Raw genomic sequence first — 143,495 nt, forward strand, 5'->3', positions numbered from 1 at the left:
GGTTTGGAACTTTTGTTGTCTCCGTTTCTCTAGCAAATAACGATTTTATAGTGGTTAGTCCACCAATTTAGGGAGTGTTATGAAGATTTACTAAATTAATTGAAAAAAAATAAAAAAGATGCCCATGTACAATGAATGAGAGTTTAATATAAATTAATACAAATGTAGAATGGGTTTAGAAATTTTAAAACAACACTAAAGATCATAGGCTTCAGTATATAGAGCATTTACCGAAAATTCAATATTTTCGTAGGGGTTAACCCATAGATTTTGAGAAAAATTCAAAAATATGAAAATACTGTTTTAATGCATAGTTGCATCCTTCACCAACATATGATGAAGTTCAAAGAGGTTTGGAACTTTTGTTGTCTCCCTTCTCTAGCAAATAACGATTTTATAGTGGTTAGTCCACCAATTTAGGGACTGTTATGAAGTTTTACTAAATTAATTGACAAAAAATTAAAACGATGCCCATGTACCATGAAAGAGAGTTTAATATACATTAATACAAATTTAGAATGTGTTTAGAAATTTTAAAACAACACTAAAGATCATAGGCTTCAGTATATAGAGCATTTACCGAAAATTCAATATTTTCGTAGGGGTTAACCCATAGATTTTGAGAAAAATTCAAAAATATGAAAATACTGTTTTAATGCATAGTTGCATCCTTCACCAACATATGATGAAGTTCAAAGAGGTTTGGAACTTTTGTTGTCTCCCTTTCTCTAGCAAATAACGATTTTATAGTGGTTAGTCCACCAATTTAGGGACTGTTATGAAGTTTTACTAAATTAATTGACAAAAATTAAAACGATGCCCATGTACAATGAATGAGAGTTTAATATACATTAATAAAGATTTAGAATGGGTTTAGAGATTTTAAAACAACACTAAAGATCATAGGCTTCAGTATATAGAGCATTTACCGAAAATTCAATATTTTCGTTAACCCATAGATTTTGAGAAAAATTCAAAAATATAAAAATACTGTTTTAATGCATAGTTGCATCCTTCACCAACATATGATGAAGTTCGAAGAGTTTTGGAACTTTTGTTGTCTCCGTTTCTCTAGCAAATAACGATTTTATAGTGGATAGTCCACCAATTTAGGGAGTGTTATGAAGTTTTACTAAATTAATTGACAAAAAATTAAAACGATGCCCATGTACCATGAAGAGAGTTTAATATACATTAATACAAATTGAGAATGTGTTTTTAATTTTTAAAACAACACTAAAGATCATAGGCTTTAGTATATAGAGCATTTATGGAAAATTCAATATTTCCGTAGGGGTGTTAACCCATAGATTTTTGAGAAAAATTCAAAAATTTGATAATACTGTTTTAATGCATAGTTGCATCCTTCACCAACATATGATGAAGTTCAAAGAGGTTTGGAACTTTTGTTGTCTCCGTTTCTCTAGCAAATAACGATTTTATAGTGGTTAGTCCACCAATTTAGGGAGTATTATGAAGTTTTACTAAATTAATTGACAAAAAATTAAAGTATGCCCATGTATAATGAATGAGAGTTTAATATACATTAATAAAGATTTAGAATGTCTTTAGAAATTTTAAAACAACACTAAAGATCATAGGCTTCAGTATATAGAGCATTTACCGAAAATTCAATATTTTCGTAGGGGTTAACCCATAGATATTGAGAAAAATTCAAAAATATGAAAATACTGTTTTAATGCATAGTTGCATCCTTCACCAACATATGATGAAGTTCAAAGAGGTTTGGAACTTTTGTTGTCTCCGTTTCTCTAGCAAATAACGATTTTATAGTGGTTAGTCCACCAATTTAGGGACTGTTATGAAGTTTTAGTAAATTAATTGAAAAAAAATTAAAACGATGCCCATGTACCATGAAAGAGAATTTAATATAAATTAAGAATGTGTTTAGAAATTTTAAAACAACACTAAAAATCATAGGCTTCAGTTAATAGAACATTTACCGAAAATTCAATATTTTCGTAGGGGTTTAAACCCATAGATTTTGAGAAAAATTCAAAAATATGAAAATAATGTTTTAATGCATAGTTGCATCCTTCACCAACATATGATGAAGTTCAAAGAGGTTTGGAAATTTTGTTGTGTCCGTTTCTCTAGCAAATAACGATTTTATAGTGGTTAGTCTACCAATTTAGGGACTGTTATGAAGTTTACTAAATTAATTGACAAAAAATTAAAACGATGCCATGTACCATGAATGAGAGTTTAATATACATTAATACAAATGTAGAATGTGTTTAGAAATTTTAAAACAACACTAAAGATCATAGGCTTCAGTATATAGAGCATTTACCGAAAATTCAATATTTTCGTAGGGGTTAACCCATAGATTTTGAGAAAAATTCAAAAATATGAAAATACTGTTTTAATGCATAGTTGCATCCTTCACCAACATATGATGAAGTTCAAAGAGGTTTGGAACTTTTGTTGTCTCCGTTTCTCTAGCAAATAACGATTTTATAGTGGTTAGTCCACCAATTTAGGGAGTTATGAAGTTTTACTAAATTAATTGACAAAAAATAAAAAGATGCCCATGTACCATGAAAGAGAGTTTAATATACATTAATACAAATTTAGAATGTGTTTAGAAATTTTAAAACAACACTAAAGATCATAGGCTTCAGTATATAGAGCATTTACCGAAAATTCAATATTTTCGTAGGGGTTAACCCATAGATTTGAGAAAAATTCAAAAATATGAAAATACTGTTTTAATGCATATTTTCATCCTTCACCAACATATGATGAAGTTCAAAGAGGTTTGGAACTTTTGTTGTCTCCGTTTCTCTAGCAAATAACGATTTTATATTGGTTAGTCCACCAATTTAGGGACTGTTATGAAGTTTTAGTAAATTAATTGAAACAAAATTAAAACGATGCCCATGTACCATGAAAGAGAATTTAATATACATTAATACAATTTAGAATGTGTTTAGAAATTTTAAAACAACACTAAAAATCATAGGCTTCAGTTAATAGAACATTTACCGAAAATTCAATATTTTCGTAGGGGGTTAAACCCATAGATTTTGAGAAAAATTCAAAAATATGAAAATAATGTTTTAATGCATAGTTGCATCCTTCACCAACATATGATGAAGTTCAAAGAGGTTTGGAAATTCTGTTGTCTCCGTTTCTCTAGCAAATAACGATTTTATAGTGGTTAGTCCACCAATTTAGGGACTGTTATGAAGTTTAACTAAATTAATTGACAAAAAAATAAAACGATGCCCATGTACCATGAAAGAGAGTTTAATATACATTAATACAAATTTAGAATGTGTTTAGAAATTTTAAAACAACACTAAAGATCATAGGCTTCAGTATATAGAGCATTTACCGAAAATTCAATATTTTCGTAGGGGGGTTAACCCATAGATTTTGAGAAAAATTCAAAAATATGAAAATACTGTTTTAATGCATAGTTGCATCCTTCACCAACATATGATGAAGTTCAAAGAGGTTTGAAACTTTTGTTGTCTCCCTTTCTCTAGCAAATAACGATTTTATAGTGGTTAGTCCACCAATTTAGGGACTGTTATGAAGTTTTACTAAATTAATTGAAAAAAAAATAAAACGATGCCCATGTACCATGAATGAGAGTTTAATATACATTAATACAAATGTAGAATGTGTTTAGAAATTTTAAAACAACACTAAAGATCATAGGCTTCAGTATATAGAGCATTTACCGAAAATTCAATATTTCCGTAGGGAACCCATAGATTTTGAGAAAAAATCAAAATTATGAAAATACTGTTTTAATGCATAGTTGCATCCTTCACCAACATATGATGAAGTTCAAAGAGGTTTGGAACTTTTGTTGTCTCCCTTTCTCTAGCAAATAACGATTTTATAGTGGTTAGTCCACCAATTTAGGGACTGTTATGAAGTTTTACTTAATTAATTGACAAAAATTAAAACGATGCCCATGTACCATGAATGAGAGTTTAATATACATTAATACAAATTTAGAATGTGTTTAGAAATTTTAAAACAACACTAAAGATCATAGGCTTCAGTATATAGAGCATTTACCGAAAATTCAATATTTTCGTAGGGGTTAACCCATAGATTTTGAGAAAAATCAAAAATATGAAAATAATGTTTTAATGCATAGTTGCATCCTTCACCAACATATGATGAAGTTCAAAGAGGTTTGGAAATTTTGTTGTGTCCGTTTCTCTAGCAAATAACGATTTTATAGTGGTTAGTCCACCAATTTAGGGACTGTTATGAAGTTTACTAAATTAATTGACAAAAAAATAAAACGATGCCCATGTACCATGAATGAGAGTTTAATATACATTAATACAAATGTAGAATGTGTTTAGAAATTTTAAAACAACACTAAAGATCATAGGCTTCAGTATATAGAGCATTTACCGAAAATTCAATATTTTCGTAGGGGTTAACCCATAGATTTTGAGAAAAATTAAAAATATGAAAATACTGTTTTAATGCATAGTTGCATCCTTCACCAACATATGATGAAGTTCAAAGAGGTTTGAAACTTTTTTTGTCTCCGTTTCTCTAGCAAATAACGATTTTATAGTGGTTAGTCAACCAATTTAGGGAGTATTATGAAGTTTTACTAAATTAATTGACAAAAAATTAAAACGATGCCCATGTACCATGAAAGAGAGTTTAATATACATTAATACAAAAATACAATGTGTTTAGAAAATTTAAAACAACACTAAAGATCATAGGCTTCAGTATATAGAGCATTTACCGAAAATTCAATATTTTCGTAGGGTTATTAACCCATAGATTTTGAGAAAAATTCAAAAATATGAAAATATTGTTTTAATGCATAGTTGCATCCTTCACCAACATATGATGAAGTTCAAAGAGGTTTCGAACTTTTGTTGTCTCCTTTCTCTAGCAAATAACGATTTTATAGTGGTTAGTCCACCAATTTAGGGACTTTTATGAAGTTTACTAAATTAATTGACAAAAAAATAAAACGATTCCCATGTACCACGAATGAGAGTTTAATATACATTAATACAAATGTAGAATGTGTTTAGAAATTTTAAAACAACACTAAAGATCATAGGCTTCAGTATATAGAGCATTTACCGAAAATTCAATATTTTCGTAGGGGTTAACCCATAGATTTTGAGAAAAATTCAAAAATATGAAAATAATGTTTTAATGCATAGTTGCATCCTTCACCAACATATGATGAAGTTCAAAGAGGTTTGGAAATTTTGTTGTCTCCGTTTCTCTAGCAAATAACGATTTTATAGTGGTTAGTCTACCAATTTAGGGACTGTTATGAAGTTTACTAAATTAATTGACAAAAAAATAAAACGATGCCCATGTACCATGAAAGAGAGTTTAATATACATTAATAAAATGTAGAATGTGTTTAGAAATTTTAAAACAACACTAAAGATCATAGGCTTCAGTATATAGAACATTTACCGAAAATTCAATATTTTCGTAGGGGTTAACCCATAGATTTTGAGAAAAATTCAAAAATATGAAAATACTGTTTTAATGCATAGTTGCATCCTTCACCAACATATGATGAAGTTCAAAGAGGTTTGGAACTTTTTTTGTCTCCGTTTCTCTAGCAAATAACGATTTTATAGTGGTTAGTCCACCAATTTAGGGAGTGTTATGAAGTTTTACTAAATTAATTGACAAAAAATAAAAACGATGCCCATGTACCATGGAAGAGAGTTTAATATACATTAATACAAATTTAGAATGTGTTTAGAAATTTTAAAACAACACTAAAGATCATAGGCTTCAGTATATAGAGCATTTACCGAAAATTCAATATTTTCGTAGGGTTAACCCATAGATTTTGAAAAAATTCAAAAATATGAAAATACTGTTTTAATGCATAGTTGCATCCTTCACCAACATATGATGAAGTTCAAAGAGGTTTGGAACTTTTGTTGTCTCCCTTTCTCTAGCAAATAACGATTTTATAGTGGTTAGTCCACCAATTTAGGGACTGTTATGAAGTTTTACTAAATTAATTGACAAAAAATTAAAACGATGCCCATGTACCATGAATGAGAGTTTAATATACATTAATACAAATGTAGAATGTGTTTAGAAATTTTAAAACAACACTAAAGATCATAGGCTTCAGTATATAGAGCATTTACCGAAAATTCAATATTTTGTAGGGGTTAACCCATAGATTTTGAAAAAAATTCAAAAATATGAAAATACTGTTTTAATGCATATTTGCATCCTTCACCAACATATGATGAAGTTCAAAGAGGTTTGGAACTTTTGTTGTCTCCGTTTCTCTAGCAAATAACGATTTTATAGTGGTTAGTCCACCAATTTAGGGAGTGTTATGAAGATTTACTAAATTAATTGACAAAAAATTAAAAGATGCCCATGTACCATGAAAGAGAGTTTAATATACATTAATACAAATTTAGAATGTGTTTAGAAATTTTAAAACAACACTAAAGATCATAGGCTTCAGTATATAGAGCATTTACCGAAAATTCAATATTTTCGTAAGGTTAACCCATAGATTTTGAAAATTTTTTAAAAGTATGAAAATACTGTTTTAATGCATAGTTGCATCCTTCACCAACATATGATGAAGTTAAAAGAGGTTTGGAACTTTTGTTGTCTCCCTTTCTCTAGCAAATAACGATTTTATAGTGGTTAGTCCACCAATTTAGGGACTGTTATGAAGTTTTACTAAATTAATTGACAAAAAATTAAAACGATGCCCATGTACAATGAATGAGAGTTTAATATACATTAATACAAATGTAGAATGGGTTTAGAAATTTTAAAACAACACTAAAGATCATAGGTTTCAGTATATAGAGCATTTACCGAAAATTCAATATTTTTGTAGGGAGTTAACCCATAGATTTTGAAAAAAATTCAAAAATATGAAAATACTGTTTTAATGCATATTTGCATCCTTCACCAACATATGATGAAGTTCGAAGAGTTTTGGAACTTTTGTTGTCTCCGTTTCTCTAGCAAATAACGATTTTATAGTGGTTAGTCCACCAATTTAGGGAGTGTTATGAAGATTTACTAAATTAATTGACAAAAAATTAAAAAGATGCCCATGTACCATGGAAGAGAGTTTAATATACATTAATACAAATTTAGAATGTGTTTATAAATTTTAAAACAACATTAAAGATCATAGGCTTCAATATATAAAACATTTACCGAAAATTCAATATTTCCGTAGGGGTGTTAACCCATAGATTTTTGAGAAAAATTCAAAAATATGAAAATACTGTTTTAATGCATATTTGCATCCTTCACCAACATATGATGGAGTTCAAAGAGGTTTGGAACTTTTGTTGTCTCCGTTTCTCTAGCAAATAACGATTTTATAGTGGTTAGTCCACCAATTTAGGGAGTATTATGAAGTTTCACTAAATTAATTGACAAAAAATTAAAGTATGCCCATGTATAATGAATGAGAGTTTAATATACATTAATAAAGATGAAGAATGAGTTTAGAAATTTTAAAACAACACTAAAGATCATAGGCTTCAGTATATAGAGCATTTACCGAAAATTCAATATTTTCGTAAGGGTAACCCATAGATATTGAGAAAATTTCAAAAATATGAAAATACTGTTTTAATGCATATTTGCATCCTTCACCAACATACGATGAAGTTCAAATAGGTTTGGAATTTTTGTTGTGTCTGTTTCTCTAGCAAATACTGATTTTATAGTGAGTAGTCCACCAATTTAGGGACTGTTATGAAGTTTTACAAAAGTAATTGACAAAAATTTAAAACGATGTCCATGTACCATGAAAGAGAGTTTAATATACATTAATACAAATTTAGAATGTGTTTAGAAATTTTAAAACAACACTAAAGATCATAGGCTTCAATATATAAAACATTTACCGAAAATTCAATATTTTCGTAGGGGGGTTAACCCATAGATTTTGAGAAAAATTCAAAAATATGAAAATAATGTTTTAATGCATAGTTGCATCATTCAACAACATATGATGAAAGTCAAAGAGGTTTGGAATTTTGTTGTGTCCGTTTCTCTAGCAAACAACGATTTTATAGTGGTTAGTCCCCAAATTTAGGGAATGTTATGAAGTTTTAGTAAATTAATTGACAAAAAATTAAAACGATGCCCATGTAACATGAATGAGAGTTTGATATACATTAATACAAAATTAGAATGTGTTTAAAAAATTTAAAACAACACTAAAGATCATAGGCTTCAGTATATAGAGCATTTACACCATAGATTTTTGAGAAAAATTCAAAAATATGAAAATAATGTTTTAATGTATAGTTACATCATTCACCAAATGAAGTTGAATGAGGTTTGGAACTTTTGTTGTCTCCCTTTCTCTAGCAAATAACGATTTTATAGTGGTTAGTCCACAAATTTAAGGACTGTTATGAAGTTTTAGTAAATTAATTGACAAAAAAATAAAACGATGTCTATGTACAATTAATGAGAGTTTGATATACATTAATACAAATGTAGAATGTGTTTATAAATTTTAAAACAACACTAAAGATCATAGGCTTCAGTATATAGAGCATTTACCGAAAATTCAATATTTTCGTAAGGGTTTAACCCATAGATATTGAGAAAAATTCAAAAATATGAAAATACTGTTTTAATGCATAGTTGCATCATTCACCAACATACGATGAAGTTCAAATAGGTTTGGAATTTTTGTTGTGTCTGTTTTTCTAGCAAATACTGATTTTATAATGAGTAGTCCACCAACTTAGCAACCGACAACAATGTACAGTTCAAGTTCGGCACAAACAGAACATGTTCCAATATAATCTTATCGGAAAGTCTCAATACTCCAGACTGAGTAGCCTGCATTTGGCTCCCATCAGCGAAGTGTACTGGACATCCCACCAACTTACGCAGGTTTGTGAGCAATCGTACATCTCCCGTCATGTGGTGAGATGCACCAGTGTCAAGAATTACTTCCCCGGTTTGAACCTTACCATTCAACTTATCTGGGATCGGAGATGGTCGTTGTTGTTCGAGGAGCACTGTAAGAGACGCCCACTGTTCGTTAGTCAGGGTTGGAGCACTTGAACTCGTGGAGGTGGAGGCCTGCACTGCGTTGGACCTGGCCTGACTCCGACCACGTCCTCTCCCTCTCCAGCGTCCTCCGCGTTCTCCCCCTTGATTCCTCTCCGTCCACCACTCCGGGAAGCCAATGATTTGCCAACAATCTTTCTTCTCGTGTCCGGTTCTACCGCAATGTGAGTATGCCATACTGTTGCCTCTACCTCGAGCCACAGCTGCTACCGCGTCTTTCGTAGCAGCGTTCTCCATTTGTGTTGTGTCGCTTCTTGCCACGAAGCCAACTGCGTCTTGTCTTGTCTCTACTCGCGACGACAAGAGGCACCTTTCTTCTCTAACAACCCTCTGGTACACAGAGTTCAGATCCGGCAACGGCTCCATGCTGATGATGTTTGTACACACGTTTCCGAATCTAGCATCATCCAACCCCATAAGAAACATGTGCACCTTCTCTTCCTCGTAGTCCTGCGTAATCTTCTCCGCAGTTCCACACGTACACGAGGGAAGGGGCTTGTAGTTCAAGAGCTCCTCCCACTTCAAGGACAAGCGTCTGAAATAGTCCATGATGCTTGCACCATCTTGCGTGCACGCCGCGAGCTCTAATTTGAGCTGATGAACTCTCACAGCATTCCCAACCGAAAAACGTCTCTTGATGTCATTCCACATCTTGCACGCGTCGGGGTGAAAGTAACAGTTGAACGTACAGCAGGAGAGATCGACACTCGGATCCATCCCACGATCATCGAGTTGACTGTCTTCCATGACTCAGTTTCCGCCGGCTTCTCCTTCTCATCCGGCATTAGAAACGTACCGTTGATAAACCTTGTTTTGTGCTTCGCTCGAAGTGCGTTTTCTCACTCCGACGCCCACTCAGCGTAATTCTCTCCATTCAACGAGACTGGAGAGATCGACACTCCTGGGTTATCTGACGGATGTAAATAATGCGAGATCACACCCTCACCACTGCTACCGGCGACCGCTGATATTTCTTGTTTTGCCATCAAACTCTGTTTCGATTTTCTCTCTTAGAAACTTAAACTCAAGCTCTTAGAGACGCTCTATATGTACGATACTTTACAAGAATATTCTCAACACAATATCTTCTAAGGTCCTTATCACAATCGTGAGAGCTTATCTATAACCACTTCAACCTTATCACTTCATCACTTCGAGAACCTTTACCAAACCGAACCGGACATTACTTAACCATTCTCTACAAAATTAAACAATAAATCAACCTTAAGACAATAATAATAGTTGGTTGCAGAGTTTACAAGACATACGAAACTCAGAAAGTGCAGTGATCCTTTAAGACCTGCCTCAGCGAGATCAAACGCTCCGCTGTGCTTATAGATCAAATGTAGATTTTAAATCTGAGATGTGCTTGAGTTTGACAGATTCTAATGTTAACAACTGAAACACACCATGTGTAGGTATGTAGAGAAATTGGTTGCAAGTGCCGAGGCTGCTGTAGATGAAGTCGTCAGGCGTGGAGTAAGCATCATCACTTGATCCAGATTTCATCATCCTACGATTGTATCATTGTCCTCAAAAGTGTTGAAGCTATACAAGTATTTTCTTGGTCCTCTCATTTTTCAAGGTGGCTCATCCAAGCAAAACCGCTGTTGGTGGACACTCTTATGGAGCGTTTATGACTGCAAATCTCCTTGCTCATGCTCCTCATCTTTTCTCCTGCGGAATAGCTCGATTTGGCGCTTACAACAGAACACTAACGCCATTTGGTTTCCAGGTGCCAGCATAACCCTTTTTTTTCTCGTCTCATTCTCTGTTTTAGATAGATATTGACCTATCTTTTTGGTTAACCTTGTAACTATGCCTGAAAAATTTCAGAACGAGGACCGGACACTGTGGGAAGCTACTAACGTCTATGTCGAGATGAGCCCATTCATGTCTGCCGATAAAATCAAGAAGCCAATCTTGCTCATCCATGGTGAAGAAGACAATAACCCAGGAACTCTAACAATGCAGGTTATAATTTACTTCAATAGAAATCCACACCAATTTTTTTCTGCATTGGTTCTCTCTTAACTATATTCATTTCATATACTTTGTTATAACAGTCGGACAGATTCTTCAACGCACTGAAAGGCCATGGCGCTCTTTGCCGCCTTGTTATATATTCTTCCTCACGAGAGCCATGGGTACTCAGCACGGGAAAGCATTATGCACGTTCTTTGGGAAACTGATCGCTGGCTTCAAAAATACTGTGTTCCAAACACATCAGATGCAGACTCAAGTCCAGACCAGTCCAAAGAAAGATCAGATTCTGCAGACAGAGTAGGGACTGCCACAGGAGGTGGTAATCCCGAGTTTGAAGATCACTCCAAGCTTAGGAGATCACTTCTCTGGTAAAATAAAAATGTCTCACTGTTCACAAACAGAAGATAAAACCATAAGAGTTCTCACGTTTGATTAGCTTATTCAAGTTTGTTGAATTTTCTTGTTATGCTTTTTTCAGAGTCTCTGTGCCCGGTATGCTTTGGTTTCCAAAGGCAGATACAGCATTCTAATGCACTTGCGGAAACAGTGGAACACATCAGTGGCAAATGCAACCCACAACTTTTTTTATATTTGTTTCGTAAAACATTCTGATTCATATAACAAAGGCCTACGAAAGTGTGTTGAAACACACTCTGTTGAGTGACTTAATGTTTCTATGAATAAAGTTTCAACAATATTTAACCTTCTTTTAATGTTTCAAAGATCACATACAAAAAAAAAAGGTGAGAATGTCTGAGGAATCAACATGGCATTTGTCTCTGTTTATGATCAAAACCTCTATGGCAAGAATTCCAATCGGTCAAGCATGAATTACAATTCCAAATTGTTTACAATCACATATTACGATATAGTTCATGCAACATATAGTTTGGAAGTGACTTCTCCATGCAAGATTTCATATATGCTGAACTTGTTGTGTATGTGTCTCTGAAATTAAGCAGCATATCCCGCATTTGGTAGGTAATAACTGGGACGATACAAACTTACACTTGTGGCAAATGCTCCAACACAATCAAAAGCGGCTAACTTACGTAATACTAACCACTTCACTCTCTTGCTTTTTGGTCTTTAGGGTTTTCGCTCAAAACAGGCAAATCTGTTTTTTTTAATTTAAATATTTCCAATCTAGGTGGACCGGATTCAAATATTTATGAGTTTTGCGGGGTTTGAGCCAAACCAACCTAGTTGGCATCCCTACAAATAAATCCTTGAAATATTATCTTAGCAAGAAGCAATTATTATATAAAGATACTCCAAGTAAACTCAGTTGAAATTAAACAATAAATCAAGCTTAAGACAACAATAATAATAGTTGGTTGCAGAGTTTACAAGACAGACGAAACTCAGAAAGTGCAGTGATCCTTTAAGACCTGCCTCGCGAGATCAAACGCTCCGCTGTGCTTATAGATCAAATGTAGATTGTGAGCAGCCTCTTTGCGTAGGTCACAGCTAACAGGTTTACGCTCTTCCGCAACGTTTGGGAGTTTGGGCATCGGATACTCTTTCTCGTAGATCGCTAAAACCTTGTCGTAGTAAGAAGCCGCATGAGTCACAAGACCTACGTGGTGATACGCCCGAGCAACGTTATACAACGCCTCTTGACTGTTGCTGCAGATTCTTATATTGTTGTATAGAAACGCAAAGCCTTTCAAGTAACTAAAATAACCGCCAGGCATATATTGTAACCAACGATAAGGTTGAAACACAAAAGTCTTGTGGAAGGTAAAACTGTGTGCACATAGATAGATACCTCAGATTCACTACACATATCTTCGCTATGAGCTTCAATAGCAGACCGTTCTCTGATTCTTTTTGTTTCATTTAGTGTTGCCCTGATTTTGCGCCTCTCTTTGGGTCCGCCTCTCAACCTGGCTCAACCTATGATGCACCGGGACGGATACGGGGACAGAAACGGGGACGGAAGCGGGGACGGGAAACGAGAAAATTTAAAAATTATGGATACGGGTACGGCAAATATATACTAGTAAAAAATATAAAATATTTATAAAAAAAATAAATTTATATAGTGAATCTAACATAATTAGATATAATTTACTATTATATGTCTATTTTGCCAACTAAAATTAGAAGCATGATAACACTGACAGTTAAAAAACAATTGCACAAGCATTAAGTCCCGTGAAAACTAGTCTTACTCATAGCTATGTTCTCTAACAGTTCCCAAGCCGTATCAGTGCTGTCCCCGTGAAGTACCCGTCCCCCAAACGTTTCCGGTACCGGTACGGCACCTAAATAGACGTCCCCGTGCTACATAGGGCTCAACATGTTTCCGAACAAAGATTACTAATAATGTGCAGACAGAAACGGCAAGCAAGGCTTAAAGACTATGCTGGATATAGTTTTTTTTTTTTTTAATACTCACTCGGAAGCATGAGTATCTCTAGGACTATTTCTTTGAAGCTCCGATCGTTTTCTTTTTCCCTTGACCTAAACGTTTTCGTGAGGCCGAATGCAAGAACAGTGTAAGACGCCAGCAAACAAAAATATTTCTATCAAACTACTTTCTGCTAATGCTGAATGAAAGAACCCTAACGAAATACTGGATGTTCAGATGGTTCAAAAGTACGTTTTTCTTCAAGAAGCAGTAACTATTTTATGTTGTCAATTTCGTTAGTATGTTTATTATATGAAACTTGGATACAGAGCTATTACCGTTCGCCGCAAAACCCACTTAAGAACCAACTGCAATGCTGTATTGGCAAATTCCTCAAGCATCCCTTCCGAATGATAGATCTGACAAAGATGCATCCTGATCTTTCTTTTCTTCCACCATGCCTTCTGTTTAGACGTGTCAAGATCTACGCTTAGAGAAAAGAACCATCGTAAGCAATCTTATGACAACATAGTTGGATGCGTATCGCATAAATAACATTTTGGAAGAAAAAAAAAAACAGGGTGTGAATTCGACACTGGAAAGATAACACAAACCATTGTACAAAGTTTGACATCAAATCTGTCAAAAGTGATATTTAATAAGATACTAAATCATTGTACAAAGTTTGCTAAACTATTCACTCGCTTGTAGACAATACAGCCAGAGCAGATAATGATTTTTTTCTTTGCTGACCTGGATTTTCCGGAGGAGAAAGCGCACTGATATAGCTTCATCTCGTTTGCCATCTTCCAGGAGAAGTGAAGCCAGAGTTATGCGAGCATCAATTGGATCACTGAGTTCATTCAAAGCTGAGGAAATTTTCAGTTAGCAACAAATAGAAGAAAAAAAAATTAACGAGAAACTGAAATACAATAATAAGATTTTTAATTTGCAACACACGGAAAATCATAAAAGATTTGAGTTTGGAGACCTTCACAAAACATTCCATGTAATTAACTATGAACAGAACATAGTGAAAGAGGGGACTATACATATATGCATTTAAAAGATATTTCATTCCAGAAAATACATATGCACAACAACTAAATAAATTAAGAAAGTACCTCTGTAATAGAAAACGATGGCCTGTTCTCGTTTTTCCAACGACATATAACAGCGAGCAGCTTTCACAAGCAAATAGCCATTCTACAAGGAAAACCACAACTAGTTACCAAAGTGACGAAGCAAAAGTTGTAAGAGAAGAAACAATCGAGTACAACTGCCTAATACTCTTACTTACATTCAAAGTGTCATTGATTGCTAGCAAATAGTATTTGAGAGCAGAATGAAAATTCTCGATGTTTGTTAGCTCATCAGCCAAATCGATGATGAGCTTTGGATGTTCAGATACAGCCTCCCGTGGCAGAATATTTAAAACAATCTGCAGATACGGCAAGCAACATCATTCACAAGAGAAGATACATCAACTTTTTGAAAAGAGAAAACAACGCAAAGTAATAAGAAGACCAACGGAAAACAATTGTAGTATTATACTTAACGAGGCCACATTCTCTTTTAATAGATTTATATGAAATCTAATTTGTTCCAGAATCTTGTTATCCATCTATTAAATAATTAGAAGAGGGTATAGCTTTAAAGCAATCATTGGGATAAAAAAATTAGCAGGTTTATAATGTAAGATACACAAACCTCTGCTTGCTCCATTTCTTCAAGGCGAACATGGCAGATGGCTTGTCTGATTTTTAAGCTGGAAGGCAGTTCCTTTCCTAGATTGTAAATTTGGCGCACATCATGAATATACTTAAGAGCTCTATCATACGCATTAATTTGCATCAAAACATCAGCCAGTAGATCCAAGATATCGGGCCCCACTTCAGATGGATGAGATTTTATATGATCCTCTAACATGTTTGCTGCTCGTTCACCCTTGCCGGATTTTAGAAAATACTGAGAAACCCAAGAAGAAAAAGAATAGGTTGGCATAACCATTTGTCTTTTTCTGGGTAGAGAAACTAAATCACACAGATTAAATTTCAACTCATTCAGCATCTATACCTCTGTCCCCCTCTTGAGTGGCTCAATTATATCAGGATGCCGACGAAATATTTTCTCATAGGTTTCAGCAGCTTCTTTATATTTCCCAGCACTTAGGCAGAGGTCTGCATATTCATATTTCAGATCAATGTCCTCAGGATCTGCTTGTACTGCTTTGGACACATAATCGCTTGCTAACACCATGTTCCCTTGTTCCCTGAAATCAATTAATTTTTCTTAGCTTTTCACAGCCAAATCAAATTTTAAACAGAAAATTAAACAGATTCCCTTCCTGCTTCCCGGGTTTTCGTTCTACTCTTTTTTTTTCATATGAACATTAAATTCTTGCTACTTGATTACTAGCAAGCTCTACAATCTCTGATAAGGTCTTACTGTAAACAACTAGATAGCCATAATTGACAAGCATATTGTAGTAACATAGTTTTTTTTTCCGTGTTTGGCATTTCTACTGTACAAGATGAAGACTTGGCATTGATTCATGAACAAGGAGAACTTACTTGGCCCTGTCGTAAAGCAACTTCCAAACATGTGATTTTTTTTTTTTTTTTTTTTTTTTTTTTTTTTTTTGATTAACCAGGTGTTGACCTTGCGGCCCCCCACCTAGGCCCGGCGCCAGCCTTTGCCTGTACCTTTTTACGGGCCCTGGGCACGCCTCCCCCTCCCCGCGAGTCGAACAGCCGACCTCCCCTCCCGGAGGTAGTACCACTGGACTACGAAGTCCTGGGTAAAACAAACATGTGATTTTGGACCTTTTATATATGCAGCAGCCTTCAATGCGTCAGTAGACAATGCCTCGGTCTTACCAAGGTTGTCAGGTACAAGTGCTAGGTAATAATAAGCTTGACCGAAGGCTGGTGCTTCGTTAATAATGTCAAATAAAATAGGAAAAGCCTGGAGGAAAGTAAAACAGCATTGATCAGGATCGATCCATAAATATAACACACACACTCTATTTAGGAAAAAGCAGCAGTAAATGTAATAGTCAAAACGATATATAGTGGTAGATGAAAATCAGTTTGCTTATTCAGGAAATTATGAAATGTGTTCCTGAAGAAAAAGGCACGATAAAATAAACATTTCATCTGGATTACCTCACTGTCTTTATTATCTGCGTGAAGAAAAATAGCCTCAGTCATCCTCTTCTGAATCTCAGGTGAAATTTGTTTCTTTGACCCCTGTCGTCTACCCCTTTTTTTATTCTGCACAAGTATATACACTGTGATTTTTTTTTTTAAAGTAAGCATGCAGAGTTGCCAGGTTAATATGAATAGGACTGTCTAATCATATAATTTCGTGGAGTGTAGCACACGAGAATGAACAAGCGAAGCAGGAGGGATTCCAGTGAGGTTCAAGAACAAACATGCAGTTCAAGTACTTTTAATGCTAAATAATAGACAAAAGTCAAAGTTCTTGCTGCATTAGACGGACTGAAGACACAATGTAATACAAGTTAACTCGTGAAATATAAGAAAGAAGCTGTCCTATGAAAACGCACCATCCTTCTCCTTCGTCGGCGGCCAGTAAAGACGAGTTCCTTAGCATCATACTTGCCTCTCTTCTCTGAACCATCACGTTGAGAATCAAAAAGTGCTTTGCGTTTCTTCTCAGCCAGAGCTTCATATTCAAGGCGTTCGAATGTGGTCGGAATTACACTTACAGCTTCATCAGACTCATCTCCCTCGTCGTCGTCGTCGTCCTCATCATCATCATAGTTATCATCACTACCATCTACTTCCATATTGCTTGGACCCCCTTCTGATACAGACAACGAGTTTTCCTCATCTTCTCCCACCAGACCCTTTCCCTTATCTTCCATAAGGATAAACAAACCAAAAACAAGTCTCTTTTGGATTTTACTTCTCTCAAGCGAGAGGAGTTGAGACGGGGTTGCGTAGCTTCACTATGTTAAGAGGAAGGGGGAAGGTATTCTCGAACGGAATAGTCGATTACACAGAAACGTCTTCAAATCTTCAGACCAAATTCTCACAACACTGGATTCTATGATCAGAAACTCAAACCCTAGCGCTTCCTCTGAGATGCTCAACTCAACTTCTGGTTCAGCCTTGATGCAGCGTATCATACATATTTGGTGGGCTTTTAACGTATATTGGACTTTACTCGTTTTTCCAGTAAATAATTGTTTAGATTTGATTCTTATAGATAAATATAAATCTGTGTAAATTAGGAAGAAGAGATACGCTACCGTTCTCTTTCGTTTAGTATAAATAGGACATTCTAGGTTTTTGTATAAACAACCTTGTTATTGAATTATATTTGCAATTGCAATCAGAGCTTTATAGCACTTAGAGGAGTACTCTAAGCAAATAACGATTTTATAGCAAATAACGATTTTATAGTGTTTTTTTTTTTGAAACACATATTTCGATTGATAAAGAAATTAGTTGGGAGCAGTTAAGACATCACCAACAACCAAAGGTTCAGGAGCTTTCAAAGCATCCTTTGCCAAGCAGTCCGCTAACATATTTTTCTCTCTAGGAATCCAAGAGAAAACAACAAACTCAAACACAGAAGCATATGAGAGAATATCAGAAACCAAACTATAGAGTTCAGTTGTGGATGATTCAGGCTTTACTGCCTTGATAAGCAGAGCAGAGTCAGACTCGAAAGCGACCTTCTTCAGCCCCAAGCTTGCGCAGGTACGGACAGCTTCCCGTAGGGCTAATCCTTCCGCCGATAAGGACGAGACAACGCATTTGGTAGTCTTCATGAAAGAGCGATTTCCGGTTGTCGAGAGGATGATCCATCCCAAGCCCGCTTTGTTTGAAACAGAGGCCCATGCTGCATCTGAGCGAATTACCACCGTGTCCCGAGGGTTCAGCGCAGGAAGAATTGGGCGTTTCAGGCCAACAGTACTTTCCTTCTTCACTTCAGTACTCCATTCTCGTGCTAGGACAATAGCCGTTGTCAAGGTGTCCTCCGGCGAAGCAGAGTGGCCCTCGAAGACAAATTTGTTCCGAGCTTTCCAAAGAGACCATAAGATCCAAGGAACCAGTGTGCTCGAAGTGATACCTGCAGGGGGAAGACATTTAAGGGCGCAGAGGCCATCCCAGCTGTTCATTAAATCTATTATTCCACTAACATCCATATCAGTCATGAGAGGAGCTAAACTCCAGACTCGTTGCGCGAAGGGACATTGGAATAGGAGATGAATAATAGATTCCGAGCAGCCGCATCGTTTACAAGCGGGGTCAGCAGGAACGTGTCTGTCTAAGAGCCTTTCTCCCACCGGGATAGCTCCCTTGAGAAGCCTCCATGAGAAAAGTTTAATCTTTGGGGCACAAGTCAGATTCCAGACACTTCTTTTCCACTGAAAACCGAGGTTGTTTTGTGCTATTTCTCCGTTTTCCTCTTGATTGACCGCCATATAATACCCCGATTTTGTAGAGTAAGTTCCCGACCTTGTTCCTAGCCACACTTGCTTATCTGGAGCCCCCGTCAGGCTTGGATTGATGCTTAGTATTTTCTCCTCGTAGGCTGGAAGTAAGAGCTTGATTTTAGGTACATCCCATTCTCCCGTCCCAGCGTTTATGAGGTCCGCGACAGTAAGATCTTGGTGTGCTTCATTTGGCGGTCCCATTGGTCTCTGTTGACAAGTAAGGCTCAGCCAGGGGTCGTTCCATATGCTGATGGAGTCTCCATTGCCCACAATCCATCCTAGGTTCTTAAGTAAGAGGTCTCTGCCCTTGAGGATTCCCCGCCACCCATGCGACATAGTTGAAGTTTCCTCGGCTTGTAGGATGTTGGAGTCTTGACAGTACTTTCCAAAAAGTACTCTTCCTAGGAGACAGTTGGGGTTTTGGAGAAGCCTCCACCCAATCTTTGCTAGCAGTGCAATGTTGAAGTTCTGGAACTCTCGCATCCCTAGTCCGCCAATAGCTTTCGGTTTTGCTATACTGTCCCAAGCCACCCAAGCCATCTTTCTCTCATTTTCATTTTGATCCCACCAGTAGCGTGTAACTGCAGACTGGAGGCGTTTACACAGCGAGACAGGCATTAAGAAGGTGATTACGCGTTTAAGCACACACCAATTAACCTAATGTGCCAACAATACCACAATCGAATGGTATGTCATTGTAGCATTTTAGGATCGAATCCACAGAGAACTATAGACTTATAACACCAAGAATACACAAACCTTCCTAATCTAAGCAAACAAGAAGATAGATGATTTGTAACAAACTAATATCCTAGAAATATAAACAAGGTGATCTCAAATCCAATCAAGAAATAAGTGCAAGAATTCAATCAAATACTAAGGAGAATCCATGGGTATTGGGAATTGACTTCAAGTAACTAAGATCCAATCTAGGTAACAAGCTTTCAATCAGAGTAATCTCTTAAGTCTAAACACAATTTTAGACAAGTCCTATGTCTAGGTAAATGTCCATTTGCTTAGAAATCATTAAACATCAAATGTCTTTGGCTTAATTCAATCAAACAATCTTTAAGTTCAAGTTTAATAACTATCTAGCAATTTTAACATCAAGTGTCCTTGGCTAATCTCACTAGAGCTTAGTTGAGATGATTCAAACACTTCATCTAATCATGTCTGATGAGAAGTGTTTAGAAATCAGGTTTAGAGTGATCAAGACTAAACAAGCATTAAAAATACTCAACAAGCAAGTTTATACAAGGATCTAATACAATAACACCATAGATCTTCACTAAATTACTCTAATCTCCCTAACCCATGAATCCAAGGAGTGTCTACTCTCTAAACTCCATGAGAAAGCTCAAACCCATGATGGATTCAAGCCTCATCATGTTTATGAGAAAGAGAAACAAGATATAATATGAAGAACTTCCTTAGATTATGATATAAAGATTCAAGCTTTTTTACAAAGGGAGGCAAGTTCTTGAGAGAAAAATCAGATTTTTCCTCAGATTAGGTCTTAAAGGTGTTTATAGATGTCTAAAAACGAGCTGGGTTAACCCAACAAACCTGGGTTAACCCACAAAAACATAGATATTTTTCTCCGTAGTGACCAGAAAAGGTCGCTACCAGAGGTCACTACGGTCTGTAGCGACTTTTCATGCCCGCTACGTGTGGCCGCTAGGATACTTAGACGATTTTTTCGCATTCTTGAACTCATAGCGACCTCATGAAGTCGCTATGGCTGGCCGCTGTAGAAGGCGCTTGAAGTCCTGAACGCATAGCGACCTCATGATACCGCTACGTGTGGCCGCTAGGATACTTAGACGCCTCAGCTCTATCTTCTGTAGCGACCATCTTTTGCCGCTACGCCTGGCCGCTAGGAGCCTTCAACGACTCATCTTCATTCTTTGGACTCAAAATCCCTCCAATGGTCCTCTAACTCATCCATGGTGCTCTCCAACACCTGATATGTACAAATGCAATGATATGCAACCTAAATGTGTCTAAATGATGCTCTAAATGACCAAACCATGCAAGAATAAGAAGTTAAAAACATGTAAATTCACAAGATATCAGAAGGATGACATGGGATAAGAGGGGATCGCAGATAGAACGCTCTGAAGCATTACGAGTTTCCCTGCAGCAGATAGGAATTTGTTTTTCCAGCCTCTCGACTTCTGCTTTATCCTGTCCACCACAGATGAAAAGAGATCCCTCTTCCGGCGTCCGAAAAACTCGGGGAGTCCTAAGTACTTTCCAACTCCACCTTCTTTCTCCATTTGCAGTTCGCTTCTGATCATTGTCTTTAGCGAGGCAGGGGCCTTACTAGAAAATGTGATAGCCGATTTTTCCTTGTTTATCGACTGGCCCGAAGCTTTCTCATACTTGTCTAGTATAGACTTGAGAGCTACACAATTCTCCTTGTTAGCTTGGAGGAAGAACATTGTATCGTCCGCAAAGAAGAGGTGAGTTAGTCTAGGACTTCCTCTAGCCACTCGCAAGCCTTGGAGTGACCCTTCTTCTTGGGCTCTGTTACATAATCCCGAGATGACCTCGCTACACATGATAAATATATAGGGAGAAAGAGGGTCGCCTTGACGGAGACCTCTACTCGGTACTACCTTCCCTCTAGGCAAGCCGTTAATGAGGAAGGAGTATGTAACAGATGTGATACACTGCATTATGCATCTAATCAAATCGCTGTGGAAGCCCAACCGCTCGAGCACCAGCGAAACAAATTCCCATTCGAGCCGGTCATATGCCTTGCTCATGTCCGTCTTAACCGCCATAGCACACCTCTGCTCCGCTTTGGACGTTTTGAGATAGTGGAGGACTTCATGAGTAACTAGGACATTGTCTCCAATGGCTCTTCCCGGGACAAAAGCAGATTGATTCTCGGATATCAGCTTCTCCATCAGGGGCTGTAGTCTTCTTGTGAGGATTTTGGAGTATATCTTGTAGTACACGTTACACAGCGCGATAGGTCGATAATCCGAGACCTTTTGCGGTTGGGAGATCTTTGGGATGAGCCGTATGTGAGTGTCGTTTATTCGCTCCGGCAGAGACTCCCCCATGAAGAAAGCCTGAATCTCCCTGATAATATCCGGGCTAATCTGCTCCCAATGGGTGTGGAAGAAACCCGCTGAGAAACCATCTGGCCCCGGGGCTTTTTCCGCATGAATGGAGAAAGCTGCATCCCTGATCTCTCTTGCCGTCGGGATAGCAGTGAGGGCCTGGTTGTCCTCTTCAGAGACAATCGGATGGAGAGCTTGTTTCACTGTCTCTTCTCTGTCACCAGGCTGAGAAGCAAACAAATTCTGGAAATAGTCCCCGATGGCCGAGACAATCTCTTCCTCCTTATATACCATATGACCGTCTTCTCGTTCAATCACCGAGAAGTTATTGGCTCTTTTACGCGACTTTGTGATAGCATGGAAGTAGCCTGTATTACGATCCCCCAGTTTCAGCCATAGCAAGCGACTCCGCTGCCGCCAGTACTCCTCTTCTGCCAAATAAGCCGCATTGAGAGTCTCGGATATGTTCTGTATCAGAACGGTGCTGTTGTCCGGACTGGATAGGGCCACATTCAGTTCCTGCTTCTTCTCTTGTATGACTCGTTGACTATTACGTTGCTGAGTTTTGTTCCAGGCCGAAATGGCACTCCGCGTCGAACTGAGCTTATCACTGACCGACGTATTGGACGTCGCACGCCAAGAGTCAGCTATAACTCGCTTTGCTTCTTCATTTTTGCACAGCCTGCGGTCATAACGGAACATCCCACGTCTTCTGCGGTTCCCTCTATCAAAGAAAGAGATTAGAGGCATGTGATCGGAGCTTTCGAAGCCAAGGTACTCGCACCTAGCCGTCGGGAAACATTCTGCCCATTGCGTGTTAGCCATCGCTCTATCCAATCTACATCGAACTAGGTGGTCACCTCTCTTTCCCCTCCAAGAAAGGAAGTCTCCCGAGTGTTGGAGATCAAACAGATCACCTTCAGAGAAGAAAGTGCGGAGGTCGGAATAGGAGCCCTCAGGTCTTACCACGCCCCCATCCTTTTCTTCGTCGCAGATTATATCATTGAAGTCCCCGGTTATAAACCAGGGCTCGTCATGGCCTGAGGCTTTCTCTAGAAGTCGATCCCATAAGAGATTCCTCTCATTTCGAATCGTACTTCCATGAACAAATGAGGAGTAAAAAGATTTTCCTTCATAAGAAACGATTGTGTCAATTACATTTGTGGTAGCTTCAAGCACCTGAAGGTTTAGTTCACGTTTCCAAAACAGTCCTAAGCCTCCTGCCCCATGTCCTGTTGGGGAGACCAAGTGGTGGCAGTCAAATTGCACTCGTAGATGTTCCAGCTTCTTTAGCACAACATCATCGGGATTTTTGGATTCCATGATGAAGATAATATCAGGATCATACTTCTTAGATATATCTCCTAGGCGTCGAACTGTCCGGGGATTCCCTAACCCCTGACAGTTCCAGCTTAAAATCGCTAAGGAGCGGGGTTGGATGGAATCCAAAAATCCATCCGACGCCTCATAGACTTTGGTATCAAGTTGACCAGTGGTACATTCTCCGATGCTGAAGCTGCTGGGTCCTTGTCCCTTCCGGCTCTAGAATTGTCACCCGTCCTGGCTCTGTTTGTCTTGCTAGCTTTTGCGGTCTGACCAGTCTTTTGTATTGTACTCCTTCGAACAGGGGACGGCTTTGATTTCAGGACTTTCCGCTTGCTAGTTGCTGTCCCTGTAGGTAGGGTGGCATTATCTACGCACTTGTTTTTCCCAGGGGGGCGTCCTGGTTTCCTTTTCCCCGCTATAGGAGCGCTAGGGGCTCCTCCCTCAGTGCCTGTGCCCAGACAAGGGCCCAGCCTTAGAGTCATTGGTAATCTTCCAATGTTTCCAGCATTAAGCGTTTCAACTGTAGCCTCAGGAGTGTGCTCTATGGGCGGAGTTGCGGTGCCTAGTCGGAGAGTAGCAGGGAGTCTTTCCCGGGCCGTGGAGTTAGGGTGTGTTGAGAGTATCCCTGAGATATCAGTGTGATAGTGAGGATCAGGTCCGAGACGTTGGGTAGCCGGAATTCTCTCGGGTGAATCCTCGGGCGGAGGTACATTTTTGCCAGCAGAGCTTGCATTCTGAGATGCACGTACCATCATCAGGGCATTTTCCTCCATCTGTCCTTGTTCCTCTGCTTGCCTTACTCGTTCCAGTCTTGCTTCTCTCTCAGTTGGGTCTGCACATTTCGTATATTGCAGCAGAACATCTCTCACCTCTTCCCTTGCTACATTTAGAGTTTTCTGTGGAACCGGTGGTCGAACTAGTTCTCGGGGAGACCCCCTCTCTGGTTCCACATGGAGATTCTTGGAAGCACTAGAGCCAGTGTCCTTTGTCTCAGGTACTGGCTTCTGGACCTCTCTGTAATAGCTTCTCCCCGGAGGGGGGGGGGGGGGGTGGGGGTGAGTAGTAGGTTCCAGAGGGGTGCGTGAGTATCTTTCATAACCACCTTGTGAGCGTTCTCTTTCATGATAGGAACGACGGTGGGAGCTTCTCTCCTGCCACGAGCTTGTCTGAGTTTTATATGGTCTATGTGCTGCAGCTCTATTGTCTTTTGTTGGTCTCCTGTCGGAATCTTTTCGATGAGTTGATGCAGAAGATTGGATCGGAGCGTTGTAGTTGTGATTCCTTTCTCTGATCTTACTATCATTATGGCCTGTGGCAGAGAAGAGGAAAGGCGCGTTGTCTTTCTGTTCACGTACAGAGCCAGATTCCTGGCCAGAGTGATGTTTTGAGTTGCCTTTAACGCCCTCTTGGGAGGCCATAAGCGCTTTTGATTCCGCTCTGGCCACCAAACATTCTTTCAGTTCATGGTCCAGTCGGAGGCATCTCGTACAGTGCTTGTCTAGGCGCTCATACACCAGAGTTGTGGTGACCTCATCTCCGTTTGGGAATTCTACAACAGACTTTTTTATCAGAGGAAGTAGACCATTGACATGTACCCGCATCCTCGCTGTGAGTGATGAGATTTCAGCTTTCTCGTAGAGGCCAATATCCTGGCCAATGCATTTGAGAGTAGGTTCGGTCCACAGATTAACCGGGAGCCCCTGCACTTTTATCCAAAAAGGTATTAAGGAGGGGAACGTAGGAGAGACAGTAGGTTCCCATCGCTGTAGAATGACTAGCCATCGTGCATAGTGATAGGGTCGTTGGTCGAGAACCGATAACAGGTCTGATTCTCGCTCAAATTGGAATTGAAATAACCCATTTCCTAGATCAGAACCCACTGGTTTGAACTCTGTTTTCCAGTGTTCTGTGAAGAAAGGAATTAGTGACCAGACTTTTTGTGTTGTCTTGTTTGTTACTCTACCGATGAGAGTCAAGGAGTGCTTGCGCAGCAGCTCGGAGTTATCTGGTAGAGGGGCTTTAACACGCGCTGTTCGAGTTGGTTGTTGAGCTTCCAGCTCAAGGCCCTTTCCTTTTTCTGCTGATAAAATCCGTCGGTGAGCCATGGGTGGGTTCTGAGATACTTCTAGGCGTAAGTAAGTGGGGAAAACTATGTTCTTCCCGCTTTGAGGATTCCCTCAAAGTCAAGAATCAGAACAGAGACCCCGTACAAAGCTTTGGAGGGTTGTCGGGTGGAAGACTTGACTCAGGTGAAAGATTCTTTCTACCCTGTTTCAAGTTTACACCAAGTTAACCGGGATTCACCAGTAAGCTTGTGCTAGCATGTAGGGTTTTCAGTCACAAAGGATACCCCTGTGGTGAAAAGGAGCTTGGAATCTGTTTGTAAGTTCCTAAGATCGGAGGGTTCTGTTCTTCATTCCGTTGGAGGGAGGAAGAAAACCGGTACCGGTGGAGAACTTAGCGGTGGAGACGTCGGCCTGTCGACCGGAGTCGCAGGGGAACCCGGCGATGGACCGTCAGTATCTGTGATGGACCGGGGGATTATTCTAAAAGGAGGAATTTTTTGAATTGGCAGAAAGTTTGCAGGAGCTCTGAGCCAATCAGTAGCGAAGGACCGCTGGTTCGCGGGAGGGTTTGTCCGTGGGGACAAAAGTCAGCTACCTTCCTCGATTCTCGTGCCTGGGAGAATCTAATATAGTGGTTAGTCCACCAATTTATGAAGTTTTAGTAAATTAATTGACAAAAAACTAAAACTATCCATGTACCATGAATGAGAGTTTGATATACATTAATACAAATGTAGAATGTGTTTATAAATTTTAAAACAACACTAAAGATCATAGGCTTCGGTATATAGAGCATTTACCAAAAACTCAATATTTTCGTAGGGGTTAACCCATAGATATTGAGAAAAATTCAAAAATATAAAAATATTGTTTTAATGCATAGTTGAATCCTTCACCAACATATGATGAAGTTCAAAGAGGTTTGGAACTTTTGTTGTCTCCCCTTCTCTAGTAAATAACGATTTTATAGTGGTTAGTCCACCAATTTAGGGAGTATTATGAAGTTTCACTAAATTAATTGACAAAAATTAAAGTATGCCCATGTATAATGAATGAGAGTTTAATATACATTAATACAGATGTAGAATGTGTTTAGAAATTTTAAAACAGCACTAAAGATCATAAGCTTCAGAATATAGAGCATTTACCAAAAATTCAATATTTTCGTAGGGGTTAACCCATAGATTTTGAGAAAAAATCAAAAATATGAAAATACTGTTTTAATGCATATTTGCATCCTTCACCAATATATGATGAATTTCAAAGAGGTTTGGAACTTTTGTTGTCTCCGTTTTTCTAGCAAATAACGATTTTATAGTGGTTAGTCCACCAATTTAGGGACTGTTATGAAGTTTTAGTAAATTAATTGACAAAAAATTAAAAAGATGCTCATGTACCATGAAAGAGAATTTAATATACATTAATACAAATTTAGAATGTGTTTAGAAATTTTAAAACAACACTAAAAATCATAGGCTTCAGTATATTGAACATTTACCGAAAATTCAATATTTTCGTAGGGGGTTAAATCCATAGATTTTGAAAAAAATTCAAAAATATGAAAATAATGTTTTAATGCATAATTGCATCCTTCACCAACATCTGATGAAGTTCAAAGAGGTTTGGAAATTTTGTTGTGTCCGTTTCTCTAGCCAATAACGATTTTATAGTGGTTAGTCTACCAATTTAGAGAGTGTTATGAAGTTTACTAAATTAATTGACAAAAAAATAAAACGATGCCCATGTACCACGAATGTGAGTTTGATATACATTAATAAAAATGTAGAATGTGTTTAGAAATTTTAAAACAACACTAAAGATCATAGGCTTCAGTATATAGAGCATTTACCGTAAATTAAATATTTTTGTAGGGGTTAACCCATAGATTTTGAGAAAAATTCAAAAATATGAAAATACTGTTTTAATGCATAGTTGCATCCTTCACCAACATATGATGAAGTTCAAAGAGGTTTGGAACTTTTGTTGTCTCCCTTTCTCTAGCAAATAAAGATTTTATAGTGGTTAGTCCACCAATTTAGGGACTGTTATGAAGTTTTACTAAATTAATTGACAAAAAAATTAAAACGATGCCCACGTACAATGAATGAGAGTTTAATATACATTAATACAAATGTAGAATGTGTTTAGAAATTTTAAAACAACACTAAAGATCATAGGCTTCAGTATATAGAGCATTTACGGAAAATTCAATATTTCCGTAGGTAACCCATAGATTTTGAGAAAAATTCAAAAATATGAAAATACTGTTTTAATGCAAATTTGCATCCTTCACCAACATATGATGAAGTTCAATGAGGTTTGGAACTTTTGTTGTCTCCGTTTCTCTAGCAAATAACGATTTTATAGTGGTTTGTCCACCAATTTAGGGAGTGTTATGAAGATTTACTAAGGGGGGGGGGGGGTTATTGGAACATGAATTTCTGTGGAATTTGATGATTTTAATAGTTGAGAGGATTTTACAAGTTAACTAGATTTAACAAATTTTATCAAATACTTTTACACAGATTTTCATTACTTGTGTATAGAATTCCATTGATTGTTATTAACTTTTAAAGTAAGAAATTAATGGTTGTAGAAAAAAATGGAAAGAAAATCATTTCAATTAAGGTAATTCTTAAATAACTTTAAAAAAAGTTTTTCTCACTTTATAGATATATAAATAATAAATAATAAAAATATTTTTTTATATAATTTCGATATATATTCTTTAAATTTGAATTTTTGTAAAACAAAATTGAATTATTATTTTTGAAATGTTTTTTAAAAAATTCGAAAGTGCTTCTTAAAACTATTTTTACAATTTTTATTTTAAATTTTTAATATTTTTTTTCTATTTTTTTGAGTTGTGAATTGTATTATGTTAAAGTTGTGATTTGTATATTATTTCATTCTTCAATTTGAGTTTTTGTATGTGAGTGTATTTTATTACATTGATTTCAAAAATCTTATGGGTATAGATGATATTCTCAAAGTTGAGTACTATGAGTAAAAACAAAGAAAATTTACATCTCAATAACAATAGATTTTAATAGAATCTTAAAATCAATGAAAACTAAACTTTTCCAATAACAAAGGATTTTGAGTGGAATTTAAAAATCATCACCCCAATAACAATAGATTCTATTTATATTTTAAAAATTCACAAACCAATAACAACGGAATCTCAAAATTTAATAATTCCTCTAGAATTCTTTGCCCAATAACCCCTCCTAAATTAATTGACAAAAAAATTAAAACGATGCCCACGTACAATGAATGAGAGTTTAATATACATTAATACAAATGTAGAATGTGTTTAGAAATTTTAAAACAACACTAAAGATCATAGGCTTCAGTATATAGAGCATTTACGGAAAATTCAATATTTCCGTAGGTAACCCATAGATTTTGAGAAAAATTCAAAAGTATGAAAATACTGTTTTAATGCATAGTTGCATCCTTCACCAACATATGATGAAGTTCAAAGAGGTTTGGAACTTTTGTTGTCTCCCTTTCTCTAGCAAAGAACGATTTTATAGTGGTTAGTCCACCAATTTAGAGACTGTTAGGAAGTTTTACTAAATTAATTGACAAAAAATTAAAACGGTGTCCATGTACAATGAATGAGAGTTTAATATTCATTAATACAAATGTAGAATATGTTTAGAAATTTTAAAACAACACTAAAGATCATAGGCTTCAGTATATAGAGTATTTACCGAAAATTCAATATTTTCGTAAGGGTTAAACCCATTGATATTGAGAAAAATTCAAAAATATGAAAATACTGTTTTAATGCATAGTTAATGGTTGGAACATGAATTTCTGTGGAATTTGATGATTTTAATAGTTGAGAGGATTTTACAAGTTAACTAGATTTAACAAATTTTATCAAATACTTTTACACAGATTTTCATTACTTGTGTATAGAATTCCATTGATTGTTATTAACTTTTAAAGTAAGAAATTAATGGTTGTAGAAAAAAATGGAAAGAAAATCATTTCAATTAAGGTAATTCTTAAATAACTTTAAAAAAAGTTTTTCTCACTTTATAGATATATAAATAATAAATAATAAAAATATTTTTTTATATAATTTCGATATATATTCTTTAAATTTGAATTTTTGTAAAACAAAATTGAATTATTATTTTTGAAATGTTTTTTAAAAAATTCGAAAGTGCTTCTTAAAACTATTTTTACAATTTTTATTTTAAATTTTTAATATTTTTTTTCTATTTTTTTGAGTTGTGAATTGTATTATGTTAAAGTTGTGATTTGTATATTATTTCATTCTTCAATTTGAGTTTTTGTATGTGAGTGTATTTTATTACATTGATTTCAAAAATCTTATGGGTATAGATGATATTCTCAAAGTTGAGTACTATGAGTAAAAACAAAGAAAATTTACATCTCAATAACAATAGATTTTAATAGAATCTTAAAATCAATGAAAACTAAACTTTTCCAATAACAAAGGATTTTGAGTGGAATTTAAAAATCATCACCCCAATAACAATAGATTCTATTTATATTTTAAAAATTCACAAACCAATAACAACGGAATCTCAAAATTTAATAATTCCTCTAGAATTCTTTGCCCAATAACCCCTCCTAAATTAATTGACAAAAAAATTAAAACGATGCCCACGTACAATGAATGAGAGTTTAATATACATTAATACAAATGTAGAATGTGTTTAGAAATTTTAAAACAACACTAAAGATCATAGGCTTCAGTATATAGAGCATTTACGGAAAATTCAATATTTCCGTAGGTAACCCATAGATTTTGAGAAAAATTCAAAAGTATGAAAATACTGTTTTAATGCATAGTTGCATCCTTCACCAACATATGATGAAGTTCAAAGAGGTTTGGAACTTTTGTTGTCTCCCTTTCTCTAGCAAAGAACGATTTTATAGTGGTTAGTCCACCAATTTAGAGACTGTTAGGAAGTTTTACTAAATTAATTGACAAAAAATTAAAACGGTGTCCATGTACAATGAATGAGAGTTTAATATTCATTAATACAAATGTAGAATATGTTTAGAAATTTTAAAACAACACTAAAGATCATAGGCTTCAGTATATAGAGTATTTACCGAAAATTCAATATTTTCGTAAGGGTTAAACCCATTGATATTGAGAAAAATTCAAAAATATGAAAATACTGTTTTAATGCATAGTTTCATCTTTCACCAACATACGATGAAGTTCAAATAGGTTTGGAATTTTTGTTGTGTCTGCTTCTCTAGCAAATACTGATTTTATAGTGAGTAGTCCACCAATTTAGGGACTGTTATGAAGTTTTACTAAAGTAATTGACAAAAAATTAAAACGATGCCCATGTACCATGAAAGAGAGTTTAATATACATTAATACAAATATAGAATGTGTTTAGAAATTTTAAAACAACACTAAAGATCATAGGCTTCAGTAGATAAAATATTTACCGAAAATTCAATATTTTCGTAGGGGTTAACCCTTAGATTTTGAGAAAAATTCAAAAATATGAAAATAATGTTTTAATGCATAGTTGCATCTTTCAACAACATATGATGAAGTTCAATGAGGTTTGGAATTTTGTTGTGTCCGTTTCTCTAGCAAATAACGATTTTATAGTGGTTAGTCCCCAAATTTAGGGAATGTCACTACAAGAAAACATAATCTTAACGAGGGCGGTTTTCCTCGTGAGTTTGTCGTAAAAGAGGCTTTACGACGAATTAGCGAGGAACCACGTTTGTTCGTTACTCATCTGTCGTAACACATATTTCCTCGCTAATTCGTCGTAACTTAGCGAGGAATATATTTCGTCGTAAAGACGAAGTAGATCATTTCGTCGTAAAGACCACGTCAATATTCCTCGTAAGGAGGTCGCTATATTTCCTCGTAAATACCTCGAAACGAGTTCCTCGTAAACTACACGTAAATACCTTGAAAGTGTTTCCTCGCAAAATACACGTAACGACCACGAAAGGATTTCCTCGTAAAATACTCGTTTATCTTTCCTCGTTATTTCTTCGTAAACGTTTTCTGGTAAAATACTCGTTTATTATTTCTCATCATTTCCTCGTAAGGTTTCCACGTAAATAGGTCGTACATTAGCTATGAATTTACTTCGTTTTTATTATTTTACAGAATTTAAAAATATAATTAAAAAATAATTAAAATTATTTAATTTATTAATGAAATTAAAATTTAAAATAAAAATAAATCAATATGAAAATATTTTATATATAAATAAGTTTTGAATTTATAATACAACAACCGGAAAAAAAAACAAAGGGTCGTTCATCGCCTGGTAGAATTCATCACTTCTCCTCGTAACATCTGCCTCGTTATGTACGTCGGATGACTCGCCTCGAATGGGATGTTGTTGTCGCATGTTCCTCGTGGACTCCCATTCCGGATTTGTGGCCGCTATAACGTCCAAGAAGCCCTCGACTCCACCCATACGAGATTTTGTCGCGGCCAACTCGTTACGCAGCTGAGTGGACTCTCTACGCAGCTCAGTGACTTCATCATCCCGTCGCTGACCATAAGACGATGTCGCTCTCGGAACATCGTTGACGGAACCAATCCACAACGTCCGTCCCTTTTTTTTAGGGACAACCTTAAAAACAAAAAATAAATATTGTTAGTAAAAATTTAAACTTATATTAAATGAATAATAAAAAATTAAAATTTTTGAAAATTTACCTCCTCGTAAATCTTATCCACTTCAAGTGTGGATAAGGTGACGGGTAATCCGTCGGTAGACTGCTGGGTCAGCTGAGTCTGGCGGTCTTCAACCCGAGCAACCACGTCGTTGTAGATTTGCTCGGACTTGCCATCTACAAATACGCCTGCCTTGTTTTTGTGGGTCCTCTCGTAAAGTTCCATAAGAGACGGGAGATGTCCCGTCTCTTTGGCCTAAAAAACATTTAAGAAAGTTAGAATAAAATATATTTATTAAAAAATTTATTTAATAAAATATTTAATTACCATTTCCAAACGGACACCGGCGTGGGGTTTTTGGCCCGTAGTGTGAAGCATCGGCCCGTTTCCGTGCTCATCGGCCGTGTTACGGGAGTTAGAGCAAGCCTGGGCGATTCTAATGGAATCAGGAAGGCGCCAATAACGGATGAGGCCATCCCACACATCCGTGGTGAGCTCAGCGGGTTTGTCACGCTCATACCCCTTCACGATTCAGTCACCCTTCCAGTTGGAGACCGTGTCCAACAAACGAACTTCCGCCTTCGCGTTAAACTTCTTCCTCACCCTCTCAGTGATCCCCAAGGCCCAATTATATTTTTGCTGTTGGAAAAAATAAATTAACAATTAGTTTTTAGAAAGTATATATATAAATCATGAAAAAATTAAAGTATATATAATTAATTAATAGAAACTTACAGCGTAAATTTTGAACCACGTCTTTCTGACGTAGTGAGGCGTCTTACTCCAGTTCGGATGTGCCATGGAGAAGTAACCTTTGATCGTGTCGGTTACGTCCGATGCAAGACATCCGTCAACCCCCCCCACTTGGAAAATACAAATTTAAAATATAAATTATTTTTTAATGTTATAAAAGAATTTTAAACGAATTAAAAAAAATTAATGCAACATACCACAAAGTTCCGTCCTGTCGGTCGGGGTCGATGACTGGTAAACCTTCTCTGCCTGGCAGACGGAGAATGTCCTCTACAGTGTACTGCGAGTAAGGAGCACTCGGAGGCACCATCAAATCGGGATGAATATCGGCGGCCATCAGAGGTGCCATCGGAGGAGGCACAGGAGGATGCATCGTCGTATGCGCCATCGGGGAAGGCACATGAGGAGCCGATAGTACACTAGAAGAAGTAGACCCAGAGACTCTCTGAGTGTACTGAGTCTCGGGGACAGTCCCCTGACCCGAAGAACCCGGGGCTGAAGAAGAGGCCGGGTCTAAACGACTACCCGGCTCACCGAAAATCTCTCTGTAATGGGCAGTAAGTCTTCCTTTTCGAACCTGAGAAAAAAATTAAATTTTAAAAATTAACATCAACAGTATATTTCCCAACATTAACCACCTAATGAACATTAAATAACATAAAATCCGTAAACCTATTTAAATTCCCTATACTAACCACCTAATCTATCCTAAACTAACCAAATTAGAGAGGAATTAGAGAGGCTTACCATAGCTACGAAATGGAGAGGAAGTGGAGAGGAAGTAGAGAGGAAAGAAAGAGTGAGCGCTCGGGGGTATATATAAGATTACATATCGTCGCAAATTCGTCGTCAGGTTACGACGAAATAGCGAGCAGTTACAAAGGCCCGTGTTTTTCAATACGAGGAAATTGCGAGGAATCACAAAGGCCCGTGTTTTTATATACGAGGTATTAACGACGATTTTGCTTACGTGGAATTAACGAGCCTTGCTTTCCTATAAATATACCCACAACTCTCATTCTCAAACCACACACAAACTCGCAAATCACACCCTATCTCAAATCACATTCCTCAGCAAAATCCTATTCAAATTATAAATATTTGAAAAAATAGGAAAAAGAGAAGATATTAGAATTCATGTGGGCGAGACTTACGTATTATAATTGCTGGAAGTCTTGCCACATGTTAATCTGGTATTTCTCTCCTTTTCCTTTTTTCTAGTTTTTACACTACGAGGTATTTACGACGATTTCTTCTTTCATGGTATTTACGACGATATCATCCTACGTGGTCTTTACGACGATTTGGGCTTACGTGGAATTAATGAGTGTTTTGTTTAAATCCTTTTACGTGGTATTTACGACGATTTTGGCTTACGTGGAATTAACAGTGTTTTGTTTAAATCCTTTTACGTGGTCTTTACGACGATTTGACAAAAAAATTAAAACGATTCACTTGTAACATGAATGAGAGTTTGATATACATTAATACAAAATTAGAATGTGTTTAGAAAATTTAAAACAACACTAAAGATCATAAGCTTCCGTATATAGAGCATTTACCGAAAATTCAATATTTTCGTTGGGGTTAACCCATAGATTTTGAGAAAAAATCAAAAATATAAAAATAATGTTTTAATGTATAGTTACATCCTTCACAAACATATGATGAAGTTGAAAGAGGTTTGGAACTTTTGTTGTCTCCCTTTCTATAGCAAATAACGATTTTATAGTGGTTAGTCCACCAATTTAAGGACTGTTATGAAGTTTTAGTAAATAAGTTGACAAAAAAATAAAACGATGTCCATGTACCATGAATAAGAGTTTGATATATATTAATACAAATGTAGAATGTGTTTAGAAATTTAAAAAAAAAACACTAAAGATCATAGGCTTCAGTATATAGAGCATTTACGGAAAATTCAATATTTTCGTAGGGGTTAACCCATAGATTTTGAGAAAAATTAAAAAATATGAAAATACTGTTTTAATGCATATTTTCATCCTTCACCAACATATGATGAAGTTCAAAGAGGTTTGGAACTTTTGTTGTCTCCGTTTCTCTAGCAAATAACGATTTTATAGTGGTTAGTCCACCAATTTAGGGACTATTATGAAGATTTACTAAATTAATTGACAAGAAATTAAAACGATGCTCATGTACCATGAAAGAGAGTTTAATATAAATTAATACAAATTTAGAATGTGTTTAGAAAATTTAAAACAACACTAAAAATCATAGGCTTCAGTATATAGAACATTTACCGAAAATTCAATATTTTCGTAGTGCTTAACCCATAGATTTTGAGAAAAATTCAAAAATCTGAAAATAATGTTTTAATGCATAGTTTCATCCTTCACCAACATATGATGAAGTTCAAAGAGGTTTGGAAATTTTGTTATGTCCGTTTCTCTAGCAAATAACGATTTTATAGTGGTTAGTCTACCAATTTAGGGACTGTTATGAATTTTACTAAATTAATTGAAAAAAAAAAACGATGCCCATGTACCACGAATGTGAGTTTGATATACATTAATAAAAATGTAGAATGTGTTTAGAAATTTTAAAACAACACTAAAGATCATAGGCTTCAGTATATAGAGCATTTACCGAAAATTCAATATTTTCGTTGGAGTTAACCCATAGATTTTGAGAAAAATTCAAAAATATGAAAATATTGTTTTAATGCATAGTTGCATCATCCACCAACATATGATGAAGTTCAAAGAGGTTTGGAACTTTTGTTGTCTCCCTTTCTCTAGCAAATAACGATTTTATAGTGGTTAGTCCACCAATTTAAGGACTGTTATGAAGTTTTAGTAAATTAATTGACAAAAAAATAAAACGATGTCCATGTACAATGAATGAGAGTTTGATATACATTAATACAAATGTAGAATGTGTTTAGAAATTTTAAAACAACACTAAATATCATAGGCTTCAGTATATAGAGAATTTACTGAAAATTCAATATTTTCGTAGGGGGTTAACCCGTAGATATTGAGAAAAATTATAAATTATGAAAATACTGTTTTAATGCATAGTTGCATCCTTCACCAACATATGATGAAGTTCAAAGAGGTTTGGAACTTTTGTTGTCTCTCCTTCTCTAGCAAATAACGATTTTATAGTAGCTAGTCCACCAATTTAGGGACTGTTATGAAGTTTTAGTAAATTAATTGACAAAAAATTAAAGTATGCCCATGTATAATGAATGAGAGTTTAATATACATTAATAAAAATTTAGAATGTGTTTAGAAATTTTAAAACAACACTAAAAATCATAGGCTTCAGTATATAGAACATTTACCGAAAACTCAATATTTTCGTAGTGCTTAACCCATAGATTTTGAGAAAAATTCAAAAATATGAAAATATTGTTTTAATGCATAGTTGCATCCTTCACCAACATATGATGAAGTTCAAGGAGGTTTTGAAATTTTGTTATGTCCGTTTCTCTAGCAAATAACGATTTTATAGTGGTTAGTCTATCAATTTAGGGTCTGTTATGAATTTTACTATATTAATTGAAAAAAAAAAAAAACGATGCCCATGTACCACGAATGTGAGTTTGATATACATTAATAAAAATGTTGAATGTGTATAGAAATTTTAAAACAACACTAAAGATCATAGGCTTCAGTATATAGAACATTTACGGAAAATTCAATATTTTCGTAGGGGTTAATCCATAGATTTTGAGAAAAATTCAAAAATATGAAAATACTGTTTTAATGCATATTTGCATCCTACACCAACATATGATTAAGTTCATAGAGGTTTGGAACTTTTGTTGTCTCCGTTTCTCTAGCAAATAACGATTTTATAGTGGTTAGTCCACCAATTTAGGGAGTATTATGAAGATTTACTAAATTAATTGACAAAACATTAAAACAATGCCCATGTACCATGGAAGAGAGTTTAATATACATTAATTCAAATGTAGAATGTGTTTAGAAATTTTAAAACAAAACTAAAGATCATAGGTTTCAGTATATAGAACATTTACCGAAAATTCAATATTTTCGTAGGGGTTAAACCTATAGATTTTGAAAAAAATTCAAAAATATGAAAATAATGTTTTAATGCATAGTTGCATCCTTCACCAACATATGATGAAGTTCAAAGAGGTTTGGAAATTTTGTTGTGTCCGTTTCTCTAGCAAATAACGATTTTATAGTGGTTAGTCCACCAATTTAGGAACTGTAATGAAATTTTAGTAAATTAAATGACAAAAAACTAAAACGATGTTCATGTACCATGAATGAGAGTTTAATATACATTAATACAAATGTAAAATGTGTTTATAAATTTTAAAACAACACTAAATATCATAGGCTTCGGTATATAGAGCATTTACCGAAAACTCAATATTTTCGTTGGGGGGGGTTAACCCATAGATATTGAGAAAAAATCAAAAATATGAAAATACTGTTTTAATGAATAGTTGAATCCTTCACCAACATATGATGAAGTTCAAAGTGGTTTGGAACTTTTGTTGTCTCCCCTTCTCTAGCAAAAAACGATTTTATAGTGGTTAGTCAACCAATTTAGGGAGCATTATGAAGTTTTATTAAATTAATTGGCAAAAAATTAAAATTAATATACATTAATACAAATTTAGAATGTGTTTAGAAATTTTAAAACAACACTAAAGATCATAGGCTTCAGTATATAGAATATTTACCGAAAATTCAATATTTTCGTAGGGGTTAGTTAACCCATAGATTTTGAGAAAATTAAAAAATATGAAAATGATGTTTTTAATGCATAGTTGCATCCTTCACCAACATATGATGAATTTCAAAGTGGTTTGGAAATTTTGTTGTTTCCGTTTCTCTAGCAAATAACGATTTTATAGTGGTTAGTCCACCAATTTAGGGACTGTTATGAAGTTTTAGTAAATTAATTGACAAACAAATAAAACGATGCCCATGTAACATGAATGAGAGTTTGATATACATTAATACAAATGTAGAATGTGTTTAGAAATTTTAAAACAACACTAAAGATCATAGGCTTCAGTATATAGAGCATTTACCGAAAATTCAATATTTTCGTAGGGGTTAACCCATAGATTTTGAGAAAAATTCAAAAATATGAAAAATACCTTTTTAATGCATAGTTGCATCCTTCACCAACATATGATGAACTTCAAAGAGGTTTGGAACTTTTGTTGTCTCCCTATCTTTAGCAAATAACGATTTTATAGTGGTTAGTCCACCAATTTAGGGACTGTTATGATGTTTTACTAAATTAATTGACAAAAAATTAAAACGGTGTCCATGTACAATGAATGAGAGTTTAGTATTCATTAATTAAAATGTAGGATGTGTTTAGAAATTTTAAAACAACACTAAAGATTATAGGTTTCAGTATATAGAGCATTAACCGAAAATTTAATATTTTTGTAAGGGTTTAACCCATAGATATTGAAAAAAATTCAAAAATATGGAAATACTGTTTTAATGCATAGTTGCATCATTCACCAACATACGATGAAGTACAAATAGGTTTGGAACTTTTGTTGTGTCTATTTCTCTAGCAAATACTGATTTTATAGTGAGTATTCCACCAATTTAGGGACTGGTATGAAGTTTTACTAAAGTAATTGACAAAAAATTAAAACTATGCCCATGTACCATGAAAGAGAGTTTAATATACATTAATACAAATTTAGAATGTGTTAAGAAATTTTAAAACAACACTAAAGATCATAGACTTCAGTATATAAAACATTTACCGAAAATTCAATATTTTCGTAGGGGTTAACCCATAGATTTTGAGAAAAATTCAAAAATATGAAAATAATGTTTTAATACATAGTTGCATCTTTCAACAACATATGATGAAGTTCAAAGAGGTTTGGAATTTTGTTGTGTCCGTTTCTCTAGCAAATAACGATTTTAAAGTGGTTAGTCCCCAGATTTAGGGAATGTTATGAAGTTTTAGTAAATTAATTGACAAAAAATTAAAACGATTCCCATGTAACATGAATGAGAGTTTGATAGAAATTAATACAAAATTAGAATGTGTTTAAAAAAATTTAAAACAACACTAAAGATCATAGGCTTCAGTATATAGAGCATTTACCGAAAATTCAATATTTTCGTTAGGGTTAACCCATAGATTTTGAGAAAAATTCAAAAATATGAAAATAATGTTTTAATGTATAGTTACATCCTTCACCAACATATGATGAAGTTGAAAGAGGTTTGGAACTTTTGTTGTCTCCCTTTCTCTAGCAAATAACGATTTTATAGTGGTTAGTCTACCAATTTAAGGATTGTTATGAAGTTTTAGTAAATTAATTGACAAAAAAATAAAACTATGTCCATGTACAATGAATGAGAGTTTGATATACATTAATACAAATGTATAATGTGTTTATAAATTTTAAAACAACACTAGAGATCATAGGCTTCAGTATATAGAGCATTTACCGAAAATTCAATATTTTCGTAGGGGGTTAACCCATAGATATTGAGAAAAATTAAAAATTATGAAAATACTGTTTTAATGCGTAGTTGCATCATTCACCAACATATGATGAAGTTCAAAGAGGTTTGGAACTTTTGTTGTCTCTCCTTCTCTAGCAAATAACGATTTTATAGTAGTTAGTCCACCAATTTAGGGACTGTCATGAAGTTTCACTAAATTAATGGACAAAAAATTAAAGTATGCCCATGTATAATGAATGAGAGTTTAATATACATTAATAAAAATTTAGAATGTATTTAGAAATTTTAAAACAACACTAAAGATCATAGGCTTCAGTATATAGAGCATTTACCGAAAATTCAATATTTTCGTAGGGGTTAACCCATAGATATTGAGAAAAATTCAAAAACATGAAAATACTGTTTTAATGCATATTTGCATCATTCACCAACATATGATGAAGTTCAAAGAGGTTTGTAACTTTTGTTGTCTCCGTTTCTCTAACAAATAATGATTTTATAGTGGTTAGTCCACCAATTTAGGGACTGTTATGAAGTTTAAGTAAATTTATTGACAAAAAATTAAAACGATGCCCATGTACCATGAAAGAGAGTTTAATATACATTAATACAAATTTAGAATGTGTTTAGAAATTTTAAAAAAACACTAAAAATCATAGGTTTCAGTATATAGAACATTTACCGAAAATTCAATATTTTCGTAGTGGTTAACCCATTGATTTTGAGAAAAAATCAAAAATATGAAAATAATGTTTTAATGCATAGTTGCATCCTTCACCAACATATGATGAAGTTCAAAGAGGTTTGGAAATTTTGTTGTGTCCGTTTCTCTAGCAAATAACGATTTTATAGTGGTTAGTCTACCAATTTAGGGGCTGTTATGAAGTTTACTAAATTAATTGACAAAAAAATAAAATGATGCCCATGTACCACGAATGTGAGTTTGATATACATTAATAAAAAAGTAGAATGTGTTTAGAAATTTTAAAACAACACTAAAGATCATAGGCTTCAGTATATAAAGCATTTACGGAAAATTCAATATTTTCGTAGGGGTTAACCCATAGATTTTGAGAAAAATTAAAAAATATGAAAATACTGTTTTAATGCATGTTTGCATCCTTCACCAACATATGATGAAGTTCAAAGAGGTTTGGAACTTTTGTTGTCTCCGTTTCTCTAGCAAATAACGATTTTATAGTGGTTAGTCCACCAATTTAGGGAGTATTATGAAGATTTACTAAATTAATTGACAAAAAATTAAAACGATGCCCATGTACCATGGAAGAGAGTTTAATATACATTAATACAAATGTAGAATGTGTTTAGAAATTTTAAAACAACACTAAAGATATAGGCTTCAGTATATAGAACATTTACTCGTAGGGGTTAACCCATAGATTTTGAAAAAAATTCAAAAATATGAAAATAATGTTTTAATGCATAGTTGCATCCTTCACCAACATATGATGAAGTTCAAAGAGGTTTGGAAATTTTTTTGTGTCCGTTTCTCTAGCAAATAACGATTTTATAGTGGTTAGTCTACCAATTTAGGGACTGTTATGAAGTTTACTAAATTAATTGACAAAAAAATAAAACGATGCCCATGTACCACGAATGTGAGTTTGATATACATTAATAAAAATGTAGAATGTGTTTAGAAATTTTAAAACAACACTAAAGATCATAGGCTTCAGTATATAGAGCATTTACGGAAAATTCAATATTTTCGTAGGGGGTTAACCCATAGATTTTGAGAAAAATCTAAAATATGAAAATACTGTTTTAATGCATATTTTCATCCGTCACCAACATATGATGAAGTTCAAAGAGGTTTGGAACTTTTGTTGTCTCCGTTTCTTTAGCAAATAAAGATTTTGTAGTGGTTAGTCCACCAATTTAGGAAGTATTATGAAGATTTACTAAATTAATTGACAAAAAATTAAAACAATGCCCATGTACCATGGAAGAGAGTTTAATATACATTAATACAAATGTAGAATGTGTTTAGAAATTTTAAAACAAAACTAAAGATCATAGGCTTCAGTATATAGAACATTTACCGAAAATTCAATATTTTCGTAGGGGTTAACCTATAGATTTTGAAAAAAAATCAAAAATATGAAAATAATGTTTTAATGCATAGTTTCATCCTTCACCAACATATGATGAAGTTCAAAGAGGTTTGGAAATTTTTTTGTGTCCGTTTCCCTAGCAAATAACGATTTTAAAATGGGTAGTCCACCAATTTAGGGACTGTTATGAAGTTTTAGTAAATTAATTGACAAAAAACTAAAACGATGTTCATGTACCATGAATGAGAGTTTGATATACATTAATACAAATGTAGAATGTGTTTATAAATTTTAAAACAACACTAAAGATCATAGGCTTCGGTATATAGAGCATTTACCGAAAACTCAATATTTTCTTAGGGTGGGTTAACCCATAGATATTGAGAAAAATTCAAAAATATGAAAATACTGCTTTAATGCATAGTTGAATCCTTCACCAACATATGATGAAGTTCAAAGAGGTTTGGAACTTTTGTTGTCTCCCCTTCTCTAGCAAAAAACGATTTTATAGTGGTGAGTCAACCAATTTAGGGAGTATTATGAAGTTTTACTAAATTAATTGACAAAAAATTAAAACGATGCCTATGTACTATGAAAGAGAGTTTAATATACATTAATTCAAATTTAGAATGTGTTTAGAAATTTTAAAACAACACTAAAGATCATAGGCTTCAGTATATAGAATATTTACCGAAAATTCAATATTTTCGTAGGGGTTAGTTAACCCATAGATTTTGAGAAAATTCAAAAATATGAAAATAATGTTTTAATACATAGTTGCATTCTTCACCAACATATGATGAAGTTCAAAGAGGTTTGGAAATTTTGTTGTGTCCGTTTCTATAGCAAATAACGATTTTATAGTGGTTAGTCCACCAATTTAGGGACTGTTATGAAGTTTTAGTAAATTAATTGACAAAAACAATAAAACGATGCCCATGTAACATGAATGAGAGTTTGATATACATTAATACAAATGTAGAATGTGTTTAGAAATTTTAAAACAACACTAAAGATCATAGGCTTCAGTATATAGAGCATTTACCGAAAATTCAATATTTTCGTAGGGGTTAACCCATAGATATTGAGAAAAATTAAAAATTATGAAAATACTGTTTTAATGCGTAGTTGCATCCTTCACCAACATATGATGAAGTTCAAAGAGGTATGGAACTTTTGTTGTCTCTCCTTTTCTAGCAAATAACGATTTTATAGTAGTTAGTCCACCAACTTAGGGACTGTTATGAAGTTTCACTAAATTAATTGACAGAAAATTAAAGTATGCCCATGTATAATGAATGAGAGTTTAATATACATTAATAAAAATTTAGAATGTATTTAGAAATTTTAAAACAACACTAATGATCATAGGCTTCAGTATATAGAGCATTTACCCATAGATATTGAGAAAAATTCAAAAATATGAAAATACTGTTTTAATGCATATTTGCATCATTCACCAACATATGATGAAGTTCAAAGAGGTTTGGAACTTTTGTTGTCTCCGTTTCTTTAGCAAATAATGATTTTATAGTGGTTAGTCCACCAATTTAGGGACTGTTATGAAGTTTTAGTAAATTTATTGACAAAAAATTAAAACTATGCCCATGTACCATGAAAAAGAGTTTAATATACATTAATACAAATTTAGAATGTGTTTAGAAATTTTAAAACAACACTAAAAATCATAGGTTTCAGTATATAGAACATTTACCGAAAATTTAATATTTTCGTTGGGGTTAACCTATAGATTTTGAGAAAAATTCAAAACTATGAAAATACTGTTTTAATGCACAGTTGCATCCTTCACCAACATATGATGAACTTCAAAGAGGTTTAGAACTTTTGTTGTCTCCCTAACTTTAGCAAATAACGATTTTATAGTGGTTAGTCCACCAATTTAGGGACTGTTATGAAGTTTTACTAAATTAATTGACAAAAAATTAAAACGGTGTCCATGTATAATGAATGAGAGTTTAATATTCATTAATACAAATGTAAAATGTGTTTAGAAATTTTAAAACAACACTAAAGATCATAGGCTTCAGTATGTAGAGCATTTACCGAAAATTCAATATTTTCGTAAGGGTTTAACCCATAGATATTGAGAAAAATTCAAAAATATAAAAATACTGTTTTAATGCATATTTCATCCTTCACCAACATACGATGAAGTTCAAATAGGTTTGAAACTTTTGTTGTGTCTCTTTCTCTAGCAAATACTGATTTTATAGTGAGTATTCCACCAATTTAGGGACTGTTATGAAGTTTTACTAAAGTAATTGACAAAAAATTAAAACGATGCCCATGTACCATGAAAGAGAGTTTAATATACATTAATACAAATTTAAAAAGTGTTTAGAAATTTTAAAACAACATTAAATGTCATAGGCTTCAGTATATAGAGCATTTACGGAAAATTCATATTTTCGTAGGGGTTAACCCATAGATTTTGAGAAAAATTAAAAAATATGAAAATACTGTTTTTATGCATATTTTCATCCTTCACCAACATATGATGAAGTTCAAATAGGTTTGGAACTTTTGTTGTCTCCGTTTCTCTAGCAAATAACGATTTTATAGTGGTTAGTCCACCAATTTAGGGAGTATTATGAAGATTTACTAAATTAATTGACAAAAAATTAAAACGATGCCCATGTACCATGGAAGAGAGTTTAATATACATTAATACAAATATAGAATATGTTTAGAAATTTTAAAACAACACTAAAGATTTTTTTTTTTTTTTTTTTTTGATCAAACCAACTTTTATAAATAAAACTTAAACTCCAACCATGAAGGAATTGTTCAAGTACAGCAAAGCAACCATACTGGTTAGATAAACCGCTGCATCAAAAGCTATGCGGGAAACAAAAACACACTGGATAGACGCATACATAACACATAAGCAACTTAAGATAGAGATACCTAAAGTGCTAGAAAGTGAGATGAAGCCATGGGAATCAGAAAACACACACAGTGAACTACTGTCCGAACAAGCTGCAGCATAAAATGCATGAAAGGCAGCAACAAATTTGGCTACAGAGGTGACCACGCACCATCTTGATGAGCCTGAATATAGAGAGGAAATCCTCAGCATTGAAGGAGCGTGAAATTGTATGAAACTCCACAGTCCGCCAACCAAATCAAAAGCTAAAAAGCCAAGATTGGTTTTTATGAAATCATCTCCTAATTTTCTGTAGCTTATTCCTGAAATATTAGTTAAGAAAACCAACATACAGATATATTGCAATGAACACAAAAGGAGTAGATTTACGACCTCATACTGAGGTAAATGGACCTCATACAGAGGTAACAGAACCTCACACTGAGGTAAGGGAAGGCTAAACCAAAGCCTAAAAGCCTCATACTGAGATAATGGAGGAGATTGGGACCTTGAATTTAGTTCAGTGAGACTTGAAGTGCAACAGAACCCAACCAATTCTGACTCTATCAAGGGGGTCACAAAGACCGTATCTTTCAAAACAAATCCTAAGAGCAAAGGAGGGAAACTAGACTTTCTCCAGAGGATATAGTAGAACTGAACCCTGCAGACAGCAGTATGGGGGAGCCAAGGCATCACAAAGTTCACTCCTAAGGACACGAGCAACAAACAAGCTGAGCTAGAGGTCGCCGTACCAGAAACAGGAGGAGGCTCTGCAATTTTGAGGATGAAGGAGAACAGATCCGGTGCACCAGAGTGGTCGGGAAGGACGGGAAGGTCCGGAGGAGCGATCATGGATGCTAGATCTAGAAGAAAAGTAACCGGCGGCGGCTCTGGAGGAGGAGGAAGGGGCATAGGCGAACCGGAGAGACGTAGCACCATGGAAGGAAAGAAGAGGAAGAAGAAAGAAAGAGGAGGAAGAAAGAAGAAGGTTCTCGTCGGTGAGCGAGAGGCCACACCGACGGCGGCGGATCAAGTTAAAACCCTAATCTGCCTCCAGAAGCTCTCCGTCTAACGGATGAACCATTGGTTGAATCAATACCTAACAACACTAAAGATATAGGCTTCAGTAAATAGAACATTTACCGAAAATTCAATATTTTCGTAGGGGGTTAACCCATAGATTTTGAAAAAAATTCAAAAATATGAAAATAATGTTTTAATGCATAGTTGCATCCTTCACCAACATATTATGAAGTTCAAAGAGGTTTGGAAATTTTTTTGTGTCCTTTTCTCTAGCAAATAACGATTTTATAGTGGTTAGTCTACCAATTTAAGGACTGTTATGAAGTTTTAGTAAATTAATTGACAAAAAAATAAAGCGATGTCCATGTACAATGAATGAGAGTTTGATATACATTAATACAAATGTAGAATGTGTTTAGAAATTTTAAAACAACACTAAATATCATAGGCTTCAGTATATAAAACATTTACCGAAAATTCAATATTTTCGTAGGGGACCCATAGATTTTGAGAAAAATTCAAAAATATGAAAACAATGTTTTAATGCATAGTTGCATCCTTCACCAAAATATGATGAAGTTCAAAGAGGTTTGGAACTTTTGTTGTCTCTCCTTCTCTAGCAAATAACGATTTTATAGTAGCTAGTCCACCAATTTAGGGACTGTTATGAAGTTTTAGTAAATTAATTGACAAAAAATTAAAGTATGCCCATGTATAATGAATGAGAGTTTAATATACATTAATAAAAATTTAGAATGTATTTAGAAATTTTAAAACAACACTAATGACCATAGGCTTCAGTATATAGAGCATTTACAGAAAATTCAATATTTTCGTAGGGTTAACCCATAGATTTTGACAAAAATTCAAAAGTATGAAAATACTGTTTTAATGCATAGTTGCATCCTTCACCAACATATGATGAAGTTAAAAGAGTTTTGGAACTTTTGTTGTCTCCCTTTTTCTAGCAAAGAACGATTTTCTAGTGGTTAGTCCACCAATTTACGGACTGTTATGAAGTTTTACTAAATTAATTGACAAAAAATTAAAACAATGCCCATGTATAATGAATGAGAGTTTCATATACATTAATACAAATGTAGAATCTGTTTAGAAATTTTAAAACAAAACTAAAGATCATAGGCTCCAGTATATAGAACATTTACCGAAAATTCAATATTTTCGTGGGGGTAAACCCATAGATTTTGAAAAAAATACAAAAATATGAAAATAATGTTTTAATGCATAGTTGCATCTTTCACCAACATATGATGAAGTTGAAAGAGGTTTGAAAATTTTGTTGTGTCCGTTTCTCTAGCAAATAACGATTTTATAGTGGTTAGTCCACCAATTTAGGGACTGTTATGAAGTTTTACTAAATTAATTGACAAAAAACTAAAACGATGTTCATGTACCATGAATGAGAGTTTGATATACATTATTACAAATGTAAAATGTGTTTATAAATTTTAAAACAACACTAAAGATCATAGGCTTCGGTATATAGAGCATTTACCGAAAACTCAATATTTTCGTAGGGGAGGTTAACCCATAGATATTGAGAAAAATTCAAAAATATGAAAATACTGTTTTAATGCATACTTGAATCCTTCACCAACATATGATGAAGTTCAAAGAGGTTTGAAACTTTTGTTGTCTCCCCTTCTCTAGCAAAAAACGATTTTATAGTCAACCAATTTAGGGAGTATTATGAATTTTTACTAAATTAATTGATAAAAAATTAAAACGATGCCCATGTACCATGAAAGAGATTTTAATATACATTAATAAAAATTTAGAATGTGTTTAGAAATTTTTAAACAACACTAAAGATAATAGGCTTCAGTATATAGAAATTTTAAAACAACCCATAGATTTTGAGAAAATTCAAAAATATGAAAATAATGTTTTAATGCATAGTTGCATCCTTCACCAACATATGATGAAGTTCAAAGAGGTTTGGAAATTTTGTTGTGTCCGTTTCTATAGCAAATAACGATTTTATAGTGGTTAGTCCACCAATTTAGGGACTGTTATGAAGTTTTAGTAAATTAATTGACAAAAAAATAAAACGATGTTCATGTAACATGAATGAGAGTTTGATTTACATTAATACAAATGTAGAATGTGTTTAGAAATTTTAAAACAACACTAAAGATCATAGGCTTCATTATATAGAGCATTTACCGAAAATTTAATATTTTCGTAGGGCTTAACCCATAGATTTTGAGAAAAATTCAAAAATATGAAAATACTTTTTTAATACATAGTTGCATCCTTCACCAACATATGATGAAGTTCAAAGAGGTTTGGAACTTTTGTTGTCTCCCTATCTTTAGCAAATAACGATTTTATAGTGCTTAGTCCACCAATTTAGGGACTGTTATGAAGTTTTAGTAAATTAATTGACAAAAAGGTAAAACGATGTCCATGTACCATATAAGAGAGTTTAATATTCATTAATATAAATTTAGAATGTGTTTAGAAATTTTAAAACAACACTAAAGATCATAGGCTTCAGTATATAGAGCATTTACCGGAAATTCAATATTTTCGTAAGGGTTTAACCCATAGATATTGAGAAAAATTCAAAAATATGAAAATACTGTTTTAATGCATATTTGCATCCTTCACCAACATACGATGAAGTTCAAATAGGTTTGGAATTTTTGTTGTGTCTGTTTCTCTAGCAAATACTGATTTTATAGTGAGTAGTCCACCAATTTAGGGACTGTTATGAAGTTTTACTAAAGTAATTGACAAAAAATTAAAACGATGCCCATGTACCATAAAAGAGAGTTTAATATACATTAATACAAATTTAGAATGTGTTTAGAAATTTTAAAACAACACTAAAGATCATAGGCTTCAGTATATAAAACATTTACCGAAAATTTAATATTTTTGTAGGGTTAACCCATTGATTTTGAGAAAAATTCAAAAATATGAAAATAATGTTTTAATGCATAGTTGCATCTTTCAACAACATATGATGAACTTCAAAGAGGTTTGGAATTTTGTTGTGTCCGTTTCTCTAGCAAATAACGATTTATAGTGGTTAGTCCCCAAATTTAGGGAATGTTATGAAGTTTTAGTAAATGAATTGACAAAAAATTAAAACGATGCCCATGTAACATGAATGAGAGTTTGATATACATTAATACAAAATTAGAATGTGTTTAAAAAATTTAAAACAACACTAAAGATCATAGGCTTCAGTATATAGAGCATTTGCCGAAAATTCAATATTTTCGTAGGTTAACCCATAGATATTGAGAAAAATTGAAAATTATGAAAATATTGTTTTAATGCATAGTTGCATCCTTCACCAACATATGATGAAGTTCAAAGAGGTTTGGAACTTTTGTTGTCTCTCCTTCTCTAGCAAATAACGATTTTTTGTAGTTAGTCCACCAATTTAGGGACTGTTATGAAGTTTCACCAAATTAATTGACAAAAATTTAAAGTATGCCCATGTATAATGAATGAAAGTTTAATATACATTAATAAAAATGTAGAATGTATTTAGAAATTTTAAAACAACACTAATGATCATAGGATTCAGCATTTACCAAAACGCCTTGTTCCATCCGACGCGAATCCCCTCCATCACTAGTATAGTGGAGGTCTTATTTGTATTGCAATAATGAATCAATGTACGATAACCCATAGATATTGAGAACAATTCAAAAATATGAAAATATTGTTTTAATGCATATTTGCATCATTCACCAACATACGATGAAGTTCAAAGAGGTTTGGAACTTTTGTTGTCTCCGTTTCTCTAGCAAATAATGATTTTATAGTGGTTAGTCCATCAATTTAGGGACTGTTATGAAGTTTTAGTAAATTAATTGACAAAAAGGTAAAACGATGCCCATGTACCATATAAGAGAGTTTAATATACATTAATACAAATTTAGAATGTGTTTAGAAATTTTAAAACAACACTAAAAATCATAGGCTTCAGTAAATAGAGCATTTACCGAAAATCCAATATTTTCGTAGGGTTAACCCATAGATTTTGAGAAAAATTCAAAAGTATGAAAATACTGTTTTAATGCATAGTTGCATCCTTCACCAACATATGATGAAGTTCAAAGAGGTTTGGAACTTTTATTGTCTCCCTTTCTCTAGCAAAAACCATTTTATAGTGGTTAGTCCACCAATTTAGGGACTGTTATGAAGTTTTACTAAATTAATTGACTAAAAATTAAAACGATGCCCCTGTACAATGAATGAGAGTTTAATATTCATTAATACAAATGTAGAATGTGTTTAGAAATTTTAAAACAACACTAAAGATCATAGGCTTCAGTATATAGAACATTTACCGAAAATTCAATATTTTCGTAGGGGGTTAACCCATAGATTTTGAGAAAAAATCAAAAATATGAAAATAATGCTTTAATGCATATTTGCATCCTTCACCAACATATGATGAAGTTCAAAGAGGTTTGGAAATTTTGTTGTGTCCGTTTCTCTAGCAAATAACGATTTTATAGTGGTTAGTCCACCAATTTAGGGACTGTTATGAAGTTTTCGTAAATTAATTGACAAAAAACTAAAACGATGTCCATGTACCATGAATGAGAGTTGGATATACATTAATACAAATGTAGAATGTGTTTATAAATTTTAAAACAACACTAAGTATTATAGGCTTCAGTATATAGAGCATTTACCGAAAACTCAATATTTTCTGTAAATTATTTTCTTTTCGACTTTCTATATTTGTATTAGGTACAAAATAATTATACAGAGTATATCTGTATAAGCATCCAAGACATCACCATCAAGGGACCCACATGAGACAAGCATGGGACCCACCTGGAGACTTTGAGGCAACACGACAAAGGTCTCCATCATCCAATCAAGACTCGACACGTAGCAAGCAAAGTGTCGGCACAATCAGAAGACGACACGTAGCAAGCCGAGTGTCGGCACAATCAGAAGACGACACGTGGCAACCAATCAATACGCAAACTTCGCCTATAAAAGGAACCCATGAGGAAGAACGAAGACACGGGCAATTTTCGCCAAGCTCTTTCTCACTCTAAAACGCTCTCCCTTCTCTCTAAAAATCCTGTAAAATTTTAAGTTCTATCAGCAATTCTGTAATCAAAGATTGTATCATCAAGATCAATAAAAGTAAGTATTAATCATAATCTTGTCATCATAATTTTTTCGTTAATCTAGTAAACATATATATCTCAAAATAAAATAAGAACTTTGTAAACAAATCAATACAGAGAGAATAAATTAAAACTGGTATCAGATGCTAAAACGATGCAAACTGGTCTAAAGAATTTGACCATCAAGATATCTGACTTTAATCTGTTTTAAACACATTAAAACGACCTCACCGTCTAAGTAAAACTCTGTCACTGTAGGTGTTCCAGGCAGCAAGTCCGAAGAAGGCAGTAAGACCGTTGGCAAGCCGGCAGTTGAGTCGAATTAAACGGTTAGTAAAATTTTATGAGTTTAAAATCGGATTAAAATCATGGCATCTTCGATTAGAAAATTCTTTAAACCAAGAACCGCGTCAACCTCAGCGTCTTATTCAACTGTAAATTCTAGAGAAATAATGACTAAAATAACGACCTTTAATCAAGAAATTTCAAAGAATCAATTACCGCATATTAATCCTGAGAATATATATCAAATAGGAACGTTTGATTTTAAAACGGCTTATTCAATAAAAGAACATGAACAAACTCTGTCTTTACAAAACGAGTTTGAAGAAATTAAATTATTATCCTCACTAGCTTTAGAAAAATATAAACAAAAGGGATTCAACTACATTCATTTCGGATTAATTCAAGTAGCTATAAAACCATTATCAAGAACAGGAATTGATTCACCTATCCTTATGTTATTAAGAGACAAGACTTTATTAAAATTCCAAGATTCGCTCCTTGGAGCAGTCCAATCAAATCTATGCAACGGAGCTGTATATTTTAATTGCGCTCCTAATTTTCAAGTTAGTCTACACGACCCAACTATACTCAACACTCTGACCTTAAATGTTCATTTACCTGAAATTAAATTTCAAAACGAAAGACATGGATACTTATTACTCTATAGAGTATATTTTAAACAATCAATTTCAGAATTCAACCCAAGATGTTTACTACAAGATAATAAAGGTGAAACAACAATTTTGGCCGTTCATAGCAAAGACACTCCAACGGCTACATACACACCTAAACAACTAAACTGGGATGAGATAACTATACCGGATCAATGGAAAATTGAAATTACGCAACCTCCTAGAAATATTGAACAGAAAAATATATCAAAAATAATTGAACAAAGAGACGGAAAAATATTATTACAATTTGGATCTTATAGAGATCCGCTACCACCTAGAATAAGTCCATACCACTCAAGAGCTTCCTTTTCTGAATATCGCACTGGTCAATCCAGTACAAACTCAGAAACAGAAAGCGTAAATCAAAATGTTAGACAAGAAGAACCAATTAAATTCAAAGCTCCAATAGCCGAGCCTCATCAAGATATGTATCCAACTTCACCAACTTTATCAGACTTTAAATCAATAAATGTTATAACCAAAACATACGAAATAAATAAACAATACATAAAAGAAGACTTTTATTCAAGACAAAACGAAGAAAAAAGGAAATGGTATTTTAATACCTTTCCTAAAGAAGAAACTATATTATATCGAGAAAATTGGTATAATTTTATGAAATCCAAAGAAACGGACATTCCATTTTTCAAATGGTTTGAAGATTATGCATACACCAATAAAATAAATTATCCGTTCAAATCAATTAATGTAAATTCAACATTAAGCCAAGTTTGGGAACAAACGGATGGGAACAAAATTAGATCTATCCATCCACCTCTAAAGGATATAAAAATAAACACTGCAAATAGACAAGTTATTGCAACCCCGTTCAAAACCGGAGCTAATAAAGATGATAAAGACTCAATCCATATGCAAGATATAAAGTCCATATATCAACAAAATAATTATCAAAGCCAGATATTACACACAATATCTAGACAAATAAACGAGATAGACATAAAAATCAATAATAACGAGACTAATAAACAAGAACAACATCCCTTTTCATCCATAACTCCACCAATATTTAAACCAATAAACATGCAAGTAAAACTACCAGATAACCCTATTTTAACATCAATCGCATCCAGACTAGACAAATTAGACAGAGGCAAAAATATAAACATTATAGATGAGGAAGACAGCGAGTCAACTTCAGCTATAATATCCGAAGACGAACCAATAATCAATCGAATAAAAAATAAATCAACAAAACCATATTATAAGAGACATACTCCACCGGATTTATTATTTGAAGAACACCATAAATATTCCGCAAATATGTATTCCGGAGACGGGATATATGAATGGAATATTGATGGAAGGTCAGAATACGAAATAATGAATTTATTACAAGAAATGGGAATGGCCGCTATGGCCTATAAAGCAAAGGGAAATGATGATAAGCAATCATGCGTCTTATTAATAGTAGGATTCAACGGGGCATTAAGATACTGGTGGGACAACTCACTAGACAAAGTTACCCAAGAATCGATTATCAACCATACTGAAACAAGAACGGTAGAAAATGCTGAAGGAGAATTAGAACAAGTGGAAACACAAAACGCAGTAGAAGTATTAATTCATACTATAACCATGCACTTTATAGGAAATCCGAAAGAAGAACTAGAAAGCAAAAAAATAATCTTAACCAATTTAAGATGTCCGACATTAGGAGATTTTAAATGGTATAAAGATGTATTTGTAACAAACATATTTCAAAGAAATGATTGTACTCAAGCCTTTTGGAAAGAAAGATTTATAGCAGGATTACCAACATATTTCGCAGAAAAAGTAACAAACAAATTAAAAGAATATTCAGGAGGACAGCCAATCCCCTGGAATTCAATAACTTATGGTCAATTATTCGCATTTATCAAAAAAGAAGGATTAGCAATATGCCAAGACCATAAAAATAAAAAGAGAAATGAAAATTTTCAATTTAAAACAAATATGGGATCATTTTGTGAACAATATGGATATAATCAACTCAATCCCCCATCAAGAAATAAAAGAATTAAATATAAAAATAATCAAGGAAAATTTAGAAGACATTATCAAAAATATAATAATCAAAATAAAAAATTTAATAAAAAATCTAATGATCAATATTATTCAAAAAACAGAAAATCTTATAAACCAAACGATAAACAAAAAATTGTATGCTGGAATTATAAAAGGCCAGGACATAAGTCCTCAGAATGCAAAATGAAAAGAAAAATCAATGAAATATTTCAGGACCAACCTGATATTCAACAAAAATTAATGAAATTATTAATATCAGAATCAGAATCATCCAATGAATCAAGTAACGAAACCTCAGAAAATGAGATAGACAATATAAGCAATTCTTCAGAAGAACCGCTAGAATTATCTGACAACCTATGCAACTGCAAATTAATTAATGTCATTACAAAGGATAACGATAAACAATTCTTATTGGAAATAATCGATAAAATAGACAACCCTGATATTAAAAGAGATTATTTAATAAGACTAAAAGAAATAATTAGTAGAGAAAACGAATTATTAACCCCAGATACCTTTAGTTTAAACAAAATATTCGAAAAATATCCAACCCAAAGTTTGTTTAGACAAGTAACAACAGGAGAATTACAAACCGAGGTTAAACAAATAAAAAGTCAAATAAAGGAATTACAAATAATAGTCAACCGACAAGAATTGAGCCAATTCCATATGGATGCGAGACTAGCAATAATAGAAAATAATCACAATAAAACAAACGGCACTAATAAAACTGACCCATCCACAAGTAATCAAAATACGTCTTTAGACAAACTAAAAGGAATAGTAATAAGCGAACCAAATGAAGATGAAACAGAATATATACAAATGATTAACAAAATAAATTACCAAAAATGGTATACAAAAATAACTTTACATATTGGTAACAACTTCAAAATAAATGTAATAGCATTAATGGACACAGGAGCAGATTATAACTGCATCCGAGAAGGAATTATACCAACTAAATATTATGAAAAAACAACTGAACGTTTAAGTGGAGCTAACGGCACCAACTTAAAAGTTCAGTATAAATTACCAAGCGCTAAAATATGTAATCAAGGCTATTGTTTTAAAAATCAATTTATAATGGTTAAAAACTTATCACAAGAATTAATTCTTGGAACCCCATTTTTTACGCAAATATATCCATTCAAAGTAAACGAGATAGGAGTAACAACGAAAATAATGGGAACCAAATTAACATTCGAATTTTTATCACCTATGAAAACAAAAGAAATATTAAACCTACAACAAAATACAATAGGAAAAACAATCAATTTAATCAAAAATAAACAAAATCATATTCAATACCTACAAGAAGAAATAACATACAAAAAAATAGAGGAACAACTCAAAACGCCATACACAATAAGTAAAATAAAAGAAATAGAAAACAACTTGATAAAAAAAGTATGCTCTGAGCTACCGAATGTCTTTTGGCAAAGAAAACAACATATGGTAGAACTACCGTATATAAAAGAATTTAACGAAAGAAATATACCAACAAAAGCAAGACCTATACAGATGAATAAAGATTTATTAGAAACCTGTAAAAAAGAAATAAAAGAGTTATTAGATAAAAAATTGATAAGGCCTTCCAAATCCCCTTGGAGTTGCGCAGCCTTTTACGTAAACAACCAAGCAGAGATAGAACGTGGAGTACCACGATTAGTAATCAATTATAAACCGCTAAACGATGTACTGCAATGGATAAGATATCCAATACCCAATAAAAGAGATTTATTAAAAAGATTATATAATGCAAAAATCTATTCAAAATTTGATATGAAAAGTGGATTCTGGCAAATCCAAATATCAGAAAAGGATAAATATAAAACAGCATTCACTGTACCCTTTGGACATTACGAATGGAACGTAATGCCATTCGGTCTTAAAAATGCACCAAGTGAATTCCAAAACATAATGAATAACATATTCAATGATTATTCTAAATTCACGATCGTATATATAGATGATGTTCTAGTATATTCAACATCAATAGATCAACACATAAGCCATATTAACACATTCCTTAATATAATCAAGAAACATGGATTAGTTGTATCTGCTAAGAAAATGTCATTATTCCAAACAAAAATACGATTTCTAGGACATACTATATACCAAGGAACTATCACACCAATAGCAAGATCAATTGAATTTGCAAATAAATTCCCCGACGAATTAAGAGATAAAACTCAATTACAAAGGTTTTTAGGATGTCTAAACTACGTTTCAGACTTCCTACCAGACCTAAGAAAATCTATTCAACCTTTATTCCAAAGACTTCAAAAAAATCCAAAACCTTGGACTAATCAACACACTTTACTCATAAAACAAGTAAAAGAAAAAGTCAAAACTCTTCCTTGTTTGACACTCCCAAATCCTGAGGCAAATATGATCGTCGAAACTGACGCATCAGAAATAGGATATGGAGGAATACTCAAGCAAAAATTACCAACAGCAAAAACAGAATCAATAATCCGATTCCATTCAGGAATCTGGTTAGGACCTCAAAAACATTATTCAACTGTTAAAAAAGAAGTGCTAGCAATAGTAAACTGTATATCCAAATTTCAAGACGATTTAATTAATAAAAAATTCTTACTAAGAGTCGATTGCAAATCGGCAAAAGAAATATTACAAAAAGATGTAAAAAATCTTGTATCCAAACAAATCTTTGCAAGATGGCAGGCTATATTATCTGCATTTGACTTTGATATACAATATATCAAAGGTGAAAACAACTCTTTACCCGATTTCTTAACAAGAGAATACTTGCAGGGAAAAACTAATCAAGATGGCTGATCAAAAAAGCAAAAAACCGATGACAGCATCAGATTATATCAAGAATCAACCACATTTGCAAGGGCGAATTCTTACACCAAATCCATATTCAGCATTAGCAGAATATCCACCGCTCTCTTATGCAAAAGCAGCCGCAGAAGGATCTACCCCAAAAGAGACTCTCCCAACATCCAAAGAGCCCGAAACCCCTACCAAATCAACCTACTATGTCAAACCCCAAAAACAGCACCTTATGACTACCCAATTCACCAAACCCATAACCTTACCTCAGCTAAAAGCCTTTGTAACCAGAGCCTTTTACCCCGACTGTCCCTATCCAACCGATAATGTAACCAAAAACCACACCTTCTATGAGTTTATCCTAGTAGACTCTAGATCTATCGAGGTAACCCATTACCCAGACCAAAAAGACAAAAACACTATTGCCTACTCAACATGTAAAATCCTCAACATTCACCAATCCAAAGACCTTGGATTTATCCACCATCACACAACAAAACCCTTTGTTACCCCAGGATTTCATATCCAAGGATATACCTATACCGACTATCAAAACGCCTTTTTCAGGGCATTCTTCCTCAGACCCTACGACCACTCCTGGTTCTTCAGCTTTGACCAAAATTGTTCAAAAGCAATACCTGGATGGTTTGCAGAATGGTGGTACTGGTTTGGACCATCAGACGCGATTTACCCAGCCAATCTACTCAAGACCTCTTTCGAGTTTTATAAAAAACATGTTCCAGATCAACCTATCGGACCCTTAAACAAGATTTACTTCCACATCGATATGGGCATTCCCTGGATCTGCTCATGGCACTTCCAACTAGCCCTACATCTTCAAGATATGCCCTACTCTCTTGTCCGAGAATATAGGGTAAAATGGTGGGAAAAATATAATCAAGACCGATGTAGCTATTCAAACATCCAGAAACACTTTGACACTATCAAGCAAGCGAAACAAGTTGTCCAATCAGTTTCAAAAACAGTTCCCCTGCTCTTACCAAGTCAACTACACCAACCTTCTCAGAAGAAATCCAGTCCAACTACTTCAACTACATCTTCCTCAAGCCAAAAAAGATCTAAGCATTCAAAGAAAGAAAATCTCGCACAACTCATCGACCAATTAATGAACTCAAGTTCCGACGAAGAAGACATTAACAACAATCCCAACGACCCATATGGCGGACCCCTAGCACAAGACCCTTTTGAAGAATAAAATTAAAAAAAAAAAAAAAATGTCTATAGCCTAAATTTTGAATTTTGTTCTAAAAATATCCTAGTAGACTCTGTAAATTATTTTCTTTTCGACTTTCTATATTTGTATTAGGTACAAAATAATTATACAGAGTATATCTGTATAAGCATCCAAGACATCACCATCAAGGGACCCACATGAGACAAGTATGGGACCCACCTAAAGACTTTGAGGCAACACGACAAAGGTCTCCATCATCCAATCAAGACTCGACACGTAGCAAGCAAAGTGTCGGCACAATCAGAAGACGACACGTAGCAAGCCGAGTGTTGGCACAATCAGAAGACGACACGTGGCAACCAATCAATACGCAAACTTCGCCTATAAAAGGAACCCATGAGGAAGAACGAAGACACGGGCAATTTTCGCCAAGCTCTTTCTCACTCTAAAACGCTCTCCGTTCTCTCTAAAAATCCTGTAAAATTTTAAGTTCTATCAGCAATTCTGTAATAAAAGATTGTATCATCAAGATCAATAAAAGTAAGTATTAATCATAATCTTGTCATCATAAGTTTGTCGTTAATCTAGTAAACATATATATCTCAAAATAAAATAAGAACTTTGTAAACAAATCAATACAGAGAGAATAAATTAAAACTGGTATATGATGAAGCTCAAAGAGGTTTGGAACTTTTGTTGTCTCCCCTTCTCTAGCAAAAAACGATTTTATAGTGGTTAGTCAACCAATTTATGGAATATTATGAAGTTTTACTAAATTAATTGACAAAAAATTAAAACGATGCCCATGTACCATGAAAGAGAGTTTAATATACATTAATACAAATTTATAATGTGTTTAGAAATTTTAAAACAACACTAAAGATCATAGGCTTCAGTATATAGAACATTTACCAAAAATTCAATCTTTTCGTAGGGACCCATAGATTTTGAAAAAATTCAAAAATATGAAAATAATGTTTTAATGCATAGTTGCAACCTTCACCAACATATTCTGAAGTTCAAAGAGGTTTGGAAATTTTGTTGTGTCCGTTTCTCTAGCAAATAACGATTTTATAGTGGTTAGTCCCCAAATTTAGGGACTGTTATGAAGTTTAAGTAAATTAATTGACAAAAAAATAAAATGATGTTCATGTAACATGAATGAGAGTTTGATATACATTAATACAAATGTAGAATGTGTTTAGAAATTTTAAAACAACACTAAATATCATAGGCTTCAGTATATAGAGCATTTACCGAAAATTAAATATTTTCGTAGGGGGGTTAACCCATAGATTTTGAGAAAAATTCAAAAGTATGAAAATACTGTTTCAATGCATAGTTGCATCCTTCACCAACATATGATGAAGTTCAAAGAGGTTTGAAACTTTTGTTGTCTCCCTTTCTCTAGCAAATAACGATTTTATAGTGGTTAGTCCACCAATTTAGGGACTGTTATGAAGTTTTACTAAATTAATTGACAAAAAATTAAAACGATGCCCATGTACAATGAATGAGAGTCTAATATTCATTAATACAAATGTAGAATGTGTTTAGAAATTTTAAAAGAACACTAAAGATCATAGGCTTCAGTATATTGAGCATTTACCGAAAATTCAATATTTTCGTAGGGGTACCCATAGATTTTGAGAAAAATTAAAAAAATATGAAAATACTGTTTTAATGCATATTTGCATCCTTCACCAACATATGATGAAGTTGTTGTCTCCCTTTCTCTAGCAAATAACAATTTTATAGTGTTTAGTCCACCAATTTAGGGACTGTTATGAAGTTTTAGTAAATTAATTTACAAAAAATTAAAACGATGCCCATGTACCATGAAAGAGAGTTTAATATACATTAATTCAAATTTAGAATGTGTTTAGAAATTTTAAAACAACAATAAAAATCATAGGCTTCAGTATATAGAACATTTACCGAAAATTCAATATTTTCGTAGGGTACCCATAGATTTTGAGAAAAATTCAAAAATATGAAAATACTGTTTTAATGCATAGTTGCATCCTTCACCAACATATGATGAAGTTCAAAGAGGTTTAGAACTTTTGTTGTGTCTGTTTCTCCTACAAATAACGATTTTATAGTTGTTAGTCCACCAATTTAGTGACTGTTATGAAGTTTTAGTAAATTAATTGACAAAAAAATAAAACGATGTCCATGTACCATGAATGAGAGTTTGATATACATTAGTACAAATGTAGAATGTGTTTATAAATTTTAAAACAACACTAAAGATCATAGGCTTCAGTATATAGAGCTTTTACCGAAAACTCAATATTTTCGTAGGAGTTAACCCGTAGATTTTGAGAAAATTCAAAAATATGAAAATAATGTTTTAATGCATAGTTGCATCCTTCACCAACATATGATGAAGTTCAAAGAGGTTTGGAAATTTTGTTGTGTCCATTTCTCTAGCAAATAACGATTTTATAGTGGTTAGTCCACCTATTTAGGGACTGTTATGAAGTTTTAGTAAATTAATTGAAAAAAAAATAAAACGATGCCCATGTAACCTGAATGAGAGTTTGATATACATTTATACAAATGTATAATGTGATTAAAAATTTTAAAACAACACTAAATATCATAGGCTTCAGTATATAGAGCATTTACCGATAATTCAATATTTTCGTAGGGGTTATCCATAGATTTTGAGAAAAATTCAAAAATATGAAAATACTGTTTTAATGCAAAATTGCATCCTTCACCAACATATGATGAAGTTCAAAGAGGTTTGGAACTTTTGTTGTCTCCCTTTCTTTAGCAAATAACGATTTTATAGTGGTTAGTCCACCAATTTAGGGACTGTTATGAAGTTTTACTAAATTAATTGACAAAAAATTAAAACGGTGCCCATGTACAATGCATGAGAGTCTAATATTCATTAATACAAATGTATAATGTGTTTAGAAATTTTAAAACAACACTAAAGATTATAGGCTTCAGTATATAGAGCATTTACCGAAAATTCAATATTTTCGTAAGGGTTTAACCCATAGATATTGAGAAAAATTCAAAAACATGAAAATACTGTTTTAATGCATATTTGCATCATTCACCAACATATGATGAAGTTCAAAGAGGTTTGTAACTTTTGTTGTCTCCGTTTCTCTAACAAATAATGATTTTATAGTAGTTAGTCCACCAATTTAGGGACTGTTATGAAGTTTAAGTAAATTTATTGACAAAAAATTAAAACTATGCCCATGTACCATGAAAGAGAGTTTAATATACATTAATACAAATTTAGAATGTGTTTAGAAATTTTAAAAAAACACTAAAAATCATAGGTTTCAGTATATAGAACATTTACCGAAAATTCAATATTTTCGTAGTGGTTAACCCATTGATTTTGAGAAAAAATCAAAAATATGAAAATAATGTTTTAATGCATAGTTGCATCCTTCACCAACATATGATGAAGTTCAAAGAGGTTTGGAATTTTGTTGTGTCCGTTTCTCTAGCAAATAACGAATTTATAGTGGTTAGTCCCCAAATTTAGGGAATGTTATGAAGTTTTAGTAAATTAATTGACAAAAAATTAAACCGATGCCCATGTAACATGAATGAGAGTTTGATATACATTAATACAAAATTAGAATGTGTTTAAAAATTTTAAAACAACACTAAAGATCATAGGCTTCAGTATATAGAGCATTTACCGAAAATTAAATATTTTTGTAGGGGTACCCATAGATTTTGAGAAAAATTAAAAAAATATGAAAATACTGTTTTAATGCATATTTGCATCCTTCACCAACATATGATGAAGTTGTTGTCTCCCTTTCTCTAACAAATAACAATTTTATAGTGGTTAGTCCACCAATTTAGGGACTGTTATGAAGTTTTAGTAAATTAATTGACAAAAAATTAAAACGATGTCCATGTACCATGAAAGAGAGTTTAATATACATTAATACAAATTTAGAATGTGTTTAGAAATTTTAAAACAACACTAAAAATCATAGGCTTCAGTATATAGAACATTTACCGAAAATTAAATATTTTCGTAGGGGGGTTAACCCATAGATTTTGAGAAAAATTCAAAAATATGAAAATATTGTTTTAATGTTTAGTTGCATCCTTCACCAACATATGATGAAGTTCAATTAGGTTTGGAACTTTTGTTGTCTCCCTTTCTCTAGCAAAGAACGATTTTATAGTTGTTAGTCCACCAATTTAGGGACTGTTATGAAGTTTTACTAAATTAATTGACAAAAAAATAAAACGACGCCCATGTACCATGAAAGAGAGTTTAATATACATTAATACAAATTTAGAATGTGTTTAGAAATTTTAAAACAACACTAAAGATCATAGGCTTCAGTATATAGAGCATTTACGGAAAATTCAATATTTTCGTAGGGGTTAACCCATAGATTTTGAAAAAATTCAAAAATATTGTTTTAATGCATAGTTGCATCCTTCACCAATATATGATGAAGTTCGAAGAGGTTTGGAACGTTTGTTGTCTCCGTTTCTCTAGGAAATAACGATTTTATAGTGGTTAGTCCACCAATTTTGAGAGTATTATGAAGTTTTACTTAATTAATTGACAAAAAATTAAAACGATGCTCATGTACTATGAAATAGAGTTTAATATACATTAATACAAATGTAGAATGTGTTTAGAAATTTTAAAACAGCACTAAAGATCATAGGCTTCAGTATATAGAGCATTTACCGAATATTCAATATTTCGTAAGGGTTAACCCATAGATTTTGAGAAAAATTCAAAAATATGAAAATACTCTTTTAATGCATAGTTGCATCCTTCAAATAACAGCTTCCGCTCTCTATCAAGCCTTGCTCTCTAAATCCGATAATCATGCAACCTCTCTCATCTACTGCACGTCTTTCTTCTGGGTTCGTAATATGTCCTTATTTTGTGTTCATGGCCGGGCTAAAGCCCGATCGTATTAATTAAATAATTATTTTTTTTTCAAAAATAACCTACATATCATCACATTTACCTGTACAACAGGTCATTTTTTACTTGATAGAAAAGTAAGCCAAATTGAAGGTTTTTATGATACAAATGCTACTTTGAAGGTTTGAAATGCTGGTCAAAAAACTTCAAGGTCTAAAGTGTCAGTAGGTGCCACTTTCAAGGTTTTTTCTGCGATTTTTCCTTTTAATTTTTGTTATTTAACTTTATGTGTAAAATATTAAAATACAAAAGAAAATTTGAACTATTTATGAGATAAAATTTCAAATTTAAACTTTTAAAATTCATTTTGGAAAAAAAAAAACTCCAAATCTAAAATTGCTGTAGAGTGTTTTTTGGAGATGTTCTTGGACTAAACCAGACCTCAAAATATAGAACCAAAATATTTCCAATCTAGGTGGACCGGATTCAAATATTTATAGGTTTTGCGGGGTTTGAGGCAAACCAACCTAGTTGGCATCCCTACAAATAAATCCTTGAAATATCATCTTAGCAAGAAGCAATTATATATTTATACTCCAAGTAAACTCAGTTAACGAAGTTGAAATTTGTAAACTAAGAGAGAAGGATTTCGTATGAACTTGATATCTTATTCACGATGATTGTTACATGTATATACACGATACTTTACAAGAATATTCTCAACACAATATATCCTAAGGTCCTTATCACAATCGTGAGAGCTTATCTATAACCACTTCAACCTTATCACTTCATCACTTCGAGAACCTTTACCAAACCGAACCGGACATTACTTAACCATTCTCTACACTCCCCCTCAAGTTGGTACGTGCAAGTTTGTAACACCCAACTTGTTGAGAAGATAGTGAAACTGTGAACTCCCCAATGCCTTGGTCATTATATCTGCTAGTTTCTCAGTAGTTCTAACGTGTCTCGTAACAATGAGATGATCCTGCACCGCGTCTCGTACACTATGACAATCTGCTTCTATGTGTTTTGTTCTTTCGTAAAAGACTGGGTTTTGAGCAATGTGTAACGCCGATTTACTGTCACAAAACAACTCCATAGGCGGCTTATGTGCTACTCCCAAATCACCAAGCAGCCTCTTTAGCCATTTCAACTCTCGCAGAGCTGCAGCCATCGATCTGTACTCAGCTTCTGCCGAAGAATGCGAGATAGTGTCTTGTTTCTTAGTCTTCCATGAAACAGGTGAGCTCCCCAACAGTACTATATAGGACGACAACGATCATCGAGACGTTGGACATGAAGCCCAGTCGGCGTCGCAGAAACCTCGCACACGCAGATCACTTGTCGACTTCAGCATTATTTCCTGACCAGGGCTTCCTTTGAGATATCTCAGCACTCGCACCACAGCTTCCCAATGAACCGCTCTGGGCCTGTGCATTACCTGAGACAGCACGTGTACGGCGTAGCTGAGCTCCGGTCTGGTTATTGTGAGATAACAGTTTCCCTACATACCTTCGAAACCGAACCGGATCAGTATAGAACGGTCCTTCTGCTGAAAGAAGACGGTGGTTCTGTTCCATAGGAGTCGCCACCGGCTTACCTCCGAGAAGGCCTGCTTCACTCACTATATCAAGAACATATTTTTGTTGCGATAGGAACATGCCTTCAGCTCCTCTCGCGATCTCTATCCCCAAGAAGTACTTGAGCTTCCCGAGATCTTTCATCTTGAAGCACTTGCTCAGATGAGCTTTAAACCTCGCCACCATATCCTTATCGTTTCCCACAATCACCAAATCGTCCACATAGATGAGAACTTGCAAGATTTTACCACCTTTAATGTACGTGAACAGGGAGTAGTCTGAGTATGATTGCTTGAAACCCGCCTTTTTAAGTGCATTTGTAAGCTTGGCAAACCAACACCTGGGAGTCTGCTTCAATCCGTACAACGATTTCCTCAACCTACACACTTTGTTGGGGTCACTTGCGCTGAAACCCGGAGGCATCTTCATGTAGACCTCTTCTTCCAAGTCTCCGTATAGGAACGCGTTGTGCACGTCCATCTGATCAACCTCCCAGTTCGTGGCCACTGCTACCTCCAACAGCGTCCTCACCGTCATCAGCTTCACCACAGGCGCAAACGTTTCTTCGTAATCCTCTCCTTTTACTTGCTTGTTTCCACACAACCAATCTCGCTTTGGATCGCTCCTTCGTGCCGTCGGCGTTGTATTTCTACTTGTAAAGCCATCTGCACGCCAGCGCTTTCTTTCCTATAGGCAATTTGGTTACATCCCATGTTCCTTGCTCTTCCAGCGCCACCACTTCTGTTCCCATTGCGCCATTCCATATCGGATCAAGGACTGCTTCTTTAAAGCTCTGTGGCACCACATCTGCAGTGATAGCTGCGAGGAACGCTCGATGCTTCTATGAGAAAACAGCGTCAGTCACATATGCTGAGATAGGATACGACGAAGTTTACCTGGACACGTTTCGGAGGCGGACCAGATTCAGAACGAGTGTGATGTTTATCGGGGTGACATTCTGCGTTATATGTGACGATGTCTCGCAATCTGACTGACGGTCTCGGAACTCGCTTTCCTCTTCCAAGTTCCTCCACTGTCTCTGTGATTGGTGCTGTTTCCTCAACATGACTTGTTGCAGGTGCCCTCTCTGTGTCGTTTTCTACGGTCTCATTCTCTTCTCCACTCGCACTCGCTCCCTCTGTTCCTGCTTCGTTCACAGGAACGATCTCCATGGGTTCTACGGGGACACTAGAGACATCCACGATGCTCCCCCTCGACTCAATCAGCGGCTCCAATACTTCAGTACCAGGTACAAGTTGTACGTTCTGTGGGGCAGTATTCTGGTCGTTTGATTCAGTCAGATACGGGTACTCCGTTTCTTCAAATACAACATCACGAGACGTGAACAACTCCTCATTCTCCAAGTCGTATAGCTTCCAACCCCTCTTTCAGAACGGGTATCCTACGAACACACATCTTCGACCCCGTGCTCCAAATTTATCCTTGTGTCTCTGCATATTGTGAGCAAAGCACAGGCATCCGAATGTCTTGAGATCCTTGTACGAAGGAGGCTTCCCATATAGGTGTTCATAAGGTGTTTTTCCTCGTAACAGACTCGACGGCGTTCTATCGATAACATGGGCCGCAGCGAGAACACTCTCGCCCCAAAACTTGATGGGAAGACCTGACTGAAACATGAGGGATATCGAGACGTTGAGTATATGACGATGCTTCCTCTCTACTCGTCCATTTTGTTGTGGCGTAGCTACACAAGATGTTTGGCGAATGATGCCATTTTCAGCAAAATACTTGGCGAGACACATGAACTCCGTGCCTTTCTCGCTTCAAACTGTTTTGTCGTGTCTCCCGAACTGTCTGTGCGCTAATTTACAGAAGTTTGGTAACACTGTCTTTACTTCGGACTTTTCGAGTAGGAGATGAATCCAGACAGCTCTCGAGCAGTCGTCCACAATTGTAAGAAAGTACGCAGCCCCACACGTAGATTTCTCTCGGTAGGGACCCCACAAATCGACATGTATTAACTCGAAAGGAACAGATGCTTTATTATAACTCTCGGCAAACACCCCGCGAGTTTGTTTTGATTTGAAACAAATTTCACAACCTCCAAACTTGTCGGAGTTATTTTGAACACCAAAAACAAATGGTAAAAATCCTAAAACACCAAAGGAGGGATGTCCTAGTCTGCGATGCCACAAAGCCTTGTCTTCTGCAGCCTTGACTCTGAGTCCTCGCGCCACTGTCACATCCCGATAAACATAGACACCACCTCGTTCTTCACCTGCTCCAATCAGGGTCTTCGTAAAACGGTCCTGCAATATACACAGAGTGTCAGTAAACACAGCAAGACATCATGTCTGTTTGAGCAACTTAGCAACCGACAACAATGTACAGTTCAAGTTCGGCACAAACAGAACATGTTCCAATATAATCTTATCGGAAAGTCTCAATACTCCAGACTGAGTAGCCTGCACTTGGCTCCCATCAGCGAAGTGTACTGGACATCCCACCAACTTACGCAGGTTTGTGAGCAATCGTACATCTCCCGTCATGTGGTGAGATGCACCAGTGTCAAGAATTACTTCCCCGGTTTGAACCTTACCATTCAACATCATCTTACGATTGTATGATAAAGTCCTCAAAAGTGTTGAAGCTTAGTATTTTTTTGGTCCTCAATTTTTCAAGGTGGCTCATCCAAGCAAAATTGCTGTTGGGGGACACTCGTATGGAGCGTTTATGACTGCAAATCTCCTTGCTCATACTCCTCATCTTTTCTCCTGCGGAATAGCTCGATCTGGCGCTTACAACAGAACACTCACTCCATTTGGTTTCCAGGTGCCAGCATAACCATTTTCTTTCTCTGTCTCATTCTCTGCCTTCAGATAGATATTGACTTATCTTTGGTTAACCTTTTAACTACATCTGAAACTTTTCAGAATGAGGACCGAACATTGTGGGAAGCTACTAACGTCTATGTCGAGATGAGCCCATTCATGTCTGCTGATAAAATCAAGAAGCCAATCTTGCTCATCCGTGGTGAAGAAGACAATAACCCAGGAACTCTAACAATGCAGGTTATAATTAACTTCAATAGAAATCCACCCCAATTTTTTTCTGCATTGGTTCTCTCTTAACTATATTCATTTCATATACTCTGGTCTCTGCATAAAAGTCGGACAGATTCTTCAACGCACTGAAAGGCCATGGCGCTCTTTGCCGCCTTGTTATTCTTCCTCACGAGAGCCATGGGTACTCAGCACGGGAAAGCATTATGCACGTTCTCTGGGAAACTGACCGCTGGCTTCAAAAATACTGTGTTCCAAACACATCAGATGCAGACTCAAGTCCAGACCAGTCCAAAGAAAGATCAGATTCTGCAGACAGAGTAGCTACTGCCACAGGAGGTGGTAATCCCGAGTTTGAAGATCACTCCAAGCTTAGGAGATCACTTCTCTGGTAAAATAAAAATGTCTCACTGTTCACAAACAGAAGATAAAACCATAAGAGTTCTCACGTTTGATTAGCTTATTCAAGTTTGTTGAATTTTCTTGTTATGCTTTTTTCAGAGTCTCTGTGCCCGGTATGCTTTGGTTTCTAAAGGCAGATACAGCATTCTAATGCACTTGCGGAAACAGAGGAACACATCAGTGGCAAATGCAACCCACAACTTTTTTTATATTTGTTTCGTAAAACATTCTGATTCATATAACAAAGGCCTACGAAAGTGTGTTGAAACACACACTGTCGAGTGACTTGATGTTTCCATGAATAAAGTTTCAACAATATTTAACCTTCTTTTAATGTTTCAAAGATCACATACAAAAAAAAAAAAGGGTGAGAATGTCTGAGGAATCAACATGGCATTTGTCTCTGTTTATGATCAAAACCTCTATGGCATGAATTCCAATCGGTCAAGCATGAATTACAATTCCAAATTGTTCACAATCACATATTACGATATAGTTCATGCAATATATAGTTTGGAAGTGACTTCTCCATGCAAGATTTCATATATGCTGAACTTGTTGTGTATGAGTCTCTGAAATTAAGCAGCACATCCCGCATGTGGTCACGCATGCAAGGAACATCTGTAAGGTAATTTCTCCCCGACATTTGTAAGGCATAACTCTGCATTGAGACAACTGGGACGATACAAACTTACACTTGTGGCAAATGCTCCAACACAATCAAAAGCGGCTAACTTACGTAATACTTGTTAAATATCACATGTTAAATGTTGACGGTGATGGACGGTGAAAAGGTTGTTACGTGGAGACATAGTGATAGCAAAGTCAAAAAGGAAAGGCTTGGCCACTTTGTCAACAACAACTTCTCACCAAACTCTCGTAAGCTCTCCTATAAATACATGATGTCTCTCATTGTTCAGTAGCATCCCAAAATCAAAATCACATAGAGAAGTGAAGAAGAAGAAGAACGTGAGAGAGAGAAAAAAAAAATTCTTTTTTCTTACGGGTATTTGGGATCGGGTTGAGAGAAAATTATTTAGAGAGTTCGGGTATTTTCTCCTATTATAATGAGAAAATTATTAATCGATTTCTCCGTTATAATTGAGAGGTGGTAACTCCTATTATTTTTCTCGTAATAAATTCTTCTACCTTGTCCGTGGTTTTTACCCTTTGGGGTTTTCCACGTTAAATCTGGTGTTCTATTTATTACACTATTTCTCAAATTATTAGCTGCGATCCTGCTCTATCCGGTCCAGTTTTACAAAGGCAGATACAGCATTCTAATGCACTTGCGGAAACAGTGGAACACATCAGTGGCAAATGCAAAACAATACTTTTTTTTTATATTTGTTTCGTAAAACATTCTGATTCATATAACAAAGGCCTACGACTCTGTCGAGTGACTTAATGTTTCCATGAATAAAGTTTCAACAATATTTAACCTTCTTTTAATGTTCCAATCATACAAAAAAAAAGGGTGAGAATGTCTGAGGAATCAACATGGCATTTGTCTCTGTTTATGATCAAAACCTCTATGGCAAGAATTCCAATCGGTCAAGCATGAATTACAATTCCAAATTGTTTACAATCACATATTGTTTACAATCACATATTACGATATAGTTCATGCAACATATAGTTTGGAAGTGACTTCTCCATGCAAGATTTCATAGATGCTGAACTTGTTGTGTATGTGTCTCTGAAATTAAGCAGCATATCCCGCATGCAAGGTGCAAGGAACATCTGCAAGGTAATAACTGGGACGATACAAACTTACACTTGTGGCAAATGCTCCAACACAATCAAAAGCGGCTAACTTACGTAATACTAACCACTTCACTCTCTTGCTTTTTGGTCTTTAGGATTTTCGCTCAAAACAGGCAAATCTTTTTTTTAAAAAGGTTTTAAAGGTGGAGTAAGGCAAGAATTGATTTTAACAAGAAAAATAATCAAATCCACTTTGTAATTTGTTTTTTGGACGACTATTGATTTTGTTGTAAGAGTTAGTAAATTCAGTAACTCTCTATTCTCATATACTGATGCACATAAATTTGTTTAACTAGTCCGGCAAAACAAAAATGAATAAAAATATAATATAGCTAGATAATATATTATTACAATCCAAAATCATAACCATCCTCTTCTTCTTCCTCTTCCTCTTCCACTTGGTCTTCATAGAATTTCTCTTCTGCGTACATTTCGTATGGTTCTTCTTCATCCTCTTCTTCATCTTTTTCTTCTTCAATTTCAACTTCCTTCTTATTCTCTATAACTGTCTCGGTTCTTGATTTCTTGGGGGACTTCTCACCTGACTGAAACAAGAAAAAAATGGTATAAACCTGAAAGTGATGAGAATTAAGGAAACAAGAAGAGAAGATCATAATAAAACTTACGGAAGTATCGAAGAGCTCTTTCAAACGATCGGGGTTGAAGAGCTCTTTCAAACGATCGGGGTTGAAGTGCTTTATGAGTTTCTGTATTAAGAGTTCAAGACTCAAAATCAAAAACACAAGAAAATTCCAAACGTTTTTTTCTTCAAAAGCTATATATTTTGTTACCTTACTCTCAAGCACTCTGGTACAAGCTTCCAAAGCTGTGGCTGCGGGAGGCGCGTTCTTTGCTTCCTCTGCACGTTTTTGTCGCTTTTCCTAAAAGAATAGAGAACAAGAGTTTGATTGATAAACCATATTAGGGTCATTATTTACACTGGGCATAATTATTTTTTCGTAAATCTGATACTTTGCTAATATAAAGCATGCATGCATAAACATCATCACTAGTGCAAAGTTGGTCACCTTTCTAGATTTTGACACAGATGCTTTAGAAGCTTCAACAAGATTTCTTGCGTACTCTGGGCAATTAGCATTGCTCGCGTTGAAAGCGTCACTAGCCGTCTTCAGAGCTGCTTCCTTAGCTGCTTGCTCCTACAAAACAATTAAAATTTGGTAAGATTCTAACAATTTAAGAAGGAAATACAAGAGAAGATAGTCTATCACCTTAAGCCAGTCTGCGTTAAGAAATTCCCATGACTTCTGCACAGCTCGCTTTTCGTCCTCGTCAAGAAAACAGCCATCCACCTGTTGGGGCACAGTCCACAGAGGTTAAACATTCTACTTAGAATCTAATACAACACAAAGTAAGCAAAATTATTTTGCCCACCACAGGATCACCGTCGAGGTCAGAAAGATTGTCTGATTCATCCGAATCTTCAGCATTCCAATATGTTTCTCCTCTTACACTTTTCTCTGAGAGACAGACAGCACACACAAAATTCTCAAGAGCTCTCAAACAAATAAAAAAAACTTTAATCTATTTTCGATAGTTGTTTAAGCTTTTACCAATCCCTCCCTCGTTTTCTTCTCTAGCTGCTTTTTCCATTCTCTCTTTCTCTGCTCGCTGGAAAGCGGGAGGATCCGACCCACCAACAACTCCACCAGAAACTTTCATGAACTGCCATGGAAATAAATTTGGAAAAGGAAAGCATCTGATTGTCAACTCTCATGAGCCATTTTCTCTAGGGCTTTTGCCAGTTGCATAACCTTAAAGAAAATGGAAAGAGACAAGTCTGGAGACTTACCTTTTCGTGACAGTCCCTACATAATCCATAACCAAAACTTTCTGAATCCTTATGTTTACAGTTCACTACTTCTTTGTCAGAATTTGGTCTTGGCGTAAAAGGTTTTTCAAGCAATATACTTTCTTCGCTTTTATCGAGCTCCTCAACCTAGCCAAGCATGTGCAACATTTGAAAATACAATAAACAAGTAATGTGAGGCAAAAAAAAAAAAAGGCATAGTGACTATATCTAATTAGCGAATAACTCTACAACTGCAAATGAAATAACTCACAGTTAAACTTGCAGCCTCCGTATTAGCAAACTCATTTAATCTTTTGGTTATTGTTGCTCCACACATATGCACAATGTGTGCCTGAGAAACACACATCAAAATCGAAACATCATTGCTAGCTCTATTAATCTTATAACAAATATCCGCTGAATCAGATATTCTTACAATATCTGTCGTGGAGCACATGATACCACGAGAAAGGGCAGCTATGTAAATTGCTGCTCCACATATTCCACTTGGTTTCCGGCCGGTCTGAAAGCCAATAGATGGTCAACAATTAACAAAATAACTCTTCAGACAAAGAACATGTAAGGTAACAATAAATTAAAAAAGAGGAGTCGAGTCACACCTGCATCCAATCTCTCTTCATACTAGCTATAATGTTCTTAGTCGTTTCAATGACTTTTGTTATTGTTTGTTTGTCATGTGCACCTTTCAATAAGCCTGCAAGTGTGTGTATGATGAAACGAGTGTTTGATACAACTGTTTGTATGTATTTGACTGATGTTCACACCAAACTAATAAAAAAAAAAGAATGGGAGGCAAAAGACGACATCATACTTACTCTTTGTGAATCGTTCAATGAAGATTGAAGGATCAACAAGCTCCTCAAGGTCCTCACGGTTCGGGTTATCCACCATAAAGAACAGTTCACAGAGTTGCAAGTACACAGAACCTAACTCGTAACTAGACAAAAAGTGTGAAATGAAAACCATTACCCGCATTTTCAAACGTAGGGGAATGAAAAGATTTCCTCAACTTACACGGAAACTCGAAGGTAGCTTGAAAAATCAATAAGAAGAACCGCAAGTTCCTTTTTCCTGCAGTTAAGGAAAACTTTTTTGGTCAAAAATGGAACTGAGGGAGAGAAATCTGTAATAAGAATCCAACCTGCAAGCCAAGTAGAGACAGGAAGAGAGTACTAGTTCAGATCTGCGCCCTTTGGTGAAGTTTTGGTCAGCTGCCATCTTGAGAAGATAAAAATAGCGTTATAGAATCATGTGACAAGAGACAGACAGAAGATATGTAAAAACACCGACAGAAACATACATCAAAGAGTCGGGAAGCCATATTAACCACATCATCTCTGTCCTCACCAATTTGCAAGGCATCTCTAAAATTCATAAGCTCATCTCTTGCTGCACAAAACAAAAAGGATCAAATTTGGCATAAAGGTAACAATGCACAAACCGAAAAAAAAAAAAAAAAAAAGACAATACCTATTCTACTTCTCCTTGCACGTGAGCTTGGAATCCCACTCTGAACACTACTCACTATGTTACCTGACGCTTGGCTCTGCAGCAGCCACATAAACAAAAAGATGTGTAATTAGAAACACAAAAGGCTCGAATAAAAAAGATAAGTCTATTCTATTCCACACTTCTTCTAGGTCTAAAGAAGAAGGGAGGGAGGTTTTAGGGTTTAGGGTTTAGGGTACCTACCTGTCCAGCGGCATTCTTAATGAAAGTAACTTCCTCAGAAAAATAAAAATTTTCCAATATCCTCCCACATCGATTACATGCCCTACATCATAAAACATAAAACGAAGCTCACCAAATCATAACTAACTCTCGGAACTATAAACTAGAAGAAACCTTCAAAATCGAAAACACTTACAAAGCACAGTCGTCGGGGCGAATTCCAGCAACTTCCTTCGCACAATGTTTACACCACACCATGGCTGCGAGGCGAGATCTGATGAGAGCAAGTGGAAAGGGATTATTAGGTTTTAATTCGTATCCTCTCGTGTGACGGATTCGCAGACACTCCTGCTTTTTATATCTTGCGCTAGGTTATTAAAATGGGCCTAAAAAGTTATATAAAAATCATGCGAAATCTCAAATAAACTAATTTATAAATCATATAATTTTAAAAATTATTGGCTTAGACATTTTTGGTTTATAATTGGCTCACAACCTCACATACCTAGCTAGTCGGATAAAGAAAGCATATTCTGAGCTGGTCTTTATAGAGCGTTTTTTTAATGAAAAAATAGAACACATATAATTAGTATAAGTCAGTATCATGAATCGACGGACACAACAGTTAAGTCTTAGAACAAACATCTCCATAAGCAAATTTTATAAAAACTGTTGCAACAGACACAATAGATTATTTCCCTTGTTTTCTAGTCTCCTTTCACCTGTTATAACCAATAAGGAAAAGAAAAACACGGAGTTAGTAAGACTAAAATCAGGAAACATTCTTGTCTTGTTCTTCATCCTCTTCAGGATCTTCTTCATCTTCCTTCTTCTTAATTCTGGAAGGATCTAAGAGCTCTTTCAAAAGATGGTACGTAGTTGACGAGTCCCTTGCTCTCAAGCATTCTGGTACAAGCTTCGAAAGCTGTGGATGCGGGAGGCGCGTTCTTTGATTCCTACAAAACAATTAAAATTTGGTAAGATTTTAACAATTTAAGAAGGAAATACAAGAGAAGATAGCCTATTGGGACACAGTGAAAATAGTATGACCACCACAGAGGTTAAACATACAACACAAAAGTAAGCAAAATTATTATTGCTCACCACAGGATCACCATCGAGGTCAGAAAGATTGTCTGATTCATCTGAAGCTTCACTTTCCTCTGAGAGACAGACTGACAGCAGCAGAAACTTCAATGAACTGCCGGAAGAAATTTTGAAAAAGAAAAGCATCTTAATGTCAACTCTCAGGAGCTACTTGTCAAGGGCTTTTGCCAGTTGCATAAGCTTAAAAAAAATGGAAAGAGACAAGTCTGGAGACATACCTTTTCGTGACAGTCCTTAAATAACTCACAGTTAAACTTGCAGCTTCGGACCATTCAATAAATAGGTTATTGTTTCTTCACCCATGTCTGCCTGAAAAACACACATCAAAATCGAAACATCAGCTCTATTAATCTTATAACAAATATCATTCGCTAAATCAGATATTCTTACAATATCATGAGAAAGGGCAGCTATGTAAATTGCTGCTCCACATATGATCCACTTAGTTTCCGGCCGGTCTGCAAGCCAGAAAAATAACTACTCTTAAGACAAAGAACATGTACTAAGGTAACTATAAATTAAAAAAGAGGAGTCGATTCACACCTGCATCCAATCTCCCTTCATACTAGCTATAACATTCATAGCCGTTTCAATGACCTTTGTTGTTGTTTCATCGTCATGTCCACTTTTCAATATAAGCCTATGTGTGTGATGAAATAAGAATTTGATACAAGTGTTTATATTTGACTGATATTCACAACAACTACTTGAACAAGTAGAATGGGAGCCAAAAGACATAATTACCGTTTGTGAATCGAGGAATGTAGGTTGAAGGATCAACAAGCTCCTCATAGTTATCCATAGAGAAGACTTCTTTACAGAGTTGCTAGTACACAGAACCTAACACGTAACTATAGACAAATGAAACCAAAAACAGCAATAGTAAAGCAAATAGGTAATTATATAGGGGAATGAAAACAATTCCTCAACTTACACGGGAACTCCAAGGTAGCTTGAAAAGTCGATAAGAAGAAAAGGAAAGGTTCTTTTTCCTAAAAGTTTTTTGGTCAAAAATGGAAAAAATCATAACTAACTCTCGGAACTAGAAACTAACCTTCAAAATCGAAAACACTTACAAAGCACAGTCGTCAGGGCGAATTCCAGAAACTTCCTTCGCACAATGTTTACACCACACCATCGCAGGCGAGAGTGAAAAGGGATTATTAGAGCAACATTAGCGGGGTATGATAGAGGAAGTCGTTAGGCTTTATATGATTTTATTTAAATAAAAATTGTATAATTTTGCTGGGACGGACGCAGTTTGTCGTTGGCTAACATATTTTTTTTTTGTCCTTAGGTGATACGTGTCGGCAAGGAAATGGTGGAAGCGTTTTGGTTTGAGAAATGATTCACGTGTTGCCCTTTGGGCCTTGTCTCTTTGAGAAGAGAGAGAGAGTTGAAGATCGATGGCGGAAGGCGCGATGATCCCCAGCAACTGAAGAAGGGAAGCCATAGCTTCAGGCAGAGGCTACTTCTCTGGACCCTTTCTTCGACGCCTATCATCAGGCAGAGGCTGAATCCTAGCCTCCAACATCACGAGATGTCTCTCCTCCGCCTCTTCGAGACTGTCTCCGATGACTGCGTCACACGTGCCCTCATCCAGGTTAAAACTTTTGATCCTTGCTCCTCACTTTTCTTATAGTTTATCGATCTGGGCTTGCTACATTACTTACGATTTCTGGGTTTCACTAATGCTACTCAGATTAAATTGACTGATGTTACTGATCCCATGGTCAATGAGAAGGTTGCTGATCGGGTGAGCATTGAACTTGAACTCATTTGCATTTTTTGGTTTTGTAAAGATGTGGTCAGACTTTGTAATTGGGGTTTCTCTGTGTTGTGGGATTTATCAGGTAGGAGAGGATTTAGAAGGAGTTACCCACAAAGTTTACTTTGATATTCAGATCAATGGTTCACCTGAATGAGTTACCCACAAAGTTTACTTTGTCCCCTCTTTTTCATTGGGTTTGTAAGCTCTGTGTTTTTCCCAATTTGGTTTTAGCTTAGTCAGTTCATATTTATTTTGCTATGTTACTGGGTGAGATGGTACGAGAATGAGCTCCCGAGAGAATCCGACAGACACTTGACAACTAGTTCCTGTTCTTTTTCTCTTGCCAAACCACAATTTGTTTTATTTATTTTCTTCTTATATATGTGCAAGGTGTAATACTTTCTTCTGGGTTCTTGTTGCTTGATTCTTGCAGGCGTAGAGGGAAAGATTGTGGTTGAGCTGATTTTGCTGGGCATTTTTTCTTAATTGTTCTGTTCTTTTTTTTTTTGGTTTCGGGTATGTGGATTTGATTTTGTGATCGTTGTTCTGATTGTGCAAGGAGGAGTCTCTTGCACGTAGAACATAGAAACTACCTTTTTATATAGTTTGTAATCAAAGATTTACTCTACTTATTTCTGTTTCACGTTTCATTGTTGAGATGATCTTGTTCCCTGTCAAAACATGTTTAGCATAACAAGTTCACCTTCTCTCGTTCTCTCCAAACAAAAGAAGCAAACACATTTTGATCAAACGTTTGTCTCATATTCTATCCATCTCACCAAACAAAAGAAGCAAACACATTTTGATCAAACGTTTGTGTCAAATAAATATTATAAAATATGCTAAGGACTTTTTTTGTCCTACCAATAATCAACAAAATTAAAAAAGTCCTTATGCATTTGTCCTTAACTAAAAAATAATACTAATTTATTCTAAGGACAAAATTTGGTAGAACCAATAATGTTGCCCTTAGGTTTTAATCGTGTACCAAAAGTAACACAAAGCTTACACTCGTCACGCTTTTTATATCGAGCGAGGGTTTAAGTCTCGCGCTAGGTTGTTTAAATGGGCCCCAGGCCTGTACCATTACAATTAGCCCGTTTATTAAATGGCCCGTGTATTTTTTTTTTTTACTTGTATGAATAAGTTTCAACAATTATTTTGAGATAACAAGAATACAAACGAAAGCAAACGAGAATGTGTGTGTTTATGAATCTAACAAATCACATTCTCAGATTTGTTTATTTCTCACAAAATTCCAAAAGTAATATGGAGAGGGAGTTATCAAGAAACCGAGAAAAGCAGAATTCAGAAATCATCATCCGTTCGTTTTTTTCATTACTCCTCAGCGGCGATAACACTGATCTCACCTCTCTCAAGCAAGTCATAGAAAGCTCTGGTCTTCCTCTGTTCGTTCCAATGATGCATCTTCCAAAGACCACCAGCAGCTAAACCGAGTGCCATACCAATTATCAACTCCTTCACAACGCTAGGCCCTTTCAATGTGGCATGTGCAACCCTGTGTCCTGCCATCTCTTGTTTTTCTTTTCTCAACCTAATCAAACTGACACAGCACAAACCCCCCCAAAAAAAGACCAAACATGAATCAGTAGTCTCTACAATCTTCAACACACCAAAGCACAACGAATTCGTATTTAGGAAAATTGGATATTCGCTACAGTCAACTAAACTCAAAGATCAAACATCCCTACAATTTTCACTAAAAATGTAATGCAAAACCAATTCAGATAAGACAAAGGTTGAGTGTCTTCTTTATTACAAAAGTTTTCTTTCAAACAAAACTAAACACATTAGCTCAAGTTGTATTGGATCTCCCTTCTTGAGGCAACCAGTGACCAGTTAAACGGGGGAGACCCAAGACTTTTGTATCAATACCAAATTTACATCCTTTAATTAACAAAAGTACTAGAGTCTAAATTCCAGCAAGAAATAATAATGAAATCTGGAACCATTACATCGCCGTAATAAGAATAGGAATCGATAAGAATCATCTAAATAAAAAAAGCTCATCAGGACCTATTCTACAAGAAGAATCAGCATAAAACCACAAATGCTGGTAACAGACATAGAGATCAAGACAGATGGACTTACCAAGTCGGAGGCAGCGCGGAGGAAGACGACGACGGCAACAAAATGAATGAAAAGGCTTACGGAAACTTTCCAAAATCTACTATAATAGATAGTCTCCCACCGTACTCATTGGGCTCACATCTTAACCCGGCCCATGTATTATCAACTAAGAGTTTTTTTAATAACAGAACATCTTACATGTGTATTCAGACATATATTTCCTTTTGGCGGCATTAGTGTCTAAGTAAAATTAGATGGGACAATAAAATTAAAAAGGCTTAAGATGTTTTTCTCTCTTTAGTAGTATAAATGGCCAAACAATCCCACTATATAAAAGCAACTAAATTGAAGCAATTTTAGACAAGCCACATCAGCATAAATATTCAGAGCCAATTAAACTGCCATGTCACTGATAGAATCTCTTTTTTATTGTCTTCTTTTGCTTCATCTTCCTTTCGATGAATAAATCTTCACCGGTTACAAATTATTTACTGCTTCTTCAATTTACTAACGCCATCAGATCGACACCTCTTTACCTTTCCTTACCCTCCCCATCCTCGCTATATAATAGTGGCTAGGTTCAAGTCAGATATAATCCTCACAACCAATCCAGACACAATCACCAACCCACCAGGCAAAGCAAAAGACCAACCCCATCCGGAATCAAGCACGGAAGAAGCAACAATGGAACCAACAATCTTCCCAACAGATGTATGAGAGTTCCAAACACCCATAATCAACCCACGCTTCTCCTTCCCACACCAGTTCGCAACCACATAGACAACACAAGGCCACCCGATAGATTGAAACAACCCACAAACGATCTGAATAGTCATGTAAAACCCGAGAAGATGCACGTTGAGGATCCCACTTCCCATCATCCCAAACACGAGAAACAGCCTCAGATCGATCATATCTCCTAAATGCCCTGCGAAATACATACTGAGAGCGTAGGAAGATAGGAACGCTAGATCGAGCTCGCCGAGTCTCTGCGTTCCTTCGGTTCCTTTGAACGGAGCCCATCTGTTGTCGATCGGAGAGTTTGATTGTTCGTTGACGGAAGGTCCGAGGACGCTCTTGACGATGCTCGGAGGTTTGCGAGAGGCGTGGAACGAAGCGTAGGCTAGGAAGGTGGTGATGAGGACGAGGATTTGGTGGAATGTGAAGGTTTTGTTTAAGCTTGGGAAGAGAGAAAACGCTGGAGGTAAGCCGCCGCCGCCGATCTTGGATTGCATCTTGAATCAATGGTGGAGCATTTCTTGATTCGGAATAAAAAAAAAAGAGTTGATCTTTGAGATTGTTTTTGCTTTATTTTCTCACGGTAGGTAATGGGTTGCTACCAGATTTCTTCAAGGCGAAGGACTCAGAGAGATTTTTTCAACTTATTATAAATAAATCATTTTGGTCAAAGGGTTGCGTAAAGTTGAAATCATTTTGGCTAGAAAAAACACGATAAAATAATTTGTGATATGGTCCACCAAACTCCAAAGCTATTGTATGCCAAAAATATTAAAAAAGTAGAAAAGAAGTGATGTACTACGTTGAAAATCTTATTTTATTGCAAGTTAAGAATAATAATATTGATAACTTTGTTACGGAGCACCGACAAATATCGCTTATTAGCAAAAAGATTTTGCAACAATAAATTTTCTCTTTTTTTGATAAAAATATAAAATTAAAATAATTTTATTTGTTACACTGCTTGGCCTATAAAAGCAATCAGAATTTTTCTAAAGATATATTTACACACATTTTGGTGAATACCATAATCGTTATTTAAGAGGTGTATAATTTTGAATTTGTAACAAAAATAAAAAGCTATTTTTATATAAAAAATAAAAGACTACATTATATTTACTTTTTCGTACATGTACTTCGAATTTGCAAGATTATTTAACCTATCTACACCAACAAAACCTTTTGATAAATAATGCAATGTCGATTTCGGTTAAGGCTAACTCATATAAAAGATAATAATGTCTAGATTCCCATATATTTCATATCTATATGTGAAATATCATTTTATGTTCATCATCAGTGACATCATTAAAGCATACAAAAGTACTGAATTAAAAAAAAACATATCTATCTCTTGGTTTGGTTTTGTTTGATCCATGAAAGAATAAAACAGTTAAAATATTATTTGAGGCATTGGGAAGAAACAACAAAAGATGAGGTTGAATCCATCTAAGCCTCTTCGAAAATCTTTTGACCTTTTTTCGATACCAAAACAATTGAGATTATTGTGTACAGATCAAGTCTATATTTTTATTATATGTAGTCTAGCCAAACGATATATCTCACAGCCTCACATAATTGATTTTATCATAGGTGTGTGATAAATGATTCTTTGTGATTATGTCTCTTTGTTTGTTACTTACCATTCTCTGTGTTTTTTTCATTCATATTTTTTTATCTCAAGTATCCTTTTAATTTTTTGTTTTATCATCATATTATATATTTGCTTTTATTTAAAGTACTACATAAATATTGAAGAAAATATTTTGAATACATTATTCATTACCATTTTCATAAGAAGAATTCAAAAATTAAAAAGATGGCCTACATAAAAGTTTACTAAAATTTATGCAAAAAACTATTCCAAATTAATTTATTTCTGTAATATATATAGTTAAATTAATCACAAAATAAAAATACTAAAATATATATTTCTAAAACAAATTTAAACATATCATGTTACAAAGTAATTAAAATAAAATTTTAATCGTAAAGATGTAATCCGCGCGTAGCGCGGACACGAAACTAGTGGCATCTAATATCACCAAATAAGCTTCAATGCAAATCCTAATAACATTCCTAGAAAAGTCTTTTGCATTAAATTGGCAAAAAAAAGTACAACAGAGACTCTCAGGATTGTATAATTATTAGTATTGAATTCTAGATACACCTCTCTGGCCCAATATTCATTTAACGGGCCACCAAATAGCCGGCCCCACTTTACTAATGGTCCTAAAAGTCGAACCGAACGTGTTCGCTCGCTGACCAACTTTATGTTCCACACATTTACTTAAGGTCTCTCGGTCTTTGTCGTACCCAATCTCCAACGTTCTCTCTCGTTTATTTTTCAAAAAAATGTCGCCGTCCTTTTGCTCCGGCCGTTTCTCCGTCGCTCTCTTCCTCGTTATCTCCGCCGTTCCCATCTCTTACCTCGTTTCCCTCGAGCGAGCCGTTCCTTCCACGCACGTGTTCTCTTACCACAGCTCTGGCTTCTTCCGCGAGTGCGCTAAATGGGACGACGTTGGCCGGAGGTTCCTCGTCTCCTTCATGGACGGAGGAGGAATCGGCGAGGTCGTTCCTTCCGACGACGGTGACATCGGCGCTCTTCGGGAAGTCACTTTGGTCAAAGACGCTGACCTCGCCGGAAACGCTTCACTCGGAATCGCTATCGACCGCGACAGGAACCGTCTCCTCGTCGCCGTCGCCGATTTGCTTGGGAACCGCTATAGCGCTTTAGCTGCCTATGATATGTCCACGTGGCGCCGCGTCTTCCTCGCTGAGCTTAGCGGCCAGAGTAAGCATAGCTCTATCTCTCTCTGTTTAGATTTGTGAAACAGTTAGGCTTTAGGTTCTGTCTCTCTCTCTATTGACTAAGCATAAGCTCAATTTCTTGTTTTGTAATAATATTTTGATGAATGTAGGTAAGGAGAAATCGTTTGCGGACGATGTAGCTGTTGATGCACGTGGCAATGCTTATGTGACTGATGCAAAAGGAAGTAAAATCTGGAAGGTTGATGTCAATGGAGAGCTTGTCTCAACCATTGAGAGCCCTCTCTTCACTCCACGTGGATGGTACAATAACCTCGTCGCTCTTAACGGCATTGTTTATCATCCGGATGGTTTCCTTATCGTCATCCACACTTTCTCCGGTCTCTTATACAAAATCGATCTAACTGACGATAAGGTCACTGTGGTTGAAGTTACTGGTGGCACGTTGAGGTTTGGTGATGGGCTTGAGTTGTTGTCTCGCACTAAGATTGTTGTTGCAGGTAAGTCTTTAGTGTTCTCATTTTTATGTCTACCAATGAATATAAGACAACTATATTAAAAAAAAAAAAATTATTTGCGAGTGTTTTTAGGCAGTCCTTCTGCTAAATTGGTGGAGAGCTCGGACGGGTGGCGGACAGCTACTGTGACAGGTTGGTTCAGTACCGGTATGGTTCACCGGATAGTCTCGTCTGCTACTGTGAAGGAAGGAAGAGTTTATCTAAACCATATTGTTGGGTTTGGCTCTAAGAAGAGACACTTACTTGTAGAAGCTGTGTTTTAGACTGTTTAGTGTTAATCTCTTGTTAAGTTATGTGTGCTAATGATCTCTTTAATGATTCTATTGAAATGATGTAAAGCCTCTCTTTATCAAATTTCATTTAATCTCTAGTATACAATCATTAACATCTTTCGCATTACAAATAACCAAAAAAAAAATGCATACCATTAGTGACTTTATAACCAATGGTTACTTTACACTTTAGTGTCACCTTCGTCGTCATAATGAACAGGAGAAGCAGTAGAAACTCCACGTGGACTTCTTCTACTTCCTTGTTCGAAAAGCAACACCATTCCAAACCATAAACACCCTTTAACGATCCTAACCATACCGATCGTTACAACCATATAGTATAACCACCAATTCACAAAATCAACCGTTCCCACTTCAAAACTACCGTTAGCATTATTACCATTGATTGGTAATAATAACAACAAAGCTCTTTTAGCCTCAGCCACACCAACCAAAGCCTCTACTTCATCTCGAAGCTTCCACCACCACAACGTCCCACAGCTCACGGCCAAAGCCACTCTCTCCACCACCGTCTCCTCTCTCCGGTGATGACCAGCGTCTCCTCCCATCAACGTGCTGTCCACCACCGGTCTCACGATCACCCTACACCACAGAAGCATTACCTCATGAAGACCAAAGAAAAACACCAGCCTGCTCAAGAAGTTACGTTCGCTCCCGATTATTAAACCGTCGGGGTACGTTCTTTCGAGGCCTAAACCGACGGAGATTTGAACAAGGAAAAGCGTTAGCCACGCGATGCTGACGTGTGGATAAAAGGGAATGGACCGGTTGGGATCTGTTGATGTGATCTTTGTGGTTAGACCAAGAACTAGAGTGTAAACGCTTATTGAAGAAACAAATGCATATGTGATCGCCGGGTTCGTGTAATGAAAGATGGAGAAGAAGAAAGATGAATCCGTTTGGGGAGGAGACTTGATCAAGGAGAAGAGGAAGGAAGCTGAAGAGAGACGGCTAAGGAGAAGGAAAGAGAGAGGGAGGAGGAGGCTGAGGAGAGTTGTTGTCAGTAGCCGGAAAGGCTTAACGAGCAGCTGCTCAGCCTCTCTCCTCCACTTTCCACTACCGGCTGTACTCATTTTTGTATAAAGTGAAAGAAGGCTGAGAAGTTAAGAAACATAAAGCTAGTTTTTGTCTTATTTATATAATCTTTTTGTGGAAAATGAAGATTTATGTTTGAAGGAAAGATCAAGGAGTGGGTGCCATGTCTATAGTTTCAAGTTAGGTTGGATGAAAACGAATCATGCATATAAAGATAATTATAAAATACGTTTATACAATATTCATTATGATACATACGCATTATTAGAGATTATTTAAACACACAGAAAGAAGAGTGATGAGAAATCATTGCCTTTATTCTTTCCAATTAACAAGTTTCTGACTTGTCTTCACAAATTGTCAACTACACAAAACAAACAAAATATATATATTATGGAGAACGATAACTTCAGAGAGACGCAAACACGGCTGGGAAACGACGGCGTACTGCGCCCCCATCAAGCTCGCTTCAATAATAGAGACTAGAGAGCATTTTGTATCATGTCTTACTTAAATACATGTAGTTTATTATTAAAGAAGCAATACATGTAGTTTATTATTAAAGAAGCAATTGGAGATTGTATATATATGAACTGCTATGATGTGATTGTTTGGTGAAAAGCCAATAGACGGCCATGAGCTCATCTCACATACGAAAATGAACTATATCCAATCAGACAAGTCTGAAGCAAAGCAAAAGAAAAACTAAAACATTTCTTCCTGTAATAATCTCTATAAACTCAGAGAGCTGAGAGTTGTTGACCTTTTGTATCAAAAAAATAAAATAAAATCAATATCTAAACCGGTGCGGTCTGTTGCTGCTGAACCGCCTTGTAACATTTGAGGCTGCAGAGAGGAAGCTTAGTCTTTGAATCACGATACTTGTAAGAATTGGTGCACGATGGACCAGCGCAGTTTTCTCGAGGAGGAGGATAGCTGCAGATAAACAAAATGCTTTATATATTGTTATAAATCAATGTTCTGAACTCCTCTTTATGTTTTTTATGAAACGTTACAACACAAAACATAATCCAAAAGAACAAAAAAAAAAGGAGCCGAACTGTAAAGCATTCATTAATCCTACACACCAAAAACATTTGAAATATTGCCTATTTATATTTGTTCACTAACAATCTGATGTAGCATTTGCTCACACATAAATCAGACAAAATCAGCTATGAGACATACAGAGTTTTGTGCGAAAGAATACAACATATACCTGGATGGTTTGGGATCGAACAGGCTAGGCACTTTGTCAATGGGAAACGAAACAGTTGTTCCATTAGGACCCATTATTGTTCTTATGTAGCTTGTCGAGGCCCTTTCCTCGTGTGCAGCTTTCTCCTGTTATCAATCCAACGCATATGACTCAGTTTTTACTCATAAAAATGAGGTGGGTTTCTCTGTCTACCTGTGCCAATTCATCAAGTCGTTTTTTAATTTTGTCTTCACGCTTCTTCCTGCTCGAATCCTGTCCTAGAATTTTTCTAATGGCCTCTGCCTGTAGAAAACAAAACCAAGACCATCCTTGTCATGAATTTGCCAATACTTTAGATGCTCATAGCGATGATAGAGAAATAACACTAACCTCAGACTCCCTTGCAGCCTTCTCAATCTGAACTTTTCGCCTTTGAGCAGCTTCTGCCTTCTTCAGTTGCTGCTCCATCTCTGAAAGATTCTCCTTTTTCCCTGTTTTATTTTCAACAGCATTTATCACAACACATCACCAAACTTTACGGCAAAAAGATACCTACTTACGAATCTTAAGCAAAAGATTCAACAACCATACTTCTCGATGTAGTAGGAGGTAATCCATCTGTAAATTCAATGGCGCTTGATTTGCCAGATGCAGAAGCAAGGGCTCGTTGGCGACTAGTCAAAGTTGTTTCCCTCTTAACCTCATTACCAATCTCCTTTACATCCGCCACAGGATCAAGTTCTTCCTCCTCATAATCCATCTCTTCAAAAGCCTTTTCCCTATTAGATGGCTTCAACAGCCTCCTCCCTGACGCAGTCTCTTCATTACACACAGAGACATTCCTATACTTGAGTTTCTCCAAATATCGGATCTCATTATCACTGTCATCATCTCCAACGAAAACCCGCTTCTTAGGGGCTCGTTTGCTCTTACGAACAGAGCCACTTGGCTCTCCTTGTTTCCTCCTCCCCGTCATAGATTCGTCTTCGAGATCAGCCTTCTTATCAAGAGGGGATTTACAATTATCTAAACTTTCCTGCCAGTAAATGTCAAAAGATCTTGTGTAAATTTCAATGCATACACGACAGTTCAGCAACTTGAACTCATCAAAGTAGAGGATAATTTTACCTTCAGACCGTTGTTAGTAGTATCATTCACCGGTTTTGAAGACTTTCGAGAAGAACCATTAGCATGAACGCTGATCTTAAGCTTCATTCTCTTTGTTTCACCCTCTAGCTCACCCAAAGCAGTTACCTTTCCATTGATCCTTCCATTACCTTCATCTTCACGGCTAGTGTTCTTCCAGCTGGCAGGTGCGAGTACACCTTCAGTAGAACGTTTGTTTCTATTGGTGGTCTCGCTCCGACGACTACCATTGTTGCCTCTTTGGGATTCAGCTAAAGAATCAGCCCTTGAGATACAGTGGCTGAGGCTAAACTCTTTCCTCGTAGGGTTGGTATCAAAAGCGGGTATATCATCACTGGAGATCTTGCTGACGTTAGTGGATCCCTCAAGGCGAGGACGACGACAAGTCAAGCTACGTTTCTTCCTCACCGTATTATTCATACCATCACCATTAGGTTCCATTGTATAGAGGCATATGCACTCGTTTCGCTCTTAGCAGATCACTTAACTTCGTAGACTAACTGATCAAACAGATGGATCACAAAGGTTAAATCTTTGTTGAGAATTGAAATCAATAATCAGAATCCAAGAACAATCAAAACGAGTAATAAATACAGACGAGAACTAAAGTACGATCGCTAGCGAATTCACAGATCAAAACCAATACCGATCGAATCAAGAACAACCCATCAAGTATAAACACGAAAGATACAAACTTTCAAACTTATATACGATCATCATCACAAGAATGAATCGAAATCAAAAGAGGCAGCTGAAGAATACCTTAGATAGCTCAGAGCAAAGAAGGAGACGACAATCCGAGAGAAGATAGAGGAGAAGAAGATGGTGATGATGATGGGAATGGGAAACCCGTAAATATAATTTTGGGGATTTTTGAATTGTGGAAGAAGAACTAGGGTTGGGGAAAGAGTCGGGAAAAAGAGTTAAGACAACAAGGAGAGGAGAAGAGTTGTAGTAGTAGTAAAGAGGTGAGAGACTTATTTTCTCCTCCTCCTTCTCCATCTCTTTTTTTTTTTACACACTCGCACCCCAAAAAAAAAATCAAAAGATCCCTTTTTTATCGGGTTATATATATTCGGACGGGTTTGGATTTTGCTGCTCCCTTCCTTCCCCCTTTAGGACAGCATTTGACTCGGTGAGTGGCTCAGAACATAACTCGAGTCCCTCTTTTTTTTTGTTCTCTCATCTCTTTCCTTTGTTTCCTTTCTGCTGCTACTAAGCTTGTATTATGGAGAGAACTTATATATATGGGCCTTTTATACGGAATTGTGTATATGGGCCTTTATATAAATAAAATAAATGCTTAGCTAAGGCCCACTATTTGCCCAATCATACAAACAAGTCGCCAAACCTGAGACTGTCCTTCTCAGTTCACATATCGCCTGAAAAAAAAACAAATCCCTAAATTAGATAGTCATGTCTAATCGGAACTCTCAGCGGTTTCGCGGCGGAGACAACTCAGAAGACGCCGATGTGGACGAAATCGATTTCATCGAAAACGAAGAGGAGGAAGAACAAGCCGTTCAAAACGGTGGTGGCGATAACGATGACGAAGACGAGATCGATCCACTAGACGCGTTCATGGAAGGAATCCACCAAGAGATGAAGTCTGCCCCGCCTCCCAAGCCAAAGGAAAAAGCGGAGAGGTACAAGGACGACGACGACGATCACGTCGTGAGTTTCCTCAAGGCCAAGAAGGATCTGGGACTCACGCTAGCTGCCGACGCGCTCAACGCGGGCTACAACTCCGACGAGGAGGTCTACGCTGCCGCCAAGGCTGTAGACGCGGGGATGCTCGAGTACGATTCCGATGATAATCCGATTGTTGTCGATAAAAGGAAGATCGAGCCTATTCAAGCTCTCGATCACAGCTCCATCGATTACGAACCTATTAACAAAGACTTCTACGAGGAGGTTGAATCAATATCCAGTAAGTCTAAAAATCGGTTAGGCACTGCCTTAAAATCCAATTTATGCGATTCAAATCGGTTTAAGTCGGTTTAAACTGTCTAATTAAACTGTTTAAATGAATCTAAATTAGTGTAAAATCTCTTAGATCAAGTTATAATGTTAGTTCAATATCCAGTAAGTCTAGGCAATGCCTTAAAATCCAATTTATGCAATCCAAATCGGTTTAAACCGGTTATTAAACAGTTTAAATCAATCTAAATTAGATTTAATCTCTTAAATCAAAGCTATAATGTTAGTTAAAATCCACAAATTTGTCTAATTTTTTTTATTCAAATGCAGGAATGAGTGAGCAAGAAGCTTTGGATTATCGTCAGAGTTTAGGGATTCGTGTATCCGGTTTCGATGTTCCCAGGCCTGTGAAGACCTTTGAGGATTGTGGCTTCTCCTCACAGATCATGAGTGCTATCAAGAAACAAGGTTATGAGAAACCCACAACCATCCAGTGTCAGGCTTTACCCGTTGTGTTATCCGGTAGAGATGTTATTGGCATAGCCAAGACTGGTTCAGGGAAGACTGCAGCTTTTGTTCTTCCTATGATTGTGCATATTATGGATCAGCCTGAGCTTCGGAGGGAAGAAGGTCCTATTGGTGTCATATGCGCTCCAACTAGAGAGCTGGCTCATCAGATTTACTTGGAAGCTAAGAAGTTTTCGAAAGCGTATGGGTTACGAGTCTCTGCTGTGTACGGTGGAATGGGGAAGCATGAGCAGTTTAGAGAGCTCAAGGCGGGATGCGAGATTGTTGTTGCTACTCCTGGGAGGTTGATAGATATGCTGAAGATGAAGGCTTTGACGATGACGAGAGCCTCTTATCTGGTTCTTGACGAGGCTGATCGGATGTTTGACCTCGGTTTCGAGCCGCAAGTGAGGTCTATCGTTGGCCAGATTCGTCCGGATCGTCAGACTTTGCTGTTCTCAGCTACTATGCCTTGGAAAGTTGAGAAGTTAGCTAGGGAGATCCTTTCAGATCCTATTAGAGTCACTGTTGGTGAAGCTGGGATGGCTAATGAGGATATCACACAAGTTGTGAATGTGATCCCATCAGATGCTGATAAACTCCCTTGGCTACTTGAGAAGCTACCTGGAATGATTGATGAAGGTGACGTGTTAGTGTTCGCTTCTAAGAAGGCCACTGTTGATGAGATCGAAGCTCAGCTTACTCTGAATGCTTTTAAAGTGGCTGCTCTTCACGGTGATAAAGACCAGGCCTCGCGAATGGACACTCTGCAGAAGTTCAAATCTGGAGTCTACCATGTGCTGGTTGCGACCGATGTTGCTGCCAGAGGTCTTGACATCAAGTCGCTTAAGACGGTGGTTAACTACGACACTGCAAAAGACATGGACATGCATGTACATCGTATTGGTAGGACTGGTCGTGCTGGTGACAAAGACGGGGTTGCCTACACGCTTGTTACGCAGAGAGAGGCAAGATTTGCTGGTGAGTTGATAAACAGTCTGGTTGCTGCTGGTCAGAATGTGCCTCCTGAACTCATGGATCTCGCTATGAAGGTAATAACAGCTCCATTTCATGCTATGATTGTTCATCCTACTAGCTCCATTCCACCACTCTAGTTTCATGATTGTTGAGTAATTTACCTTTGCAAATCAATAGGATGGACGATTCAAGTCCAAGCGTGACGGAAGAAAAGGAGGTAAGCATTATATTCTGTTGCTAACAAACCATGAAGAGAAACTTTTCATTAGATTTGAATTGACCGGACATGATCTGCGGTCAATGTTTTGTTTTGCATATCCATCCAAAGAGCCGTGCATGATATTTGAATCTCTTGTTGCCTAGGTGGGAAGAAAGGCCGAGGACGAGGTGGTGGTGGTGGAAATAGAGGAGTACGAGGAGTTGATTTTGGTCTTGGTATTGGATTTAACTCAGAATCAAGTGGGACACTGTCTCAAGCTGCACCAAGTAGAAAGGGGGTGATCAATTCTGTGAGGACGGGAGTAATGGCCCAATTCAAGAATAGCTTTGTGGCTGCTACGCCATCGAACCCACAAAGCCAAGGAGGCTATCCGAACAAGAGACCATCTCTAATGGGATTTGTCTCAGGTGGAACCATTGGTGGGGACATAGGTAGAACTCAGACTCAAACTCCCCCAGTAGCAGCTAGTCATAATGCTTCATTACATAACGCCAGTCAAAAGAATCCACAGAGGTTTGATTCCTTTTAGTTTCACTGTTCTCTTGGTTGGTTTTATCTGTGGTTATCTTAGTGTTGTTAGCTGATTTGATCTGATCTTGCTGTTACAGTTCTGAAGAGAGACCAAGAGAGAGGAAAAGGAGGTCTGGATGGGATAATTGATTTGAGTTTAGTAATGGTTGGAAGTGTTTTTACAGTCTTGTTGTATCAGTTGTCTCGAAAAAACATTATTTATCCGTCGTCCTGTTTCAGCTCTCGAATATCTTCTAAATGTCACATGTGTTGTTTACTAGCTACGAGGAAACGGAGCAAAGGATAGAAGTAAAAAGTTTTGTGTGATCGCAGTGAGCAGATGAGGTGGTGAAAAAGGGTTTAAATTACAAAGCAATACATCAGACAAAAGTTACTAGAGTGAGTTCCCACCATGAATACTTTCTTTTAAACTGATAAAGACTAATCTCTCCTTGGTAGTATGACATCACGCGTGCGCTTAATCACATCAGCGACGACGTCTTTGATGTCTACTCTTATAACATCACACGTGAATAACGATGATGGCCCAATCTTTTTTCAACGTTGTACTAATTTAAGGCCCACTAGAGAGGAAGATGTAAAACCCAATTTAATCTCCGTTGAGATTTGCGGTCTCCGTTGAGATTTGCGGTCTCCGTTGAGATTTGCGGTCTCCGTTCTCGCGAATATAATCAGAGAAAAGTTGGAGCTTTCTTATTCAAGAAATAGAGGAATGCTGTTACATGGGTTTGTAAAGATCGTACAGGTTATTTTGTAACAAGTTTTGTCTCAAACTAAAAGAAAGAAGCAACAGTGTTGGTGAAACACACAACCTTATGTTGAGATTAATTACAACCCCTGTTCTAAAAATCGGCCGCCTAGCCGCCTAGGCGCTACGCGTCACTATTCCGCCCCGATTTATGCCAAATCGGTTTAAAAATCGGATATCCGATTTTTTTCCGCCTAGACCGCCTAAATGACCGCCTAGCCGCCTAAATGACCGCCTAGCCGCCTAGGCGGCCGCCTAATCTATTTTTTATTTTTTTTTATTTTTTTTTTATTTTTTTTATTTTATTTTTAATAATATTTTTATTTTTTATTTGATCTAAAATTTTATAAATATCATTTATATTCATAATTTTGATGAAAAATACACTATATTAAGTTTATATATTCTATTTGTGTGTTTTATATAATCTTAAACATGAAAATGTATTAATGTTACACACAATTAAAGATTAACATGTTTTATAACACAGTAAACCATCTAAAATTTCCGCCCCGCATAATTTCCGATTAATCCCCGATTTTCTCTTTAGGCGCTAGGCCCAACCCGACCGCCCGACTAGCGCCTAGCGCGTTCAATAACAGGGATTACAACACATAATAGTATCATTACAAGAACCAGAACAAGCTAACTCAACTTTTGGGGCTATTGGAACATGAATTTACGTGGAATTTGATGATTTTAATAGTTGAGAGAATTTTACAAGTTAACTAGATTTAACAAATTTTATCAAATACTTTTACATAGATTTTCATTACTTGTGTATAGAATTCTATTGATTGTTATTAACTTTTAAATTAAGAAATTAATGGTGGTAGAAAAAAAGAAAAAAAAATCATTTCAATTAATGTAATTCTTAAACAATTTTTTAAAAAAAATTTGTCACAAAAAAGATTTCAAGAAATAAAATGACCAAAAAATTTAATTTCTACTTCTTACTTTATAGATATATAAATAATAAAAAATAAAAAAATATTTTTTTATATAATTTCGGAATATATATTTTAAATTTGAATTTTTGTAAAAAAAAATTGAATTATTATTTTGAAATGGTTTTTAAAAAAAATTGAAAGTGCTTTTTAAAATTATTTTTACAATTTTTATTTTAAATTTTTTAATTTTTTTCTATTTTTTTAAGTTGTGAATTATATTATGTTAAAGTTGTGATTTGTATATTATTTCATTCTTCAATTTGAGTTTTTATATGTGAGTGTATTTTATTACATTGATTTCAAAAAATTTATGGGTATAGATGCTATTCTCAAAGTGAGTACTATGAATAAAAACAAAGAAAATTTACATCTCAATAACAACATATTTTAATAGAATCTTAAAATCAATGAAAACTAAACTTTTCTAATAACAAATGAAAATTTACAAATCATCACCCCAATAACAATGGATTCTATTTAGATTTTAAAAATTCACAAACCAATAACGAAGGAATCTCTAAATTTAATAACTCCTCTAAAATTCTTTGCGCAATAACCCCTTAGATTGTAAATTAAGTCAAACACAACATAATTATAAATCTAACCAGACTGACATAGTGACAATTAAAGAAGATGAATAAATAGAAACGATATCACTTGATGGTTCTCCAATCGATCCATACCAAACAAAGTAATAAACTTTTGTTTCCCAAAGTAGAAAACTAGATCTTGATTTCGAACAGCACTTAAAACACTATCCAAAATCCTATAACAATCATCAACATCAGTCAATAACGAAAACACATATATGATTCCGAGCACAGATCTACAAAAGAATATTTGAAAAGACAGATTACGAGTTTGTGCGTGAATCTAATCCAACAACAAGATAGGATTACTACATGAGAATATGAATTAGATTCACGCACAAAACATGTAATATGACTCTTCTCTAATGCAAAATCTTCTTCATCTTCTCTCAGAAAGAGAGAGACTACTTTTATCTGCCGACGCAATAGAGGTAGATAAGAATATCTTCTTTCTTATTGGCTATACCTAATTTGTATTCTATCAGTGTGTCGGTTTATGGATCAGATCATACACAATAAACGGGCCAATCTCAATCCCATTATTCTAAATGGCCCCTAGACCCAACTATCATTTCTAGTTTTGGCCCAGCATATGCGATGTTTTATACTATAAACTAGGTGTGATAAATTTTTTACAAGTTAAATTATATTTAAAATGAAATTTATTAATATTATATATTTTATTATTTTTGACTAATATTTAATATAAAGTTAATTATTTAAGCATAAAATTAAGAAAAAAATAATTTTGTTTATTTTAAATTACATTTAATAATATATATGTAATATATTTAAAATTTGAATCTTAGATAAATTTTTTATCTATTTATTTTGGTTAAATGTATTAAATCAACTTGTATAAAATTACTAAAAATCATATAAAAATTGTATAGTTATTAAAAATTATAACTAAACAATATTTATAAAATTTGTAGATATCTAAAAAACTAATGAAATTACGATTAACAATTTATTAATTTTTTAAAAAATATGTAGAAAATTTTGAATATATCAGTAATAAAAATTGTATAATTATAAAAATACAATTAAATAATGTATTTCGAAATTTATAATGCATATTTCAATATATTTATTTTAGTGATGATTTATGAATTATTACCATATTTTAAGAAATTTAACAAAAATATAAATCAACATTAAATGTAATGTATTAGTTATTGTCATATTCTATAAAGTGTACCAAAAATATATGTCTTGTCCATGTCATATTAACTATAAGGCATATCATCAATCTTGTTAGCTATGTTATCATTTTTTTTGTAAAAGTGATTGTAGATAGAACATGTGGCAAAATCACTTCGCAAATATAGTCTATGGGATTACTATCTACTACTCGATCGTAACTTGTAAACATAACATTCAACTTTTAGATTCGATTGGAATGATCTTCTATTTCGTTTAGTATCTTCGCTCGATGACAGACACATATGACATATGTTACATTTACAATTACAATTACCAAACGCGAATATGGTGTGCGTACAAAATCTATGTATATTCGGTCATTACTGTAAGCACGTTACGAAAAATTAACAAATTATGAATCGAGATATATTTTGGGTGGCTTAGACGAATAGGGAGGATATACGAACATGTGCATGCACGTTGAGCTTAACGTGCTAACACGCGATCAATCTAGACCACTAAACTTTCCATCATGGCTAGCTATAGTTCATATATATGTAAATCTACCTTCATTAGTTAGGTACTTTTCACGTTACCTAGCCATTCATAAACTATACTCATACGCTAGCTGATCAATCATATGCTTAATCTTTATAAGCTAATTCTCTCAATTATTCAAGTTTATATAATTAATTATGAGGCGTACATATATACATCTAAGAGAATTATTAAGTTCAATGTTTCGTGTTGACGGCGATGGGAGATATATACATTGAATCTAATAGTCTCCGAGGATGTCTGATCATCATCGCTCCACGAATCTGCTTCTTCTTTATTCCCTTTAAAAAAAATAACAAACACATGACGAGCGAAGAACATAATCTTTTAAGATGCTCCAATCAAATCCACTCACGAAAATAAAATTCTTAAATGAGAATTCCACAAATTCAAAGAAACATTGAAGATATCGCATGTTCTTATGTCTTCTAGCTAAAATTAAAACCTTAACCCAGTCCCCAACATCGTTATCTACTTTGTCTAGAATAATAAAACACCTAAAACTGCTCGTGAGAGTGCTTTTGTAATTGTAGCATTAGTTTATTTTTATTTGTTATTTGGTTGTGCCGGCTTATATCAGCTGGAAATAATGAGATACAAAGGACTCAATAAAAGCAAAAGCATCATGACAACCAATTAGCCATATTCTATCATATCTATCAAAATGGATATGAATTCAAACTATATGCATCGTAGAAAAATCAAAACGATCGATGTGTGTTTCTGAAATCGTTTATGCATCAGAAAATATATACATACACAAAATCCATATAATATATTTACCTTTTCACCTTATCAAGCACCACCTTCTTAATATATTAACTGCATGGATTGCGTGTAAATTAGATAAGTATTTATACAAAGAATAAAGCATAGAGATAATTACATTCTTATCGTTTTTTTTTTCATTACATTATTATCGTTGATTCGCCGACTTTGGTAAACTCGAAATAATTGGTTGCAAAATTAAAATATTATAAAGAGCAAAGGAGGAATAGGACAGGGTGTTTATGGTGATGTGAATGGGAAGAAAGTTGGTGTTTTAAGCATGTAGGAGGCTTGGGTGATGATGAAAATCATGTGAGTGCATGTGCATCGCGTTGTATTTTGGTGACATTTACTCTAATCTAAGCTAAACCCTAATTATCCATACATATTAATATTTAAAAACTCAGTAACAAAAACATCATTGTGGACACTTGTCCAAATATCATCCAATCCTTTTGGGCTAGAAAAGAGAACCTTCTCAGAAGCTGCAACCTCCGTTTAGCTAGAGTTATATCTAAAGGTCACTGACCTTTATCTATGTCTATATAAACGAAGGCCATCTCATATATGCATCATACAAGAAAATTTTTATAGAGTTATTATCCCTTGTCTAGACAACTTTCTTTCATCACATTACATCAACCAAAAGAGCATTCTTACATCATTTACAATAATGGGAGTAACCTTAGAAGGTCAAAGAAAGGAATCAGTTTGGGTGTCGATGAGAAGACAAAGAGCACGAAGGGCCCTTGTGAAGAAGATCATAATCCGACCGAAAAAGAATCTAGAGGCTTCTAGAAGACCATGTCGTGCGATTCATAAACGAGTCAAGACGCTGAAAGAGCTTGTTCCGAACACCAAATCAGCAGAAGGTTTGGATGGACTCTTTAGACAAACGGCAGATTATATTTTGGCTTTGGAAATGAAAGTGAGAGTTATGCAGACAATGGTTCAGGTTTTGACCGAAACTAATTGTATGTAATTACCTCAATATATTTTTGTAAATCTTATTGGTTTAAAAAAATCTTATTATTAATATAATAAGTGCTTTTAGTTTTTATTTGTTCGTCTTTATTTATCTTGTGTGATTGCCCTGTGCTGTGCTATATAAAAAAGGAAACAAAATTTATAAACAAGAAAATCAATGAAAATTATGTCCAGTTAGAGATTATATATATATATATATATGCAAAATGAAGGGAGGCCAATAAAAGTGTTCAACCAATAAACCGGGCCTCGTGGTCTGGTGGTAAAGGAACCTCGGCTGAGGTGCCCGCCATCACGACTTCGAGCCTCGGCCACAGCGGATTTAACATCCTTTCCGTTGGGGCGCTGGACCCCCTACGGAAAGATAGTTGGGAATGTGGCTACCCAGATACCAGAGTTATAAAAAAAAAAAATGTTCAACCAATAAAATATAGGGAAAATTGCCAAAAGAGAACAAGAAAACAACATAGTTGTCCCTATGGTATAAATCCATCATTAAATTGTCCCTTTAGTATAAAATTTTCCAAAATTCCAAAACTAACCTTGAATTAATCTAATTAAACATAATTTAATTGTGTTTGTTTCATGTGCTAAGTAATTTTTTTTTTTTTAAAAACGTGTTACAAAGATATATTAAAAAAGTTAAAACAAAAAGGGAACAAAACACGTAACCCTAATTTCTTGTTGGTTTCTCCGCCTCTCTCTCAAGAAAAACAATCGAGACTTTGAAAATGGCGATCCTGTGTAATAACCGGTGAATTCAACGGCGAAATCAAGCTTCTCCGCCTCTCTGCTGCTCGCTGCTTCTCTCTGTTTGCCTCCACCTCTGAACTAATTTCGTTTTTGTTTCACCGCCTCTCTCTGATGGCCAAAAAATTGAGACTTTGAAGATGGCGATCTTGTGGACGAACCAGTGAAATCAAAGGCAAAATCGAGCTTATCCGCCTCTCTGCCTCTCCGCTTCTCGGCGCTTCTCTCTGATTCTCTTCACCTCTCCGCTACTCTCCGCCTCTCTGCTTCTCGTCGCTTCTCTCCATTTCTCTCCACCTTTCGGCTTCTCTCCCCTTCTCCGCCTCTCTCATCCGGCTATCTGGTCTCAATTTGTGAACGGTTTGTTTCTTTGATTTGTCTTAGTCTTTGTTTCATTATTAAGTTTGTTACTTTGACTTGGATCAATATTTGTTTGCTTGTCTGAATTGACTTTTTGATTATGTGAACCGATTTTGGTGAACAATGTTAGTGTTTGTGTTTGTCTTTATGAGTGTTACGATACTGATTTCGCTGAACAAAGTTTGTGTGTATTTGACTGTTAATTGTCTTAATTTGCTGATTTGATTGCGAGATGGAGATTGACTTGTCTTATTTGATTAATCGATCTACTGTGTTTCTAAATTTAAATTTGATTAGACAATGGTGTTTTGCTTTTGATTATTATCTTGTGTTTGGCTCAGTTTCACTCTGGCTCAGTTTCACTCTTACGCTTGTTTCGGGCGTTTGCATGTTTATGATATTGCTGTTAACAACCATGTGTTTTATTATCTTTTGTAGATATGGAGCTGGAGCTACCTAAACGATTATATGCAGAGGGTTCAGAACCTCGGGTTAAGAAGATCAACAACAGTTGCCGCATGGAACTTATCAGAGATCTGAAGAAAGCTATGTGTGCAGAGTACGATGATGTGAAGAGAGATCCTGTTTTCACACATATCATGGCTATTGCCGAAAATGATCTCAAGTTCTCTGGGAAACTAGTGGATAGCTTCATATGTAGACAGCTGATTACCTCAAAGCTGCATGAGAAGTGGTTTGTTTTTGCGAGGACGCCTCTCCGGTTTTCGCTTCAGGAGTACCATGCTGTGACAGGCCTCAAGATTACACGGGAAACTAACAGTGACGTAGTGAAATGGAAAAACGACGGGGGTTTTTGGAGTAACCTACTGCACACAGGTGGTAAGATCACCTTGCAGTCGATCAGAAAGGTTCATCTACAAGAAGTTCACACTTGGACGCGGCTTGATAGGATGAGGTTGATCTACTTGTGTGTAATAGTGGGTGTGGTGATGGGGAGAGATGAGAAGGTGTCCATCCCTCATATGTACATCAAGTTGGTGATGGATTTTGACAAGGTTCGGAAGTTCCATTGGGGTCTTCACTCGTATGATTTCCTGTTGAGTTCGATTGAGAAGGCAATGAAGAAGTTGGGTAAGAAGGAGAGCTACATTTTCGAGGGTTTCTCCTATGCTCTCCAGATTTGGATTATGGAGGCAATTCCTGATTTTGGAGAAATATTAGGCAGAAGAGTCTCAGACAGCTTCAAAGGTCCAAGGTGTGGCAATTGGAAAGGAGTTGCAAAAGTTTCTTATGAAGACATCATTGAGCTCGAGGACTCCTTAACTAAGAAGGTAACATTCTCTCTGTTTTTTTCTTTTATATGGTTGTTGTATATATTTTGTTTGGATTTTCATGTTTTAACTGTTTGCAGGATAACTTCTTCTCGGTCATATCAGTGACTGGTAATGGTGATGTGTTTCTAGATGCTCAGTACACAAGGGAGGGTGAGATGGAAGATGAACGAGTGGACCTTGTTTTGGGGAGGATCAGGAACAAGTATGATTGGAGCAACACAGACTGGCCAGTTTTAGACCCTGAAGAGTCTAAAATGGAGGAACCCGACAGCCATGATAGAGGGTCAGAAGCTGATAAGATCGTGGATCATACGGATGTTGTAGCAGACGAGGAGAACTCTTCGGTTAAGGTCGCAGGAAAAGGCAAGAGAAAGTTTCTTGATGAAGGAGCAGAGACAAGAAAGAAGAAGGTGCTGTGTAAGCGATCAGCAGAAAAGTTTCTGACTTTTGGTCCTGAAACTATGAGTTTCATTGAGGGTCTTATCCGCACATCTGTCACTTCATTGGGAGATGTGCTCAGTATGCAAATGGCGAATATGGAGAGGGTGTTTACAGAGAGGATGGGAAAGATGGAGATTGAGGTTTCACAGCTCAAGGACGCAATCAGTTTGACTGGTGAAGGAAGCTATCCTAGTAAGAAAGAAACTGAAGAAGCTCCACTAAACAGCAAAGCCAAGGAAGCTCCACCTAAGAGCAAAGGCGCTCAAGCTCCACCTAAGAGCAAAGGCGCTCAAGCTCAACCTAAGCGCAAAGGCGATCAACCTACTCCAACAAAAAAGGTACTACCTAAGAGAAAGTGTAGAACTTGATGAACCTGGAACTAGGATGCTTGAGTTAGGGTGCTGGAGCTAGGCTTATGGAACTTTATATTGACTGTGTAATATTATGTAATATGGAATGTGAAACTTTGTGTAATAGGTTTCTAAAGTGTAATATGTTTGAATGTTTGTGTATTAAACTCTATGAATGTAATGCTTTGTTTGTGTTATGAATAAATGGCTTCTTCTTATATGCAATGTTTTAAATTTTAATGAATAGGACGGGAAAAAGATTGCTACAGAAACTAATGATTTTGATTTTGGATTGAGTACACAAGACTTGCGGGACCTGTCCCAAGCTACATTTGTTGACGGTTTTGATCTGTCTCAAGTGAAAGTTGAGACGTTAAGTAAATCGAAACCGTTTAACATGGCTCCACTGCAGTGGAATGATGAGGAAATGGATCGAACCAAAGAAGACTCGCCAGATGCCGCGTTGGTGTTTTTCCGTGAAGAGGATTGGGAAAAAGTTAGAACTTGGTCAACTTCCTCCACGTAAGTACTCTATTCTCATTCATCTGACATGTATTAATACATTTAAAATAAACTAATGAATGTTTTACAATTTTATCATTGTATTTGGTTTCAGACCTATACGGATTGGACCTGCCACTTTAGATTTTGAGATTGCTAATCGTCTTATGGATAAATCTGAGTGGTTAAATAGCTTGGTAAACCTTAGAGACTATTTGCTTCCATATGTGTCTTTTAAATACATTGTGTGTGCTAAGATTTTCAAAATATGCAGGAGATTGACGCTGCAATGTACGTATTCCGGGAGAGAACATCTTTGAAACGATGGAGACCTCATCGTGTCGCCTTCATGACTGTCGTCTTCAGCAATATGATTAAAAAAGAGTATGGTCATTTAGAAGCTCAGGGTAGAAAGAGCTACATGCTTCATAATTTGCTACTGCAGTTCGGTAAAGGAGTCCTTCCACCACATGGCAGGACACATGAGATATGGAATATAGATGTGGATCGCCTGTATGTCCCTGTTCATGTCAGTGGGAATCATTGGATCGCCTTGTGCATCAGTTTCGTGACGAGGAGCATTGAAGTGTTCGACTGCTCGGGTAAGAAAAGGTACAAGGAGGTGGATGGGTTCGCAAACCTTATTCCGCGTATTGTCAAGGCAGTTCAGCCTATGAGACACCAGAAGGATTTCGCAGTCGGTGCATATACTGTTTCCTATGTCCCCGTTGGGAATCTGAATAAAAGTGCATGCGACTGTGGCGTCTATGCAGTGAAGTTCATTGAGTGTCATGCGCTTGGATTGGAGTTGTCGTTGTTGCATGATGGTAACATTATCGAAGCTCGCCACAGGATTCTATGGGATCTTTGGGAAGCAGCTAATGATCCGGAATTGATTGATAGGATGTCAAAGTATCAATCCCCGGAGTGTCTCTCTTCGACTGTAGAAGAGATTTTGTGAGACTGCTTGGTTTCAAGTTCTAATGTAATGAACAAGATTGCTTAATCTGATGTATAACTTCTAGATTTTATTATCATTTTTAGGAACAAGACTGCTTAGTTTATTGTATAACTTCTAGTGTTTAATTATGATTTTTAGGATTGACTCTTGTAATCAAATGTACATCTTGTGGTTTTGTTATTAAGAGTTTTTAGCTGAAGAATGCTAGAATTTAACACTGTTTTAAATTAGAACCTTAAGCTAAACCCTAAACATGCCCTAACCGAAACACAAAACCCGGAACAAGACCACAGTCAAACCTAACCTAAACCCTAAACATACCCTAAACGAAACAAAAACCCATAACAAGACCACAGTCAAACCTAACCTAAACCCTAAACATACCCTAAACGAAACAAAAACCCATAACAAGACCACAGTCAAACCTAACCTAAACCCTAAACATACCCTAAACGAAACAAAAACCCGGAACAAGACCACAAGAACATTTAGAATAATTGTTTTACTAGATCATCCCGTAGGAGTAAATAAATCGAATCAAATGTAATACACTTAACTTGGCTTCTTGCAAACCAGACTTTTGATCCAACTCAACAATCAAACCCGACCAGAACTAGATCCACAATAAACCTAAAACCCGACATATATAACACCAACTCAGCAACCAAACCCGACTTTTCCCATTTTTTTCTGTTCTTCTTTTTCGTCAATCTCCTTTTTCTCTCTGAAGCAGTTTCTCACACACATGAATACTTCAAGGCGACATTCATACGGGGTGCCATCTAGGTGCTGGTGCGGGAAAGGGGTTGTGATATTCTACTCGAGAACTGATGACAATCCTTACCGACGGTTCTATAGATGTGAAATAGGGGCACAGGTTCATAGTCTTGATTTGTTTTTCGATTCAATTACCGATTTGTTATGTTCCTTTTTTGTCTGATTCGATTTTCGATTGTGTAGGATAAACATCATGTTTTTTCATTCCATTTTACTTCTCCTAATTTGATTTTCGTTTCTATGTAGCGAAAGAAGGAAAATCATTTATTTAAGTGGGTTGATGACGCCTTGCTTGATGAGATTCGAAGGGTAGAGGCTGAGCAAGGGAGAATTGTAGAAGAGATTGAAGATCTGAAAAGTAGTATCACACAGAGAATAGAAGAAGAAGTTAGGAAGCAGAAAAATTCACTCGAATTAGGTTGCTTAGGAAGCATTCTATGGCTTTTTGGAAGATTAAGAAGCCAAGAATGAGTGAAATCAGTCTACTGGTTCTAAGTATCTTCTTGTTAGTGTGTTTTTTTCATTTTTACCAGTCATTTGGTTCTTAGTATTGGCTTCAATAAGTGTTTTGTTGCAACAATATTTGTGTCGACTTTACCAGTCAAATGGTTCTTATATTTTGTGCTCAGTGATCTGTTCTTACAATCCACCTTTTTTGTTGAAAAATCAGACATCAGCTATTGTCAAACAAACTTAAACTCGAACTCAAAAGCATAGCTGAACATAACTAAACAAACAGAGAGATAGAGAAGTGAAGTGAAAATAATACCAATGTATAACAATGAAACTGATAAAATAACCATACAAGAATTATCCAAAGTATCCAAAGTTAAACAAAGTTGATTATTTTTAGAAGAAAAAACCATACGAGACAAGGCAATACTGCACTTTCAAACACCACAACTTGCATACTTGAACAGACCAACCTGTAACAGAAAAATAAATACCTGAAACACAATTAAATCGAGATTGAAAAACATATAAACGAACTGGCTATATAAGCTGACCCTTACCATATGTGACTGACTATATTGGTATTTTACAAGTTGCTCTGTTGTGCCCACTAATACCACATCTACTACACTTGCGAAGCTGCCTCTTTTGTGATGTTTGCGATGACCGAAGTTTATCTTCAACAGTTTCATATCTCCGTTTTCTATTCCTTCCAACTGATTTTCTTGACTCTGGTGGTAGCACATTGTCCACGACAACATCTTCTGGCATGGACCAAGCATCCTCAGGAACAGCAATAGGATTGATGCTTTCATGATAAGCTTCTCGCCAAGCTTCTGTAGTGTAAAATAAATCAGTTAATGTGTGTGGCTGTCTGCCAACATGAAACCCAGCTTTAATTGCGTGCCGACAAGGTATCTTCATCAGGTTGTACTTCCCACATGAGCAAGTACGTCTATCCAAATCAACTAAGCAGTCGATTTTATCACCTCTAACAAGCAAGCGACCATCGCTGACAGGGTAAACTGCAAATCTTTTGCCTTTCTCGGTTCTCCTTTCAATCTTTTTCTCCACATCTTCGGTAAGAGGATGATTATGCTTTGAAATCTTTTTCTTACGGTTATAAAACCACCGAGTCAGCATTTCTCTGATACTGTCCAACAAGGGAATGATTGGATACTCTCTCGGCGAACGCAAAGCAGAGTTGATGGATTCGGCAGGGTTTGTTGTCCTTATGTCATATCTATATCCAGAGAATTGACATCTTGCCCACTTTTGGACTTCAGCATCCCTTAGGTATTTTCCAATTGCCGGACTGATATTACACACATTAGCAAATATCTTTTCAAACTCAGCAACTCTATAAACCTTGGACGCCTTTGCAACCAACCCAACAAGTCCTTTCCCATGGTAATATGTTACCACATTATTCAACAAATGATGAATGCAAATACCATGTTTAGCTGTTGGATACACAGTCTCAAGCGCCTTAGCAATGGCCGCATGTCTATCCGAAATGAAAGCCAAATGATGATCATCAGCAATGACACTATTTAGTTGTCTCATAAACCATTCCCAAGAATTTTCATTCTCTGAGTCGACTACTCCGAATGCAAGAGGATACAAATTAGAATTTCCGTCTACAGCAGTTGCAACCAATAGAACTCCTTTGTATTTGTTCTTCAGAAAAGTGCCATCAACCACAATAACCCTCCTTATGACTCTGTTAAATCCTCGTAGCGATTGCCCAAATGCAATAAACAGGTACCGAAATCTCCCTTTGCTGTCAATCTCATACGATGAATGTGTTCCCGGATTAGCCTCTCTGAGCATGTGCAAGTATTTCGGTATTTTTCCATAACTTCTCTCTGGTATACCTCTAACAGCATTAACCGCATATTCACGAGCATCCCATGCTAAAGATTTCGTGATCTCACAGCCATGATCCATAAGCATAATCTGTATTATATCATTGCATTTCGGCCCTTCCTTAACCCCTTCATACCTATGCATAATCAGACTGCCTATAGTTTTGGCCGAAGCAGTCCTACCCGGTTTGGTTTTGTTTGAAGGTGCACATGTATGTTCACCGACATACTTTTTGATAATGAAATATTCAGAATCCTGCAAACACTCTGCTCGAACACACCAATTGCATGCATTATCCTCACATCTAACGTACCAAAGTTGTCTATCCGTTTTGATAACCTCATAGTGAAAGTTATGCTTCATTGCACATATCTCAAAAGTCGCCTTCAGCAAAGTTTTGTTCTCAAACAATTGTCCCTTCTTAACAACATTGAGCACAGAAAACTTTGACATCTTATGTACGTCCTCTTTGGCCGAGATCATGGTATCGGCATGATAGGCATCCTCATCAACTTCGACTCTTCTAATCTTTTCTTTCTTTTCCTCGCACTGCCTCTCAACAAACACAGGAGCTGGTTCATTCCCCCTATCAACCGAGTTTCCCTCCTCTTGAGCAGTAGTTGAATCAGCTGGCGACTTGTTAAGATCAAAGTCTGGTTCATTCAGATTCTCAACTTTGGCTTTAGATGTTACACACAATCGAGTAGAAACACACTTTTGAACAAAACAAACAAAATTCTGAAGCTGTCGATCATTTGCAATGATCACAGGCGGACAAGTTGATGTATTGATCAACTCATTAGGTAGATAACTCAACTCCAAATCGGGTAAGCTATCTTCTTCCATATCAAAATCTTCCAAAACCATTCTTTTAAAATCCTCTAAGGTAGAAGTTGATTCCAATAACAGTAGCCTAGCCCCTCTCTCATCAGCCGTAAAAACCCATCCCGTGGTTGCTCCAAACTCCCAAACACCACATGTTGTATAGATATGCATCATAGAACAAGAGTTTGTAAAAATCACAAGACAAACTATAGAGAAATCATTGGAAAATCATAGATTGGTGAAGAAGAACATTCAAAATCGATTTTTTTTTTAATTTTTCACGAACCAAATCAATGAAAACACGTTTTAGGAAGTTAGAATATTTTGAGAATATTTTAAAAACTGCAACTTCCTTAATTTTCGAAAATTCAGTTTTTTTATCCGTAGAAGGCACCTTCTACACTGTGTAGAACATAACAAAATTCCAGAATGTAATTTCTACACTATGTGGACGTTCGTATATGTTTTAGATTTTGCATTCCTGATAACTTAGAATACTCAATAAAAGTAGAAACAGTTTTCTGAATAAAAGTAGCGATCATTACAAATAGTAGAATACGTATTCCCCATATTTAGAATTATAGTAAAAAGTAGTTTGTACGTTCTAAAACAAGTAGATGGATGTGTTCATTCTAGAATTCATTTTCTACTTACCCGTTTTGTGTAGAAACAGAATTCTACTTTTAGTAGAACGTAATTTAAAAATATTATTTATTATGTTTTTTAACCCAAAAAAAAATATGTGTTTGTGTAAATGGGTGTTTTATTAATTGTTTATATTTTTAATAATTTTTCTGATTCATATAACTATTTATTTCATTAATTTTAACATATGGAAAGGGTAAAACGGAGAAAAAATGGACAAAAAAAGATTTATACCATAGGGACAACTATGCTGTTTTCTTGTTCTCTTTTGGCAATTTTCCCTAAAATATATATATATGCAAAATGAAGGGAGGCCAATAAAAGTGTTCAACCAATAAAACCCACGACGACAGTGTAATTGAGAAAATAACGTTCAACGTTGGGCTTTGTATATATCATGTAGGCCGTACATAAACATAACAATCCTTTTTGGGTCCATATTATGGAACACCTGAGTTCAGAGCGTGAATGTCAATATGTCATTTGCAAACCCGTTTTTTAGCGATATCACTTTGGTTTCCTTTTATATGTAAAAGATGGTGAAAGTGTTACTATTTACTTTCAAAATAATACTGTTAATATCCTTGAAATGCGAGCGATTTTGTAGTAAAGTGATACTGTTTCAAGATAAATGTTTTGAATTATGCGATTGGATCGTGCTGATAATGATAGATAACAAATACAATTGTTTGATGTCCACGTATCATCTAGTCCTTTCATTATTTGATAAGACACGAATAGGTAAGATGATCCATCTGCTTCTCTCATATCGACTTGGATTTGAGGTTCGACAATTTTTCTAGTATATGGTACACGATTTTGATTAATCTTTAGTATAGACAATTTAGAGCTTGATTTGGGCATATATATATTAGGCTCAAAACTGTTTTTGTAATATTTTGTTTATCTTTAAGATTTTAGTATATACTATAATGAGTGACTCAAAAAAGTATATGGTGGATGAATATATATATATATATATATATATTAGGCTCAAAACTGTTTTTGTAATATTTTGTTTATCTTTAAGATTTTATTTAGTATATACTATAATGAGTGACTCAAAAAAGTATATGGTGGATGAATCCAAAACAAAACTGTTGTTTCTTTCACAGTTTCACATATCTACAACTTGTGTATATACTACTGATTAACGTTTGTTTTAACCGTGAATGTGTTTAGTGTTTTTAGGAGGTTTATGTTTATGACTCTTTATTTGTTCGTACTTGATTCCTAATAATTCTGATTACCGAACTGGGAGGAAACATAGTGGTAAGTGTTATCTACACTTTTTACTAATCTAGCTCATTCAATAATTCAATTTTAAATATCTTTCATTCTTTTTAACTGGAATCTAAAGTTAAGTAATAGTATAAGACATAAATACTGAAACTCCTCTCGATACCTATATTCTCTTAGTTACTTTCGATTTCATCTGTACTTGCGTTTCAAACTGCTTATTGTATGTCTTGGTTTTGGAAGCGAGCCTCACGCTGTCAAGCACCACTGCTCTGACCAAATATTTTTCCTGTTGTACATTTATACAGTTTAAGTTTAACATTAACCGAAAATATTCTCATGTTAAGAAATTTAAACACAGATTATTTTGAAGTTACGTGTGTGTGGATATGAAAACCTATAATCTGTTAAGAAAAACAATTTGATATTAATGTCTATACCTTAATGACTACCTACCAATCTACCATCAGACATGATTTTGTGTTAATCGGCATCATGTTTGATGCGGCGATTAATAAATAAAATAAGATCCCTATATGCGTTTACTTTGACTTACCATGTGCAAATACCACCGCAACGGTTATTAATTAAGCATTTTATTTTTATTTAATATTGGAAAGAAAAACTTAAGTGTGTCAGCACACGAGATACGAGTTGCTTTGTGTATTTTTTTCTCAATCAAGATAAGAAAAAGGGCATTTAATTAAGGATTTGATTGCCACTTGTTAATTCACGAGTATCCAAGAAGAAGAAACGACGTGAAATATCCCTTGATTCATGCCTTCTCAACTCTTCTAGAATGCTTTCTCTCGTTAGGGAACACATTTGAATTACCCAAAAGATTAACAAAAAAAATATTTACCCAAAACAATTTATTTGACGTTTATCGATTACCACTAATCCACTATGATCTAAAATGCACTTACGTAGTCTATTATAATCCACTACGTCATCATATGACGTAAAATATCTCAATCTCTGTATTTCGTCTGTTATACCTATAAAGAAATTTAAATATCGAGCATTCATGAATAAGTGGAAACATTTTACAAGAATCATCCATAATTCCATATACTTACGACGACATGCGTATCAAAAATACGAATTTTGTTTTTTGTGTGCAAACGGTTATGGTGTGCAAAAATTAATGTAAATATTAACATATTGATAAATATATGTTTTGTAAATATATGTTGTTTAAATATATACGTGTCTATCTATATAGTGGAACGATCATGTGTGGCTTATAAATTCAAATTTCAAAGATCTATGATATGTGATATATTATTGTATATCCTAAGATTCTTAATAACCTGTTTTATGAGCCGTGGCAGCATTACGTGGTATAGTGGGAAACTGGTGACCCGTTACCCTGTGTCTTGTGACTCGTGACTCTTGACCGGAGTGAAATTCAATAATACTGATAAATTAATTTAAATGTTTCTACTTTTCATGAAGTCCTTTATGTTTAAATTTTCGTTCACTCTCGTATTATTCATTCAGTTATTTATTTCAGTCCGCTACATAGCCTACATTTTAGAGATCCTAACGTACTCAACAAGCAAACCCCATCAGTAAGTAAAAGATTTCAAATGTGTGTGTTTTTTAATAAAGGCTTAAAAGATTTCAAATGTTTCTTTATCGTTCGATCGGGTGATACGAATCTACCTTTCATATGGTCCTAATTAATTTTAGTCCTTTTCTTTAAATATTTAAATTGCACATTTGAACATTTAATTCCACGTCCATCGTAAACTTTTAATACGGATAAACAGCAAATAAATTTATTGAAATAAATAAGCTGAGTGAGTAGATATTTTGGAAAACAAATAATTTATACTTGCTCGCAATCTAACGGCAGGAGAGAACAAGGAGTGGATGAAGGATGAAAATGGGCCATTGGATTCGAGAATGTGCCTGGTGGACTTTTGAATGAGTGGGACCCCCAGGACGACAGAACGAGACACTTGTAATATGTACACACGTCGGAGAAACATAGGCCACCTATTGATGTGCACAACCGGACCGACGCAAACACCGAGCCGCACGTCTTTGGGTCGACCTTTGGTTGAGACTTTTCTTCTTATTCAAATCCCCCCACTAACCAATAGGTACTTAACGCAATGCCGAAATTTTAAAAATGCTTCGAGCTACTTCAGTAGCAGAAACTGATAGTGTTAGCTACATCCCATATGTAGATGGTAAGTAGTAACTATGACCATAGTCAAGTGAATTTTTTTTATGAAATAAGAAGCAAAATAATTACTAGAAAGGGGCAAAAACAAAATCATGGAAGCATGCAAAAGGAGAGCTAAGTTTGCAAGCAAATTATACGGGAGTGGGGTCATCCACTCATTCTTCTCCCATTGCACACCACACGTGCATGCTTCTCTTCTTCTTCTTTTTCCCCACAGACCAAAAGAAACTTAAGTTACAACAAAAAAAAAAAAAAACTTAAACATAATTTGCTAGCGGAGGTAAATAATTCAAAAGGATAAAGCAATTCCTGCTTAGAAGATCGGTAAAGAAACAAAAAGAGAAATTCAAATCTCAACTTTGTTACCTTTATCTTTTTGCTTTTGCCATCGGGATCGCCGCTGGTTATAGATATTCATGAGGCATGCAGGAGTTATATGAATCTGGGCCCTTGACTTTGATCTATCTCGGATTTGTTTTGGGTCCACTGATTTTTAATAAAATAATGATGAAATACTAATTTGTGTAATCAAATCAATTATGTAGTATTATAGTACACAGTTACATCAATAATTGGTGCTATACTGCTACGAATGTATAAAAAACAACCTAGCTACTCTTTATTAACCTGATTGGAAAACGCAAAGAATATTGTGTATATCTATATATCATGCCTCTATAATCTCTAATTCTCTATCCTGAGAAGTTCTTAATTTTTTTTCACTTAGACCATGGTTAACTCGGGGTTCTTAGATTGAGGTTATTAACGAAAATTAAAAAACTGTTTTTTAACTTTTAACTAAAAAATTAAGAATCGGTTCTTAAAGTCTTTATTTAAAAACCGGTTCTTAGCTTTTTTAGTTAAAAGTTAAGAAACAACTTTTTAACTTCCGGTAAGAACCCTATCCGTAAAACATCGGGTTAATCATGCTCTTATACACATAAGTAGGAACACCACCGTATAAGTAGGAACACCGTATCTATCAACCACTTACTCTGTTGATATGGTTGTGTAGGTTTTGATGGCAAACATACAATAAACATATTACTAGAGTTTTATCGTTTTTTTGAGAATTGTTAAAAAAATTCTTACACTAATATACATTTATTCGATCACAAGATGTACCAACAAATAAGAATATTTTAGCTGCGATGCAGGCATTTACCAGTTTTTTTTAGCATAATCACATTCCAAAGGAAAAAAGGAGATGTGAACACGGACCATTAAATTCGGCCTATTCTATAGTATATGATATATATAGAGAAAGTAGGACTCCTACCAGAGTACTAATATCTTATTTTCCACCACTTTCATTATTGTTTTCTAAAATGTCGAGATTTATAGATTTGTACGTGCTAACTGCTAAGCTTCTTTCCTGATCAAAAGTAAAATCAATCACAAGTGTTTTAAAAATTGATCTAATATGCAGGGTCGGTCCTGAGATTTTGAAGGCTGTGGGTTTGTCTATGTAAATTTTTTTTTTTATAAATTTGGGGATTTAAATTTTTTTTTCAGGAATCTATTCGTATGTAACTTTTTTTAAAATCTTTGGAGGTTTGTTGCAAATGTTTCACTACGCCCAGGGCAGACCCTGCTAATAAGCAAACTTTATATTTACAAATTCTCCATTGACTGATTCTACGGTTCACACTTATTACACCACTGCTTATAATCTTATGGTGGGAATAAATATTCACGGACAACGGTCTCACCGTCCACAAATGTCTCTTTGCTTGAGAAAACAAACCAACATCTCATCTCATCGGTGAGCTCTCATTTCATTATTGTTTTCTAAAACATCGATAATATATACTATTTTTAGATACTTAAATAAGTTTAAAGGGAAAATTTTTTATTTAAAAAAGTAAAGAAAAGACAAGTTTGTAAACACATCAATATTCCCATGCTACACCAACACTTTTTCTAAATTATTAACAATTTCTTTATTTTAGTTTTACCAAAAACAAAATTTCTTTATTTTAGCGATTTTTTTCGTTCTTGTTCACACTAGCCCCCCAATAAAACCAGTTCACTGTTGAACCAGCTAAAACCGGACGAGTGAAAGCGTTCACTGTGTGTTTCTGACTTAACCAAAAAAGTGCCTACAATTTCGAAAAACCTTGATCAGTAACCGGCTACTGTATCAAACCGCACTGTATACAACCTGCTACTCCCGGTAAGCATCAAAATACATCCCCCCATTTAACAGCGACAAATATCAAATCCTGCATTTAGTGCTCTCTTTCAACCCTAAAAATTAAAACGCTCCCTTTCTCATCCCCTCCTCACGTTTTTTAACTTTTCTCTGGATTAATCCTTTATTATTGGTTTTTACTTCTTCTTTTCAATCTCTGCTTTGGTGTGATTACTCTGTTTTTAATTGATTTATCATAAAATTACTGGAAAAAGATAAAGAAAGAGAAAAACAATGGAGTTTACGAGTTTTCATCAGCCGTCGTTGCAAAGCATTTGGGATTTTGGAGAGGAGGAGAGGGATTCGTTAGGTTTTATGGAGTTACTAGGTTCTCAGCACCATTCATTCCTTCTCGAAACGCTCCAACCGCAAACGCAACCGTTTGAGAAACTGTCTTCTTCTGATTTAACTATTCTTCAAGCCCCACCCTCAAATGCGACTGCTGATAAGTATGTGACGTCGAAAGTGGAATCTTTGTGTTCGGATATAAATCCACCGGCTACACCAAACTCCTCGTCGATTTCTTCGGCGTCAAGCGAGGCTGTAGACGAAGACAAAGCGAAAAGAGAAGAAAATGAGGAACATGAACAGAAGAAGAGTGATACTAATAAACAGTGAGTCTCATTTATGTGTCCTTAATTTTCACATATTTTTCTCTCTTTGAAAGATGGTCTAGTAAAAGACTCAGAGAGAAAATGGTTCGCAGCATTTAATTATGTGTATGAACAGGTTGAAACCAAAGAAGAATAGCCAGAAGAGGCAGAGAGAGGCAAGAATAGCGTTCATGACAAAGAGTGAGGTTGATCATCTCGAAGATGGTTATCGCTGGAGAAAATATGGTCAAAAAGCTGTTAAAAATAGTCCTTTTCCGAGGTTAATAAAATATCCATCCTTTTGATCATCTTCTTTTTCTTCCTCTTATGGCTCCATGTGTAGACACAGAAGAAGAATAAGAAATATTAAAAATACACATAACATGTATTTTTTCCTTTTTGTTTCTTCTGTGATTTGCTTGAGGACATGCATTGTGTTAGTTTGTAGGATCTAGTGTTTGATTGTTTCAAAAAGACTCGTGTGTTTAATTAACATTTGATTTGCTAACATTACTTCCATACTAAAAACGATTTTAGCTTTCTTATTCATCTTAATTAACATCATTCATAAGTTATAAACACACAAACATGAAAAATAAATGAAAACTTCCTATTTTCCTTTACATTTTCTTTAGAAGTTTTAAAAGAAAGAATGATAGTAAAACTATCAAAAATGTTGAGCTGAAGTTTATGAGGCTAATTTGTGTGATGGTATATTTGTTTTGCAGGAGTTACTACCGTTGCACAACGGCCTCGTGTAACGTGAAAAAGAGAGTGGAGAGATCATTCCGAGATCCAAGCACAGTGGTTACAACCTACGAAGGTCAACACACACACATTAGTCCACTCACGTCTCGTCCAATTTCCTCTGGAGGCTTCTTCTTCGGATCATCAGGGGTTGCTTCAAATCTCGGTAACTTTGGGTTTCCAATGGAGAGCTCGACACTAATATATCCTCAATTCCAACAGCTTGTCCATTACAACCAACAACAGCAACAACAAGAACTGTTGCCTTGTTTTGGAGGAGTTGGCGAGTACGTTACTAGACATGGTGATGATGAACGTGTGAAGAAGAGTCGAGGTTTGGTCAAAGATAATGGACTTCTTCAAGATGTTGTCCCCTCTCATATGTTGAAGGAAGAGTAATTATATTCCTTAATGGTGTAGTATTGTAATCTATAAGATTTAATATAGGTTTTGTTTTGTATAATCGTCTAAAGAAACGGATCTTTCGTTCCCATTAGGGAGATGTGGATCTTTAAAACTGAAGGTAATGTTAAGTACTGATACTTTCCAGCAATGAAACCGTAGAATATATAACTTAGGCAAGAAAATTTCAATTTACTGCAAATTATATAACAACAAAAAAAAATTGTAGCTAATTGGTTGCACTAGCATAGTTAACATGAATTGCAATCAGTCTAAACAATTTTTTGTATAATATGATTCGCACAAAGTTTTAAATCGCCTAATAATTTTGTCGTTATGTATATTAACGATAATAGTGTTTTAACTTTTTCATTCTGAGAGTCTATACTATATTAATATGTCGTCTCTTAAAATTTTTTTATTACATGGGCGTTGCGTGTACTCTATGTCTCTATGTTCATTTGATAAAAGAACTCTATGTTCTACTGTTCATTAGCTAGGCTTTGTAGTTTCTGAATCTGTTAAAAGTAAAATCGAAATCCGCGGTTCTAATGCGTTCTAGGGTTTCAGGGTACTCTTAACACTACTCAAAGACAGCGTCAATTAATGTTGTTGGGATTTTTATTCATTGTCTCGCTTCATCTTTTTTGTCTTGGAATCTGCATAATTAACTTTCACTTAAGCAAGATAACGAAAGAGGAAATTAATGCGAAGTTGGAAACATAAACTCAACTATTTCTACCTACTAATTTCTGTGTGTTTGACCGACGTTCGGAATTTTTTATTTTGTTTTTGTTTTATTTACCGCTTTTGTTGGTCTTGCTGTTTCATGATTGCACCACGGTGAAGAAAAAGACGTGTGCACCGTGTTATGTCGTTTGCTAGTTTCATTTACTACCCTTTTAACATTTTTATATCCAAAACGAATATAAAAGAGAAATTACACTCTTCACTGGTGTTTTCACAACCATCAAAGAAATGAAATGTGATTAAGAGTACTCGATAGTTCTCTTCTAGTTAATTTAAACATGCTTAGATACCAATTTCAATGAAACATCAAAATACCAAATTTGATATAATTTTATCCCTGAAAATATTAAAATGACATTATCTCACCAAATTTGGTGTAATAATATTCATCACATCAAATACTAAATTGATATATTTTATTATTTTATTTATATGTAAATTTTTATTATTATAGTTTTAATTATTTTAAAATAAATATATCATGCTATTTTATATTTTAATTTTAATTTCCAAACTGTTAAGCATTTATTATGTAAGTTACATTTTTAAATAAAAAATATTTTAATTAAAAAAATAGTTTACATAAAATAACTAAATTAATATATAAACTAGGTAAAATAAAATAATAATAATATAAAGTTACCAAATTTTAATAAATAAACATAAAATTTAAATGCTATAAAATATAATTGGTCAATTATAAATAATTAATATATCAAAATGTTAAAATTGAAATACTACTAATATATACTAATTTTGGTGTAGAATTTAGTATTGTGGTTAGAGACGAAAATTAATTCAATACCAAAACACTGAACTGGATGTAATGGTTGGAGTTGTTCCTAGCTTAGAATTTCATTCTTACTTCAAGGCTTTCAAAATCTGTGTGACAATCTACTATTACGATTTGATTGATGTTTTGTTTTATCCTTTTTTCTTCTAAAATGTACATGTACCTGTGAATAATTCATTGTTTTTTTTTCATGTGTTTATATTTCAGAGGATACTTACAAAATAAATAATTTTAAAGAACCTAATTTTTTTGTCTTTGTAAAATATATTGAGAAGAAAAACGTAAACCCACGTTGAACCGTGGATCCAATACTTGAAACATAGCAATTAGTCAATAAAATCGAAGTTTGTGTTGTCCCCTAAGTGCGTAGACTTGTTGGAAAAAGGTAGAAAACCAAATCCCACAAAGAAATATACAAAAGGTGAAAAGCAGAGAAACAAGTTACCATGCAATTCAACTTTTTCTTCTTCGTCTGTTTGTTACTTTTGCAGCCATGTGTGTGTGTGAGAAAGAGAGAAAATGTTCAATAGAAAAGACGAAGGAAGCAAGAAAAGAAAACAATCTTATGAGGTAATACTACTTTTTGTCTTTTTGTCTAGTGAGTGCATAGCAATGCCATTGGCTTTAGCGTGTCTGTATTGACCTTTACGGTGAGTGATAATCCCAAACCGAAGGTACACAATCATTGTCCGAAACAAGGCCACGACTGCAACCGAAAGCAAAAGTATTTGAAATCTTGATGGCTTAAAAGTGAACGACTAAAAGACAAACTTAAAGAGACCCCATTGGTTCAAGGAAGCTACAACTTACAACATTTGCTCATTTGTAAGATTCGTAACATGAAACTTAGCAAAAAAAAAAGATTCGTAACATGAATATTGGGATTCGATATAGTACAGTAAACTCAAGATGTACCAATCCGGACAGTGGGTTTTGTCTTTTTGAATCGAGCGCAAGTTTTATTGATCATCGAGCCTTCTTGTTAGGGCTCTTATAAGTGGTCCAATCCATTTTAATTCTTCTTATAATGATTTTTATTCACGTAAACTATATCAGAACAGGTAAAGTATCCATACAACATAAAATAAATAGCTAGCAGGTAAAGTATAAATAGCTAGTCATAAAATTTATTATTACATTAAAAAATGTATGTATGGGGCCATACAACATAAAATAAATTATTATAGAAAGCATATATAATGTTCGTTTTTTTTGTTATATGCGTAATTATTTATTTGAACAAAACTTAAGGTGAGCCCTTTAAATTAACCTTCTCTTTTATTACCAATAAAAATACCACGTAGATTAATAATAAAATACATGATCTTTTATTTTAAAAAATCTAAAATAATCGGAAAAAAATAATGACGCTAACGCCACTAGCTAAACCCTAAATCTTAAACCTTAAACCTTAAATCTAAACCCTAAACCCCAAATTCTAAACTCTAAACCCTAAACCCAAACCGTAAACTCTAAACTCAATCCCTAGACCTTAAACTCTAAACTCAATCCCTAGACCTTAGACTCTAAACCCAAATCTTAAACACTAAAGAAACAACATCAACATTAACCCAAACCTTTAAGATATAGGATTTGAGTTCAGAGTTTACGATTTGAGTTTAGGGCGTAGGGATTGGGTTTGGATATATGGTTTGAGTTTAGAGTCTATGATTTGGGTTTAGGATATAGGGTTTGAGTTTAGGGTTTGAGATTTTGGTTTATGATATAGGATTTGAGTTTAGGGTTTACGGTTTGGGTTTATGGTTTAAGATTTTGGTTTAGGGTTTAGGATATAGATTTAAACTTTAGCGTTTAGTTAGTGGCGTTAGCATCATTAAAATTGGCGTTATTATTTTTTTTCAATTATTTCAGATTTTTTAAATAAAATTTATTTATTTTATTATTAATCTAGGTGATATTTTAATTGGTAATAAAAAGAGAAGTAAATTTAAAGTTTCACCCTATGTTCTTATTTATTAGTTTGCCCACATATCGCAACAGTTTCAGCTCCTCTTTGACGCCAATATACGGTACATTTCTTCGATTTCTACCTATACAATGGAACGTTAACGTATTTAGTGGTTGCAAACATTTAGCTTCAGAAAAAAAAAAGATTTAGCTTCAGCAATAACTAATCATAAAAAATTAAGTGAAATTAAGATATTGAAACCTGATAGAACTTGAGAAGATTTTTCCTCTGGTTCTTGAGCGTCGCAGTCACTAAGCCTCTCTCAATGTCGAAAGATTTTGCCTCCACCGTCACCGCTTTAATGTACTCAAACTTGCTTAGCTATTATCATTTTTTTCACATCCACAAAATAACATTATATAATAGTAGTATTATTTAGAGAAATCTCTAGAAGAATTATGGTTTTAGACAACATCAAACAAACCTTGTGCTTCTCTGCCGTGGACTTCAGTTCTAAGAGGATGTGTTCTTGTAGCTCCGAGATAGAACAGAGTTCTTCGAATGGTTTAATAAAGCCGAAGTCATTAGCCCACCGGTTCACGGTTTCTGGATTTGGAACAATCACGGCGACAAGCATAGATTTGAAGCTGTCTCCATAAACCCATATCTGATAAGAATTTAGCGATCAAAAAATTAACTGAAGAAAAACCTAAAAGATACTTGCAGACCAAGAAAGAGTTGGAAAACTCACATCTTGGACAATAGGGTTTTGTCCGTAGATGCTTTCCAAATGCTCAAGAGCAACATATTCTCCTTGTGAGAGTTTGATCAGATTCTTCTTACGGTCGATGATCCTGAGTACTCCGTTTGGAAGAATCTCACCTATGTCTCCTAATAATATCAAAACACCAAGAACAGTACTCAGAATCCAAAATCAAAACAAGTGAAATCTCAACTTTTTAAATTAATCACCTGTATGGAACCATCCGTCTTTCATGACTTCTTCAGTAAGCCGAGGGTTCTTGTAATACCCTGAAAACAGACATTTTCCTCTTATACAGATCTCGCCGGCAGGATTTTCACCCAATGGGTCATAGCCCATTTCCGACACCTCTTCAAGCCTTATCTCGTTGTAAAGAGCCGGAACACCGACTGTCCCTAGCATACACATCTCGTCCGGGTAGCCTAATGTCGTTCCTCCAAGCGTCTCTGTTAGACCTAATGCAAACAATCACAGCAACACTGACTTTCCTCGGTTACAAGAAAAAAAAAACATTTTCCTTGAGAATCAAGAAAATGGGAAAGAAACCCTAAAATTGTAAATGTTAGGTACATACTACATACCATAGCCTTGGATGACGAAGCAACAAGAAGTAACTCTCAAGAACTCTTCGATCTCAGGACTCAGAGGTGCTCCACCAGATACTAATAACCTGAGTCGACCTCCTAACTGATTTCTAATCTTTATTCCAAGTAAAAAAATCGTCAAATGTTGGCTAGCTATATGTAAAGATCAAAGAAAAAATAATCCCCATATATGAAGAAAAAATCATTATCACATTGTTTTTTAACCTTTCTGAAAGCTATAAAGTCAGCCATGGGTGATGCTTTACTGTGAGAGTACCCACGATTCATCCACGCAAGTTTGCTGCATAAAAATAAGCATTTATTGCGAGATTTCGAGGTTTTCCCCTAAACGTAACACTCTTTTAAGTTTTCTTTGTGGCAAATTGGCAATACAACCTCTATATTTTTTTTTAACTAGAGAAGTAGTACCTTTTCTGTACTTGATTGTTTTTAATCCCAGAACGTATATCAGTATGTAAAAACTATGCTCATATTTATTATATATGCTCATTAATTATAGACATACATCAGTATGAAAGTTTGTTTACCAGTATGTAAAAATAATACTTATTTAGTCCACCAATAAAAAGAGTTATTGGTTTTTCCTCAAAAACTTATTTTGTTCAACGCAAGTTTTTAAAAAATATGTTTATTTGTCAGTGAAGCTTACTATTTATAAAGAGCATAGAAGATGAGTCTCCTTCTTGGGTTAAGCTCCTGAAGAGCCTTCTGAATCCCTTCATAGATCCTCTCGAAGACTCTTGGAACTCCGGCTATAAAAGTTGGTTTCAGTTCTTGAATATCATTATGTAATGCATTCAAATCCTAACACACCAAAACACACCAACATAATCAATTTTCATAGTTTTCTACATCCATTTTCTATCCATAACTTGATGATGATTATGATTATGATTTATGAGAGATTAGTATACTCCATGGTAATAGCCGACGGAAGCGCCATTTCGAAAGAAGTATTCCTCATTAGCACGGTCAAGAATATGAGCCAACGGTAGGAAGGAAAGATACACATCGTCAGGTGTCATCTGACAGTAGGATGTCGTTTTAAGCCCAAGAGAAAAACAGGAGCTTAGTTAAAATTAATGTCTTTAAGACGAAAACTAAAGCTGAACCGGATAATTATTTGAATCATGGTTCAATATGGTTTGATCGGATCAAACATGATTAGATATATTTTCAATATATAAATTTAAAATTAATATTAGTATTAGTATTTTTTGGTCAGTTTAGTAAATATAATACATAATTAAAATATAAATAAATATCAAATACAAAACATTACAAATATAAACTCGTGTTTTCTGTTCGTAAGGTTGGTTTATGATTTTTTAATAGTTTTAATGGCTTTTTACCTAATTTAAAATTTTTGAGATCCAGTCCAGTTACGTGACCTATTTATTGTCGAATCAGATCGTGATTGGTTTATGGTCGAATCTTCTCCAACCATCAAACCGGTCTGGTTTTATAAACACCGGTCAAAAGAAACAAATGATTAAGCGAGACAGTATTTTTTAATCGGTTAATCATTAGCATCTTATATATTAAAACATAAGTCACAACACTGATTCATGTGTGATTTTTTTTTAAAAATGGATCTAATGGACCTATTCCTATAAAGTCATGTTACATTTAATCTATAATCTTATCATTTAAATTTTGGACATGCCAGAAATTTTTATTGGGCTATCAATAATTGGATTTAAACAATAGATGATCCATTGGATTTATAGATAGTATAAATTAAATAGATATAATTTAATGTTGTAATAATATATCTCCATAGGTTAAATATTTAAATATTTGTCGATGTTAACTTTTAAAATTATAAAGATTTTTTTTAAATAACAAAAATCATATTATCTAACAATGATTAATCTTTACTACCTTAAACCAATGAAAACAAATTTTAAACTATATAGTTTATTTTAAAAATTAAACAAAAACTAAATGTTTAATTATTTACTCGATAATATAAATCTATGAAGCGAAAATTTTAATTTTTTAAAAACTTTCTAAATTTGTGAAATGTTACAATATCTTTGAATATGACAATAAAAAAATCTTTTACTAATCTTTATATATATAGTTACTATTTTAATAATGAAATAATAATCTGAAAATATATATATATAAGAAGATACAAATACATGTGAAAGTTTGAAACAATTTATTCAATGAAAAAAATATACCTTAAACTTATTATGTTTTAAAAATTGATAGACAATATCTTATAATATATACCAATTTAGAATTGAAAACAAAATATTTATATAAAAATAAATGAAAACAAAATCTCGCGCGAGATGTAGTGCATATTAAGACAGAGGTGAACACTATATTCACTAATGTATATTTAAGAGTGGATTTAGAAATGTTTTGTTTAAAATGGTAATTATTTATATAATCTAAGTATGGTTTAAACACTACGTTTATCCGCACAAAAAGCAAAACATGTTCTATGCGTTCCTTTAAAACGATTGAGAGTCACCTCGTCTTCAAACTGGTCCATGCAGAGATCCAACCCAATAACACAAGTTGCGGCAGCTTCGTGGGTCAAAATCACACCTTTAGGTTCGCCGCTCGTGCCGCTCGTGTACATTATGGTGCACACGTTAGACGGCTTAGGCGGATTTGTCTCCTCCGGCTTCTCTCGTCCCTGGTCAAATAATCAACAATCAAATATAGTCAACATAATATGTTCTATCATATATACCAAACATGTGAGTCTGGCCACTTAAATCAATTTAATTCTATGCGTATAAAGCAGTTAATGTAGAGTTTCGTCAACTGGCCGGTTTAACATGTGCGTGTCATTAAATACCTAAATAAGTCCGATCTTTTCTCATAAAGCTGTAATAACGTAATATAGAAAGTATGTATCAAATTATATAAAGAGACGAACCATAAGAAGAAAATCGAGCCACGAGTATGCTTTCACTCCAATTTCTAAAGCCCTGTGGCTCTGTTCTTCGCTCACATTTGTGAAGGAAACTATAGCTTTAAGTCGTTTTGCACTTTTGCAATCCGGATCAAGCACCTAAATTATAATAGCATACAAAAAGAGAGTTAAACTCACATATATAAATCTATTTCCAAAGGTATAGATTAATTGATGAAATCAAGATCTTAACTCCTTTAATCTTGGTATTCTGGACGAACACAAAATCAACTTCCGCGTGATCAACAATATAATCAACTGCTCCGGGACCTGAAGAACATGGGACACAAACAATTTCTTTTAGTCGGATTATTGAGTACTTGAGGCACGTAAGCATACACACGGTCACAAGTAAATAAAATCAAACTTACCTAATGTATCATATAGAGGTACAGAGATTAGAGTGTGGGCTGCACAGGCCTAAATATTTTCACAAAGATGTATATAATTATTGTTAGATTTACTTGATAAATTTGAATAGAAAAGTAAACCAAAGAAGTATTTATCAAAAGTGAGAAGGACCTCCATTGCTATGATCCACTGAGGACAATTAGCTCCATAGATTCCCACGCGACAACCCTATTTATATATGCAGAGAACATTATATTTCAGCATAACGTAAAATATAAAAGTGAGAAAGAAAAAACGTTTAGATAAAGTTATACAGGTTCAGCTCCGGCAGCTCGTAGCGCAGAGCCAATCTGCAGAACTTCTTCGTATACTTCTTTGTACGTTTTCCAAATATACGGTCCAACCTAACCAAAAATACACGTTTAAAATAATAAGTACACATATATAAGTTATGTTCGAAAAATACACATATATAAGTAAAATTAAACTAAAATAAAAACATAACTTATATAATGGAATTTAAAAAAAAACATAACTTAAAATAAAAAATAGGAAAATTCTCTCAAATAGCCATTCTTCTAAAATATACTCCCTCCGTTCCTAAAAAATCCATAGTCTTGAGAAAACTTTTGTTTCAAAAATATACATATTTTATATTTCTAGTGTAATTTTTGTCAACTAATAATGAGAAATTGTGAAGTTAAAAAACATTAATTGCATTTTTTAAAATCTTATTGGTTTAAAAATATAGAAAATATAAAATTACAAAAAACTATGCATTTATAGCTAAATTTTAATATGTTTTGTTAAAAAGTGTGAAAATACTAAGATCTTTTAAGAATGGATAAAATAATATTTTTCTCTGTATATTTAGTATTAAAATTTTAGGAAATTTACCTTCTCATCGACAATTGGACGCCATCCAAGCATCTTGTTATTAGGGAATTTGTCCACTGATTTACTAACAAAATTAAAAGAGATTTACTAACAATAACTATAAAGAAACTGAAAGCTGGGTGTGTCATGTATGATTATAAGAAAAATAAACCTGAAAATGTCCCAAGTAGTGGTAATTTCCGAATGACGAGGAGGAAAACCATTCTCGGACAAAAGATTCCGGTACACCGGACCTACGGAGGGCTTCCCATCTTCCCCTTTAATTCCTTCTTCAACCTTTGCCGCGAAAGACTTCATTCTCTCTCTCTCTCTCTCTATTTTTTTCCTTTGAAGAGGATAACCAATTTTTTTTTTTTGAAACACAACTTATATTGAAACACAAAGCTCTTCCTCACCCAAACAAAGTTTAGCTTACCCTATCAGCAACATTATTTTTCTCTTTTGATATCCAAGAGAAAGAGATTACATCAAAATGACAAGAAAGATCAAGTACATCAGTGAGGATAACCAAATTAATATTGCATTTTTGAGTAAACTTGTATGATTATTGAACAGTACGCAATCATCTGATAAAATTAATAATCAGAATCGTTGAAACGAAGATACATTAAGTATCATTAGTTGATCAGTGACAACTATCTGCTTACGTATTCCGTACTTTAGTGACAACACTCTGCTTACGTATTCTGATTAAACTATATAATAATCTCATTAACATGTGGCATTAAATGACTAAATTTCTCTTGACTATACGCATTGGTTTATTTATTATGATGTAGTTCTAGTTTTTCCCAACGTTTGATACAGCCTTTAACAGTGGAAGTCTCTCATACAAGCTAATGAAGATTCACGGACAGTAAAAAAAGTTAGTCTGAAATGAAACCCACAAGCTAATGAAGATTCGGAACAAATCCAGTTTTTTTAAACGAATAAAATTTATTTAATATAAATTTTTATTTTTGCATTTTTATGTATATTTAAATGTTAAAAAGAAAGCATTATATTTGTGCAAGTTATTATATGTTTAATATTATAATGAAAATAATTTTGATTATAAAATATGTAATCATATTTTAAAATGATACATAAATATATAATACGATATAATTTTAAACTATGTAATCAGGTTGAATAAAATAAGTTTTTTTTTTACATTTATCAGCGTTTTGAATTATTAATGTAACAGTGAATAATATTTGTATTCTGGAATCGACCCAAATATCAGGAGTCCAAATCCAATTAGACCTTGTCTATATAATTTTTGTTTGTGCTTTTATATTTTTGTTTGTTATTTTAAATGGGTAAAAAGTATTAGATGATAAAAATAAAATATATTAGACTAAAATTAAGTGATGTATATATATCTCAAATTAATCATTTCCTATCAGTTCAAGTTCCAGATTATAATTCTTAAAACCTATCAAGTCAATATAACGAAAATAAGTTGATAAAATGTAATTATATGTTTTCTTGTTCAACCATTGGTTTCTGCAAAACTATATCACGACAGTTTTCTTTTGTGGTCCGGTATTGAGTGGAGTAACTATGACGACATCTCTATTCTCTATAAAAACGGACACAAAAAATGTTATATATTCAAGTTTACATTCTTCAGTGTTGTTTAAAAGTTTATAACCACATTATAAATTTGTATTAATGTATTCTAAACTTTTTTTCATAGTACATAGACATCGTTCAAAAGTTAAACAATTAATTTAATAAAACTTTATATACTGCTTCCATTACAAAATATCTATTCTCTAAAGAAACAGACACAAAAAAATTTCAAACCGACCATCATCCTAAGTCAGGACATGATGCAACTATGCAATAAATATATATATATATATATTTTTGTTGTAATTTTTCTCTAAATCTAAATGCTAACACAAAATTGAATTTTCGATAAATGCTCTATATAATGAAGTTTACTCTATTTAGTGTTGTTTAAAAATTTCTAACCACATTCTACATTTGTATTAATGTATTCTAAACTCTCTTTCATGGTACGTGAGTATCGTCTCTAATTGTTTTACAGTTAATTAATAGAACTTCAGTGCAATTAACCACTATGAAATAATATTCTCTAGAAAAATGGACACACGAAAAAAGATTTCAAACCTCTTTGACCATCATCCTATGTCAGTTCAAGATGCACTTTTGCAATAAAACAAGATTGCAATATTTTTTGAATTTTTCTCAAAATGTGAAGGTTAACCTATGAGATTGAGTTTTCGTTAAATGCTCTATATAATGAAGTTTACACTCTTTAGTGGTGTTTAAAAATTTATAACCACATTAAACATTTGTATTAATGTATTCTCAACTCTCTTTCATGGTACATTAGTATTGTCTCTAATTTGTAACTGTTAATTAAATAAAACTTCATATATTGCCTAAATCAGTGGACTAACCACTATGAAATCTAGATGACAAAAAAAAACCACTACCAAATCTCTATTCTTTAGAGAAACAGAAACAAAAAAATTTCAAACCTCTTCGAAAATCATCCTATTCCAACAGGATGCAACTATGCAATAAAGCAAGATTGTCATATTTTTGATTTTTTCTCAACATCCGAAGGTTAACCCCTACGAAATTAAGTTTTTCGGTAAGTACTCTATATATTGATGTTTATACTCTTTAGTGTTGCTTAAAATTTTCTAGCCACATTATAAATTTGTAATAATGTATGCTAAATCTCTTTCACGGTACATAAACATCGATCAAATTCTTTTTACAATTAATTTAATAAATATCTATATACTGCTTAAATCATTGGACTACCTACTATAAATATCTATTCTCAACAGAAACAGACACAAAAAAAAATTTCAAACCTTTTTGACCATCATTCTATGTCAGCGCAATATGCAATTATGCAATAAAACAAGATTGTCATAATTTTTGAATTTTTCTCAAAATCTGAAGGTTAACACCCATACGAAATTTGATTTTCGGTAAATGCTCTATATAATGAAGTTTTCTCTGTTTAGTGTTGTTTAAAAATTTCTAACCACATTATAAATTTGTACTAATGTATTATAAACTCTCTTTCATGTTACATGAGTATCATCTTTAATTTTTCAATTGTTAATTTAATAAAACTTCATATATTGTCTTAATCAGTGGACTAACATGAATCTCTATTCTCTAGAGAAACATACACACTAAATATTCCAAAACTCTTTGACCATCATCCTATGTCACTTTAGGATGAAACTATTCCATAAGGCAAGATTTTCATATTTTTGATTTTTTATCAAAATCTGAAGGTTAACCCCCTTACGAAATTTAGTTTTTTCGGTAAGTACTCTATATATTAAAGTTTAGACTCTTTAGTGTTGTTTAAAAATTTCTAACCACATTATACATTAATGTATGCTAAACTATCATTCATGGTACGTAGACAACACTCTAATATTTTAACAATTAATTTTATAAAACTTTTTATACTGCTTAAATTAGTGGACTAACCGTTATAAAATATCTATTCTTCAGAGAACGGACGCAAAAAACATTTCAAACCTTTTTGACCATAGTGCAGGATGCAACTATGCATTAAAACAAGTTTGTCATATTTTTATTCTTTTCTCAAAATCTAAAGATTGACACACCTACGAAATTGGGTGGTCGGTAAATTCTCTATAAATGAAGTTTACACTCTTTAATATTGTTTAAAATTTTAAAACCACATTCTACAGTTGTCTTAATATATTCTAAACACTATTTCATGGTACATGAGTATCCTCTCTAATATTGAAACAATTAATTTAATGAAATTTCATATATTGCCTAAATTAGTGGACTAACACTATGAAATCTCTATTTTCTAAAGAAACAGGAACAAAAAGATTCCAAACATCTTTGATTATCATCCTATGTAAATGCAAGATGAAACTATGCAATAAAGCAACATTGTCATATTTTTGATTTTTTTCTCAAAATCTGAAGGTAAAAGCTTTATATATTTAAGTTTACACCTTTTAGTGTTACTTAAAAATTTATAACTACATTCTAAATTTTTAATAATGTATGATAAACTCTCTTTCATGGTACATAGACATCACTCTAATTTTTTAACAATTAATTTAATAAAACTTTATATACTGCTTAAATCACGGGACTAACAACTATAAAATATATATTCTCTAGAGAAATGGACACAACAAAGATTTCAAAACTCTTTAACCATCATCCTATTTCAGTTCAAGATGGACTTATGCAATAAAACAAGATTGTCATATTTTTTTATTTTTTTTCTCAAAATCTGAAGGTTAACCCCCTACGAAATTGAGTTTTCGGTAAATTTCTTTCATAATAAATTTTACACTTTTTAGTATTGTTTAAAAATTTCTAACCACATTATACTTTTTTATTAATGTATGATAAACTCTTTTCCATGGTGCATGAGTATTTTCTTTAATTGTTAACAATTAATTTAATAAAACTTCATGTATTTCCAAAATCAGGGGACTAACCACTATAAAATATATATTCTCTAGAGAACTAGACACAACAAAAAAGATTCCAAAACTCTTCGACCATTATAATATATCAGTGCAAGATGCAAATACTCAATAGAGAAATATTGTCATATTTTTCTTATATTTTCTCATATTTTTTAATTTCTTGTCATTTAATTTAGTAAAACTTCATAACAGTCCCTAAGTTGGTGGACTAACCACTAAAAAATCGTTATTTGCTAGAGAAAGGGAGACAACAAAAGTTCCAAACCTCTTTGAACTTCATCATATGTTGGTGAAGGATGCAGCTATGCATTAAAACATTATTTTCATACTTTTGAATTTTTCTCAAAATTTATGGGTTAACCCTACGAAAATATTGAATTTTCGGTAAATGCTCTATATACTGAAGCCTATGATCTTTAGTGTTGTTTTAAAATTTCTAAACACATTCTACATTTGTATTAATGTATATTAAACTCTCTTTTGTGGTACATGGGCATCGTTTTAATTTTTTGTCAATTAATTTAGTAAAACTTCATAACAGTCCCTAAATTTGTGGACTAATCAATATAAAATCGTTATTTGCTAGAGAAACGGAGACAACAAATGTTCCAAACCTCTTTGAACTTCATCATATGTTTGTGAAGAATGCAACTATGAATTAAAAGAGTATTTTCATATTTTTGATTTTTTTCTCAATATCTATGGGTTAGCAAACCCCCTACGAAAATATTGAATTTTCGGTAAATGCTCTATTTGCTGAAGCCTATGATCTTTAATGTTGTTTTTAAATTTCTAAACACACTCTACATTTGTATTAATGTATATTAAACTCTCTTTCATGGTACATGAGCATCGTTTTAATTTTTTGTCAATTAATTTAGTAAAACTTCACAATACTCCCTAAATTGGTTGACTAACCACTATAAAATCGTTATTTGCTAGAGAAACGGAGACAAAAAAAGTTTCAAACCTCTTTGAACTTCATCATATGTTGGTGAATGATGCAACTATGCATTAAAACAGTATTTTCATATTTTTGATTTTTTCTCAATATCTATGGGCTAAAATATTGAATTTTCGATAAATGTTCTCTATACTGAAGCCTATGATGTTTAGTGTTGTTTTAAAATTTCTAAACACATTCTACATTTGTTTTCATGTATATCAAACTCTCATTCATGGTATATGGGCATCGTTTTATTTTTTGGTCAATTAATTTACTAAAATTTCATAACAGTCCCTAAATTGGTGGACGAACAACTATAAAATCGTTATTTGCTAGAGAAAGGGAGGCAACAAAAGTTCGAAACCTCTTTGAACTTCATCATATGTTGGTGAAAGATGAAACTATGCATTAAAATATTATTTTCATACTTTTGAATTTTTCTCAAAATCTATGGGTTAACCCCTACGAAAATATTGAATTTTCGGTAAATGCTCTATATACTGAAGCCTATGATCTTTAGTGTTGTTTAAAAAGTTCTAAACACATTCTAAATTTGTATTAATGTATATTAAACCTTCTTTATTGGTACGTGGACATCATTTTAATTTTTTGTCAATTAATTTAGTAAAACTTCATAACAGTCCCTAAATTGGTGGACTAACCACTATAAAATCGTTATTTGCTAGAGAAACGGAGACAACAAAAGTTCCAAACCTCTTTGAACTTCATCATATGTTGGTGAAAGATGAAACTATGCATTAAAACAGTATTTTCATTTTTTGAATTTTTCTCAATAACTATGGGTTAACAACCTCTACGAAAATATTGAATTTTTGATAAATGCTCAATTTACTGAAACCTAAGATCTTTAGTGTTGTTTTTAAATTTCTAAACACATTCTACATTTGTATTAATGTATATTAAACTCTCTTTCATGGTACATGGTCAACGTTTTAATTTTTTATCAATTAATTAAGTAAAACTTCATAATACTCCCTAAATTGGTTGACTAACCACTATAAAATCGTTATTTGCTAGAGAAACGGAGACAAAAGCGTTCCAAACCACTTTGAACTTCATCATATGTTGGTGAAGGATGCAGCTATGCATTAAAACATTATTTTCATACTTTTAATTTTTTTCTCAAAATCTACGGGTTAACCCCTACGAAAATATTGAATTTTCGGTAAATGCTCTATATACTGAAGCCTATGATCTTTAGTGTTTTTTTTAAATTTGTAAACACGTTCTACATTTGTATTAATGTATATTAAACTCTCTTTCATGGTACATGGGCATCATTTTAATTTTTTTGTCAATTAATTAAGTAAAACTTCATAACAGTCTGTAAATTGGTGGACTAACCACTATAAAATTGTTATTTGCTAGAGTAAGGGAGACAACAAAAGTTCGAAACCTCTTTGAACTTCATAAAATGTTGGTGAAGGATGAAACTATGCATTAAAACAATATTTTCATACTTTTGAATTTTTCTTAAAATCTATTTGTTAAAATATTGAATTTTCGATAAATGTTCTCTATACTGAAGCCTATGATCTTTAGTGTTGTTTTAAAATTTCTAAACACATTCTACATTTGTTTTCATGTATATCAATCTCTCATTCATGGTACATGGGCATCATTTTATTTTTTTGTCAATTAATTTATTAAAACTTCATAACAGTCCCTAAATTGGTGGACTAACAACTATAAAATCGTTTTTTGCTAGAGAAAGGGAGACAACAAAAGTTCCAAACCTCTTTGAACTTCATCATATGTTGGTGAAGGATGCAACTATGCATTAAAACAGTATTTTCATACTTTTGTATTTTTCTCAAAATCTGTGGGTTAAACCCTACGAAAATATTGAATTTTCGGTAAATGCTCTGTATACTGATGCCTATGATCTTTAGTGTTGTCTTAAAATTTCTAAACACATTCTAAATTTGTTTTAATGTATATTAAAATCTCTTCCATGGTACATGGGCATCGTTTTATTTTTTTTGTCAATTAATATAGTAAATCTTCATAATACTCCCTAAATTGGTGGACTAACCACTATAAAATCGTTATTTGCTAGAGAAAAGACAACAAAAGTTCCAAACCTCTTTGAACTTCATCATATGTTGGTGAAGGATGCAAATATGCTTAAAACATTATTTTCATATTTTTGAGTTTTCTCAAAATCTATGGGTTAACCCCCCGTACGAAAATATTGAATTTTCGGTAAATGCTCTATATACTGAAGCCTATGATCTTTAGTGTTGTTTTAAAATTTCTAAACACATTCTACATTTGTTTTCATGTATATCAAACTCTCATTCATTGTACATGGGCATCACTTTTAATTTTTTGTCAATTAATTTAGTAAAACTTCATAACAGTCCCTAAATTGGTGCACTAACCATTATAAAATCGTTATTTGCTATAGAAAGGGAGACAAAAAAAGTTTCAAACCTCTTTGAACTTCATCTTTTGTTGGTGAAGGATGCAACTATGCATTAAAACAGCATTTTCATAATTTTGATTTTTTCTCAAAATCTATGGGTTAACCCCTTACGAAAATATTGAATTTTCGGTAAATGCTCTATATACAAAAGCCTATGATATTTAGTGTTGTTTTAAAATTTCTAAACACATTCTACTTTTGTATTAAAGTATATCAAACTCTCATTCATGTTACATGGGCATCGTTTTATTTTTTTGTCAATTAATTTACTAAAACTTCATAACAGTCCCTAAATTGCTGGACTAACCACTATAAAATCGTTATTTGGTAGAGAAACGGACACAAAAAAATTTCCAAACCTCTTTGAACTTCATCATATGCTGGTGAAGGATGCAACTATGCATTAAAACATTATTTTCATATTTTTGAATTTTTCTCAGAATCTATGGGTTAACTCCTACGAAAATATTGAATTTTCGGAAAATGCTCTATATACTGAAGCCTATGATCTTTAGTGTTGTTTTAAAATTTTTAAACACATTCTAATTTTGTATTAATGTATATCAAACTCTCAGTCATTTTACATGGGCATCGTTTTATTTTTTTTTCAATTAATTTACTAAAACTTCATAACAGTCCCTAAATTGGTGGACTAACCACTATAAAATCGTTATTTGCTAGAGAAACGGAGACAACAAAAGTTCGAAACCTCTTTGAACTTCATCATATGCTGGTGAAGGATGCAACTATGCATTAAAACATTATTTTCATATTTTTGAATTTTTCTCAGAATCTATGGGTTAACTCCTACGAAAATATTGAATTTTCGGAAAATGCTCTATATACTGAAGCCTATGATCTTTAGTGTTGTTTTAAAATTTTTAAACGCATTCTAATTTTGTATTAATGTATATCAAACTCTCAGTCATTTTACATGGGCATCGTTTTAATTTTTTTTCAATTAATTTACTAAAACTTCATAACAGTCCCTAAATTGGTGGACTAACCACTATAAAATCGTTATTTGCTAGAGAAAGGGAGACAACAAAAGTTCCAAACCTCTTTGAACTTCATCATATGTTGGTGAAGGATGAAAATATGCATTAAAACATTATTTTCATATTTTTGAATTTTTCTCAGAATCTATGGGTTAACCCCAACGAAAATATTGAATTTTCGGTAAATGCTCTATATCCTGAAGCCTATGATATTTAGTGTTGTTTTAAAATTTCTAAACACATTCTACATTTGTATTAATGTATATCAAACTCTCATTCATGGTACATAGACATCGTTTTTATTTTTTGTCAATTAATTTAGTAAACCTTCATAACAGTCCCTAAATTGGTGGACTAACCACTATAAAATCGTTATTTGCTAGAGAAACAGATACAACAAAAGTTCCAAACCTCTTTGAACTTCATCATATGTTGGTGAAGGATGAAACTATGCATTAAAACATTATTTTCATATTTTTGAAATTTTCTCAATATCTATGGGTCCCTACGAAAATATTGAATTTTCGGTAAATGCTCTATATCCTGAAGCCTATGATCTTTAGTGTTGTTTTAAAAATTTTAAACACATTATAATTTTGTATTAATGTATATCGAACTCTTATTCAAGTTGCATGGGCATCGTTTTAATTTTTTGTCAATGAATTTACTAAAACTTCATAACATTCCCTAAATTGGGGGACTAACAACTATTAACTCGTTATTTGCTAGAGAAACGGACACAACAAAATTCCAAACCTCTTTGTACTTCATCATATGTTTGTGAAGGATGCAACTATGCATTAAAACAATATTTTCAATTTGTTTTAATTTTTTTCAATATCTATGGGTTAACCCAACGAAAATATTGAATTTTCGGTAAATGTTCTATATACTGAAGCCTATGATCTTTAGTGTTGTTTTAAAACTTCTAAACACATTATAATATTGTATTAATGTATAACAAACTCTAATTCATCGTTTTTTTTGTCAATTAATTTACTAAAACTTCATAACAGTCCCTAAATTGGTGGAGTAACCACTATAAAATCGTTCTTTGCTAGAGAAAGGGAGACAACAAAAGTTTCAAACCTCTTTGAACTTTATCATATGTTGGTGAAGGATGCAACTATGCATTAAAACAGTATTTTCATACTTTTGTATTTTTCTCAAAATCTGTGGGTTAAACCCTACGAAAATATTGAATTTTCGGTAAATGATCTACATACTGAAGCCTATGATCTTTAGTGTTTTTTTAAAATTTCTAAACACATTATAATTTTGTATTAATGTATATTAAACTCTCATTCGTGGTACATAGGCATCGTTTTCATTTTTTGTCAATTAATTTAGTAAACCTTCATAACAGTCCCTAAATTGGTGGACTAGACACTATAAAATTGTTATTTGCTAGAGAAACGGACACAACAAAAGTTCCAAACCTCTTTGAACTTCATCATATGTTGGTGAAGGATGCAACTATGCATGAAAACAGTATTTTCATATTTTTGAATTTTTCTCAATATCTATGGGTAACCCCAACGAAAATATTGAATTTTCGGTAAATGCTCTATATACTAAAGCCTATGATCTTTAGTGTTTTTTTTTTAAATTTCTAAGCATATTCTGCATTTGTATTAATGTATATCAAACTCTCATTCATGGTACATGGACATCGTTTTAGTTTTTTGTCAATTAATTTACTAAACTTCATAACAATCCCTAGATTGGTGGACTAACCACCATAAAATCGTTATTTGCTAGAGAAACGGACACAACAAAATTTTCAAACCTCTTTGAACTTCATCATATGTTGTTGAAGGATGCAACTATGCATTAAAACATTATTTTCATATTTTGGAATTTTTCTCAAAATCTATGGGTTAACCCCTACGAAAATATTGAATTTTCGGTAAATGTTCTATATAGTGAAGCCTATGATCTTTAGTGTAGTTTTAAAATTTCTAAACACATTCTACATTTTTATTAATGTATATTAAACTCTCATTCATTATGCATGGGCATCTTTTTAAATTTCTAAACACATTCTACATTTGTATTAATGTATATCAAACTCTCATTCATGGTACATGAACATCGTTTTATTTTTTGTCAATTAATTTACTAAAACTTCATAACAGTCCCTAAATTGGTGAACTAACCACTATAAAATCGTTATTTGCTAGAGAAAGGGAGACAACAAAAGTTCCAAACCTATTTCAACTTCATCATATGTTGGTGAAGGATGTAACTATACATTAAAACAGTATTTTCATATTTTTTTTAATTTTTCTCAATATCTATGGGTTAACCCCTACGAAAATATTGAATTTTCGGTAAATGCTCTATATACTGAAGCCTATGATCTTTAATGTTGTTTTAAAATTTTTAAACACATTATAATTTTGTATTAATGTATATCGAACTCTCATTCAAGTTGCATGGTCATCGTTTTAATTTTCTGTCAATTAATTTACTAAAACTTCATAACATTCCCTAAATTGGGGGACTAACCACTATAAACTCGTTATTTGCTAGACAAACGGACACAACAAAATTCCAAACCTCTTTGAACTTCATCATATGTTGGTGAAAGATGCAACTATGCATTAAAATATTATTTTCATATTTTTGAATTTTTCTCAAAATCTATGGGTTAACAACCCCTACGAAAATATTGAATTTTCGGTAAATGTTCTATATACTGAACCCTTTGATCTTTAGTGTTGTTTTAAAATTTCTAAGCACATTCTAATATTATATTAATGTATATCAAACTCTCATTCATGGTACCTGGGCATCGTTTTTTTTTTGTCAATTAATTTACTAAAACTTCATAACAATCCCTAAATTGGTGGACTAACCACTATAAAATCGTTCTTTGCTAGAGAAGGGAGACAACAAAAGTTCCAAACGTCTTTGAACTTCATCATATGTTGGTGAAGGATGCAACTATGCATTAAAACAGTATTTTCATACTTTTGTATTTTTCTCAAAATCTGTGGGTTAAACCCTACGAAAATATTGAATTTTCGGTAAATGCTCTACATACTGAAGCCTATGATCTTTAGTGTTGTTTTAATATATCTGAACACATTATAATTTTGTATTAATGTATATTAAACTCTAATTCGTGTTACATCGGCATCGTTTTAATTTTTTGTCAATTAATTTAGTAAACCTTCATAACAGTCCCTAAATTGGTGGACTAACCACTATAAAATCGTTATTTGCTAGAGAAACGGACACAACAAAAGTTCCAAACCTCATTCAACTTCATCATATGTTGGTGAATGATGCAACTATGCATTAAAACAGTATTTTCATATTTTTTAATTTTTCTCAATATTTATGGTAAACCCCTTCGAAAATATTGAATTTTCGCTAAATGCTCTATATATTAAAGCATATGATCTTTAGTGTTGTTTTAAAATTTATACGCTTATTCTGCATTTGTATTAATGTATATAAAACTCTCATTCATGGTACATGGACATCGCTTTATTTTTTGTCAATTAATTTACTAAAACTTCATAACAGTCCCTAGATTGGTGGACTAACCACTATAAAATCGTTATTTGCTAGAGAAACGGAGACAACAAAAGTTCCAAACCTCTTTGAACTTCATCATATGTTGGTGAAGGATGCAACTATGCATTAAAACATTATTTCATATTTTTGAATTTTTCTCAAAATCTATGGGTTAACTAACCCTACGAAAATATTGAATTTTCGGTAAATGCTCTATATACTGAAGCCTATGATCTTTAGTGTTGTTTTAAAATTTCTAAACACATTCTACATTTGTATTAATGTATATTAAACTCTCATTCATTATGCATGGGCATCTTTTAATTTTTTTGTCAATTAATTTAGTAAAACTTCATAACAGTCCCTAAATTGGTGGACTAACCACTATAAAATCGTTATTTGCTAGAGAAAGGGAGACAACAAAAGTTCGAAACCTCTTTGAACTTCATCATATGTTGGTGAAGGATGCAACTATGCATTAAAACAGTATTTTCAATTTGTTTTAATTTTTTCAATATCTATGGGTTAACCCTACGAAAATATTGAATTTTCGGTAAATGCTCTATATACTGAAGCCTATGATCTTTAGTGTTGTTTTAAAATTTCTAAACACATTCTACATTTGTATTAATGTATATTAAACTCTCATTCATGGTACATGGACATCGTTTTATTTTTTTGTCAATTAATTTACTAAAACTTCATAACAGTCCCTAAATTGGTGGACTAACCACTATAAAATCGTTATTTGCTAGAGAAAGGGAGACAACAAAAGTTCCAAACCTCTTTGAACTTCATCATATGTTGGTGAAGGATGCAACTATGCATTAAAACATTATTTTCATATTTTTGAATTTTTCTCAAAATCTAACCCCCTACGAAAATATTGATTTTTCGGTAAATGCTCTATATACTAAAGCGTATGATCTTTAGGGTTGTTTTAAAAATTTTAAACACATTATAATTTTGTATTAATGTATATAAAACTCTAAATCAAGTTGCATGGGCATCGTTTTAATTTTTTGTCAATTAATTTACTAAAACTTCATAACATTCTCTAAATTGGGGGACTAACCACTATAAACTCGTTATTTGCTAGAGAAACGGACAGAACAAAATTCCAAACCTCTTTGAACTTCATCATATGTTGGTGAAAGATGCAGCTATGCATTAAAATATTATTTTCATATTTTTGAATTTTTCTCAAAATCTATGGGTTAACTACGAAAATATTGAATTTTCGGTAAATGTTCTATATACTGAAGCCTATGATCTTTATTGTTGTTTTAAAATTTCCAAACACATTCTAATATTGTATTAATGTATATCAAACTCTCATTCATGGTACATGGGCATCGTTTTTTTTTGTCAATTAATTTACTAAAACTTCATAACAATCCCTAAATTGGTGGACTAACCACTATAAAATCGTTCTTTGTTAGAGAAAGGGAGACAAAAAAAAGTTCCAAACATCTTTGAACTTCATCATATGTTGGTGAAGGATGCAACTATGCATTAAAACAGTATTTTCATACTTTTGTATTTTTCTCAAAATCTGTGGGTTAAACCCTACGAAAATATTGAATTTTCGGTAAATGCTCTACATACTGAAGCCTATGATCTTTAGTGTTGTTTTAAAATTTCTAAACACATTATAATTTTGTATTAATGTATATTAAACTCTCATTCGTGGTACATAGGCATCGTTTTAATTTTTTGTCAATTAATTTAGTAAACCTTCATAACAGTCCCTAAATGGGTGGACTAACCACTATAAAATCGTTATTTACTAGAGAAACGGACACAACAAAAATTCCAAACCTCTTTGAACTTCATCATATGTTTGTGGATGATGCAACTATGCATTAAAACAGTATTTTCATATTTTTGAATTTTTCTCAATATCTATGGTAAACCCCTACGAAAATATTGAGATTTCGGTAAATGCTCTATATACTAAAGCCTATGATCTTTAGTGTTGTTTTAAAATTTCTAAGCTTATTCTGCATTTGTATTAATGTTTATCAAACTCTCATTCATGGTACATGGACATCGTTTTAATTTTTTGTCAATTAATTTACTAAAACTTCATAACAGTCCCTAAATTGGTGGACTAACCACTATAAAATCGTTATTTGCTAGAGAAACGGAGACAACAAAAGTTCAAACCTCTTTGAACTTCATCATATGTTGGTGAAGGATGCAACTATGCATTAAAACAGTATTTTCATATTTTTGAATTTTTCTCAAAATCTATGGGTTAACCCCCTACGAAAATATTGAATTTTCGGTAAATGTTTTATATATTGAAGCCTATGATCTTTAGTGTTGTTTTAAAATTTTTAAACACATTCTACATTTTTATTAATGTATATTAAACTCTCATTCATTGTGCATGGGCATCTTTTAAATTTTTTGTCAATTAATTTAGTAAAACTTCATGACAGTCTCTAAATTGGTGGACTAACCACTATAAAATCGTTATTTGCTAGAGAAAGGGAGACAACAAAAGTTCGAAACCTCTTTGTACTTCATCATATGTTAGTGAAGGATGCAACTATGCATTAAAACAGTATTTTCATAATTTTTAATTTTTCTCAATATCTATGGGTTAACCCCAACGAAAATATTGAATTTTCGGTAAATGTTCTATATCCTGAAGCCTATGATCTTTAGTGTTGTTTTAAAATTTCTAAACACATTCTACATTTGTATCAATGTATTTTAAACTCTCTTTCGTGGTACATGGGTATCGTTTTTTTTTTGTCAATTAATTTTGTAAACCTTCATAGCAGTCCCTAAATTGGTGGACTAACCACTATAAAATCGTTATTTGCTAGAGAAACGGACACAAAAAAAGTTCAGAACCTCTTTGAACTTCATCATATGTTGGTGAAGGATGCAACTATGCATTAAAACAGTATTTTCATATTTTTGAATTTTTCTCAATATCTATGGGTAAACCCCCTACAAAAATATTGAATTTTCGGTAAATGCTCTATATACTAAAGCCTATGATCTTTAGTGTTGTCTAAAATTTTTTAAACACATTCTAAATTTGTATTTATGTATATTAAACTCTCATTCATGGTACATGAGCATCATTTTAATTTCTTGTCACTTAATTTAGTAAAACTTCATAACAGTCCTTAAATTGTTGGACTAACCACTATAAAATCTTTATTTGCTAGAAAAGGGAGACAACAAAAGTGCCAAACATCTTTCAACTTCATCATATGTTGGTGAAGGATGTAACAATACATTAAAGAATTATTTTCATATTTTTGAATTTTTCTCAGAATCTACGGGTTAACCCCTACGAAAATATTGAATTTTCGGTAAATGCTCTATATACTAAAGCCTATGATCTTTAGTGTTGTTTAAAATTTTTTAAACACATTCTAATTTTTTTTCAATGTATATCAAACTCTCATTCATGTTACATGGACATCGTTTAAATTTTTTTTCAATTAATTTACTAAAATTTCATAACAGTCCTAAATTGGTGGAATAACCACTATAAAATCGTTATTTGCTAGAGAAAGGGAGACAACAAAAGTTCCAAACCTCTTTGAACTTCATACTCATACACTCTGTTGATAGTGAATGTGCAAATATGTTGGTGAAGGATGCAACTATTAAAACAATATTTTCATATTTTGAATTTTTCTCAAAATCTATGGGTTAACCCTACAAAAATATTGAATTTTCGGTAAATGCTCTATATACTGAAGCCTATGATCTTTAGTGTTGTTTTAAAATTTCTAAACACATTCTATATTTTTATTAATGTATATTAAACTCTCTTTCTTGGTACATAGGCATCGTTTTAATTTTTTGTCAATTAATTTAGTAAACCTTCATTACAGTCCCTAAATTGGTGGACTAACCACTATAAAATCGTTATTTGCTAGAGAAACGGACACAACAAAAGTTCCAAACCTCTTTAAACTTCATCATATGTTGGTGAAGGATGCAACTATGCATTAAAATAGTATTTTCATTTTTTTGAATTTTTCTCAATATCTATGGGTAAACCCCTACGAAAATATTGAATTTTCGGTAAATGCTATATATACTAAAGCCTATGATCTTTAGTGTTGTTTTAAAATTTCTAAACATATTCTACATTTGTATTAATGTATATCAAACTCTCATTCATGGTACATGGACATCGTTTTATCTTTTTGTCAATTAATTTACTAAAACTTCATAACAGTCCCTAAATTGGTGGACTAACCACCATAAAATCGTTATTTGCTAGAGAAACGGACACAACAAAAGTTCAAAACCTCTTTGAACTTCATCATATGTTGGTGAAGGATGCAACTATGCATTAAAACAGTATTTTCATATTTTGAATTTTTCTCAAAATCTATGGGTTAACCCTACGAAAATATTGAATTTTCGGTAAATGCTCTATATACTGAAGCCTATGATCTTTAGTGTTGTTTTAAATTTCTAAACACATTCTACATTTGTATTAATGTATATTAAACTCTCTTTTCATGGTACATGGGCATCGTTTAATTTTTTGTCAATTAATTTACTAAAACTTCATAACAGTCCCTAAATTGGTGGACTAACCACCATAAAATCGTTATTTGCTAGAGAAACGGACACAACAAAATTTCCAAACCTCTTTGAACTTCATCATATGTTGGTGAAGGATGCAACTATGCATTAAAACAGTATTTTCATATTTTTGAATTTTTCTCAAAATCTATGGGTTAACCCCTACGAAAATATTGAATTTTCGGTAAATGCTCTATATACTGAAGCCTATGATCTTTAGTGTTGTTTTAAAATTTTTAAACACATTCTAATTTGTATTAATGTATATTAAACTCTCATTCATGGTACATGGGCATCGTTTTAATTTTTCGTCAATTAATTTAGTAAAACTTCATAACAGTCCCTAAATTGGTGGACTAACCACTATAAAATCGTTATTTGCTAGAGAAAAGGAGACAACAAAAGTTCCAAACCTCTTTGAACTTCATCATATGTTGGTGAAGGATGCAACTATGCATTAAAACATTATTTTCATATTTTTGAATTTTTCTCAAAATCTATGGGTTAACCCTACGAAAATATTGAATTTTCGGTAAATGCTCTATATACTGAAGCCTATGATCTTTAGTGTTGTTTTAAAATTTCTAAACACATTCTACATTTGTATTAATGTATATTAAACTCTCTTTCATGGTACATGGGCATCGTTTTATTTTTTTGTCAATTAATTTAGTAAAACTTCATGACAGTCCTTAAATTTGTGGACTAACCACTATAAAATCGTTATTTGCTAGAGAAACGGAGACAACAAAGGTTCCAAACCTCTTTGAACTTCATCATATGTTGGTGAAAGATGAAACTATAAGAATTTTCATATTTGTCAATTTTTCTCAATATCTATGGGTTAACCCCTTATAAAATATTGAATTTTCGGTAAACTGAAACCTCTGATCTTTAGTGTTGTTTTTTAATTTCTAAACACATTCTACATTTGTATTAATGTATATTAAACTCTCTTTCATGGTACATGGGCATCGTTTTAATTTTTTGTCAATTAAATTAGTAAAACTTCATAATACTCCCTAAATTGGTTGACTAACCACTATAAAATCGTTATTTGCTAGAGAAACGGAGACAAAAAAGTTCAAACCTCTTTGAACTTCATCATATGTTGGTGAAGGATGCAACTATGCATTAAAACAGTATTTCATATTTTGAATTTTTCTCAAAATATAGGGTTAAAATATTGAATTTTCGGTAAATGCTCTATATACTGAAGCCTATGATCTTTAGTGTTGTTTTAAAATTTCTAAACACATTCTACATTTGTATTAATGTATATTAAACTCTTTTCATGGTACATGGGCATCGTTTTATTTTTTGTCAATTAATTTACTAAAACTTCATAACAGTCCCTAAATTGGTGGACTAACCACTATAAAATCGTTATTTGCTAGAGAAAGGGAGACAACAAAAGTTCGAAACCTCTTTGAACTTCATCATATGTTGGTGAAGGATGCAACTATGCATTAAAACAGTATTTTCATATTTTGAATTTTTCTCAAAATCTATGGGTTAACCCCTACGAAAATATTGAATTTTCGGTAAATGCTCTATATACTGAAGCCTATGATCTTTAGTGTTGTTTTAAATTTCTAAACACATTCTACATTTGTATTAATGTATATTAAACTCTCTTCATGGTACATGGGCATCATTTTAATTTTTTGTCAATTAATTTAGTAAAACTTCATAACAGTCCCTAAATTGGTGGACTAACCACTATAAAATCGTTATTTGCTAGAGAAACGGAGACAACAAAAGTTCCAAACCTCTTTGAACTTCATCATATGTTGGTGAAGGATGCAACTATGCATTAAAACAGTATTTTCATATTTTTGAATTTTCTCAAAATCTATGGGTTAACAACCCTACGAAAATATTGAATTTTCGGTAAATGCTCTATTACTGAAGCCTATGATCTTTAGTGTTGTTTTTAAATTTCTAAACACATTCTACATTTGTATTAATGTATATTAAACTCTCTTTCATGGTACATGGGCATCGTTTAATTTTTTGTCAATTAATTTAGTAAAACTTCATAACAGTCCCTAAATTGGTGGACTAACCACTATAAAATCGTTATTTGCTAGAGAAACGGAGACAAAAAAGTTCCAAACCTCTTTGAACTTCATCATATGTTGGTGAAGGATGCAACTATGCATTAAAATAGTATTTTCATTTTTTTGAATTTTTCTCAATATCTATGGGTAAACCCCTACGAAAATATTGAATTTTCGGTAAATGCTATATATACTAAAGCCTATGATCTTTAGTGTTGTTTTAAAACTTCTAAACACATTCTACATTTGTATTAATGTATATTAAACTCTCTTCATGGTACATGGGCATCGTTTTATTTTTTTTGTCAATTAATTTAGTTAAACTTCATAACAGTCCCTAAATTGGTGGACTAACCACTATAAAATCGTTATTTGCTAGAGAAAGGGAGACAACAAAAGTTCAAAACCTCTTTGAACTTCATCATATGTTGGTGAAGGATGCAACTATGCATTAAAACATATTTTCATATTTTGAATTTTTCTCAAAATCTATGGGTTAACCCCTACGAAAATATTGAATTTTCGGTAAATGCTCTATATACTGAAGCCTATGATCTTTAGTGTTGTTTTAAAATTTCTAAACATTCTAAATTTGTATTAATGTATATTAAACTCTCTTCATGGTACATGGGCATCGTTTTAATTTTTTGTCAATTAATTTAGTAAAACTTCATAACAGTCCCTAAATTGGTGGACTAACCACTATAAAATCGTTATTTGCTAGAGAAACGGAGACAACAAAAGTTCCAAACCTCTTTGAACTTCATCATATGTTGGTGAAGGATGCAACTATGCATTAAAACAGTATTTTCATATTTTTGAATTTTTCTCAATATCTATGGGTTAACCCCTACGAAAATATTGAATTTTCGGTAAATGCTCTATTTACTGAAGCCTATGATCTTTAGTGTTGTTTTAAATTTCTAAACACATTCTACATTTGTATTAATGTATATTAAACTCTCTTTCATGGTACATGGGCATCGTTTTAATTTTTTGTCAATTAATTTAGTAAAACTTCATAACAGTCCCTAAATTGGTGGACTAACCACTATAAATCGTTATTTGCTAGAGAAACGGAGACAAAAAAGTTCAAACCTCTTTGAACTTCATCATATGTTGGTGAAGGATGCAACTATGCATTAAAACAGTATTTTCATATTTTGAATTTTTCTCAAAATCTATGGGTTAACCCCTACGAAAATATTGAATTTTCGGTAAATGCTCTATATACTGAAGCCTATGATCTTTAGTGTTGTTTTAAAATTTCTAAACACATTCTACATTTGTATTAATGTATATTAAACTCTCTTCATGGTACATGGCATCGTTTTAATTTTTTGTCATTAATTTAGTAAACTTCATAACAGTCCCTAAATTGGTGGACTACCACTATAAAATCGTTATTTGCTAGAGAAACGGACACAACAAAAGTTCCAAACCTCTTTAAACTTCATTATATGTTGGTGAAGGATGCAACTATGCATTAAAGTTGTATTTTCATATTTTTGAATTTTTCTCAATATCTATGGGTAAACCTACGAAAATATTGAATTTTCGGTAAATTCTCTATATACTGAAGCCTATGATCTTTGTGTTGTTTTAAATTTCTAAACACATTCTACAATTGTTTTCATGTATATTAAACTCTCTTTCGTGGAACATGGGCTTCGTTTTAATTGTTTGTCAATTAATTTAGTAAAACTTCATAACAGTCGTTAAATTTGTGGACTAACAAAATAAAATCGTTATTTGCTAGAGAAACGGAGACAACAAAAGTTCCAACCTCTTTGAACTTCATCATATGTTGGTGAAGGATGCAACTATGCATTAAAACAGTATTTTCATATTTTGAATTTTCTCAAAATCTATGGGTTAACCCCTACGAAAAATATTGAATTTTCGGTAATGCTCTATATACTGAAGCCTATGATCTTTAGTGTTGTTTTAAAATTTCTAAACACATTCTACATTTTATTAATGTATATTAAACTCTCTTCATGGTACATGGCATCGTTTTAATTTTTGTCAATTAATTTAGTAAACTTCATATACAGCCCTAAATTGGTGGACTAACCACTATAAAATCGTTATTTGCTAGAGAAACGGACAAACAAAAGTTCCAAACCTCTTTGAACTTCATCATATGTTGGTGAAGGATGCAACTATGCATTAAAACAGTATTTTCATATTTTTGAATTTTTCTCAATCTATGGGTTAACCCCTACGAAAATATTGAATTTTCGGTAAATGCTCTATATACTGAAGCCTATGATCTTTAGTGTTGTTTTAAAATTTCTAAACACATTCTACATTTGTATTAATGTATATTAAACTCTCTTTCATGGTACATGGGCATCGTTTTATTTTTTGTCAATTAATTTAGTAAAACTTCATAACAGTCCCTAAATTGGTGGACTACCACTATAAAATCGTTATTTGCTAGAGAAACGGAGACAACAAAAGTTCCAAACCTCTTTGAACTTCATCATATGTTGGTGAAGGATGCAATATGCATTAAACAGTATTTTTAATTTTGAATTTTCTCAAAATCTATGGACTAAAAATATTGAATTTTCGGTAAATGCTCTATATACTGAAGCCTATGATCTTTAGTGTTGTTTTTAAATTTCTAAACACATTCTAAATTTGTATTAATGTATATTAAACTCTCTTCATGGTACATGGGCATCGTTTTAATTTTTTGTCAATTAATTACTAAAACTTCATAACAGTCCCTAAATTGGTGACTAACCACCTATAAAATCGTTATTTGCTAGAGAAACGGACACAACAAAAGTTCCAAACCTCTTTGAACTTCATCATATGTGGTGAAGGATGCAACTATGCATTAAAACAGTATTTTCATATTTGAATTTTCTCAAAATCTATGGGTTAACCCCTACGAAAATATTGAATTTCGGTAAATGCTCTATATACTGAAGCCTATGATCTTTAGTGTTGTTTAAATTTTCTAAACACATTCTAAATTTGTATTAATGTTATTAAACTCTCTTTATGGTACATGGGCATCGTTTTTTAATTTTGTCAATTAATTAGTAAAACTTCATAACAGTCCCTAAATTGTGGACTAACCACTATAAAATCGTTATTTGCTAGAGAAACGGAGACAACAAAAGTTCCAAACCTCTTTGAACTTCATATATGTTGTGAAGGATGAAACTATGCATTAAAACAGTATTTTCATATTTTTGAATTTTCTCAAAATCTATGGGTTAACCCTACGAAAATATTGAATTTTCGGTAAATGCTCTATATACTGAAGCCTATGATCTTTAGTGTTGTTTTTAAATTTCTAAACACATTCTACATTTGTATTAATGTATATTAAACTCTCTTTCATGGTAATGGGCATCGTTTAATTTTTTTGTCAATTAATTAGTAAAACTTCATAATACTCCTAATTGGTGGACTAACCACTATAAAATCGTTATTTGCTAGAGAAACGGAGACAAAAAAAGTTCAAACCTCTTTGAATCATCATATGTTGGTGAAGGATGAAATATGCATTAAAACAGTATTTTCATATTTTTGAATTTTCTCAAAATCTATGGGTTAACCCCTACGAAAATATGAATTTCGGTAAATGCTCTATTACTGAAGCCTATGATCTTTAGTGTTGTTTTAAAATTTCAACACATTCTACATTTGTGTATTATGTATATTAAACTCTCTTTCATGGTACATGGGCATCGTTTTAATTTTTTGTCAATTAATTTAGTAAAACTTAATAAACGCCTAAATTGGT

General features: G+C 34.0%; 17 protein-coding genes across 19 annotated transcripts; 8 read left to right on the forward strand and 9 right to left on the reverse strand.

Moving 5' to 3' along the window:
- The first annotated feature begins 10,415 nt into the window (after nt 1-10,415).
- On the forward strand, nt 10,416-67,464 carry LOC106392451 (probable glutamyl endopeptidase, chloroplastic). The gene is made up of 6 exons (XM_048754654.1): nt 10,416-10,432; nt 10,506-10,566; nt 66,471-66,620; nt 66,722-66,859; nt 66,958-67,241; nt 67,352-67,464. Coding segments are annotated over exons 1-6 (636 nt in total). The 5' UTR covers nt 10,416-10,430; the 3' UTR covers nt 67,353-67,464.
- Nucleotides 10,562-11,779, forward strand: LOC125585493 (probable glutamyl endopeptidase, chloroplastic). Its single transcript, XM_048754655.1, has 4 exons — nt 10,562-10,822; nt 10,924-11,061; nt 11,154-11,441; nt 11,552-11,779. Exons 1-3 carry the CDS (start codon nt 10,724-10,726, stop codon nt 11,277-11,279), a joined length of 363 nt encoding a protein of 120 aa, XP_048610612.1. The 5' UTR covers nt 10,562-10,723; the 3' UTR covers nt 11,280-11,441; nt 11,552-11,779.
- On the reverse strand, nt 13,424-17,802 carry LOC125575445. The gene is made up of 8 exons (XM_048754656.1): nt 17,001-17,802; nt 16,597-16,704; nt 16,243-16,396; nt 16,003-16,033; nt 15,506-15,701; nt 15,140-15,397; nt 14,554-14,870; nt 13,424-14,298 (listed from the first exon to the last, which is right to left on the reverse strand). Exons 1-7 carry the CDS (start codon nt 17,319-17,321, stop codon nt 14,658-14,660), a joined length of 1,281 nt encoding a protein of 426 aa, XP_048610613.1. The 5' UTR covers nt 17,322-17,802; the 3' UTR covers nt 13,424-14,298; nt 14,554-14,657.
- Nucleotides 44,072-45,163, reverse strand: LOC125585492 (putative transmembrane protein At3g54730). The gene has a single exon (XM_048754653.1). It carries the CDS (start codon nt 45,139-45,141, stop codon nt 44,098-44,100), a length of 1,044 nt encoding a protein of 347 aa, XP_048610610.1. The 5' UTR covers nt 45,142-45,163; the 3' UTR covers nt 44,072-44,097.
- On the forward strand, nt 50,089-56,157 carry LOC125585491. Its single transcript, XM_048754651.1, has 2 exons — nt 50,089-50,376; nt 50,619-56,157. Exon 2 carries the CDS (start codon nt 50,729-50,731, stop codon nt 56,153-56,155), a length of 5,427 nt encoding a protein of 1,808 aa, XP_048610608.1. The 5' UTR covers nt 50,089-50,376; nt 50,619-50,728; the 3' UTR covers nt 56,156-56,157.
- Nucleotides 67,465-69,263: 1,799 nt separating the features above from the next.
- LOC106395101 (transcription factor IIIB 60 kDa subunit) lies at nt 69,264-74,688 on the reverse strand. Its single transcript, XM_048754652.1, has 20 exons — nt 74,172-74,688; nt 74,019-74,086; nt 72,718-73,937; nt 72,543-72,624; nt 72,321-72,396; nt 72,151-72,239; nt 71,992-72,068; nt 71,865-71,921; nt 71,666-71,787; nt 71,450-71,544; nt 71,266-71,352; nt 71,101-71,181; nt 70,830-70,976; nt 70,591-70,702; nt 70,412-70,497; nt 70,249-70,329; nt 70,048-70,176; nt 69,811-69,900; nt 69,646-69,726; nt 69,264-69,564 (listed from the first exon to the last, which is right to left on the reverse strand). The coding sequence occupies exons 3-20, from the start codon at nt 72,777-72,779 to the stop codon at nt 69,367-69,369; spliced, it is 1,752 nt and encodes a 583-aa protein (XP_048610609.1). The 5' UTR covers nt 72,780-73,937; nt 74,019-74,086; nt 74,172-74,688; the 3' UTR covers nt 69,264-69,366.
- A 1,854-nt stretch (nt 74,689-76,542) lies between these two features.
- On the reverse strand, nt 76,543-77,564 carry LOC106394468 (probable cytochrome c oxidase subunit 5C-1). Of its 2 annotated transcripts, none has more exons than XM_013835038.3 (2): nt 77,512-77,564; nt 76,543-76,963 (listed from the first exon to the last, which is right to left on the reverse strand). In XM_013835038.3, the coding sequence occupies exon 2, from the start codon at nt 76,930-76,932 to the stop codon at nt 76,738-76,740; it is 195 nt and encodes a 64-aa protein (XP_013690492.1). In that variant the 5' UTR covers nt 76,933-76,963; nt 77,512-77,564; the 3' UTR covers nt 76,543-76,737. The 2 variants fall into 2 exon arrangements, with proteins under 2 accessions (XP_013690492.1, XP_048610614.1); XM_048754657.1 differs by having other exon boundaries at nt 76,543-77,022; nt 77,512-77,554.
- Nucleotides 77,565-78,050: 486 nt separating this feature from the next.
- LOC106433759 (putative glycerol-3-phosphate transporter 5) lies at nt 78,051-78,725 on the reverse strand. Its single transcript, XM_013874585.1, has one exon. It carries the CDS (start codon nt 78,723-78,725, stop codon nt 78,051-78,053), a length of 675 nt encoding a protein of 224 aa, XP_013730039.1.
- Nucleotides 78,726-80,494: 1,769 nt separating this feature from the next.
- Nucleotides 80,495-81,896, forward strand: LOC106391166. The gene is made up of 3 exons (XM_013831755.3): nt 80,495-81,022; nt 81,150-81,497; nt 81,588-81,896. The coding sequence occupies exons 1-3, from the start codon at nt 80,584-80,586 to the stop codon at nt 81,776-81,778; spliced, it is 978 nt and encodes a 325-aa protein (XP_013687209.2). The 5' UTR covers nt 80,495-80,583; the 3' UTR covers nt 81,779-81,896.
- LOC106392450 lies at nt 81,845-83,027 on the reverse strand. The gene has a single exon (XM_048754660.1). It carries the CDS (start codon nt 82,879-82,881, stop codon nt 81,970-81,972), a length of 912 nt encoding a protein of 303 aa, XP_048610617.1. The 5' UTR covers nt 82,882-83,027; the 3' UTR covers nt 81,845-81,969.
- A 401-nt stretch (nt 83,028-83,428) lies between these two features.
- Nucleotides 83,429-86,417, reverse strand: LOC106390540. 2 transcript variants are annotated; one of them, XM_048754659.1, is made up of 7 exons: nt 85,950-86,417; nt 85,170-85,683; nt 84,633-85,077; nt 84,432-84,532; nt 84,255-84,344; nt 84,063-84,187; nt 83,429-83,779 (listed from the first exon to the last, which is right to left on the reverse strand). In XM_048754659.1, exons 2-7 carry the CDS (start codon nt 85,626-85,628, stop codon nt 83,641-83,643), a joined length of 1,359 nt encoding a protein of 452 aa, XP_048610616.1. In that variant the 5' UTR covers nt 85,629-85,683; nt 85,950-86,417; the 3' UTR covers nt 83,429-83,640. The 2 variants fall into 2 exon arrangements, with proteins under 2 accessions (XP_048610616.1, XP_013686486.2); XM_013831032.3 differs by having other exon boundaries at nt 85,170-85,687.
- A 130-nt stretch (nt 86,418-86,547) lies between these two features.
- LOC106351504 (DEAD-box ATP-dependent RNA helicase 24) lies at nt 86,548-89,649 on the forward strand. The gene is made up of 5 exons (XM_048754658.1): nt 86,548-87,117; nt 87,438-88,666; nt 88,770-88,809; nt 88,956-89,325; nt 89,421-89,649. The coding sequence occupies exons 1-5, from the start codon at nt 86,604-86,606 to the stop codon at nt 89,470-89,472; spliced, it is 2,205 nt and encodes a 734-aa protein (XP_048610615.1). The 5' UTR covers nt 86,548-86,603; the 3' UTR covers nt 89,473-89,649.
- Nucleotides 89,650-94,463: 4,814 nt separating this feature from the next.
- LOC106394886 (transcription factor UPBEAT1) lies at nt 94,464-95,163 on the forward strand. The gene has a single exon (XM_013835436.3). The coding sequence runs from the start codon at nt 94,777-94,779 to the stop codon at nt 95,083-95,085; it is 309 nt and encodes a 102-aa protein (XP_013690890.2). The 5' UTR covers nt 94,464-94,776; the 3' UTR covers nt 95,086-95,163.
- A 499-nt stretch (nt 95,164-95,662) lies between these two features.
- Nucleotides 95,663-99,947, forward strand: LOC125585494. The gene is made up of 6 exons (XM_048754661.1): nt 95,663-96,200; nt 96,639-97,492; nt 97,573-98,274; nt 98,534-98,808; nt 98,903-98,984; nt 99,062-99,947. Exons 2-6 carry the CDS (start codon nt 96,641-96,643, stop codon nt 99,746-99,748), a joined length of 2,598 nt encoding a protein of 865 aa, XP_048610618.1. The 5' UTR covers nt 95,663-96,200; nt 96,639-96,640; the 3' UTR covers nt 99,749-99,947.
- Nucleotides 99,948-101,551: 1,604 nt separating this feature from the next.
- LOC106378377 lies at nt 101,552-103,843 on the reverse strand. Its single transcript, XM_048754044.1, has one exon. It carries the CDS (start codon nt 103,841-103,843, stop codon nt 101,552-101,554), a length of 2,292 nt encoding a protein of 763 aa, XP_048610001.1.
- Nucleotides 103,844-109,664: 5,821 nt separating this feature from the next.
- On the forward strand, nt 109,665-111,840 carry LOC106394813 (WRKY transcription factor 23-like). The gene is made up of 3 exons (XM_013835364.3): nt 109,665-110,561; nt 110,677-110,820; nt 111,269-111,840. The coding sequence occupies exons 1-3, from the start codon at nt 110,182-110,184 to the stop codon at nt 111,684-111,686; spliced, it is 942 nt and encodes a 313-aa protein (XP_013690818.2). The 5' UTR covers nt 109,665-110,181; the 3' UTR covers nt 111,687-111,840.
- A 2,830-nt stretch (nt 111,841-114,670) lies between these two features.
- On the reverse strand, nt 114,671-121,209 carry LOC125585495 (long chain acyl-CoA synthetase 1-like). Its single transcript, XM_048754662.1, has 15 exons — nt 120,847-121,209; nt 120,696-120,759; nt 120,113-120,202; nt 119,970-120,026; nt 119,819-119,867; nt 119,641-119,717; nt 119,412-119,546; nt 118,998-119,165; nt 117,424-117,534; nt 117,159-117,313; nt 116,714-116,789; nt 116,486-116,603; nt 116,114-116,359; nt 115,893-116,032; nt 114,671-115,808 (listed from the first exon to the last, which is right to left on the reverse strand). Exons 1-15 carry the CDS (start codon nt 120,990-120,992, stop codon nt 115,557-115,559), a joined length of 1,884 nt encoding a protein of 627 aa, XP_048610619.1. The 5' UTR covers nt 120,993-121,209; the 3' UTR covers nt 114,671-115,556.
- Nucleotides 121,210-143,495: the final 22,286 nt, after the last annotated feature.

Source organism: Brassica napus, chromosome C4 (genome assembly GCF_020379485.1).
Source record: "Brassica napus cultivar Da-Ae chromosome C4, Da-Ae, whole genome shotgun sequence".
NCBI classification, from domain to species: Eukaryota; Viridiplantae; Streptophyta; class Magnoliopsida; order Brassicales; family Brassicaceae; genus Brassica; species Brassica napus.

Excerpts from the sequence above, each read along its gene's own strand:
- LOC106392451 (XM_048754654.1), top strand. Across the intron at positions 10,567-66,470 it reads ATGAAGTCGTCAGGCGTGGA|GTGGCTCATCCAAGCAAAAT; the intron begins GTAAGCATCATC and ends CAATTTTTCAAG. Across the intron at positions 66,860-66,957 it reads CAGGAACTCTAACAATGCAG|TCGGACAGATTCTTCAACGC; the intron begins GTTATAATTAAC and ends TCTGCATAAAAG.
- LOC125585493 (XM_048754655.1), top strand. The coding sequence starts at position 10,724 with ATGACTGCAAATCTCCTTGCTCATGCTCCTCATCTTTTCTCCTGCGGA. Across the intron at positions 10,823-10,923 it reads TAACGCCATTTGGTTTCCAG|AACGAGGACCGGACACTGTG; the intron begins GTGCCAGCATAA and ends GAAAAATTTCAG. Across the intron at positions 11,062-11,153 it reads CAGGAACTCTAACAATGCAG|TCGGACAGATTCTTCAACGC; the intron begins GTTATAATTTAC and ends TTGTTATAACAG.
- LOC125575445 (XM_048754656.1), bottom strand. The coding sequence starts at position 17,321 with ATGGAAGATAAGGGAAAGGGTCTGGTGGGAGAAGATGAGGAAAACTCG. Across the intron at positions 16,397-16,596 it reads CAGATAATAAAGACAGTGAG|GCTTTTCCTATTTTATTTGA; the intron begins GTAATCCAGATG and ends ACTTTCCTCCAG. Across the intron at positions 15,702-16,002 it reads TTGCTTTACGACAGGGCCAA|GGAACAAGGGAACATGGTGT; the intron begins GTAAGTTCTCCT and ends AATTGATTTCAG.
- LOC125585492 (XM_048754653.1), bottom strand. The coding sequence starts at position 45,141 with ATGGTGCTACGTCTCTCCGGTTCGCCTATGCCCCTTCCTCCTCCTCCA.
- LOC125585491 (XM_048754651.1), top strand. The coding sequence starts at position 50,729 with ATGGCATCTTCGATTAGAAAATTCTTTAAACCAAGAACCGCGTCAACC.
- LOC106395101 (XM_048754652.1), bottom strand. The coding sequence starts at position 72,779 with ATGGTGTGGTGTAAACATTGTGCGAAGGAAGTTGCTGGAATTCGCCCC. Across the intron at positions 72,625-72,717 it reads CGCCCCGACGACTGTGCTTT|GGCATGTAATCGATGTGGGA; the intron begins GTAAGTGTTTTC and ends TTTATGATGTAG. Across the intron at positions 72,397-72,542 it reads TTAAGAATGCCGCTGGACAG|AGCCAAGCGTCAGGTAACAT; the intron begins GTAGGTACCCTA and ends TGGCTGCTGCAG.
- LOC106394468 (XM_013835038.3), bottom strand. The coding sequence starts at position 76,932 with ATGGCAGGACACAGGGTTGCACATGCCACATTGAAAGGGCCTAGCGTT.
- LOC106433759 (XM_013874585.1), bottom strand. The coding sequence starts at position 78,725 with ATGCAATCCAAGATCGGCGGCGGCGGCTTACCTCCAGCGTTTTCTCTC.
- LOC106391166 (XM_013831755.3), top strand. The coding sequence starts at position 80,584 with ATGTCGCCGTCCTTTTGCTCCGGCCGTTTCTCCGTCGCTCTCTTCCTC. Across the intron at positions 81,023-81,149 it reads CGCTGAGCTTAGCGGCCAGA|GTAAGGAGAAATCGTTTGCG; the intron begins GTAAGCATAGCT and ends TGATGAATGTAG. Across the intron at positions 81,498-81,587 it reads CACTAAGATTGTTGTTGCAG|GCAGTCCTTCTGCTAAATTG; the intron begins GTAAGTCTTTAG and ends GAGTGTTTTTAG.
- LOC106392450 (XM_048754660.1), bottom strand. The coding sequence starts at position 82,881 with ATGAGTACAGCCGGTAGTGGAAAGTGGAGGAGAGAGGCTGAGCAGCTG.
- LOC106390540 (XM_048754659.1), bottom strand. The coding sequence starts at position 85,628 with ATGGAACCTAATGGTGATGGTATGAATAATACGGTGAGGAAGAAACGT. Across the intron at positions 85,078-85,169 it reads CTACTAACAACGGTCTGAAG|GAAAGTTTAGATAATTGTAA; the intron begins GTAAAATTATCC and ends ATTTACTGGCAG. Across the intron at positions 84,533-84,632 it reads ACCTCCTACTACATCGAGAA|GGAAAAAGGAGAATCTTTCA; the intron begins GTATGGTTGTTG and ends AAAATAAAACAG.
- LOC106351504 (XM_048754658.1), top strand. The coding sequence starts at position 86,604 with ATGTCTAATCGGAACTCTCAGCGGTTTCGCGGCGGAGACAACTCAGAA. Across the intron at positions 88,667-88,769 it reads TCATGGATCTCGCTATGAAG|GATGGACGATTCAAGTCCAA; the intron begins GTAATAACAGCT and ends GCAAATCAATAG. Across the intron at positions 88,810-88,955 it reads GCGTGACGGAAGAAAAGGAG|GTGGGAAGAAAGGCCGAGGA; the intron begins GTAAGCATTATA and ends CTTGTTGCCTAG.
- LOC106394886 (XM_013835436.3), top strand. The coding sequence starts at position 94,777 with ATGGGAGTAACCTTAGAAGGTCAAAGAAAGGAATCAGTTTGGGTGTCG.
- LOC125585494 (XM_048754661.1), top strand. The coding sequence starts at position 96,641 with ATGGAGCTGGAGCTACCTAAACGATTATATGCAGAGGGTTCAGAACCT. Across the intron at positions 98,809-98,902 it reads ACTTGGTCAACTTCCTCCAC|ACCTATACGGATTGGACCTG; the intron begins GTAAGTACTCTA and ends ATTTGGTTTCAG. Across the intron at positions 98,985-99,061 it reads CTGAGTGGTTAAATAGCTTG|GAGATTGACGCTGCAATGTA; the intron begins GTAAACCTTAGA and ends CAAAATATGCAG.
- LOC106378377 (XM_048754044.1), bottom strand. The coding sequence starts at position 103,843 with ATGCATATCTATACAACATGTGGTGTTTGGGAGTTTGGAGCAACCACG.
- LOC106394813 (XM_013835364.3), top strand. The coding sequence starts at position 110,182 with ATGGAGTTTACGAGTTTTCATCAGCCGTCGTTGCAAAGCATTTGGGAT. Across the intron at positions 110,562-110,676 it reads AAGAGTGATACTAATAAACA|GTTGAAACCAAAGAAGAATA; the intron begins GTGAGTCTCATT and ends GTGTATGAACAG. Across the intron at positions 110,821-111,268 it reads AAAAATAGTCCTTTTCCGAG|GAGTTACTACCGTTGCACAA; the intron begins GTTAATAAAATA and ends TTTGTTTTGCAG.
- LOC125585495 (XM_048754662.1), bottom strand. The coding sequence starts at position 120,992 with ATGAAGTCTTTCGCGGCAAAGGTTGAAGAAGGAATTAAAGGGGAAGAT. Across the intron at positions 117,535-118,997 it reads TGGACCAGTTTGAAGACGAG|ATGACACCTGACGATGTGTA; the intron begins GTGACTCTCAAT and ends TCCTACTGTCAG. Across the intron at positions 116,790-117,158 it reads TTCTATGCTCTTTATAAATA|CAAACTTGCGTGGATGAATC; the intron begins GTAAGCTTCACT and ends ATTTTTATGCAG.